Source organism: Trachypithecus francoisi, unplaced genomic scaffold (assembly GCF_009764315.1).
Source record: "Trachypithecus francoisi isolate TF-2019V2 unplaced genomic scaffold, Tfra_2.0 Lachesis_group4, whole genome shotgun sequence".
NCBI lineage: Eukaryota > Metazoa > Chordata > Mammalia > Primates > Cercopithecidae > Trachypithecus > Trachypithecus francoisi.
Genome location: NW_022681469.1, coordinates 150,161,134 through 150,272,992, shown reverse-complemented (window position 1 = coordinate 150,272,992; position 111,859 = coordinate 150,161,134). Strand labels below are relative to the sequence as shown.

Here is a 111,859-nt window from a genome sequence, read left to right as displayed (position 1 = left end):
GGCGGGGGACGCTCCCGGGGTCCCCGAGCCCTGGCTGGGGAAGGTGTGGGACGCACGTGGCCTCAAGTGAGTCCAGTGCGCCGCCAGGGCTGCAGCTGGCGCTGGCCATTGAGGAGCTTCTGCGCTACCTCGCGATCGTGCCCGGCACTTCCAGCAGGCCGGGAAGTGGTAAAGCTCCTCCTGGTAGCTTATAGGCGGAGGCGGCCGGGCAAAAGCCCGCGGACAATGATCGGCAAGTTCAGTTGATGCCAGTCTGGCAGCCTGTGGCCGCCTGCCCGGCAGCCTGTGGCCACCCGCCCGCGAATGCGCTCTCCTGGAAGACCCAGCAGCCCCGCCTCGAGTTCCGATTGGCTCAGCGTGAAAGGCGGGCCTCTGTCAAGTCACAAGGGCGCGCCTCCGTCGACGTCACAGGGGTGGGCCTTCAGCGACGTCGTAAAGGTGGTCCTTCGGCTTCCTCACAGGGGCTGGCGTTCGGCGATGTCACCTGGGCGGTGCGGTGCTTGGAGCTGGGTAGTCTTCTTAGAGTGGAACCTGGTAACCGCGACCTCCCCGCCAGGTCCTGTGTGTTGCTGGCTGGAAAAGGGTGGCTGACAAACTCCGACCCATTCACAGTGTTTATGTGGTCAAAAATAGAAAACTATGTCCGGGCGCGGCCAGCGGGAGGAGCCCTTCAGGCCAAGAGCAGCCTGGCAGCGTGGCGCGACCCCATCTCTGTAGTCCTACCTCAGCTCCCCAGCTACTTGAACCCTAAGGTTCAAGGCTTCAGTGAGCTATGATCCCACCACAGCATTCCAGCCTGCGAGACTGAGGTAAACCCTGTCTAAAAAAATAAAAAAGAAAACTAACCAAGTGTGCAACAGGGAGGGACTGCTTAAAGAAAACATGAGGCTGGCTGGGCCCTGTAATCCCAGCACTTTGGGAGGCCCAGGCAGAAGGATGAATGGCTTGGGCGCAGGAGTTCGAGACCGGCCTGGGCAACATGAGAAAACCCCGTCTCTACAAAAGAGACACGAATTAGCCCAGCGTGGTGCGCGCCTCGCATAGCTTTTGTATCTTTTGTAGAGCTTGGGCGAGGTGGGGGGGGGAGGGGGGGGCGGGTCTCGCTATGTTGCCCAGGCCGGTTTCGAACTCCTGGGTTCAAGTGATCTTCTTACCTTGGCCATCCGAGTTTTCGGGATTACAGGCTTGAGCCACCGCGCCTCGCCTGGGTTAGGCTATTTAATAGCATAAGAAAGTGTTAAGTGGCTCACGCCTGTAATCCCAGCACTTTGGGAGGCCGAGGCGGGTGGATCACCTGAGATCAGGAGTTCGAGACCAGCCTGGCCAACATGGTGAAACCCAGTCTCTACAAAAAATACAAAAATTAACCGGGTGTGGTAGAGCATCCCTGTAGTCCCAGCTACTGGGGAGGCTGATACAGGAGAATCGCTTGAACCCAGGAGGCGGAAGTTGCAGTGAGCCGAGATCCCACCACTGCACCCCAGCCTGGGCGACCCAGCGAGACTCCAAAGTTTGACATCAGCCTGGGCAATGTAGTGAAACTCTGTCGCTACAAAACAAAAGACCCAGGTGTAACTGTGTCCACCTGTGGCCCCAGCTACTTAGGAGGCAGGAGGATCACTTGAGGCCAGGAGCTCAAGGCTGCAGTGAGCTGTGATCATCCCAACTGCTTTCCATCCTGAGCAACAGAATATGAAACCATGTCTCTGGATATCTAGCTAGCTAGATAATTGATAGGTAGTTTTCTATCATAGTTTTTTTTCCTAGATTTGAACATGTTTTTCTAAAGTAGCATTCAACACATCAGCATTTTACAGTGTTATTGTTAATATTATGTTTTTCTGAAATACAGTATCCTTCACAAAAGCAGTTTTGTCTTTCAAAGCACATAGATAGGACCTCAAGTGAATTTGTCTGATGTTGGTGACCTTGGTACCCTTTTGTCCACTTCATTGGAGCAGTCAGTCAATAATTTCAGGTCACCGTTGGTCTTAGAAGAAGAGCCGAAAGGCAACAAGCAAGGGTGCTGGTGTCCAGTCACCTTCTAAAAGCATTTTCACCTTCCCTTAAAGTTTCCCTTGATGAACATAGAAGTGCTGTATGTAGAATTGACACAGTGTTGTCCTGGCAACTTTGTATATTAGGCCAAATTTACATTTTTTACCTTTATGAGAGGCACCCTGGTAGGCTAGTGGAGTTACACACAAAGTCTGATCTCAGCTGCACTGTCCAGAGATGCAACACAGTCCAATCAAATAACATTCTCTGAGCCCGTTTCTTTAGCTGTAAAGTAAGAATAACAATTATACTCATTTAAAAAGACAGCTTATTGTATTTGAGTGGTCTTTTATTTTCTATGAAACTGTCTTTAACACAGTAATTATTTTCATTTCCATACCACATGTGTTTTTTGTTTTGTTTTTGATTTTTTTTTGAGATGGAGTCTTTTTGTTTTTGTTTTTTTTCGAGATGAAGTTTTGCGTTGTTGCCCAGGCTGGAGTGCAGTGGCATGATCTCCACTCACTGCCACCTCCGCCTCCCAGGTTCAAGAGATTCTCCTGCCTCAGCCTCCTGAGAAGCTGGGATTACAGGTGCCCACCACCACACCCGGCTAATTTTTTTAAATTATTATTTTTAGTAGAGATGGGGTTACATCATGTTGCCCAGCCTGTTCTCAAACTACTGACCTGAAGTGATTCAGCCGCCTTGGCCTCCCAAAGTACTGAAATTATAGGCGTGAGCCACTGAACCTGGCCTTTTTTTAAAATAAGGATTTCTTGGCCAGGCATGGTGGCTCACACCTGTAATTCCAGCACTTTGGGAGGCCAGGGTGGGTGATCACCTGAAGTCGGGAGTTCAAGACCAGCCTGACCAACATGGAGAAACCCTGCCTTTTCTAAAAATACAAAATTAACCAGGCATGGTGGTGCATGCCTGTAATTCCAGCTACTTGGGAGGCTGAGGGAGCAGAATCGCTTGAACCCAGGAGGCGGAGGTTGCAGTGAGCCGAGAACAGGCCGTTGCATTCCAGCCTGGGCAACAAGAGTGAAACTCCATCTCAAAATAAAAAAAAGATTTCCTAAAATGATATTTTCAGTATTTTATAGATGATGTGTGTGCAGCAATCTTAATAGGACATTACCTGACACTTTGCAGGACTAGAAGATGATGGTGGCAGCTGATTTGATCCATTTGTCTCTAATTCTTTTTTCTTTTTTCTTTTTTTTGAGATGGAGCCTTGCTCTGTTGCCCAGGCTGGAGTGCAGTGGCATAATCTTGGCTCACTGCAACCTCTACTTCCCGGGTTCAAGGGATTCTCCTGCCTCAGGCTCCTGAGTAGCTGGGATTACAGGCACGTGCCACCACGCCCGGCAAATTTTTGTATTTTTTTGGTAGAGACGGCGTTTCACGACGTTGGCCGGTCTGGCCTGGAACTCCTGACCTCAGATGATGTGTCTGCCTCGGCCTCCCAAAGTGTTGGTATTACAGGTGTGAGCCATCGCGCCTGGCCCAGTTGCCTCTAATGCTAACGTGAGATGTATTGCAGGATCATAGCAGAGTGAGTTGCTGGTGTATCCACAAGGAGATGAGCATGGAACTCTCACAACAGCTGCCCTGAGTAGTGTGTGTGTGCTGTGCTTGAATACCTCACTGCTCATTTATACACAGGCTTTCTGGTAACTGAGTCAACAGTATCTGTTTCATAAATAATATATCCCTATTTCTTTTCTTTCTTTCTTTCTGTTTTTTTTTTTTTGAGACAGGGTCTTGCTCTGTTACCCAGGCTTGAGTGCAGTGATGTGATCTCGGCTAACCGCAACTTCTGCCTCCCGGGTTCAAGCGATTCTCCTGCCTCAGCCTCCCAAGTAGCTGGGATTACATGTGCCACCACTTCTGGCTAATTTTTGTTTTCTTTTTTTTTGAGACGGAGTTTCACTCTTGTTGCCCAGGCTGGAGTGCAATGGCACGATCTCGTCTCACTGCAACCTTTGCCTTTTGGGTTCAAGTGATTCTCCTGCCTCAGTGTCCTGAGTAGCTGGGATTATAGGCATGTGCCACCGCGCCTGGCTAATATTGTATTTTTAGTAGAGACGGGGTTTCTCTGTTTTGGTCAGGCTGATCTCTAAACTCCCGACCTCAGGTGATCTACCCTTCTTGGCCTCCCAAAGTGCTGGGATCACAGGCATGAGCCACCGCGCCCAGCCTAATTTTTGTATTTTTAGTAGAGATGGGTTTTCACCATGTTGGCCAGGCTGGTCTTGAATTCCTGACCTCAAGTGCTCTGCCTGCCTCGGCCTCCCAAAGTGTTGGAATTACAGGCGTGAGCCACCATACCTGGCCAGCTCTATTTCTTTAAGCCTACGCATTTTGCACATATTAAAAGTATTTGAACATACAATTATCCAGCTTCCCTTGTTTATGTATGCTTGAATTTTGTATAATCTTGAACTTTTTTCCAATCTAAGCTTTGTTTTATCCCCTTCTATATTCATATAGCTTTAGGTGGCTGTCTTCATTGAAAGTTTTTTCTCAAAAGCCTTAAAATAGAATGTAGTTCTTGGCAACAATTTGAAAGTTATTTGAGGAGAAGGGAAGATTTATAATGATGACTCGAAGCAAACTCAAAAGTAATGAAGCAAGACGGAGGAAAAAGCAGTATTCACTTGAGCACATCCCAAAAGAATAAAATTTTAAATGTAACTAGAAAAAAGTGTGCTGAAGATCACAATACAGAAATAATTATTAATACTCAAAATACCTTTAAACCTCCACTCAACTTTTGAATGTTGTTGACCAGGAGGTGGCTGTAACTCTACGATGGTTCCTTCAATAATGACATTTTCTTTTTCAAGATGATGATGATTCTCCACCTTCTAAGAGACCAACGAGCCACCACAGCCACCAGTCCCAGAACCCGCCAATGCTGGGCAACGGAAAGTGAAGGAGTTCAACTCTGGTAAGTTCTCAGCGAAATCTATAACCTTTTCCTTCATCTTCTGGACTCTCAATGTGACTGATGAAAGTTACAACATGCTCTGCAGGGGGAAACGCTTTAGCATGTATTACTGCATTGTAATCTCATCTTTGTAAGGCCAGGAGCATTTTGAAAGTCACATTACAGACAGTGTTTAAATATAGTTTGAATTTACCAAAGCATAGGACATTGTATTATCTCATATTAATTAGTTGGCTTAAAATTAGTACTAATGACTTAGTAATTCAATGATTTCTCTCAGCTTAAAAACCTTCTTTATTTCAGAACCATTCACCTCTTGGTTTTCATTTTTGCTGTGTGTCACTGCCTACTAGCTGCTAATTTATTAACTCCCAGTGGTTCATGTGTCCTGTGAAGGGACTGCATGAGATTTTAGTAGCAAATTATGTTGATGATTTGTATTTTGAATAAATAGAACATTAAGCTTGTAAAAATTTTAAAATAGTATTTTAATATTCTACTGTGTCATGTGTCATAGTCACAATGATTGGAAGTATATTGAATTTATATGTACATTAACTTGTTATATGTTTATATTCTTTAGCATTCTGACTTGCAACTATATATCTGTTAAGGCCTTTTTTTTTTTTTTTTCCAAGAAGATTAGACTCTTGATTTATTGAGGCATCTGTTAAGTGGCCCAGGCTCTGTGTAGGCGGTGAGGTTAAAGTAGAAAGAAGGGTAGTGAGAGGCAGGGGTGCCAGGATTAGATTGGAAGACTTGGGATGCTCCAAGGCTTCTCAAGTTTCCCTGGTCCTGGCTGGCTGTGCTGCTGGCCTGGGCATCTGATGAGCCTGCAAGGGTGAAGCCCAAGAGGTGGGTGATCCAGGGGCTAGGGCAGGGACTTTGGAGTCACGCTGTTGGCTTTGAATTTAGACTCCTACACTTAGTAGCTGTGAACTCTCCATGCCTCAGGGACCTGCAGAACTGAGCTCTGTCTGAGCCAGGTCCCATCCAGGCATTGGAGATCCATCCAGAGGGAAACCACTATCCACTGTCTTCTCAAGCAGAGCCTTGTCTCCTTCTAGGCCCTCACAATCCAGTGGAGGAGGTGAAACTCATCTGCCTCTGTCCCTCTGGTTGCGCCTCATGCCAGGTGCATCAGTGGACTTGGGCCATGCTCCTGGGCCTCCGAAGTTGGAGAAGGTTGCCAGGCTCAGGTGGGTACATTAGAGCAGCTGCTGCCCTCTGGACACAGTGACAAAAGAACACTGTGGGTCTGGAGCCCCGGTCTGGGGCATTGGGCAAGGCTCTTGCACTTCTCTGAGCCCATTTCCCCATCTGGATAGTGTGCTGATTCTATCTCCCTGTGGGCACTGAGGGCTCAGTGTTAGAGAGTCAGCATCTGGGGTTTGGGCTGTAATTCCCCTTCAGCCCCATAGCTGGGGGGAGCCAGGGACTTTGTCGGGATTAATCTAGGTGTCATTCTAGCTTCCTGCCCCTGACTTGGGCTCAGCATCTGAAGTAGTCTAGGCGGCAGGCGGTCCTGGTGGGGTTTGGGGCTTTTCCCCACTCTGAGGTCACACCCAGAGCCAGAAATGTTGGTGCCTGCTCTGGGCAAAGGTGCCAGCCTGTGGGACAAGAGCGAAACTCCATATCAAAAAAAAAATAAAAACCTTCCACCATTTCAAGGGGCTCACATCTCCTTAAGGGCCCGGTAATTGGCCTGATCTGGCCTGTACTTGGCCCCCAGGGTGCAGGTAACACCCCACCTTACCTGGCTTCTTTCTGCCAGGGCCAATGTTCAGACCTCAGGACTTTCCAGCCTATCCCACCTCCCTCTCTGGCCAGCCTTGAGCCCTTATGGGTCCAGCACATTTTCCAGGCTGTCTCCTGGTTGTCCTTCTGCCTCAAGGCCTAGTTCATGCTGCTCCCCCTCCCACTCACCAAGACCCACAAGGTCCACTCCACACCCAGCTCAGCCCCATCCCCTCGGATAGTCCTTTCTCTTTCCTCAGGTGGCCAGGTGCATATCTTGGTGTCAGGACCTTCACTGCACCTGGGAATGCCTACTGGTCACCTCGGTGACAGAGACCAAGGCATTTACTTGATATGACTGCCCTGGTTCACTGTCTACATGGCCAGGGAAGAAGTCAGTAATAGGCTTTTGACTTGCTGCAAGGACCAGTTCTCCTGGCCTCATGGTCTAGGGATGGAGGATGCTGCAGGAGATGCACCCCTCACTTCCCAGCTGAGGACTGTGGGTCATCTCAGGGTAATTTCACAGTCCCCATGTCCCCGACCTCCTCAGCTCTGCAAATACCAAGCAGCATAGCCTGCCTAGGGGACAGTGGGCTCAGGTGCCCAGGTAGTCCCCAGAATGCCCTTGGCAGGCCCCTCACCTAGATGCTCCCACAGCTCTGTAGCAAGAGTTCTAACCTTTTTTGACTGTGGAGCCTGCTGAGAATAAGCTGTGGACTGTTTTCCAGAAAGGCATATACATGCTCTCCATGCAAAACCTTGCATTATGGCCAAGCGCAGTGGCTCCTGCCTGTAATCCCAGAACTTTGGGAGGCCGAGCTGGTCGGATCACCTGAGGTCAGGAGTTCGAGACCAGTGTGCCCAACATGGCGAAACCCCATCTATACTAAAAATGCAAAAAATTAGGCGTGGTGGTGGCCACCTTACAGCCTACTCTGGAGGCTGAGGCAGGAGATTCACTTGAACCCGGGAGGCAGAGGTTGCAGTGAGGTGAGATTGCACCACTGCACTCCAGCCTTGGCAACAAGAGCGAAACTCCATCTCCAAAAAAAAAAAAAACCTTGCATCCTTTCAGGGGGCTCACACCTCCCTAAGGGCCCGGTAGTTGAACCCCTCGGACCTGAGGGTGAGAAACCTTGCTTCAGTTCTTCCCTGGGTGATCAGCCCAGGGTAAAGAAGGAGAAGCCAAAAAGGAGGACCCATGAGAAGGGCCCCCTCCTGGAGTCTGAGGCCCACTCCCTCCTCCCCTGCCTGTCCTCTGTCCAGGACTCCTCCCTGCTGTGCCCCACTCCTGGGGCCATAACCATTTGGAGCTGTGTTTTTCTGTAGGCTCCTGGGCACAAAGTGGGCAGGCTCACCTGGAGGGGATCAGAGTAACATGGAAGGAAATGAGGGGGAAAGCTGCCCTGGAACCGCGCCTCTCTTCCCCGTCATGTCACTGGGGTGCACTCCTCCCTCACCTCACTCAGGCAGTGACATGGGTTCTATGTGAGTGCTGTCCTGCTTCCTCTGCTGCCTCTTTTTTTCCTTAGGGCTGTCATAAAACTTTCTCTTTCCCAGCTCTGCCAATCTGGTGGGACATTGGGCTTCCCTCTCACAGGGTCCTGGGGACAGGCCCATCCTGTATCATACCTGCAGAGAGACCCTGTTTTTCTCCAGGGCCTGGGGAGCAGCCAGGTTCCATGAGTGAAACAGATCTGAACCATACCAAGCTGGGGTTGGGGTCCACACTCTCCTCTACTGAGAAGGAGCTAGGGATTCCAGCTAGGTGAGAGGGAGAGTGGGCAGAGCCAGACCAGACCAGGACTGATCCCCTGGAAAAAGCCTGCCATCAAAGGCCTTGGCGAGTGCTGGGTGCGATGGCTCACTCCTGTAATCCCAGCAGTTTGGGAGGCTGAGACAGGTGGATCACTTGAGGTAAGGCGTTCAAGTCTAGCCTGGGCAACATGGCAAAACCCTATCGCTACTAAAAATACAAAAATTAGCTAGACGTGCTATGTTCCTGTAATTCCTGCTACTCAGGAGGCTGAGGCAGGAGAATTGCTTAAACTGGGGAGGCAGAGGTCGAAGTGAGCTGACATTGTGCCACTGCACTCCACTCTGGGAGACAGAGTGAAACTGTGTCTCAAAAAAACAAAAACAAAAACAAAAACAAAAAACACCATAATATGGCTTTGGCAGAGAGCCTGGCCCGGCAGTGCCTTCCTTTGGGTTTCTCCTGGGTAGACCTCTGCCATGAGGAGGCGCTTCGTTTTGCCTGTCCATGGCCCACAGCAATGGAATGTCTGCTTCTGGGGGTTGGGTGGGGGACTGCTGGCAGAACTGGAAACTTCTTCAGGTGGGTTTTTTGTTTTGTTTTGTTTTTGTTTTCGAGATGGAGCCTCGCTCTGTCACCCAGGCGGGAGTGCAGTGGTGCAGTCTCAGGTCATTGCAGCCTCCACCCCCCCAACCCCGGGTGCAAAGAATTCTCATGTCTCAGCCTCCTGAGTAGCTGAGATTACAGGTATGTGCCACCATGCCCGGCTAATTTTTGTATTTTTTGTAGAGACAGCATTTCGCCATGTTGGCCGGGCTAGTCTCGAACTCCTGACCTCAAGTGATCTGCCCTCCTCAGCCTCCCAAAGTGCTGGGATTACAGACATGAGCCACTGAGCCCAGCCCCTTCAGATTGGTTTTGAGGCTTCACTACACTACTAGTTTCCTGTGGCTGCTGCAACAAATTACCACACACTTAGTGACTTAAAACAACACAAATGTATTCCCTTACAGTTCTGAAGACCAGAATTCTAAAGTAAGTCCCATTGAGGCAAGGTGGGAGCAGGGTTGTTGCCTCCCGAGGCTCTGCAGGCAAATCTGTCTCCTGGCCCCGGAGGTGGCCTGCATTTCTCAACTTGTGCTGCACGTCCTGAATGACTGGAGTTTCCTGCTTCCATCACTACGCCTCCTACCCTTTCCATCACCTTCTCTGCTCTTATAAGGATCCGAGTGAGTACATCAACCTCAACAGTACAAGCCAGCCAAAGACCCTTAACTACATTATATCTGCAAAGCCCCTTTTGCCATATAAGGTCATGTTCACCAGTTCCCGGGATTAGGATATGGGCATCTTGGGGGCATCAGCCTGCTACAGCTAGGCTGCAAAACTGTTACACCCTCCTGGTATTTCAAAGATTGAGAGTAAAAGGGTTGGCATTTTTTGCTTAGGGGTCCCCTTAAACTTGTACCTTTAAGGTCTGGGGTCCCTTCTAACCTTATGTTTTTGTGTTTTTTTTCTTTTTTGAGGTGGAGTGTTGCTCCAGGCTGGCAGTGGCATGGTCTCGGCTCACTGCAACGTCTGCGTCCTGGGTTCAAGTGATTCTGCTGCCTCAGCCTCCTGAGTAGATGCGACTACAGGCACCCACCACCATGCCTGGCTGTTTTGTATTTTTGGTAGAGATGGGTGGGGGTGGGGGGGGGTTTGGCTGTGTTACCCTGAGCTCAAAGCCATCCACCTGCCTCTGCTGCCAAAGTGCTAGGATTACAGGCCTGCACCACCACACCCAGCTGCTGTAAAGTCTTACTTCCACACAGCTGAGACATGTTTTAGGAAGTTTGCTAAAAGACCCCTGGAGACCTCTGCATTGTGGCCTCCCTGTTACCATGTTTAATTTGATTGAACTTTTCTGCCCTCCTGCTTTTCAACTTCTCTAATAGTCTCTCATTAAACCAATTCTAAGAACCACCAAAGAACGGAAAATTTTTTTTGAAAGGGGTAAAATGATGTGGACTGTTAGAGTGTAAAATATATGAAATAAGTTCTTATATGTTAGTGCTGCTCTGACATAGGGACGTATTATTGAGAATCAGCTTTTGCTCAGTTTTCAGAGAAATGGAATAATCGTATTGCTGATCTGTATAAACAAGTTGAAGAATTGTCTGAAAGAAAATATGGTATGTCTAAACTGGAAAAGTCCTGTAATCCTGTGTTCATGAGCATTTACACAATGGAGTTACTCTTCATCATGGGGGTACCGTGGACAGGCCCAGGGCTGCCGGTGAGTCATGCCTCCTTACACGTTTCCCTTGTCAGGTGCTTTGTAGTGTCTAAATATTGGAAACATTCTCTGTTTCTAAATTGCTGCAAAGCTAAGGAAAAGTTGTATTTCTTTAATTATTAGCATTTCTTTTAAACTTTCAGCATGGAGATTGGGAATTTATTTACATATTTATTGCAAAGCCCTGGATCTTAGGGATTTCACTGAATAATTATTATTATTTTTTGAGACAGAGCCTCACTCTGTCGCCCAGGCTGGAGTGCAGTGGTGTGATCTCTGCTCACTGCAACCTCTGCCTCCCGGGTTCAAGCAGTTCTCTGCCTCAGCCTCCTGAGCAGCTGGGATTATAGGCGCCAGCTGCCACGCCTGGCTGATTTTTGTATTTTTAATAGAGACGGTATCATGATCTTGGCCAGGCTGGTCTTGAACGCCTGATCCACCTGCCTTGGCTTCCCAAAGTGCTGGGATTACAGGTGTGAGCCACCGTGCCTGGCCAAATATTATTTTTTTAAATGAATTGTTTCTCTTAGTCTGCTTCGTTAAATTTGGAATTTGTCCAGGCGTGGTGGCTCACACCTGTAATCCCAGCACTTTGAGAGGTCGAGACAGGCAGATACTTGAGATTGGGAGTTCAAGACCAGCCTGACCAACATGGAGAAACCCGGTCTCTACTAAAAATACAAAATTAGATGGGCACATGTCTGTAATCCCAGCTACTCGGGGGGCTGAGGCAGGAGGATTGCTTGAACCCATGAGGCAGAGGTTGTGGTGAGCCAAGATTGCACCATTGCACTCTAGCTTGGACAAAAGGAGCAAAACTCCATCTCAAAATAAGTAAGTAAGTAAGTAAGTAAATAAATAAATAAATAAAAATTCAGTACTCACCAAGGTGCCCTTATTGTCTCTACTTTTATCTTGATGCATCACTGAGTTGACATTAGATTTCAAATTCGTCATTGCACTTACACTATTCTATCCTGAAGCCACCTTTATATAATGATGAAAGAAATTAGCAATTTGTTATTCTCCTCTGTCTGTTGGTATATATCAATTGCTTACCTAAAAAGAGCAATAACCAGTAGAAAACATCATGTGTTTTACTATTTGGATGACTATTTACTTGTAACCTACTAGCAAACTATAAAATTGTATGAGATACAGAATTTTAACTGAATTGCTTTAAATGAACGTTTTAACATGATAAACCATATTGATGGTATTTATGTTAATATACTTAAAGTGAACATTTTTTTCTTCATCATGAGTAATATAACCTGCTCCTCAATGAAAATCTAGAATTAAATTTGCTAATGAATTCAATAACATTTTCATAATATTTTTAGTTATGTGCTTAAGGTTCTCTTAGTGTTTCTCCCACTTTTTAATAGCTTATGCCTTTTTTGCCTTTGGTTTTTTTTGGTTCATTTTAAAGTAAAAATCTCACAACATGTGATACCTGGAAGCAGTGTAACGGTCTCACCTGGTGGTAAGACCATAGTCTCTGGGGACACAGGCTGGCCATGTCTCTTCTCCTGTCTCAGCTTTAGCGTCCTCTTTTGTGGTCATGAGAACTGAAGATCTATCCTGAAGATTTGATAAGACAGTAAAGTGCTTCATATAATAACAGGCATATACATGCACAGTAAATGCTTCCTCCTTACATTTTTACTGATTGATTGAGACAGAATCTTGCTGTTTCGCCCGGGCTGGAATGCAGTGGTGTGATCGTGGTTTCTGCAACATCCGCCTCCTGGGTCCAGGCAATTCTCCTGCCTCAGCCTCCAGAGTAGCTGGGATTACAAGTGCCTGCCACCATGCCTGGTTAATGTTTGTATTTTTAGTAGAGACAGGGTTTCACCATGTTGGCCAGGCTGGCCTCGAACTCCTGACCTCATGATCTGCCTGCCTCAGCCTTCCAAAGTGCTGGGATTAAAGGCATCAGCCGCCGTGCCCAGCCTGTCTTTTCTTATCACAACCACCCTTGGTGATGAAATGTTAAATATGTACTAGTGGATATTATTTTGCTTAATGTTGCTTAGTGAATATTAAGTATTCTTACCTTTCAGACATGAACTTATGAATTCAACAGGTGAAGATTTACAACTTGATTAAACAGCTTCAGGCGATAGGTCTTCAGTGTTAAGTCAGATTAGAAGATTATGTGAAATACTTATTTAAGGTTTAACATTGAATTCTTTTAATGGTACCCTCCACGTGAAATAATATGCCTCTAAGTATTAATTACGTGCCAGGACAAGAGAATTCATGTTGTCAAAATTCTCATACTCTCTAGAACAATGAACTCATTTTCTTTTTATTAACCCGTTAGAAATACATGTAAATATTGCATTTACAGGTAGACAGAACTGGAAGAACAGTATTTGTCCTACTTTTGAAATGCAAGATTTATCTGGCGTAATGCATTGAACAGATTATTATTGAAGTCTACACCGGTCAGCCGAACAAGCATTTGTCAAATGTCCATGATACGTAGGACAGAAGGTTTTCTTTTAGAGTATGGAGCCATGCATATTATCTTTTAATTAGATTTAGTTAGATATGTTTTTAAAGAAATAGAAATATAATTGATTTTCTTGTTTTGGCTCTGGAGTGGGGACGAAACAAAATGGAATGACACTGTTTAGATTTACTAAAATGGAAGGATAGCCAGTGAGATCATATCCCGTCTCCCTGGACCTTTGGCTTTTACAGGTTGAGCTATAAGAACAATTAGAAAAAGGGATATCATTTAAACACAGTATGTAGAAAAGAATAATTTCTACATATTGTGAGTAATTGCACCTGCTAACAGTTCTTTTTTTTTTTTTTTTTAGATGGAGTTTTGTTCTGTTGCCCTTGCAGTGCAGTAGTGTGATCTCAGCTCATGGAAAGCTCCACCTTCTGGGTTCAAGCAATTCTACCTGCCTCAGCCTCCCAAGTAGCTGGGATTACAGGCACCTGCCACCATGCCTTCCTAATTTTTGTAATCGTAGTAGAGTTGAGGTTTCAGCAGTTGGCCAGGCTGTCTTGAACTCCTGACCTCATGTGATTGATCCACATTGGCCTCACAAAGCACTGGGATTACAGGCACGAGCCACTGGGCTTGGCCATAATTTTTTTAATAATGTTGTTTTATTTTAGGAAGGTAAATACAATGAGTAGGACTTAGCTCCAGTTTTCTCTTACTGTTTTTTTGTTTGTTTGTTTGTTTGTTTTGTTTTGTTTTAAGATAGAGTTTAGCTCTTGTTGCCTGGGCTGGAGTGCAATTCCGTGATCTTGGCTCACTGCAGCCTCCGCCTCCCGGGTTCAAGTGATTCTCCTTCTTCAGCCTCCTGAGTAGCTGGGATTACAGGCGCCCTCCCCAATGTCTGGCTACTTTTTGTATTTTTAGTAGAGATGGGGTTTCACTGTGTTGGCCAGGCTGGTCTCGAACTCCTGAGCAGGTGATTCACCTGCCTTGGCCTCTCAAACTGCTGGGATTACAGGTGTGAGTCACTACAACCGGCTTTAATGGGGTATTTCACTGCAGACTTTGATAAACAGAATATTAGCATTTTTGCTGTTGTTTTTATTTTACTCATGCTATTTTTCTTTAGACTCAATTATATTAACAGAAGTAAAGATAAAAGTATAAAAGCTAAAGACCAATACAGATTTAATAGTTACTCTATTCTACATATTGTGTTTAAATGATGTCCCTTTTTCTTTTTGTCCTTATAACTCAAGCTGTAAAAGCCAAAGGTCCAGTGATGATCCCATACCCTTTTTTTCCAGTGTCATGTTGAAGATCTTTATGTAGAAGGCCGTTCCAAAGGAACTTTTTTTTTTGTGGTGGGGGATGGGGTTTTCATTCTTCTTGCTCAGGCTGGAGTGCAATGGCGTGATCTTGGCTCACTGCAACCTCTGCCTCTTGGGTTCATGTGATTCTCCTACCTCAGCCTCCCGAGTAGGTGGGATTACAGGCAGGCGCCCACCATCATGCCAGCCTGAATTTTGTATTTTTAGTAGAGACAGGGTTTCACCATGTTGGCCAGGCTGGTCTTGAACTCCTGACCTCAGATGATCCTCCTGCCTCAGCCTCCCAAAGAGCTGGGATTACAGATGTGAACCACTGTGCCCGGCCAGGAATTTTTTTTAAGAAGGCTGTCTACTAATGGAATTCCTGGCCTGGAGAGGATATTGCTGTCAAAGGAATGGATTCATTTTTTTATTAAAAGGTAAGACTCTTGGATTCTTATTGGACTCTCCTCTCTATTGTGAGTAATAATTTTTTTTTATTGTTGACAAATATTTATTCACCACCAGGGTTATATTTAATTAAGTCTGAGTTATTTTATGGTTTTGTTTGGTTTTTTTGAGATGGAGTTTTGCTGTCCTTGCCCAGGCTGGAATGCAATGGTGCGATCTCGACTCAATGCAATATCCACCTCCTAGGTTCAAGCGACTCTCCTGCCTCAACCTCTGAGGAGCTGGGATTACAGGCATGTGCCACTATGCCTGTCTAATTTTGTATTTTTAGTAGAGTTGGGGTTTGTCTATGTTTGTCAGACTGGTCTCGAACTCCCAACCTCGGGTGATCTGCCTGCCTCGGCTTCCCAAAGTGCTGGGATTACAGGCATGAGCCACTGTACCTGGCCTATTTTAGGTATTTTTATCTTCCACTTTTTAATTTTTCTGGGTCCAATATTGAGTAAGTCATGCCAGTGTTAGCTTTTAAAACGTGAAGATTGCCCTCACCTGACTGGCACGCAATTGACGTTTTCTTTCACAATTTTCTGCTACTTTTGCTAAAGAAAATAGTATCCATGTCTTGTTTTTAAGCCTGAGATTTTAAGCCTATGTGGGAATAAATGATTGTTTTTATAGATGTGCAGAGGAAGATAGTCTTGAATGCAATGTGATATTAAAGGATCCCATTTAAGATTATTGTAATATGTTTCAAAGACCTGTGGGTTGCAAAGTTAACGAGTTTACTTGTGAGGACACATCCTCTATGAAGCACCTGATGAGACCATTTGCAATTATTATTTTGTTTGGTTACTGTATAGAAACCTCAAATGAAGATTTAGTTGTGCTCAAGCATCCCGATTGTCTTGTCTTTTCTTAATTAATTAATTAATTAATTATTTTTTTCCCTCCTGAGATGGAGACTTGATCTTTCACTTAGGCTTAGAGTACAGTGGCATGATGTTGGCTCCCTGCAATCTCTGCCTCCTGGGTTCAGACAATTCTCCTGCCTCAGCCTCCTCTGAGTAGCTGGGATTACAGGCACCTGCCACCACACTTGGCTAATTTTTGTATTTTTAGTAGAGACGGGGTTTCACCATGTTGGTCAGGCTGGTCTCGAACTCCTGACCTCAAGATCTGCCTACCTCGGCCTCCCAAAGTGCTAGGATTACAGGCATGAGCCACTGTGCCCAGTCTGTCTTTTCTTTTCACACCCACCCTTGGTGATGAAATGTTAAATATGTACTAGTGGATATTACTTTGCTGAATATTGCCTAGTGAATATTAAGTATTCTTACCTTTCAGAGATGAACTTATGAATTCAACAGGTGAAGATTTACAACTTGATAAATCAGCTTCGTGAGGTAGGTCTTCAGTCTTAAGTCAGGTTAGAAGATTATGTGAAGTAACGTTTAACATTAATTTCTTTTAATGGTAGCTTCTACATGAAATAATATGCCTCTAAGTACTAATTATATGCCAGGACAGGAAAATTCATGTTTTCAAAATTCTGATACTCTCAAGAACAAACTCATTTTCTTTTTATTAACCCATTTTTAAATACGTGTAAATACTACATTTTGGGTAGACAAAACTGAAAGAACAATATTTGTCCTACTTTTGAGATGCAAGATTAATGTGGCATAATGCATTCATTGAACAGGTTATTATTGAAGTCTACACCAGTCAACTGAACAAGCATTCATCAAATGTCCATGATATTCAGGACATAAGAAGTTTTTTTAAATAGTATGGAGCTGTGCATATTATCTTTTAATTAGATGATTTAGTTAGATATGTTTTTAAAGAAATAGAAATATAATTGATTTTCTTGTTTTGGCTCTGGAGTGGAGTGGGGATGAAACAGAATGGAATCACGCTGTTTGCAATTACTAAAATGGAAGGATTGCAGCAAGATCATGTCCCTAGTCTCCCCATAGCAAATGTCACATACTAGCTGTTTTTTGTTTGTTTGTTTGTTTTTTTAAGATGGAGTTTTGTTCTGTCGCCCATGCTGGAGTGCAGTAGTGTGATCTCAGCTCATGGCAAGCTCACCTCCTGGGTTCAAGCAGTTCTCCCTGCCTTAGCCTCCTGAGTAGCTGGGATTATAGGCCCCTGCCACCACGCCTGCCTAATTTTTGTATTTGTAGTAGAGTTGGGGTTTCACCATGTTGACCAGGCTGGCCTCGAACTCCTGACCTCAGGAGATTCACCTGCCTCAGCCTCCCAAAGTACTGGGATTATGGGTGTGAGTCACTGCACTTGGATTTAATGGGATATTTCACTGCAGACTTTGATAAACAGAATATTAGCATTTATGGTGTTCTTTTTATTTTACTCATACTATTTTTCTTTGGACTCAATTACAATAACAGAATTAAAGATCAAAGTATAAAAGTTAAAGACCAGTACAGATTCAATAATTATTCTTTTCTACATATTGTGTTTAAATGACATCCTTTTTCCTTTTTGTTCTTATAGCTCCAACTGTAAAAGCCAAAGGTCTGGGGATGATCCCATACCATTTTTTCCAGTCTCATGTTGAAGATTTTTATGTAGAAGTTCTTCCCAAAGGAATTTTTTATTTTTTTTTGAGACAGAGTTTTCACTCTTGTCGCCCAGGCTGGAGTGCAATGGCGCGACCTTGGCTCACTGCAACCTCTGCCTCCTGGGTTCAAGCAATTCTTCTGCCTTAGCCTCCCGAGTTGCAGAGGATGAGAAAAAGGCTGTGAACAAGCTTGCTGCTCTCTCCCTGTCCTACAAAAGAGCATACCTCATCTGTAACCAGAAGACCCTTTTGATTAGTCAGGGCTGGGCAGGCTGAGATGAAGGGGGGTGTGTGTGTGTGTGTGCGCGCGCGCCACACCCAGCTCATTTTCTAATTTTTTGTAGGGATGAGGTTTCACTGTGTTGCCCAGGCTGGTCTTGAACTCCTGGCCTCATGGGATCCTCCTGCCTTTGTCTCCCAGTGGCTGGGATTATAGGTATGAGCCACCTCACCTGACCTGCAATGTTTTTTCAACAGTATACTTTCTGTTTTACAGAGCCACCTAAGCTAAAGATTCCCTTGAGAACGAGTACTGTCCTGCGGTTTCATGGCCTTTCTTCCATTTGTGGTTCTTGCCAAGTGGAATTTAAATGACATCTTATCAAGATGGATAAACCCAAGTTTCCCAGTGCTGGAATATAGAAAATGGATGGACAAGTAAGTCGCACTCAGCACCCATAGCCCAGGCATGGGGACCTCAACACACCTGAGCTCCAGACGTCACCTTTCATTGTGAGTAGCTCTGAGATGACACTTCTGGTTGGTAAGTGCCTACTGGCAATAGTTTTTATAACAGCAAGTGAAGGAATAAATAGTCACCAAAACATTTTCTGTCCCCAATTCCAGCATTAATTGGATTAGATAGTTATTTTATGAAGAATTTTCCTATGCCACAGTCCTGACCATATCTTCAAGTGAACAGAAAAATTCTATTAAAAAGTGAACCTTCTGTCTCACTCTGTTGCCCAGACTGGACTGCAGTGGTGCAATTATGGCTCACTGCAGCCTCAACCTCCTGGGCTCAAGCAATCCTCCTGCCTCAGCCTCACAAGTAGCTGGGACTACAGGTGCTTGTCACCACACCTCACTAATTTTCCCATTTTTTTAATATGTGGATTCCACAGGACTGACTTCAGAAACTTGAGTATGCATGGATTTTGGTATACACAGAAATGGGGGAGCTGGAACTAATCCCCCCATATACCAAGGGACAAATTGTATCTGTTTTTACAATTATACTGTAGGATACATTATGTTCCATGACAATGGTAATTTTTAATGACAATTTTTGAGTGAAATTACCGTAAAAATAATTTACTGAGCTGTTACTAGGTATCTGTAAGTACCATAGATTTTTTGAATTCCCCATATCTCTTCCTTATTTCACGTAACCACTCTATCTTAAATTACTCATGCTTGCTTCAGTAGCACATGTACTTAAGTTGGAACAATAGAGAGATTGGCATGGCCTCTGTGAAAGTATGACATGCAAATTTGTGAAGCATTCCATATTTTTTAAAAAACGAGAAAAAAATTACTCCCAGATTTTCACTGTGTTTGTGCATATGACCTTTTGTTTGGGTTGAATTATATCCAAAGATGGTATTTCCGGAAGTGAGATTACTGTGAGTGACAGGGTATGAGCATTCTTATTATCCTTGATGTAAATTGCTGAGCTTTCAGGCAGGGTGGCTGTCAGCCTATAATTCCAGCACTTTGGGAGGCTGAGGTGGGAGGATTGCTTGAGGCCAGGAGTTGGAGGAGGCAGTAAAATGAGTCACTGTCTGTATTATTTTAAAAAAATTTCCAAGCTTTATCCTGGAAGGCTTATATACAATTTAAACACCACTGATACTACAAGAAAATGACCATTTCATTGCACCTTCACTGGCACAGGTATTATAATTTAACAAGTTATTTTCTGTGTGATAAATAAAAGACTTCATATTAGTCACTTTTTTTTTTTTTTTTGGAGACACAGTCTTGCTCTGTCGCCCAGGCTGTAGTGCAGTGGTATGATCTTGGCTCACTGCAACCTCTGCGTCCCAGGTTCAAGCAGTTCTGCCTCAGCCTCTTGAGTAGTTGGGATTACAGGCGCACACCACCATGCCTGGCTAATTTTTGTATTTTTAGTAGAGATAGGGTTTCACCATATTGATCAGGCTGGTCTCAAACTCCTGACCTCGTGATCTACCCGCCTCGGCCTTCCAAAGTGCTGGATTACAGGCGTGAGCCACGCACCCGGCCTATTTGTCACATGTTTTAACTTTCCTTATGTTAGCTTATTAACTTTATTTCTTTATTGTCCTTTTTTTTTTTTTTTTTTTTTTTTTTTTGAGATGAAGTCTTGCTCTGTCTCCCAGGCTTGAGTGTAGTGGCACAGTCTCAACTCACTGCAGTCTTGACCTCCTGGTCTCAGGTGATCCTTCCACCTCAGTAGGTGGGTCTATAGGCACATGCCACTATGCCTGGCCAATTTTTAAAAAATTTTTAGTAGAGACAAGGTCTTGCTTTGTTTCTTAGGCTGGTCTGGGACTACTAGCCTCAAGCGATCCCCCCAACACCCCCTCCCAAAATATTAGTATTATAAGCGTGAGCCACCATGCCTGGGCTGTCCGTGTCTTTTCCATTTATTTATAGAATTAATCTGTCGTTTACTAATGCGATGATCTGTTTAATCTTTTATTAAATTTTAAAAATAGTAAATACTTTTAAATGAATAAGTGAAAAATTGCCTTCACTCTTTAGACCCATAAGCTTATCTCAGGAAATAATTGCTATTGAGAAAATGGGCCATATCCTTCAAGATACATACATGATGATTGAACATCACTTCACATTTTCATATTTCGGGGACATTTGTGCCAACACCTATTGATCTATCTTAATCCCTTTCATGGTTGCATGATATTTTATTATGTAGATGTATCACAGTTTACCCATCAGCTGCTGTAGGCATTTAGGCTCCTTCTAATATTTGCTTTGAGTTCTTTATATAATTAAAAATTAACCCCCTTAGCCAGGTGTGAGGTCACACCTGTGTGGGATTACAGGCAGGTCACACCTGTAATCCCAGCACTTTGGAAGGTTGAAGTGGGAGAACTGCCTGAGTGTGGGAGATCACCACCAGCCTGGTCAACATAGCGACACTTTGTCTCTACTAAAAATTAAAAAAAAAAAAAAAATGAGCTACACATTGCACGTACACCTGTAGTCCCAGCTACTGGGGAGGCTAAGACTGGAGGATCACTTGAGCCTAGAAGGTTGAGGCTACAGTAAGCTATGATCACACCACTGCACTTTAGCTTTGGTAAGAGCAAGACTGTGTTTCTTAAATAAAATAAAAATTAAATGGGAATATTGCTCGAGCCCTGGAGGTTGAGGCTTAAGTTAACTGTGATTGCCCCACTGCAGCCCAGCCTAGGCGATAGAGCAAGACCCTTTTTCTAAAAATAAAATAAAATAAAAAGTAACCTTCTGTTATATTTCCCAGTAACACCTTCCCTCCTACGTTTCTGCTGGAAGCCCTTGCATTTTGTTTGTTTTTCACATACCATTTAAAAACTTTTAAGTACTGATGTCTGTCTGTGTCATCCCTCTTTTTTCTTTTCTTTTTTTTTTTTTTCAAAGAGTGTATTTTTGTCACTCCAGCTGGATCTGCCATGAAAGACTTCTGAATCCAGGAAGCGAGACTGACTGGCAACATGTTATTTAGGTACAAAAAGATTTGGACTATAACTCAAAAATGATCAAATAATAGTGCATGCATCAAGTGCAATGGGAAGCTCTTCTGGAGGGTGAGATAAGCTTCCAGTTAAGGTGACATTGAAGCCAGGTCCTGAAAGATGAGGAAGAGTTGTATGAGAGTGGGGAGGGAAGGGGGAGGTGGAGGGATGAGGATGGGCTGGGATGGGATGGAGTGAGCAGCCCAGGCAGGAAAACCAGCACTGTACAGACCTGGACAATGAAGATGGCACATGTTGTTCAGGGAATGGTGAATTAAGTGTGGCAGGAGTGCTTTATAGAGACAGTAACTTGCTTGTATGGAATTTTGCTCGAGACCTCATTACAGTTTCTAAGTTTTTGATGTTACCATGCATCACTGTCCTTGTCAAACAGTATGATGATCACAATAACATCAAGCATAGTATTTCATTAATTCTCACAAAAACAGGTAGGTGCGACAGTTATCCCCATTTTATGCACGAAATGATGAAGACTTGGGGTTAATGAGCGATTTGCCCAAGCTCACCTGGATATTAAGACTGAGTCAAATGTTAGGTCTGGTCTGACTTTAATGCTTGCCTTGTTCATGAACACCATGCATTGTCTCTCCTATGCAGTTAAGCAGGTAGACAGGTGAGAGAAGAACTCATGTTTTTCTCTACTCACACACTTCTAACCAAATGTGTGTGTGGAGTTTCTACACCAGTTCTCCAACTCTCTGGATACCAACTGCGTATTCCACAATTCCATTCCGACACTACCTGGGGTTAGTGCAGACCTCACAGGTTAGGGGCTCAGTCCCACGAGACCACCCTCACTTCAGATGCCAATTGCAAGTCCTAGGTTGTCACCTGTATTTCAGCCAACCAGTTAGAAATCAGGGTTTCCCATGACTCTCTTCTTGAGTTTAGTTATTTGCTAGAACAACTCACAGAACTTAGAAAAACAGGTTTTTCCTTTTCTTTTTTTTTTTTTTTTTAAGAGACAGGGCCTCGCTGTGTTGTCCAGGCTGGCGTGCAGTGGTGCAATCATAGCTCATTGAAGCCTCAGCCTCCAGGGCTTAAGTGATTCTCCTGCCTCAGCCTCTCAAGTAGCTGAAATTACAGGGTTCCCACCACCACATCTGGCTAATTTCTTTTATTTTTTGTATAGATGGGGTCTTGTTATGTTGCCCAAGCTGGTCTCAAATTCCTAGACTCAAGTGATTTCCCCCCACCTCTGCCTCCCAAAGTGCTAGGATTACAGGCATGAGCCATCTCATCTGGCCAGCTTATTTTCTGTTACTGGCTCAATGTAAAAGCTCCATCTCAGGAACAGCCAGTGAAAGAGATGCACAGGGCAAGGTAAGTGGGGAGGGGCACAGAGCTTCCATGCCCTCTGTTGGGCACACTACCCTCCCAGCACCTCCTTGTGTTCAGCGACACAGAAGTTCTCCAAACCCTGTTGTTTGGGTTTTTATGGAGGCATAATTGATTGGCCATTGGTAGTTAAGTCAATCTGCAGTCTCTTTTGCCTCCTGGAGTTCAGCAGGTGAGGCTGAAAGTTCCAAGCTTCAACAAATGTGGTTGGGTCTGGGCACAGTGGCTCATGCCTGTAATCCTAGCACTTTGGGAGGCCGAGGCGTGTGGATCACTTGAGGTCAGGATTTTGAAACCAGCCTGATCAACTTGGTGAAACCCCATCTCTACTAAAAATACAAAAATTAGCTGGGCGTTGTGGCACATCCCTATAATTCTAGCTACTCAGGAGGCTGAAATAGGAGAATTGCTTGAACCTAGGAGGCAGAGGTTGCAGTGAGCTGAGATTGTGCCATTGCACTCCAGCCTGGACTACAAGAGCCAAACTCCGTTTAAAAAAAAAATGTGGTTGGTTCCTCTGGCAGCCAGCCCTCCTCCTGAAGCAGTCTGGGAGCTTGTAGCCACTCTATCAGCTCAACAGCATCCCCCACATGCATTCTTACCATGCTGCAGATCTGAAAGACCTTAGAGACCCTTGTGTCAGGAAACTGGGACTAAGACTAAATATTAAAACAGAAAATGCTCCTATTACCTCCGTCACTAAGGACTTTATAAGAGCTTTAGAAGTTCTATGCCAGGAACCAGGGGCAGAGACCAAGTGTATATTTCTTTTCTTATATTTGAGACAGAGTCTCGCTCTGCCACTGAGGCTGGAGTGCAGTGATGTGATCATAGCTCACTGCAGCCTTGACCTCCTAGGCTAACGCGATCCTCCACCTTAGCCTCTCCAGTAGCTGGAACTACAGGCATGCATCACCATGTCCAGCTGATTTTAATTTTAATTTTATAAAGGCGGTGGGGGGGTCTTCCTATGTTCCCCAGGCTGGTCTCAAACTCTTGGCCTCAAGCATTCCTTCCTCTTTGGCCTCCCAAAGTGTTGGAATTACAGATGGGAGCCCCCATGCCCACCAATCACAAGGATCTTTATAAAAGAAAGAAAGGAGGTAGGAGAGTCAGAATTAGAGAAGGAGATGTGGTGATGGAAGAAGAGGTCAGAGAGGGAGATTTGAAGATGCTGCACTTCTGGCCTTGAATATGGAGTCAGGGGCCATCTTCAAGGTGAGTCAAGGAATAGGGGTGGCTTCTAGAAGCTGGAAAAGGCAAGGGAGCACATTCTCTCTAGAGCCTCCAGAAGGAATGCAGCCCCTCTGATACCTGACTTCAGCCTTAATAGACCTAATTGGGCTTCTGGACCCCAGAACTGTAAGATGGTAGATTTGTGGTGTTTCAAGCCACTAAATATAGGGTAGTTCATTGTAGCAGCAAGAAAAAATGAACATGAAGCTAGGGCTTTATGTTACAGTTGCTCATGCCTGTAATCCCAGCACTTTGGGAGGCTGAGGTAGGAGGATAGCTTGAGCCCAGGAGCTTAAGATCAGCCTGGGCAACATAATGAGACCTCATGTCTAAAAAAGTTTTTTTTTAAAAAAAGGCTGGGCGCGGTGACTCACATTTGTGATCCCAGCACTTTTAGGAGACCGAGGGGGTTGAATCATGAGGTCTGAAGTTCAAGACCAGCCTGGCCGAGATGGTGAAACCCCATCTCTACTAAAAATAAATTAGCTAGGTGTGGTGCCTGTAATCCCAGCTACTCGGGAAGCTGAGGCAGAGAATCACTTGAACCTGAAAGGCAGACTTTGCAGTGAGCTGAGATCACGTTGTTATACTTCAGCCTGGACGACTGAGACTCTGTCTCAAAAAAAGAAAAAAAAAAAAATTGCCAGGTATTGTGGCATGCAGCTGTAGTCTCAGTTCCTAGGGAGGCTGAGGCGGGAGGATTGTTTAAGCCTGGGAAGTTGAGGTTGCTGTGAGCTGTGATTGCACCACTGTACTCCAGCCTGGGCAATAGAGCAAGACCTTGTTTCAAAAAGAAAGAAATGAGCATGGTGGGAACGGGGACAAATGGCAATGTTGAGTAGAGTGGTCAGGGCTAGCCTCATAAGTGAATATTGAGCAAAAGTTTGAAGCAGATGATGGAGCTGGCCAAGGTGCTGAGGGAAGAGCACTGTAGGCTGAGTCAACAGGATAAAGGCATTAGAAGGAAACTCCCTGGTGTGTCTGAGGCTCTGGAAGGAGGCCAGTGGAGCAAAGAGAGAGAGGGAGCGAAGTTGGCGAGGAGGCCAGGGAGTTGCTGGCCTTGGTACAGATCATGTAAGCCCTGGGACACTATTGCTGGGGCTTTGGCTTTTACTCTTGACTAAAATGGGAACCACCGAGGGGTTCTGAGCAGAGAGGCAACATGATCTGTCTCCTGATTTAAAGCACGCCCTGGCTGCCAAGTTGAGAAAGACTCTGGGAAGATTTGTGTAGAAGCATGGGGGCCAAGCTGTGGCAACATCCCGGTGGGAGGTGATAGTGGTCCTGACCTGGTGCACGGTGGTGGTGAGAGATGGTCAGAGCCTGGATACATGTTGAAGTCAGTCAATAGAATTTCCTGACAGACTGGATGTGAGCTGTGAGAGAAAGCAGGGGTCAAGGTTGAGTTTGATTCTAATTGAATTATTAAGTAATTTAAAAAAAAACCCTACTACCTTTCCCAGTTCTACCAAGTAAAGGATGCTAAATTAAAAAAATCCCAAGTCAGGCCAGGGGCAGTAGCTCACACCTATAGTTCCAACAGTTTGAGAGACAGAGATGGGAGTATGTTTTAAGGCCATGAGTTTGAGAGCAGCCTGGGCAACATAGTAAGACCTCCTCTCTACAAAAATAAAAGAAAGAAATTTAATAAAATAAATATAGCCAGGCATGGTGTTGTGTACCTACTCAGGAGGCTGAGGTGGGCAGATCTCTTGAGGCTAGGAGTTTGAGGCCAGCTTGGGCCACATATTAAGACTTCTCTCTCTCAAAAAATTAATAATAATAAACAAAAGCCTGACATGGTGGTACTTGCCTGTATTTCCAGGTATTGGGGCAGCTGAAGCAGGAGCATCTCTTGAACCCAGTTGGTCAAGGCTGCAGTGAGCTATGATTATACCACTGGACTCCATCCTGGGTGACACAGTGGGACCCTGTCTCAAAATACAATTACAAATGAAATGAAATCTCAAGTCAGACCAGTCCCTTCTAGGCTCTGTGGCATGATCGGGTTTGTGTGGCTGCGGATGAGGAGACCCCTGCCCAATTGTTGTTGGCTTTATAATCAGTTTATTTTTCAGTATAGTAATCAAATATATTTCATCATACTTGATGGTCTCAGATATGTGTGGGTTTTGGAATTCCCCTTGGAACAGGTTGTAAGATCTTATTTGCTCCATCATTCCATAATTTTTAAAATCTGATCAGTGTTTAATAAGATCAGAATTGATATTAGACTACCTAGTCAGTTTTGATTATTGAGAAAATGAAATTGTGTTGTTTGCACTTTATCCAAGATTGGTGTCATGTTGGGTAAATCTAATCAATACTTGAACAAATGCAAAATTAGAGCTTTATCGTGAAAAACTATGTTATTCTTGAAGAAGATGCCATTTCTTTTTTTCTTTTGTTTGTTTAAGATAGAGTCTTGCTCTTGTCACCCAGGCTGGAGTGCAATGGTGCGATTTTAGCTCACTGCAACCCTTGCCTTCTGTGTTCAAGCAGTTCTCCTGCCTCAGCCTCCGGAGTAGCTGGGATTATGGGTGCCTGCCACCACATCCAGCTAATTTTTGTATTTTTAGTAGAGACAGGGTTTCACCATGTTGGCCAGGCTCGTCTTGGACTCCTGACCTCAGGTGATCTGCCTGCCTCAGCCTCCCAAAGTGCAGGGATTACAGACGTGAGCCGCCACGCCTGGCCTCCATTTCTTTTTCGTAGTCTTTAGTAAACAGCTGGTATTGTTGCAGACTTAGAACTTGAAAAATTCCTAAGTGCAGGCACTTAGGAATTTTTCACTAGAAGGCATGTAAAGAAAGACCGTGGGCATTTGTAATGAATTTAGCATTCATTTTTTGCATGACTGTCCCCAGAGCTGTAACTTTACTAATGAATTCTTTAGAAACCACCTAGCCTAGCATCTGAGCCTAACCAGCCACTCACCCTGGTTGTTCAGTGCTCTTTTGTTCTTGTCTGTTTCTCCTCCAACTTGGCTACATTCAGAAAGTGATACAAACTTGGATTTGTTTTCTTTCCTTTTTAGAGACAGGGTCTTGCTCTGTTGCTCAGGCTGCAGTACAATGACATGGTCATGGTTCACTATAGCCTCAAACTCCTGGACTCGAGCAGTTCTCCCACTTCAGTCTCCCAAATAGCTGGGACTGCAGACATGTGCCACCATGCCCAGCTAATTTTTTTTGTTTTTTATCATAGAGATGAGATCTTGCCAGGTTGCTCAGACTGGGCTCAAAACTCCTGACCTCAAGTGATCCTCCTGCCTCAGCCTCCCAAAGTGGTGGGATTACAGGCAGGCATGACCACCTGTGCCCAGCCCCCTATTATTATTTTAAATAATAGCTTTATTAAAATATGATTCACATGCCATTCACTTTATTTATTGAAATCTGCAATTCAGTAGGTTTTAGAATATTCAGAGAGCTGTGCATTGATCACCACAGTCACTTTTAGAATCTTTTATTACCCTATAGAGAAATCCATACCCCTTAGCCACTACCTCCTACTCCCCCCCACCTGCCTTGGCCCCCAGCCTTCGGCAACCATTGATTCATTTTTTTGTCACTATAGATTTGCCTAATCTGGACAAATAGAATTGTACAATATGTGATCTTTTGTGGCTTTTTTTCCCTCTTAGCACAATGTTTTCAAAGTTCCTTTATGTCATAGTGTGATCAATATTTCATTCCTCCTATGGCTGAGTAATATTCCATGGTAGAGACATGCTGCATTTTGTTTATCTGTTCATCAGTTGGTGGACATTTGGGCTGTTTCCATGTTTTGGCCATTATGAATAATGCTGCTGTGAAGATTGTTGTACAATATATATTTGTGTGGATATATATTTTTATTTCTCTGGGATAGATGCCTAGGAGTGAAATTGTTGCATTATATGATGACTGCACATTTTGAGAAACTGCCAGACTGTTTTCTTAAGTGGCTACACCAGTTGCGTGTGATGGCTCACACCTGTAATCCCAGCTACTCAGGAGGCTCCGATGGGAGAAATTAAGCCCATGAATTCAAGACCAGCCTGGGCAAGATAGTGAAACCCTGTCTTGATTAAAAAAAAAAAAAATCCAATTGAAATGACAGGAAAAGTAATACCCAAACAAAGTGTTTACACGATTTTATGTTCCCACCAGTAATGTATGTGGGTTCCAATTCCTCCACATCTTCACTGACATTTTTTTTTTTTTTAGATGGGGCTGCTCTATCTCTCAGGCTGCAGCGCAATGACACCATCACAGTTCACTGCAGCCTTGACCTCCCAGGCACAAGTGATTCTCTCATCTCAATGCCTGACTAATTTTTATATTTTTTTGGAGTGATCGGATTTTACCATGTTGCCCAGGCTGATCTCATACTCCTGGCCTCAAGTGATCTACCCACCTCAGCCTCCCAAAGTTCTGGAATTACAGGCTGAGCCACCATGCCTGGCCTTCACCAACATTTGTCATTATGTTTTTTTTTTCTTTTATACTTTAAAGCGGTATAAGAACAAGTGTCTTCGATTATAGGAAACAATATAATCCCAGAGCATTGGGAGGCTAAGACAGGAAGATGTGTTGATGCCAGGAGTTTGTTTTCTGTTTTTTTTTTTTTTTTTTTTTTAAGACAGTCTCACTCTGTTGCCTAGGGTGGAGTGCAGTGGTGCGATCTTGGCTCACTGCAACCTTTGTCTCCCAGGTTCAAGTGATTCTCCTGACTCAGCCTCCCAAGTAGCTGAGACTACAGCTACACGCCACTACTGCCTGGCTAATTTTTGTATTTTTAGTAGAGTCGGAGTTTCACCATGTTGGCCAGGCTGGTATCAAACTCCTGATTTCAGGTGATTTGCCTGCCTCAGCCTTCCAAAGTGCTAGGATTACAAGCATGAGCCACCATGCCCAGCCTGATGCCAGGAGTTTTAGACCAGCCTGGGCAACCTAGCAGGACCTTGTCTCTACAGAATATTTAAAAATTAGCCAAATGTGGTGGTGCCTGCCTATAGTCTCTCTCTCTCTCTCTCTTTTTTTTTTTTTTTTTAACTTTTTGAGACATGGTCTGTCTCTGTCTGAAACTCCTGGGATCAAGTGATCAGTCCTCCTACCTCATCCTACCAAGTAGTAGGGACCACAGGTGCATGCCACCCAGGTCTTGCTATGTTGCCCAGGCTGGTCTTGAGCTCCTGGCCTCAGGCAGTCCTCTCACCTTGGCCTCCCACAGTACAAGGATTACAGGTATGAGCCATCATGCCTGGCCCCTACCCTGCCTATTGAGAACCAAAAGAAGAATCCAAATTCTCCCTAGCTCAACTCGAGCCATTTCCTGATTGCATCATCAGCAAGGAGCTGGTTATTGAGCTGTCCAGACCTCCCAAGTGGCACAGAAATGAGGTGAGGGAGTTTTCCTGCTGCTCCACTCTGTGAGGAGTTGGAAGATGATGTTTACTCGTTTGCAGAGAGAGATACCTTGTAGGCACCTTAGGATGGAGGGGACCCTGATTCCAATGTCGTTTTTTTCTTTAGAAACAGGACCTTGCCCTGTCACTCAGGATGGAGTTCAGTGGGCCAATCATGGCTCACTGTAGCCTCAAACTCCAAGGCTCAAGCAGTCCTACCACATCAGCCTTCTCAGTAGCTGGCCCACAGGTGAGCACCATGACACTCAGTGAATTTTGTTTTTATTTTTTTGTAGAGATGGGGCCTCAACTATGTTGCCAGGGCTGACCTTGAACTCCTGCACTCAAGGGATTTTCCTGCCTTGGCCTCCCAAAGTATTGTGTATTACAGGCATGAGCCATTGTGCCCACTGTCTCTGGTTCTTAACCTTCTGCCTCCCTCTTTCACTTTTAAAGAATTACATGTAATTACATGGGCTCTCCTAGATACTCCAGGATAATCTTGTTTTAAGGTTAGCTGATTAGCAACATTAATTTTATCTGCACTCTTAATTCCCCCTTCCTATGTAATTGTGCTGCGTAACATAGGAATGAGCAATTGGTGGGGGTGGGGGTTATTACTTTGGCTACCACAGTAACTGTTTTGTGCCAGGTACTGAGCTAAGCACTGGTGAATTAAGCATGAATAACACACTCTCCCTAATCATCATCCACTCATGGGAGGAGCACCTCACCTGCCATGCTCCAGAGAATCTGGGGAGTCAAGGAAGTCTTCCGTGAGGAGGTGATGCCAAAGCGGACAAGTGACGGAGGAGCTGAAGCTAGCCAGGAAGAGAGTAGAGGTTTAAGGGGAAGCGCATTATAAGCAGAGGGTATCACCCACTTCAGAGACTCCCAGAGGAGAAAGAGTGTGCATTCAGGGGACAGATGAGGCTCAGTTGGACTCCATAGCAGGTGAAATGGAGAGGGGCAAGCAGTGAGGCTGCCTTGCAAGGCAGAGCAGAGCAGGGGCTGTTAAGGAGTTTGGACTTAATCCCCGAGGCAAGGAGAAGTGATGTAAGTTGGGGAGTAACGTGATGAGATTCTCAGTGGGTGTGCAGGAGACCTCTCACTGAGTTTAGGGAGACGTTTTTAAAATAGAAGAAGTTTGAGTAATTTAAATGATGGTGGGAAGGAGCTAAAAGTGGGGGATAGGTTAAAGATACAGGAAAGTGGGAGGAAGAACTGACAAGTGAGGTTCCCGAGAGGGCAGGAGAAGAGGAGATTCCCATAGAGGGATTTACACTTTCTTTTCTTTTCTTTTTCTTTCTAAGACAGGGTCTTACTCTGTCACCTAGGCTGGAGTACAGTGGCATGATCTTGGCTCACTGTAGTGTAGACTTCCCAGGCTCAAGGGATCCTCCCACCCCAGACTCCCAAGTAGCTGGAACTACAGGTGTGCACCACCACCACACCTGGCTAATATTTTTCTTTTTTTGGTAGACACAGAGTCTCACTATGTTGTGCTGACTGGTCTCCAACTCCTGGCCTCAAGCGATCCTCCTGCCTAGGCTTCCCAAACTGCTGGGATTACAGGCATGAGCCACAATGCCTGCCTCTGCTAGTTCTGTATTCTCTAGAGACATCTTTACTTTGTGCTAGTGTGTCCCTCATTATGCTGATCCTCTGTTAAAATTAATACCTTTTTTTTTGAGATGGAGTTTCACTCTTATTGCCCAGGCTGGAGTGCAATGGCGCTATCTCGACTCACCGCAACCTCTGCTTGCCGGGTTCAAGTGATTCTCCAGCCTCTGCCTCCGGAGTAGCTGGGATTACAGACATGTGCCACCATGCCCAGCTAATTTTGTATTTTTAGTAGAGACGGGGTTTCTCCGTGTTGATCAGGCTGGTCTCGAACTCCTGACCTCAGGTGATCCACCTGCCTTGGCCTCCCAAAGTGCTGGGATTACAGGCATAAGCCATTGCGCCTGGCCAAAATTAATACTTTTTATATTAAATTTACATATATGTATTTTTTTCTTTTTGATACCGGGTCTCACGCTGTCACCCAGGCTGGAGTGCAGTGGCACAACCTCTGCTCATCGCAGCCTCCACCTGCCAGGCTCAAGCAATTCTCCTGCCTCAGCCTCCCACGTAGCTGGGATTACAGGTAAGTGCCACCACACTGAGCTAATTTTTGTGTTTTTTGTAGAGATGGGGTTTCGCCATGTTTCCCAGAGTGGTCTCAAACTCCTGAGCTCAAACAGTCCACCCACCTTGGCCTCCCAAAGTGCTGAGATTACAGGTGTGATCCACCTTGCTCATTCTAGTTTAAACTTTGAGTTGATTGTGTCTCCTGATTGGATTCCTACAAATACAGAATTGATGTTAGGAAGGAAACCAGGAGATAGACCCACACAGATAGGATTTGGGAATAGGTTTGGTTATCCAAGGAGCAGTGCTGAACTCCTTCCTAATGGGATATAGGATGCTGGTGATTTCCAGGAAGTGACCTCACAATGACTCAAGCTACTGTTGATTGTGATGAAATGCCAGGTGAAGCATATGCCCTGTGAGCTTAGGGGTGCTACAGTTGACCACTGCTGCAGTAAATATGACTCTGAAGAATGGCATGGGATGAATCCTTTCGAATGCACTTGAGCAGTGGTCTCCAACCACAGGGCCACAGAACTGGAGGTGAGCAGCAGGCGAGTGAGGGAAAACTTCACCTGTATTTCTAGCCCCTCCCATCGCTTATGTGACCACCTGAGCTCCATGTCCTGTCAGATGAGCAGCAGCATTCGATTCTCATAGAAGCACGAACTCTGTTGTGAAGTGTGCATGCGAGGGATCTAGGTTGTGCACTCCTTACGAGAATCTAATGCCTGATGTTCTATCACTGTCTCCCATCACCCCAGATGGACAGTCTCATTGCAGGAAAACAAGCTCAGAGATCCCACTGAGTCTACATTATAGTGAGTTGTAGAATTATTTCATTATATATTACAATGTAGTAATAATAGATATAAAGTGCACTATATATGTAATGCGCTTGAATCATCCTGAGATTATTCCCTCCACTCCCAGTCTGTGGAAAAATTGTCTTCCACACATTCACTCTGTTTTTTGGTAGAGACAGGGTCTTAATATATTGCCCAGGCTGATCTCAAAGTCCTGGCCTCAAGTAATACACCTCTCAGCCTCCCAAAGTGCTGAGATTATAGGCATAAGCCACCACCCTCAACCAAGACTGTTTCTTAAACCAAATAAAAATTAAGTGAGATTACTTGAGCCCAGGTGGTCGAGGCTGCAGCGAGCCCTGATTGCACCACTGCACTCCAGCCTAGGTGACAGAAAATAAAAAATAAAATAAAAATAATGTCTCAAAAAATAAAATACAAATTAACCCTTTATGACATTCCCAGTGACTTTCCCTCCGAAGTGTTCCCCACAAGTCTTTGAATTTTGTTTGATTTTCACATATTATTTAAGATGTTTAAGAACTTGTATCTGTCTGTGTCATCCCTTTATTTCCAAAGAATGTCTTTTTGTCATTTCCGGCTGGATCTACCATGAAAAACTTCTGAATCCAGGAAGAGAGACTGACTGGGCAACATGTTATTCAGGTACAAAAAGACTTAGAGTGTAACTCAAAGATGATCAAATAATAGTGCATGCGTCAAGTGCAGTGGGAAGCTTCCAATTAAGGTGACCCTTGAAGCCAAGTCCTGAAAGATAAGGAAGAGTTGTATGAGAGTGGGGAGGGAAGGGGGAGGTGGAGGGATGAGGAATGGGCTGGGATGGGATGGAGTGAGCTGCTCAGGCAGGGAAACCAGCACTGTACAGACCTGGACAATGAAGATGGCACATTTTGTTCAGCAATGGTGAATTAATTAAGCGTGGCAGGAATGCTTTGTAGAGACAGTAGTCTGCTTGTATGGAATTTTGTCTGAGACACCTGACTACAGTTTCTAATTTTTTGATGTTATCATCCATCACTGTGCTTGTCAGATAGTTTGGAATAGGGATAATGATCACAATAACACCAAGCAGAGTATTTCGTTAATTCTCACAGAATCACAGGTAGGTGCCACAGTTATCCCCATTTTATGAATGAAGTGATGAAGACTTAGGAATAATGAGTGATTTGCCCAAGCTCACCTGGGTATTAAGACTGAGTCAAATATTGGGTCTGGTCTGACTTTAATGTTTGCTTTGTTCATGAGCACCACGTATTGCCTCTCCTATGCAGTTAAGCAGGTAGACAAGTGACAGAAAAACCCGTGTTTGTCTCTACTCACACACTTCCGACTGAATGTGTGTATGGAGTTTCTACACCAAATTCTCCAATGCTCTAGATATTAACTGGGTATCCCACGATTTTATTCTGACACTTCCTGGACTTAGCACAGACCCCACAAGTAAGGGGCTCAGTCCCACGAGACCATCCTCACTTCAGATGCCAGTGGCAAGTCCTAGGTTGTCACCTGTACTTTTGACCAACCTGTTACAAATCAGGGGTTCCCATAACTCTCTTCTTGGGTTTAATAATTTGCTAGAACAGTTTACAGAACTCAGAAAAACAGTTTATTTTCTTTTTTTCTGAGAGAGACGGTCTTATTTTGTTGCCCAGGCTGGTGTGCTATATTTCTTTTCTTTTTTTTTTGAGACAGAATCTCCCTGTGTCATCCAGGCTGGAGTGCAGTGATAGCTTATTATAGCTTTGACCTCCTGAGATCAAGCGATCCTCCCACCTCAGCTTCCCAAGTAGCTGGGACAACACATGCATGTCACCCATGCCCAGCTCATTTTTGTAGTCAGAGTTTCACCATGTTGGCCAGGTTGGCCATGTTGGCCAGATGGGGTCTTGTTGTGTTGCCCAGGCTGGCCACAAATTCCTGGGCTCAAGTGATCCTCCCACCTCATCCTTGTAGAGATGAGATTTAGTTTATGTCGCCCAGGCTGATCTCAAACTCTTGGGCTAAATCGATGATCTCACCTCATCCTGTCAAGTAGCTGGGACTACAGGCACACACCACCATGTCAGGCTAATTTTTATTTTTATTTTTTTCTAGAGGTGGGTCTCACTATGTTATTCATGCTAGTTTCAAACTTCGGGCCTCAAGTGTTCCTCCTGCCTTGACCTCCCAAAGTGTTGCGATTATGGGTGGGAGCCACCATGCCCAGCAATGACAGGGTCTTTATCAAAAGAAAGAGGGTAGGAGATTCAGAAGTGGAGCAGGAGATGTGGTGATGGAAGCAGAGGTAAGAGAGGGAGATTTGAAGATGCTTCACTTCTGGCTTTGAAGATGGAGTCAGTTGCCATGATCCAAGGAATGGGAGTGGCTTCTAGAAGCTGGAAAAGCCAAGGGAACACTTTAGAGTCTCCAGAAGGAATGCAGCCCTGCTGACACCTTGATTTTAGCCTTAATAGACCTAGTTTGTGTTTCTGGCCCCTAGAACTGTAAGATGGTAGATTTGTGGTGGTTTAAGCCACTAAATGTAGAAAACTGCAAATTACGTTGCAGCAGCAAGAAGAAATGAACATGAACCCAGGCATGATGGCTCATGCCAGTAATCCCAGCACTTTAGGAATTTAGGCAGGAGGATTACTTGAGGCCAGGAGTTCAAGACCAGCCTGGGCAACATAGTAAGACCTTGTCTCTACAAAAAATGAAAAAATTGGCCAGACATGGTGGCTCACACCTGTAATTCCAGCGCTTTGGGAGACTGAAGTGGGCAGATCACCTGAGAGCAGGAGTTCGAGAGCAGCCTGGCCACATTGTGAAACCCCGTCTCTACTAAAAATACAAAAATTAGCTGGGCGTGGTGGCATGCACCTGTAATCCCAGCTACTTGGGAGGCTGAGGCAGGAGAATCACTTGAATCTGGGAGGTGGAGGTGGCAGTGAGCTGGGATTGCACCGTTGCACTGCAGCCTGGGCAAGAAGAGTGAAACTCTGTCTCAAAATAAAATAAAATAAAATACTAAAAAAGAGAAAGCCAGACATGATGGCATGAACCTGTAGTCCCAGCTACTCGGGAGGCTGAGGTGGGAGGATTGCTTGAGCCTGGAAATTTGAGGTTGCAGTGAGCTGTGATTGTGCCACTGCACTCCAACCTTGGTGACAGTGAGATCTTGAAAAAAAGAAAGAAAGAAGGCAGAAAGTAAAGAAAGAAGAAATGAGCATGGTGGGCATGGGGACAGATGGCAATGTTAAATAGAATGGTCATGGGGTGGCCTCCTAAGTGAAAATTGAGCAGACTTGAAGGAGGGGAAGGAGCTGGCCAAGGTGCTGAGGGAAGAGGATTGTAGGCAGAAACAACAGAATAAAATGTCTGAGGTGTGTCTGAGGCTCTGGAAGGAGGCCAGTGGAGCAGAAGGAGAGAGGGAGAGAATTAGGGGAGGGGGCCAGGGATTTGCCTAGTGGGGATCAGTACAGATCATGTAAGCCCTGGAGGTTATTGCCGGGGCTTTGGCTTTGACTCTGACTCAGATGGGAACTGCAGGGAGGGTTCTAAGCAGAGAGGCAACATGATCTGTCTCCCGGTTTAGAAGCATTCTCTGGCTGCTGAGTTGAGAAAGACTGTGGGAAGATTTGGGTAGAAGCATGGGGGCCAAGTTATGGCAACATCCAGGTGGGAGATGATTTTGGTCCTGACCAGGGTCATGGTGGTGTTGAGAGATGGTCAGAGGGGAGAAGTAGGGGATGAGGCCAGGGTGTTGCTGGGTGGGGATCTTTAGTATGTGTTGAAGACAGTCAACAGGATTTCCTGACAGACTGGATATGGGGTGTGAGAGAAGGCAGGGGTCAAGGTTGAGTTTGATTCTTACTGAAATTATTAAGTAATTTAAAAAAACACGGCCGGGCGCAGTGGCTCAAGCCTGTAATCCCAGCACTTTGGGAGGCCGAGATGGGCGGATCACGAGGTCAGGAGATCGAGACCATCCTGGCTAACACGGTGAAACCCCGTCTCTACTAAAAATACAAAAAACTAGCCGGGCGTGCTGGTGGGCGCCTGTAGTCCCAGCTGCTCCGGAGGCTGAGGCAGGAGAATGGCGTAAACCCGGGAGGCGGAGCTTGCAGTGAGCTGAGATCCGGCCACTGCACTCCAGCCTGGGCGACAGAGCGAGACTCCGTCTCAAAAAAAAAAAAAACAAAAAAAAAAAAAACACTACTGCTTTTCCCAATCCTAGCAAGTATGGGATGCTAGATTAAAGAAATCTCTTCAAGCTCATTGCAGTGGCGCATGTATGTAGTCCCAGCTGTTTGGGAAGCCGAGATGGGAGTATCTTTTAAGGGCAGGAGTTCAAGACCAGCCTGGGCAACACAGCAAGATCTGTTCTTTACAAAAATATTTTTAAAAATTAAATAAATGTAGCTAGGCATGGTGATGTGTACTTGTAGTTTCAGCTATTCAGGAGGCTGAGGTGAGCAGATCTGTTGAGGTCAGGAGTTTTGAGGCCAGCTTGGGGAACATAGCAAGACCCCTCACTCTACAAAAAAATTTTAAAAATAGCCAGACATGGTGGCACTCAACTGTAGTACCAGCTGCTGGGGAGCTAAGGCAGGAAGATGGCTTGAACCCAGGAGGTTGAGGCTGCAGTGACCTGTAAGTGCACAACTGCACTCTAGTCTGGGTGACAGAGCAGAACCTGTCTCAATACAAATAAAATAATGAAATCTCAAGTCAGAGCCTTTCAGCTCTGCAGCCCTTGCAAACCCTGAGCCATGCAGTGGGGTTTGCATCGCTGGGAATGAGGAGACCCCTGCTTAGTGTTGTTGCCTGACTAATCAGTGTTTTAAGCATATATTAATCAGGGTGGGCGCGGTGGCTTATGCCTGTAATCCCAGCACTTCAGGAGACTCAGGCGGGTGGATCACCTGAGGTCAAGAGTTCAAGACCAGCCTTGCCAACATGGCTAAACCCTGTCTCTACTAACAGAATACAATAATTAGCCGGGCATAGTAGTTGGCACCTGTAATCCCAGCTACTTGGGAGGCTGAGGTAGGAGAATCGCTTGAACCCGGGAGGCGGAGGTTGCAGTGAGCTGAGACTGCACCACTTCACTTCAGCCTGGGCGAAAGAGCGAGTATTATATCAACATGTAATGGTTTTATTATTAATATGTATGAATGTTAAATATTTTAAGAATCTTGTTTTACTTATATCAACATGTAATGGCTTTATTAATATGTGATGAATAATATTTTTAAAATTTTGTCTTATTTTCTAGTTTTAATATAATTATTTATATAAAGAAATAGTCTTAGAGGTCTTTAATAAAGTTAAAAAATGTAAAGGCATCCTAAACCCCAGAAGATTGAGAACTTCTGGTTTAGATATTCAGAATAAGCCACATACAACTTGCTACTTGAACTATTTTTTTTCTTTGTTTTTTATTTTAGGAGATGGGGTCTCACCCTGTTACCCAGGCTGAAGTACAGTAGTACTATCACAGCTCACTGCAGTCTTGAACTCCTGGGCCAAGGATCCTCCTGCCTGAGCCTCCTGAGTAGCTGAGACTATAGGTATACATGACGACACTTGGCTAATTTTTAAATTGTTTTGTAGACATGGGGTCTCACTTTGTTGGCCTAGCTGGTGTCAAACTCCTGGCCTCAAGTGACCCTTTCACCCCTGCCTCCCATCCTACAGGTATGTGCCAACACAACAAGCACTTGTTCAATTTTCTAAAAAAATAAAAAATTTCCAAAGTAAGGCTGTGGGATGATGGCAGGAAGATAAAAATGGAAAAACAGAAGAAGAAGTTCAAATGACTTATTCACACATATTCTTTTGACAGCAAAAAGAACTTTTAGTATATACATTCCTTACAAACAAACATAAGGCAAATACACAGTATTGTATAGGAACGTCAACACACACTGTACAGTATTCCCACTTTGCTGACATGAGTTACGGAAATTTCGTGGTTTACTTGAGTATCGCTATCAGTATTTTGCTTCTCTGATCATTTTTATCAACTTCCTCATCTGTTAACTTCTCTCCAAGGTATGTCATATTGTGACTTACTGCTGCTGCGTGAACATGGCCAGTGTCTTCCTATTAAACATGAAGAATGCTTTCCTAATTTCTTTTATCCTGTCTCTGTGTTTTGCATTTTTCTTACCTTTATTGTCAAAAACTCCAGGAAGTTAATCCTACTAATTTATCACCATTTGCTTTGTTAATTTATACTTTGCTTATATGTAATTTTGCCCAACAGACCTCATTTCAATTTCTAACCTGTTTTGTTTTATTTTGTTTTTTTCTGAGACAGGGTCTCGCTCTGTTGTCCAATCTGGAGTGTAGTAGTGCTATCACAGCTGACTGCAGCCTCAACCTCCCAGGCTCAATCAATCCTCCCATCTCAGCCTCCCACGTGGCTGAGCCTATAGGTGCTTGCCACTATGTCCAACTAATATTTGGAATTTTCCTATACTTGGGTTCCAGAGGGGTGACGGCGAAACGTGAGTCAGCATGGATTTTGGTATATGCAGAGATGGGGGGCTGGAACTAATTCTGTCTGTATACTAGGGACGACTGTATATGTTTTTACAATTGTGCTATAGGACACATACTGTTGCATAGCCTTGAAAATAATAATTTTTAACTGAGTGGAATAATAATAATATTGATAAAAGTAGCAGCCGGCCAGGTGTGGTGGCTTACACCGGTAATCACAACACTTTGGGAGGCTGAGGCAGGAGGATGGCTTGAGGCCAAGAGTTTGAGACAGGCCTTGGAAACAAAGGGAGTCACCATCCCTACAGAAAAATACATGAATTACAGGCATGTTCCTGTAGTCCCAGCCACTTGGGAGGCTGAGGTGGGAGGATTGCTTGAGCCCAGGGAGGCTGAGACTGCAGTGAGTCATGATCAGGCATCTGCATTCCAGCCTGGGTGACAGAGTGAGACCCTGTCTCGAAACAACAAAAAAGTAGCAGCTAACATCAACTGACCTTTTACCAGATGCCTGTTAATACCATGGTTTAATTTCTTATAACTGTTTCTTATTTCAGTTAACCAGTCTGTCTTCAGTTACTCCCAGATTTTCACTGTGTTTGTACAGATGACCTTTTGTTTACATTGAATTGTCACCCCAAGGTATTTCCAGAAGTAAGATTGCTGTGAGTCATGGTGAATGGACATTCTCATTACCCTTGATGTAAATTGACAAGGTTTTGGGTGCCTCCCAGCTATAATCTCAGCACTTTGGGAGGCTAAGACAGGAGGATTGCTTGATGCCAAGAGTTGGAGGAGGCAGTATGACAGTATGGTGAGACCCTGTCTCTATTATTTTAAAAAATTGTCAGACTTTACCCTGGAAGGCTTATATACAATTTAAACACCCCTCATAGTATAAGAAAGTGCCCATTTCACTGCACCTTTGCCAGCACAGGGTATTATAATTTAATAAGTCATTTTTTGTTTGATTATTTTAAATAGGTAAAAGACCTCATATTACTTGTTACATTTCGACATCTTTCCTTGGCTTATTAGCTCTGTTTCTTTTCTGTCTGTAAATGGTGGTGGTTGTTGTTTTGTTCTTTGAGACAGGGTCTTGCTCTGTCACCCAGGCTTGACTGTAGTGGCATAATCATGACTCACTGCAGCCTTGATCTCCCAGGCTCAAACTTCAGCTTCCTGAGTAGCTGGGACTACAAGTGTGCACCACCACTCCCAGCTAAGTTTTTTCTTTTTCTGGAAGGAGACAGGGTCTTACTGTGTTGTCCAGACCGGTCTCTAGCTCTTGGCCTTAATCCTCCTGCATTAGCTTCCCAAATTGCTGGAATTTCAGGTATGAGCCACCATGCCTGGCCTGGGCTAGTCCTGTTTTCTCTAGAGTTCTCTTTACTTTGTGCTAGCCAATCTCTCATTATGTTGTTCCCCTGTTAACAATGAATAATTCTCTGGATTAAATTTTACCACTTTAAACTTTTGAGTGGTTTATGTCTCCGGATTGGACTCTAATATGCTCAGAAGGGTCCCAGGAGATGAACCCACACAGATGGGATTTGGGCATAGGTTTGGTTTTCCAAGGGACAGTGCTGAGCTCCTTGCCAATGGGAAATGGGATGCTGGTGATTTCTGGTAAGTGACCTCACAGTGACTCAAGCTACCACTTACTGTTGATTGTGATGAAATGCCAACTGAGGCACATGCCTTGGGAGCTAAGTGGTTGCTGCACTGGACTGCTATGAAGACTGGTGTGGGAAGGGTCCTTTTGGATGCACTTGAGCAGGGGTCCCCAACCCCTGAGCCATGGAGCTGTAAGGAGCCACACAACAGAAGGTGAGCGGTATCGAGTGAGGGAAGCTTCATCTGTATTTACAGCCACTCCCCTTTGCTCACATTCCCGCCTGAGCTCCACCTTCTCTCAGGTCAGCAGCAGCATTAGATTCTCATAGGAGCACGCACCCTGTTGTGAACCGTGCATGTGAGGGATCTGGGTTGTGCTGTCCCTATGAGAATCTAATGCCTAAGGATCTGTCACTTTCTCCCGTCACGCTCAGATGGGACCATCTAGTCGCAGGAAAACAAGCTTAACATGCCCACTGATTCTACATTATGGTGAGTTCTATAATTACTTTACTATATATCACAATTTAATAATGGAAATAAAGTACCTAATAAATGTAATATGCTTGAATCTTTTGGCCCAGGTCTTGCCTTCCAGCAGCCTCTCCAGGCCCAGAACTTTCTCCAGTCGGCCTTTACAGACCAAGCTCATGACTCACAATGGTCTATTTAGGCCCATACCCTACCTCACGGCAGTCTGTGGATGAGGCTACTGCCTCGCAACAGCCTCCACAGGCCCAGCTCCATCGTTACAACGGCCTCTTTAGGCCCAGCTCCTGCCTCAGAACAACCTCTTTTGGCTCAGCTCCTGCCCAGCTTCTAGTGGCCTTTGAAGACCTAAAAGTGCCTCAAGTCAAGCTTTCCAGGCCCACCCTCTGCCTCCCAGTGGCCTGGACAGGCCCAGCTCCTACGTGACAATGGCCTCTCCAGGCCCAGCTTTTGCCTCACGGACATCTTCCCCAAACAAGCTCCTACCTGCCTCCCGGCCATCTTGATGGGCCCAGATCCTGCCTCACACTAACCTCATTACGCCCAGCTCATGCCTCACTGTGGCCTGTCCAGGCCCAGGTCCTGTACCCCGACAGGCTGTCCGTGCCCGAAACTTCCTCAAGTCAGCCTCTCCAGTCACAGCTCCTGCGCAACATTGGCCTCTTTAGGCACGGCTCATGCCTTAGTGGCCTCTCCAGGCCCAGCTCCTGCATCCTGGCAGTTCTCTAGAGCAAGAACTTTCTCAGGTCCCCCATCCCAGGCCGAACTCCTGCCTCCTGTCAGCCTCTATAGGCTCAACCTCTGCCTCACAGGAGACTTTCCTGGCCACCCAGGCCAAGCTCCTGCCTTTCAGCAGCCTCTGCAGGCCCAGCTCCTGCCTCTCAATGACCTCTCTAGAGCAAGCTCATGCCTCACAGTGGCCATTCTGGCTCAGCTTTTGCCTTTTGGCAGCATGTCCAGGCCCAGAACTTCCTCAAGTGGGCCTCTCCAGGCCCACCTCTTCCTCCCGGCTGCATCTCCAGGCCCACCTCCTACCTCACAACAACCTCTTTCAGCTCAGCTCTTGCCCAGCTCCTGGCAGCCTTTATAGGCCCAAAGCTTTCTCACATCACATTCTCCAGCACAACCTGCCTCCCAGCAGCTTAAATAGGTCCAGCTCGTGCGTGACCATGGTCTCTCCAGGCTCAGCTCTTGCCTAACGGAGTTCGTCCTTGGCCAAGTTCCTGCCTGCCTCCCAGCAGGCTCGAAAGGCCCAGCTCCTGCCCCCGACCGTCTCTCCAGGCCAAAATCTTCCTCAAGTCAGCCTCTACAGGCTGGTCTCTTGCCTCACACTGGCCTCTCCAGGCCCAGCTCCTGCATCTTGGCAGCCTCTCCAGGCTCAGCTCCTGCATCTTGGCAGCCTCTCCAGGCTCAGCTCTTGCCTCGTGGCAGCTACCCCAGGCCAAGTTTCTGACTGCCTGCCAGCAGCCTCAACAGGCACAGCTCCTCCCTCACACTGGCCTGTTTAGGCCCAACTCATGACTGTCAGGCCCTATCCAGGCCCAGTGCCTGCCTGCTGACTGACTCTTGAAGCCCAAAACTTCCTCAAATCAGCCTTTTTAGGCCCACCTTCTGTCTACTGTTGGACTCTACAGACCAGCCTCTGCCTCACAGTGGACTCTCCAGACCCAGATCATGTCTTACTGTGGCATCCTCAGGTGAAGATCCTGCCTTTTGGCAGCTTCTACAGGGCCATCTCCTGCCTTGCAATGGCCTCTTTAGGCCAAGCTCATGCCCCATGGCGACTTTTCCAGGCACAGATTTTTGCCTTTTGCAGCCTGTCCAGGCCCAGAATGTCCTCAACTCGGCATCTCTGGGACGAGTTCATTCTCCCGGCTGCATCTACAGGCCCATTTCCTGCCTCAAAACAACTTCCTTTGGCCCAACTCCTGCTGAACTGCTGGCAGCCTCTGTAGGCCACAGACTTCTTAAAGGTTTCCAGGCCCACCTTTGGCCTCCCAGCACCCTCAGCAATCAAACTATTCCCTCATGGCAGCTACAAAAAGCCAAGTTTCTCCCTGCTTCACGGCATCCTCCGAAAACTGAGCATTTGCCTCACAGCAGCCTCCCCAGGCCACAAATCTGCCTGTCTCCCAGCAGTCTTGACAAGTCCAGCTGCTGCCTCACAATGGCCCCTTTAGGCCCAGCTCATGCCAAAAGGTGGACTCTCCAGGCATAGCTCTTGCCTCCTGGCAGTCTCTGCAGGCCCCAATTCTCCAAAAGTTGGCCTCTCCCAACCCAGCTCCTACCTCACGTCAGCCTACACAGGCCCAAACTCTACCACACAGAGGCCCTTCCAGGCCCACCACTTGCTGATCATGGCCTCCTCAGGTGAAGCTCCTGCCTCACAATGGCCACTGTAGGCCAAGCTCATGTCTCCCGGTGGCCTTTCCTAGCTTTAACTTTTGCTTTTTGTTGCATACTCCAGGCCCAAAACTCCCTCCATTCAGCCTGTCCAGGCCAAGATCTTCCTCCCAAAGGCCTCTGCAGGCCCAAATCGTCCTGAAGTCAGCCTCTGCAGGCCTAGGTCCTGCCTCCCAGTGCTGTGTAGGTCAAGCCAATGCCCCACAGCAGGCTTTCCAGGCCAAGTGTTTGCTTTTGTGCATCCACTCCATGCCCTCAAATTACTCCAGTCGGTCTCTCCAGGCCCAGCTCTTCCTCCCAGCAGCTAAACTGTCCTCAATTCGGCCTCTCCAGGGCCAACTCCTGCTTTCTGGTGGCTTCTGCAGGCTAAAGTCGACCTCACGTCAGCCTCTTTAGGCCCGGCTCTTGCCTCTAAGCAGACTCTCCAGGTGCACAACTGCCTCAAGTCAACTTCTCCAGGCCCAACTCCTGCCTCCCAGTGGCCTCTTTACGACCAGCTCATTCTACGCAACGGATTTTCCAGGCCCAGTTTTGCGCTGTGCTTCCCGAGGCCCAGAACGTCCTCATGTTGGATGCACCAGACCCATTTGCTGCCTCCTGGCCTGGTGTTCTCTCCTGGCCCGGGTCTTCCTCCTGACTGTGTTTATAGACCCAACTCCAGCCAGACGACAACCTCTGTGGACATACCACCTGCCCAGCTTCTGATGGCCTGTATACGCCGAAAACTTCCTCAACCCAAGCTCACTAAGCCAAACTGAGGCCACATGGGGGCCTCTGCAGGCCCAAACAATCTTGAAGTTGACCCGTCCAGGTCTAGCAACTGACTCCTGAAGGCCTCTTAGACCCAGTCTGTGTCTCATGGCAGCTTCCCCAGACCAAGGTCTTCCTCCTGGCTGCATATACACGCCCAACTCTTGCCTCACACAAAAAAACTTCTTTTCGCTGAGGTCCTGCACACCTAGTTCCAGCCCCTGTAGGCCAGAAACTTTCTCCAATGAAGCTTTTTCGGCATCCCAGTCCAGAGCTCCTTCTGCCTTTCGGCAGCTCCAACAGGCCCCGCTCCTGCCTCCCTGTGGCCTCTTTAGGCCCAGCTAATTCGTCACGGGGAACGGCCTTTCCAGGCCATGGCTTTGCCTCTTGGTGGGTTCTCCAGGCCCAGAATTTCCTCAGGCTGGCCTCTCCAGGCTCAGTTGCAGCCTCCCGGCCTCCTGACCAGGCCAAGCTCCTCCTGCTCCAGGCAGCGGCCCCAGGCCCATCTCCTGTCTCCCAGCAACCTCTTTGGACTCGGCTCCGTCCCAACTCCTGCTCAGCGGCCTTTATAGGCCCCAAACATCTTGAAGCCAGGCCCTCGAGGCCCGGCTCGGGCCTCACTGTGGCCTCCCCGGGCTCGGCTCCTGCTCTCCGACGGAGTCTCCAGGCCCCAGCCTTCCTCCAGCCGGCTTCTCTCGGCCCAGCTCTTTCCTCCCGGCGGCCTCTGCAGGCCCATGCTGCCCTCGAGTCGGCCTCTCCAGGGATCGTTCCTGCTCCCGACAGCCCCTGCAGGCCCAACCCGTCCTCCAGTCGGCCTCTGCCGGCCCAGCTCGTGCCTCTCGGTGGCCTCTCCAGCTGCCAGACTTCCTCAGGTCAGCCTCTCCAGGTCCAGCTCCTCCTGCCTGCCACTGGCCTCTTCAGGCCCAGCCCCACTCACGCCTCTGGGCGGCCTTCCCAGGCCCCGCTTCTGACTTCTGGCGGCCTCCTCGGGCCGAGGACTTGACCCCCAGTCCTCGTCTCCTGCCCAGCCTCCTGCCTCCCGAAGGCCGGCACGGGCCCAGCCTCTACCTCACAGCGGACTCTCCACGCCCAGCGCACGCCTCACTTCGGCCTCCCCAGGCCAGCGCTCCTCCTGCCTTTCGGTAGCTCGGACAGCCCCGCTCCTGCCTCCCAGTGGCCTCTTTAGGCCCAGCTCATTCGTCACGGGGAAGAGCATTTCCACGTCCCGTCTTGGGCTTTTGGCGGCCTCTCCAGGCCCAGATTTTCCTCAGGCCGGCCTCTCCAGGCCCAGTTGCGCCTTCCCGGCCTCTTGTCCAAGCCCAGCTCCTCCTGCTCCAGGCTGCGGCCGCCGGCCCAGCTCCTCCTGCTCCCGGCTGCGGCCGCCGGCCCAGCTCCTCCTGCTCCCGGCTGCGGCCGCCGGCCCAGCTCCTGCCTCAAAGCAACCTCTTTGGACTCGGCTCCAGCCCAACTCCTGCTCAGCGGCGTTTATAGGCCCCAAACGTCCTGAAGCCAGGCCCTCCAGGCCCAACTCGTCCTCCAGTCCGCCTCCACCAGCCCCGCTCCTGCCTCTTGGTGGCCTCTCCCGCTGCCAGACTTCCTCAGGTCAGCCTCTCCAGGCCTAGCTTCTCCTGCCTGCCACTGGCCTCTTCAGGCCCAACCCCGCTCACGCCTGTGGGCGGCCTTCCCGGGCCCCGCTTCTGACTTCTGGCAGCCTCCTTGGGCCCAGGACTTGACCTCCAGTCAGCCTCTCCACGTCCAGCCTCCTGCCTCCCTAAGGCCCGCAGGGTCCCAGCCTCTGCCTCACAGCGGACTCTCCACGCCCAGCGCTCGCCTCACTGCGGCCTCCCCGGGCCAGAGCTCCTCCATCTTTGGGCAGCTCCGACAGCCCCACTCCTGCCTCCCAGTGGCCTCTTTAGGCCCAGCTCATTCGTCACGGGGAAGGGCCTTTCCAGGCCCTGTCTTGGGCTTTTGGCGGCCTCTCCAGGCCCAGATCTTCCTCAGGCCGGCCTCTCCAGGCCCAGTTGCGGCCTCCCGGCCTCCTGTCCAGGCCCAGCTCCTCCTGCTCCCAGCTGTGGCCGCCGGCCCAGCTCCTGCCTCGCAGCAACCTCTTTGGACGGCTCCGGCCCAACTTCTGCTCAGCGGCTTTTATAGGCCCCAAACGTCCGGAAGCCAGGCCCTCCAGGCCCAACTCGTCCTCCAGTCGGCCTCCGCCGGCCCAGCTCCTGCCTCTCGGCGGCCTCTCCAGCTGCCAGACTTCCTCAGGTCAGCCTCTCCAGGCCCAGCTCCTCCTGCCTGCCACTGGCCTCTTCAGGCCCAGCCCTGCTCACAGCTCTGGGCGGCCTTCCCGGGCCCCGCTTCTGACTTCTGGCGGCCTCCTCGGGCCCAGGACTTGACCTCCAGTCGGCCTCTCCACGCCCAGCCTCCTGCCTCCCAAAGGCCGGCATGCGCCCAGCCTCTGCCTCATAGCAGACTCTCCACGCCCAGTGCTCACCTCACTGCGGCCTCCCCGGGCCAGTGCTCCTCCATCTTTCGGCAGCTCCGACAGCCCCGCTCCTGCCTCCCAATGGACTCTTTAGGCCCAGCTCATGCGTCACGGGGAAGGACCTTTCCAAGCCCCGTTTTGGCCTTTTGGCGGCCTCTCCAGGCCCAGATCTTACTCAGGCCGCCTCTCCAGCCCAGTTGCGGCCTCCCGGCCTTTTGTCCAGGCCCAGCTCCTCCTGCTCCCGGCTGCGGCCGCAGGCCCAGCTCCTACCTCGCAGCAACCTCTTTGGACTCGACTCCGGCCCAACTTCTGTTCAGCAGCCTTTATAGGCCCCAAACGTCCTGAAGCCAGACCCTCCAGGCCCGGCTCGGACCTCAGTGTGGCCTCCCCGGACTCGGCTCCTGCCCTCCGACAGCGTATCCAGGCCCCAGCCTTCCTCCAGCCGGTTTCTCTCGGCCCAGCTCTTTCCTCCCGGTAGCCTCTGCAGGCCCACGCTGTCATCGAGTCGGCCTCTCCAGGGATCGCTCCTGATCCTGGCGGCCCCTGCAGGCCGAACTCATCCTCCAGTCGGCCTCCGCCGGCCCAGCTCCTGCCTCTCGGCGGCCTCTCCAGCTGCCAGACTTCCTCAGGTCAGCCTTACCAGGCCCAGCTCCTCCTGCCTGCCACTGGCCTCTTCAGGCCCAGCCCCGCTCACACCTCTGGGCGGCCTTCCCGGGCCCCGCTTCTGACTTCTGGCAGCCTCCTCGGGCCCAGGACTTGACCCCCAGTCGGCCTCTCCACGTCCAGCCTCCTGCCACGCAAAGGCAAGCTCGGGCCCAGACTCTGCCTCACAGCGGGCTCTCCACGCCCAGCGCTCGCCTCACTGCAGCCTCCTCAGGCCAGCGCTCCTCCTGACTTTCTGCAGCTCCAACAACCCCGCTCCTGCCTCCCAGTGGCCTCTTTAGGCCCAGCTCATTGGTCACGGGGAAGGGCATTTCCACGTCCCGTCTTGGGCTTTTGGCGGCCTCTCCAGGCCCAGTTGCGCCTTCCCGGCCTCCTGTCCAGGCCAGCTCCTCCTGCTCCCAGCTGTGGCCGCCGGCCCAGCTCCTGCCTCGCAGCAACCTCTTTGGACGGCTCCGGCCCAACTTCTGCTCAGCGGCTTTTATAGGCCCCAAACGTCCGGAAGCCAGGCCCTCCAGGCCCAACTCGTCCTCCAGTCGGCCTCCGCCGGCCCAGCTCCTGCCTCTCGGCGGCCTCTCCAGCTGCCAGACTTCCTCAGGTCAGCCTCTCCAGGCCCAGCTCCTCCTGCCTGCCACTGGCCTCTTCAGGCCCAGCCCTGCTCACAGCTCTGGGCGGCCTTCCCGGGCCCCGCTTCTGACTTCTGGCGGCCTCCTCGGGCCCAGGACTTGACCTCCAGTCGGCCTCTCCACGCCCAGCCTCCTGCCTCCCAAAGGCCGGCATGTGCCCAGCCTCTGCCTCATAGCAGACTCTCCACGCCCAGTGCTCACCTCACTGCGGCCTCCCCGGGCCAGTGCTCCTCCATCTTTCGGCAGCTCCGACAGCCCCGCTCCTGCCTCCCAATGGACTCTTTAGGCCCAGCTCATGCGTCACGGGGAAGGACCTTTCCAAGCCCCGTTTTGGCCTTTTGGCGGCCTCTCCAGGCCCAGATCTTACTCAGGCCGCCTCTCCAGCCCAGTTGCGGCCTCCCGGCCTTTTGTCCAGGCCCAGCTCCTCCTGCTCCGGCTGCGGCCGCAGGCCCAGCTCCTACCTCGCAGCAACCTCTTTGGACTCGACTCCGGCCCAACTTCTGTTCAGCAGCCTTTATAGGCCCCAAACGTCCTGAAGCCAGACCCTCCAGGCCCGGCTCGGACCTCAGTGTGGCCTCCCCGGACTCGGCTCCTGCCCTCCGACAGCGTATCCAGGCCCCAGCCTTCCTCCAGCCGGTTTCTCTCGGCCCAGCTCTTTCCTCCCGGTAGCCTCTGCAGGCCCACGCTGTCATCGAGTCGGCCTCTCCAGGGATCGCTCCTGATCCTGGCGGCCCCTGCAGGCCGAACTCATCCTCCAGTCGGCCTCCGCCGGCCCAGCTCCTGCCTCTCGGCGGCCTCTCCAGCTGCCAGACTTCCTCAGGTCAGCCTTACCAGGCCCAGCTCCTCCTGCCTGCCACTGGCCTCTTCAGGCCCAGCCCCGCTCACACCTCTGGGCGGCCTTCCCGGGCCCCGCTTCTGACTTCTGGCAGCCTCCTCGGGCCAGGACTTGACCCCCAGTCGGCCTCTCCACGTCCAGCCTCCTGCCACGCAAAGGCAAGCTCGGGCCCAGACTCTGCCTCACAGCGGGCTCTCCACGCCCAGCGCTCGCCTCACTGCAGCCTCCTCAGGCCAGCGCTCCTCCTGACTTTCTGCAGCTCCAACAACCCCGCTCCTGCCTCCCAGTGGCCTCTTTAGGCCCAGCTCATTGGTCACGGGGAAGGGCATTTCCACGTCCCGTCTTGGGCTTTTGGCGGCCTCTCCAGGCCCAGTTGCGCCTTCCCGGCCTCCTGTCCAGGCCCAGCTCTTCCTGCTCCCGGCTGCGGCCGCCGGCCCAGCTCCTCCTGCTCCCAGCTGCGGCCGCCGGCCCAGCTCCTGCCTCAAAGCAACTTCTTTGGACTCGGTTCCGGCCCAACTCCTGCTCAGCGGCCTTTATAGGCCCCAAATGTCCTGAAGCTAGTACCTCCAGGCCCGGCTCAGGCCTCACTATGGCCTCCCTGGGCTCGGCTCCTGCCCTCTGACAGCGTATCCAGGCCCCAGCCTTCCTCCAGCTGGCTTCTCACGGCCCAACTCTTTCCTCCCGGCAGCCTCTGCAGGCCCATGCTGTCCTTGAGTCGGCCTCTCTGATCCTTCCTGCTCCCGGCAGCCCCTGCAGGCCCAACTCGTCCTCCAGTCTGCCTCTGCCGGCCCAGCTCCTGCCTCTCGGCGGCCTCTCGGGCTGCCAGGCTTCCTCAGGTCAGCCTCTCCAGGCCCAGCTCCTCCTGCCTGCCACTGGCCTCTTCAGGCCCAGCCCCGCTCATGCCACTGGGCGGCCTTCCCAGGCCCCGCTTCTGACTTCTGGCGGCCTCCTCGGGCCCAGGACTGGACCTCCAGTTGGCCTCTCCACGCCCAGCCTCCTGCCTCCCGAAGGCCGGCACGGGCCCAGTCTCTGCCTCACAGCGGACTCTCCACGCCCAGCGCTCGCCTCACTGCAGCCTCCTCAGGCCAGCGCTCCTCCTGCCTTTCTGCAGCTCCAACAACCCCGCTCCTGCCTCCCAGTGGCCTCTTTAGGCCCAGGTCATTCCTCACGGGGAAGGGCCTTTCCAGGCCCCATCTTGGGTTTTTGGCGGCCTCTCCAGGCCCAGATCTTCCTCAGGCCGGCCTCTCCAGGCCCAGTTGCGGCCTCCCGGCCTCCTGTCCAGGCCCAGCTCCTCCTGCTCCCGGCTGCGGCCGCCGGCCCAGATCCTGCCTCGCAGCAACCTCTTTGGACCCGGCTCCGGCCCAACTCCTGCTCAGCGGCCTTTATAGGCCCCAAACGTCCTGAAGCCAGGCCCTCCAGGCCCAACTCGTCCTCCAGTCGGCCTCCGCCGGCCCAGCTCCTGCCTCTCGGCGGCTTCTCCAGCTGCCAGACTTCCTCAGGTCAGCCTCTCCAGGCCCAGCTCCTCCTGCCTGCCACTGGCCTCTTCAGGCCCAGTCCCGCTCACGCCTCTGGGCAGCCTTCCGGAGCCCTGCTTCTGACTTCTGGCGGCCTCCTCAGGCCCAGGACTTGACCTCCAGTCGGTCTCTCCACGCCCAGCCTCCTGCCTCCCGAAGGGCCGCACGGGCCCAGCCTCTGCCTCACAGCAGACTCTCCACGCCCAGCGCTCGCCTCACTGTGGCCTCCCCAGGCCAGCGCTCCTCCTGCCTTTCTGCAGCTCCGACAGCCCCGCTCCTGCCTCCCAGTGGCCTCTTTAGGCCCAGCTCATTCGTCACGGGGAAGGGCCTTTCCAGGCCCCGTCTTGGCCTTTTGGCGGCTTCTCCAGGCCCAGATCTTCCTCAGGCCGCCTCTCCAGACCCAGTTGCGGTCTCCCGGCCTCCTGTCCAGGCCCAGCTGCTCCTGCTCCCAGCTGCGCTGCCGGCCCAGCTCCTGCCTCGCAGCAACCTCTTTGGACTCGGCTGCAGCCCAACTCCTGCTCAGGGGCCTTTATAGTCCCCAAACGTCCTGAAGCCAGGCCCTCCAGGCCTGGCTCGGGCCTCACTGTGGCCTCTCCGGGCTCGGCTCCTGCCCTCCGACGGCTGTCCAGGCCCCAGCCTTCCTCCAGCCGGCTTCTCTCGGCCCAGCTCTTTCCTCCCGGCGTCCTCTGCAGGCCCACGCTGTCCTCGAGTCGGCCACTCCAGGGATCGCTCCTGCTCCCGGCGGCCCCTGCAGGCCCAACTCGGCCTCTGCCGGCCCAGCTCCTGCCTCTCAGCGGTCTCTCCAGCTGCCAGACTTCCTCAGGTCAACCTCTCCAGGCCCAGCTCCTCCTGCCTGCCACTGGCCTCTTCAGGCCCAACCCCGCTCACGCCTGTGGGCGGCCTTCCCGGGTCCCGCTTCTGACTTCTGGCAGCCTCCTCGTGGCCAGAACTTGACCTCCAGTCGGCCTCTCCACGCCCAGCTTCCTGCCTCCCTAAGGCCCGCTCGGTCCCAGCCTCTGCCTCACAGCGGACTCTCCACGCCCAGCGCTCGCCTCACTGTGGCCTCCCCAGGCCAGAGCTCCTCCTGCCTTTCGGCAGCTCCTGCCTCCCAGTGGCCTCTTTAGGCCCAGCTCATTTGTCACGGGGAAGGGCATTTCCACGTCCCGTCTTGGGCTTTTGGCGGCCTCTCCAGGCCCAGATCTTCCTCAGGCCGGCCTCTCCAGGCCCAGTAGCGGCCTCCCGGCCTCCTGTCCAGGCCCAGCTCCTCCTGCTCCCGGCTGCGGCCGCCGGCCCAGCTCCTGCCTCGCAGCAGCCTCTTTGGACTCGGCTCCGGCCCAACTCCTGCTCAGCGGCCTTTATAGGCCCCAAACGTCCTGAAGCCAGCCCCTCCAGGCCCAACTCCTCCTCCAGTTGGCCTTCGCCGGCCCAGCTCCTGCCTCTCGGCGGCCTCTCCAGCTGCCAGACTTCCTCAGGTCAGCCTCTCCAGGCCCAGCTCCTCCTGCCTGCCACTGGCCTCTTCAGGCCCAGCCCTGCTCACAGCTCTGGGCGGCCTTCCTGGGCCCTGCTTCTGACTTCTGGCGGCCTCCTCGGGCCCAGGACTTGACCTCCAGTCGGCCTCTCCACGCCCAGCCTCCTGCTTCCCGAAGGCCTGCACGTCCCCAGCCTCTGCCTCACACCGGACTCTCCACTCCCAGCTCTCGCCTCACTGTGGCCTCCCCAGCCCAGAGCTCCTCCTACCTTTCGGCAGTTTCGACAGGCCCCACTCCTGCTTCGCAGTGGCCTCTTTAGGTCCATCCCTGCTCATGCCTCTCGACGGTCTTCCCCGGCCTTAGTTTTGACTTTTGCCGCCTCCTTAGGCTCAGGTCCTGACCTCCAGTTGTCTTCTCCAGGGCCAGCCTCCTGCCTCCTGAAAGTGCTGTACAAGCCCAGCCTCTGCCTCACAGCAGACTCTCCACGGCTGGCTCTTGCCTCCCTGTGGCCTCCCCCGTGTGCAGCTCCTCTTGCCTTTCGGCAGCTTCGAGAGGCCCAACTCCTGCCTCACAATGGCCCCTTTAAGCCTAGCTTTTTCCTCACAACGGCCTTTCCAGGCCCAGTTGTTCCCTTCTGGCCGTCTCTCCGGGCCCAGAACTTCCTCAGGCCGGCCTCCCCATACCCAGTTGCAGCCTCCTGTCATCCCCTCCAAGCCCAGCTGCTCCTCCTCCCGGTTGCATGTACAGGCCCAGTTCCTGCCGCACAATCACCTCTTTGGACTCAACTCCTGCCCAGCTCCTGGTGGCCTTTGTGGGCCCCAAACGTCCTCAAGCCAAGCTCTCCAGTCCCAGCTCAGTCCTCAAGGTGGCCTCCCCGGGCTCAGCTCCTGCCCTCCAGCGGCATCTCCGGGCCCAGAACTTCCTCCAGTTGGCTTCTCTGGTCCCAGCGTGGGCCTGCCGGTGGCCTCGGCAAGCCCACATCGTCCTCACGTCAGCCTCCCCGGGCCCAGCTCCGCCCTCACGTTGACCTCTCCAGGCGCAGAAGGTCCTCAAGTGGGCTCCTCCGTGGCCGGCTTCTGCCTCCCGTCAGCCTCTACGGGCCCAGCCTCTGCCTCACTCGTGGCAGCCTCGCCAGGCTCAGCTCTTGCTGCTCCTGGCCATGTCTCCAGGCCCAAGTCCTGCGTCACAACCAACAACCTCTTTTGGCTCAGCTCCTGCCCAGCTCCTGCCAGCCTTTTTAGGCCCCAGACTTTCTCCAGTCAAGCTCTTTTGGCCCACCACCTCCCTCCTGGTAGCCTGCACATACCCAGCTCTGGCTCCAGAACAACCTCTGCAGGCCCCGCTCCTGCCTCCCAAGGGCCTCTCCAGGCCCAGCTGTGGCCTCACGGCGGCTTCCTGGGGCCATGTTCCTTCTTGCCTGCCTGCCAGCAGCCTCGGCAGGCCCAGCTCCTGAGGACCCTCACGGTGGCCTGCTTAGTCCCAACTCGTGCTTCTCGCAGCCTGCCCAGGTGTGAGCTCTGGCCTCACACAGGCCTCTCTGGGCCGAGGTCCTCCCTCATGCTGGCCTGTTGAGGCCAAGCTCATGCCTCTGGTGGGCCCCGCAGGCCCATCTCCCGCCTGTGGGTGGCCTCTAGCGCCCCAGCCTCTGCCTCACAGTGGTCCCCTCCAGGTCCATCTCTTGTCTCACTGTGGCCTCCTCGGGCCACGCTCCTACATCTCGGCGGCCTCCGTGGGTCCAGCTCCTGCCTCCCAGTGGCCTCTGTAGGCCAATCCCGTGCCTCAGGGCGGCCTTTCCAGGCCTAGCGTTTGCTGCTTTGCATCCTCTCCAGGCCCAGAACTTGCTCCAGTCGGCCTCTCCAGGCCCAGCTCTTCCTCCCAGCGGCCCACACTGTCCTCCAGGCGGCCCCTCTGGGGCCAGCTCCTGCCTCCGGGTGGCCCCTGTGGGCCCCAATCGTCCTCCCGTCCGCCTCCCCGGGCCCAGCTCTTGCCTCTCGGCAGCCTCTCCAGGTGCAAAACTTCCTTGAGTCAGCCTCTTCAGGCCCAGCTCCTCCTGCCTCCCAATAGCCTCTTTAGTCCCAGCCCAGCTCATGCCTCTCGGCGGCCTTCCCCGGCCCTGCTTTTGACTTTTGGTGGCCTCTTCAGGCCCCGGACCTGACCTCCAGTCGGCCTCTCCAGGCCCAGCCTCCTGCCTCCCAAAAGGCCTGTACAGGCCCAGCCTCTGCCTCACAGTGGACTCTTCATGGCCAGCTCTTGCCTCCCTGCAGCCTCCCCCGTGCGCAGCTCCTCCTGCCTTTTGGCAGCTTCGACAGGCCTAGCTCCTGCCTCCCAGTGGCCCCTTTAGGTCCAGCTTGTTCCTCACAATGGCCTTTCCAGGCCCAGTCGTTCCCTTCTAGCAGCCTCTCCGGGCCCAGAACTTCCTCAGGCCGGCCTCTCCAGACTCAGTTGCAGCCTCCCGGCATCCCCTCCAGGCCCAGCTCCTCCCGGCTGAGTCTACAAGCCCAACTACTGCCTCACGACCACCTCTTTGGACTCAGCTCCTGCCCAGCTCCTGGCAGCCTTTGTGGGCCCCAAATGTCCTCAAGCCAAGCTCTCCAGTCCCAGTTCAGGCTTCACGGTGGCCTCCCTGGGCTCAGCTCCTGCCCTCCTATGGCGTCTCTGGGCCCCGAACTTCCTCCGGTTGGCTTCTCTGGGCCCAGCGTAGGCCTGCCAGTGGCCTCGGCACGTCCGCGTCGACCTCATGTCGGCCTCTCCGGCCCCAGCTCCAGCCTCGCGACAGCCTCTTCAGGCGCAGAACGTTCTTCTGTCGGCCTCTTCCTGTCCAGCTTTTGTCTCCTGTTTGTCTTTTTAGCCCAAGACGTCCTGAAGTCGGCCTCTTCCAGCCCTTCTCCTGCCCCCCATCAGCCTCTCCAGGTGAAAAGCTGTGCCCATCAGTCTTTCCCAGCCCAGTTCCTCCCTTTGAGTGGCCTTTTTAGACCCATGCCACCTCATGCGTCTCTGCAGTCTTCCTAGGCCCCACTTTTGATTTTTGTCATTCTCTTCAGAACTAGAAGTTGACCTCAAGTCGGTGTCTCCAGGCCCAGATTTTTCCTTACGAAGATTTTACACTCCCAACTTCTGCCTCATAGTGGACTGTCTGCGCCCAGCTCTTGCCTCTCTGTTACCTTTCCTGTCCAAAACTCGTGCCTTTCAGCAGCTTTGACAGGCTCAACTTCTTTCTTCGAATGGCCTCTTTAGGCCCACCTCAGTTCTCTCAACTGCCTTTCCAGGCCCAGTTTTTTCCTTTTGGCTGCCTATTTAGGCCCTGAACTGCCTCAAGTCTGCCTTTCCTTGCCCAGTTGCTGCCTCCTGGTGTCCTCCTCTGGCCCAGCTCTTCCTCCTGGGTGCATCTGCATGTTGAGGTTTTGCCTCACAACAACCTCTTTGGATTCAGCTCCTGTCCAGCTCCTGGCGGCCTTTATAGACCCAAAACTTTCTCAAGCCCAGCCCTCCAGTTTCACTGCCTTCCTCGTGGCAGCCTGAACAGGCCCAGCTTTTGCCCAACAATGGTTTCTCCAGGCAGCCTCAGCAGACCCAGCTCCTGCCTCACACTGGCATCTCTAGGCCCAGCTGCTGCCTCACTGTCCTCACCTGGCCCATCTTTTTCCTTATGCCTGCCTCCCATGTCCCAGCTCCTGTCTCACTGTTGTCCCTGTCATACCAGCTCCTGTCTCACGATGGCCTCTTGTGGCCCATCTTCGGCCTCATAGTGACAACTTGAGCCCATCTTCTGCCTCATCATGGCCTTTTCTGGCTTTGCTTTTGCCTCGCAGTCACTTCTTCTGGATCCATCTTTTTAGTCTTTGATGGTCAACAACATTAAGGAGCCTAAAGCTTCCCTGGACTCTTAATTGTTGGTAACTTTACAGCAGAGTACCTTAGCAAAACACCTGCCTCTTCTTTTAGCCTTGACAGTGGATCTGTGACAAATTTATAATAAATTTTGCCTGCGTGGTTTCATACTGATTTTTGTTTTATTTAGTGACTCATCATTTTTCTTGTTTTCTTTGGGTGGGAATGGGAATGAGCCTCTGCTTCAGCCCTTTTTCTTTGCTCTGGACATGGTAACTTCTCACTTCATGTCTTCTATATTTATATTTTTTACAGTTATCTTTTTTGTTTTGTTAGGGTCTTGCTCTGTCACCCAGGCTGGAGTGTAGTCATGTGATCATGGCTTACTGCAGCCTTAGCTTTTTGGCCTGAAGTGATTCTCCCAACTGCACATCTTGAGTAGCTGATACTACAGGCACGTGCCGCCATGCCTGGCTAATTTCTGATTTTTTCTGAGAGGTTGGTTCTCACTGTGTTGCTCAGGCTGTTCCCAGACTTTTGGACACAAGCAATCCTTTTGCCTGAGCCTCCCAGAGTGCTGAGATTACAAGCATGAGCCACCATGCTTGGCCTGCTATTTGCTTGTCACGAACTATTAAGAATTTACTTTTTGATTAATATACTATTTCTGTATAGATTTATGTATATATAGATATTTTAAATATTTCATGGATACCAATTTTTTTCCTCTCTTTGAGACAAGGTACCACTTTGTCATTGAGGATGGAGTGTGGTGATGTGATCCCGGCTCACCACAACCTCTTCTTTCTTGGCTTAAGTGATCCTCCCACCTTAGCCTGCTGAGTAGCTGGGACCCCAGGTGTGAGCCACCATACCCAGGTAATTTTTATATTTCTTTTAGAGAGGGGGGGTCTCACCGTGTTTCCCAAGCTGGTTTCAAACTCCTGGGCTCAAGCAGTCCTCCTGCTTCAGCCTCTTGCAGTGCTGGGATTACAGGTGAGAGCCACCACATCTGGCCTACCATTCTCTTTTCATGGATCATTAAGAATTTACTTTATGCCAGCACAGTAACTCATGCCTGTAAATCCCAGCACTTTAGGAGGACAAGGTGGATGGATTATGCGTCAGGAGTTCAAGACCAGCCTGGCCAAGATGGTGAAACGCCGTCTCTACTAAAAATACAAAAATTAGCCAGGTGTGGCGGCAGGCACCTATAATCCCAACTACTCTGGAGGATGAGGCAGGAGAATTGCTTGAACCTGGGAGGACTAGGTGCCAGTGAGCTGAGATCATGCCACTGCACTCCAGCCTGGGCAACAGAGTGAGACTGCATCTCAAAATTTTTTTTACTATTTTATTAGTGTAATGTAAATATATAAATATGTGTGTGTATATTCATATGTGAATATATGTGTGTATGTATTTTCATAGCGCTCACACACACACACACACATTGTGAAAGAGATATTTGAATACCTAGAAATTGATAAGCTTCTTCCAGGTTTTGAAACCACTCTTAGCACAAACACAAAAGAAGTACAAACTATCATTATTAATGACCATGGACCAAGATGACCGTAAGTCAGCGCTTTGCACCTCAACCACCTTCCAGCAGAGCATCTCAAAGGGCTGGATATATCTGAACATCACACACTTTCACATAGACTAGGATGGTTTTACCTAGTTACCTCTTTTTTTTTTTTTTTTTTTGAGATGGAGTCTCGCTCTGTGGCCCAGGCTGGAGTGCAGTGGCCAGATCTCAGCTCACTGCAAGCTCTGCCTCCGGGTTTACACCATTCTCCTGCCTCAGCCTCCTGAGTAGCTGGGACTACAGGCGCCCGCCACCTCGCCCGGCTAGTTTTTGTATTTTTAGTAGAGACGGGGTTCACTGTGTTAGCCAGAATGGTCTCGATCTCCTGACCTCGTGATCCGCCCGTCTCGGCCTCCCAAAGTGCTGGGATTACAGGCTTGAGCCACCGTGCCCGGCCCTAGTTACCTCTTTTAAGACCTCATTGTGATCCTTGTTAGAGTGAAATCAAACTGTTGGGGCCCGTGCCGGGGGTAGTGGAGAATGAACAGACACAGACACAAAAGACAAAGACAAACAGAACATGGCGGCCGCGCCTAAAGCCTCCGCCTCACTTTATTTATACCCCATAAATCCCACGTCAGCAAAAATGACATAATACAAAACAAACTTTTTGCACCCAGATATAACCTACTGCTTAGTTCTTTGTTTCTAAGTTCTTTCTTATTTTGTCTGCCTTCTTGGCGCCTACTAGAGTTCATTAAAAGTTCAACTAGAGATAGTATCCTTGACTACTGGAGTTCATTGAAAGTGCAACTAGCTAGAGATACTGTCCTTGAGCCCTATCTATTCTCAGCATATTATTTTCAATGGCCCCTGCATTCCCCCCTTTTTTGTTTTGCCTCAATCTTAGAAAGGCAGCCCATACTTGTTCCTGGTTTTTTTGTTTGTTTGTTTGTTTTTGGATGCGACGGAGGGAGCATCGGATTATTAGGAGAAATAGACTCAATCCAAGCACCCAAAGCAATATATTTCCAGAGATTGTAGAAATCCATGTTTTCATCTGAGTCCATGGATTAAGAGCAGCAAGGCTTTGACCCATCTCCTGCATAGTAGCTGCTCCGGACAATACATGTAATTTTTGTTGAAATGCTAAAGAAATATTTTGAGTGAGTTCTTGGATGTCCAAACTAATATTTTTATGGCCTATTAATAATCTTCGGATTTCGGTCCAATTCTGAGAAACATTAAAAGGCACAGGTGTTACGCAAAATTGCATGGAATTCCAATCACATTGCAATGTTATTCGAGTACTGAGGACAGTGAGCTGATCTCCAAGCCATGTCAAAGCTTGTTTCACGTTGTCCAATCTTTCGGCAAGTTGGGAGTCAATGTTCCGTTGTTGCAGCCACAACCGGTGAGATTGTTCATGCCATTGCTGTACAAATTCAGCATTTTGTATGCCTTGATGTAACGCGAGCCCCGCCACAGCCGCGGTGGAGGCAATGGCAACAAGGCTCATTACCGAGGCAATTATAAGTCCAAGAGCACGGGTCCATTGAAGGGAAGTCCAATATAAGTCTCAAGAGGTGATGCCCCCCATGGTCGCGTAAGGTTGACAGGTAGCCAAATTTCCTTACGAGCCCTGAGGATAAAATATCCCCTGTAAAACTGTGTCACCAAGAATGATTGAGGCAAGACAAAAATGTACACGTATTTTACAATTAACAATCCCCGTATCATTATCCCATGTTAAATGTTCTGCTAACAATAGGTAAGGCTTTCGGACACAAGCAATAATATATCGGGAGACATTCCGCCGTAATTGAATATGAAAAGGGTTATTCGGGTTAGAAAGATTAAGGGACATATTTCCCACAAAAGTACTAATGGCATCACCTGCAGCTAATAACTTCCAAAGATGACTTTGTACTTGTAAAGAGTATCTAAGATGAGGCATAGGTGGCGACAAGCCTCCTTCACGCCATACTAAAGTTTCATTACCGTCAGCAACAATACTTTTATTTACCCGGTGCCATCTTAAAGGTATGTGACTAAATTTTGTTTGAAAATCACCGTGCACACTCCAATCAATTACTTGCAACCCATTATATTCTAATAAAATCCGGGGCTTAATTCCCCGACAATGTTGCCACTCCAATACCTCAATATTAGGGGAAACCTCTGGAATAGGACAAAAAGGTAAGGAACTAGGAATAGTCTCATTAATATATACAGTATGATTATAATGAAAACTTCTAGTTACAATAATAACAGTATTGGCAGCCACGTGGCTATGATTATAGCGAAGAGCCCAAGCTTCATGTGATTTCCGGAGACAATGAGGGCTATTTCCCATGCAAATTGGAAGTCCTTCCACTCCAAATTGGTATGTGCTGTTTATTATTCCCGTTTCCCGTTCTATGTTGTCCTTGTCCATATAGGGGGACGGCATCCAAGTAGTGTCATTGGTGAAAACCTTAACTTCTGCCTCCCCCCAGGCAACTCCTTGATACAAGGGTGGAAAGGGAATATAAGTCCAATATTCATACAAAGCCTCACTAAGGGAAATAAGTCCTCCACTGAGACACATCCAACAAAGGAAGAGATGCATGCTGAGTCCAGTTCTTTTCAACAGGGTTTCAATCGCCTTGTAGGAAACCACTCAGGTCCACTCCCTGTAAGGATAAGAGCATAACCCCGTCCCTGTTTTAGAACTTGCCCCTGTGCATACTTACCTTCTTCATTAGGATATCAAACCTTTAAATTATCGACGGGGACTATCTTCGAAGGAGGTGAGGAAAGATGAGTTACGGCAGCGGAGTCCTGCAATTGTCTCCATTGATTCAAAAAATTTAAGGTAAACAAAACCTTTAAAATCTGATTTCTGGGGGACTCATTTCCCCCTTTTTGTTTTAACAGTTGAGTTTTCAAGGTTAAATTTGCGCGCTCAATGATGGCTTGGCCTTGACTGTTGCCCGGGATACCAGTGAGATGTTGAATATTGTAGTGCTGTAAAAAAACTTGTAATTTACGAGAAACATAGGCAGGAGCATTATCAGTTTTAAGTATTAGAGGAATGCCCATGACGGCAAAACAAGCCAAAAGATGAGTAATAACAGAATCAGCTTTTTCAGATGGTAAAGGAGTTGTCCATTGAAAATGAGAAAAAGTATCAATAGTATGATGAACATACTTTAATCGTCCAAAAGAAGGAACATGTGTGACATCCATTTGCCAAATCTGATTAACTTGAGTACCTCGTGGATTAACTCCGGGATGAAAAGATGGAATGCTCAAAGGAGCACAAGAAGGACAAGCTCAAATAAGAGAACGAGCTTGTTTACGAGTTAAATGAAATCGTCGCTGAAGACCAGAACTATTAGTGTGATGTAGAGCATGTTCTTGTTCTGCAGCCTGTAGGTGGCCGATTAAAAGTGAATCAATCTGAGTATTATCATGAACTAACGGTCCAGGAAGTTGAGAATGAGAACGAAGATGAGTGATGAATAAAGGAGCTCGACGCTGGCTCAAAGTAGAAGACAACAAAGAAAAGAGTTTTTGAAGAGAAGAAGTAGTACAAAGAGGTAGAGTGGCTTGAGAAATATAAGAAGTAACATAGACGGCGTATTGAGAATCACTAACAATGTTACAACTGGTGGAAGGGAAATCAAGTAAGACCATGAGAATAGCAAACAGTTCTCTCTGTTGCACCGAGGGATAAGGGTAAACTGTAACTCGAGATTGATGAACACTCTAATATCCAGCTTTACCATTACTACTAGCGTCAGTAAAAAAGGTAGGACCTTGAATAGGAAATAAAGATATGGGTGAAAAGGGCAATACAGAATGCTGTCTGAAGAATGAAAAAATTGGAGACTTAGGATATTGGGTAGAAAATTGTCCGACAAATGAGGCACAAGCAACTTGCCAAGAATCAGAAGTAGCAAGAAGATAAGTAATTTGACTATGAGTGAATTGAGAGATAATGAAGGAAGGGTCTCCTCCCCAAAGTTGTCGACAGCGATGCCGTCCTTTGATGATCAATTCAGCTAAACGATCAATATAAGTAGCCAAACGTTTAGATGTTTTGTTGGACAAAAAAATCCATTCTAACGGCCAATTTGTTTGATGAATCATACCTGTAGGAGAATGTAAAGTATGAAATAAGCAAAAGGAAAGGTGAACGTCGGGAAGGATATAATATAGATGGGCCTTTTGAAGTTGTTCCTCTACAAGCTGGAGTTCCTGTAAAGCTAAAGGAGTTAAATGACGTGAGCTGTTCAAATGACTGTCTCCTTCTAGAATAGAAAAAAGATGTTGTAACATACGTTGGTATTCCCAAAACAGGACGCATCCAATTAATATCCCCTAAAAGCTTTTGAAAGTCATTTAATGTTTTTAAATGATCGCGTCGAATTTGAATCTTTTGGGGCCGAATATTCTGCGCTCTCAAGGTATAACCTAAATATTGAATAGGAAAATTTATTTGAATTTTTTCTGGGGCAATATTAAGTGAGTATACAGAGAGTTGCGTTTGTAAGGATGTAAAAGCATCTTGCTGCTCTTTTTTAGTGGAGCAGCAAAGAATGTCATCCATATAATGATATAAAAGAACAAAAGGATGACATTTTCGAACAGGATCCAAAGCTCGATGAACAAACTCTTAACACAAAGTGGGGCTGTTTAACATTCCTTGAGGCAAAACCTTCCATTGATATCGAGAAAGTGGCTGAGAATTATTAAAAACAGGGACAGAAAAGGCAAAACGTTCACAATTGTTTTGATCCAAAGGAATAGAAAAAAAACAATCTTTTAAATCAATAACCATAAGCAACCAATCTTGAGGAATCATAGAAGGGTTAGGAAGGCCAGGTTGTAAGGATCCCATGGGTTGAATACATGCATTGATAGCACGAAGATCTGTTAATAGTCTCCATTTACCGTTTTTATTTTTTATTTGTTTGTTTGTTTGTTTTTGTTTTATTTTTATTTTTATTTTATTTATTTATTTATTTATTTATTTATTTATTTTATTTATTTATTTATTTATTTATTATTTTTATTATTTTTATTTTTTTTTACACAAAGACAGGGGAATTCCATGGAGAAGTATTAGGCTCTATATGACCTAAGGACAATTGTTCCTGAACCAAGTTTTCCAAGGCCTCAAGCTTCTCACGTGTTAAAGGCCACTGCTCAACCCACACAGGAATATTAGTTTTCCATGTCAAGGGAAGGGCTTGAGGCTGTTGAACAGTGGCTACATGTTTAAAGATTTTTCAAGAGGATTGTAGCCCATGCGGAACATCATATTCTTGGCAGAATTAGAGACCTGAGGAATAGACACAAAAGCTCCAAATTGTTGCAATAAATCTCGCCCCCATAAATTTAGGGCAATAGGAACAATATAAAACTGAACTTGGGCCACTTGACCATCTGGCCCTTGGCAATTTAAGGATTGAGAACTTTGATACACCTCAGAGGCAGAACCTAATCTTGTAAGAGAGACAGCAACAGGCCGTTTAGGTCACTGTAAAGGTCATTGATCCGAAGCAATAATAGAAACGTCAGCTCCAGTGTCGACCAAACCCTGAAAAATTTTTCCTTCCACTTCAAGGGGAAACAAAGGTTTTTGTTGAGTTACTAAAGTTTCTCAAAAATTATGTTTACCTGTGCTTCCAAAACCTCCAATTCTTTCTTGCCTCCGTGAAGGAAACTGAAAATAGGGCAATACAAGGAGTTGTGCAATTCACTGCCCCTTTTTCAGAGATATAGGTTTATGAGCTTGGGCCATAATTTGAATTTCCCCTTTATAATCAGAATCTATAACACCCAAATGAACTTGTAAACCTTGTAAAATGCTACTACTTTGTCCTATAAGCAATCCAACAGTATGTGGAGGTAATGGCCCAAAAACACCTGTGGCTAATTTAACAACTCCCATTTCTGGGGTAAGTTCAACAGCTTGTAAAATCGCCACATCAGTAGCGGCGCTACCGGAAGTAGCAGAGAAAAGCTGAGCTAATGAAAATTGGGGGTTAACATTGGCTGACTGGTCTGCTGATGCTGAACCCCTGAGCTGACTGGAAATTGCAATTGAAAAGGGCTTGTATTGTTGTTGGGGCCCGAAGCTGAAGGGCCCCTCTGCAAGTTTCCCGATTTAGAAATGAGAGAGTTACCATTTTTATCCACCTTAGAGTGACATTCATTAGTCCAGTGTCGTCCTCTGCCGCAACGACGACAGGGCTCAGTAGGAAGCTTTTTAATTTCTACTTTAGAGGAGTCACTCCTATTAGAAAACTTACGGCACTCCTTTTTAAAATGACCAGTCTTTCCACATTGGAAGCAAACTCCCTTTTTTCCCATGAATGCCTTAGATAAAGCTCCAGCAAACAACTGAGCGTTGTAAGCAGCCCCTCCCACTCCTGCACAGGCTCTAATAAAATCTTCTATTTCTAAGTTTCCAGCAGCTTTTAAAGGACGCAACAGCTTCTGACATTCCTGATTTGCATTCTCAAAAGCTAACGTGGTTACCAGAATTTGACCGGCAGCCCCACTACCCACAGTCTTTATTACAGCATCTTGAAGCCGAGCCACAAAATCAGGATAAGGTTCGTTTGCGCCCTGTAAAATCTTGACAAAAGACAAGGCAGTTTTCCCTGATGGTTCTACTTTACACCAAGCCTTTAAAAAAAAAGTGCTTTAACTTGCGATAATGCTACGTCCTCAAGTCCAGATTGAGCCTCTACAGTAGCAAATTGACCAGTGCCTGTTAATTGCTCCTCTGTAGGTCCTGGAGGATTTCTAGCAGCATTACGGCGAGCCTGCTCTCTGGCATCTTCCAGCCACCAACTGCGTAGCTGAAGCCATTGAGAGCGGTCCAAAACAGCCTTCCCCAAAGTCTCCCAATCAAGAGGCAAAAACAAATTTTCAGATGAAAAAGAATCTAAAATCCCCATGACAAAAGGAGATTGAGGGCCATAATTAGCAATAGCTGCCTTCATTTCTTTAAGAAACTTAAATTGAAGAACATTATACTGTACATTTATACCCCCTTGAGGAAATTGGTCATTAGGACCAAAAGGTTGCCTAATAATGGGGAACAATTGTAAAGGATCCTCATCCTCTTGAGAATCCAGTACCTTAATTACAGCTTTGGCAGTAGAAGCAGGAACAGCAAAAACTGTGCCTGAACCAGGCAGCATTTCCACTGACGGTGGCGGTGGGGGAAAACTGTCCTCCTCCTCCGCTTTAGGCACTGATGGGGGTGGATGAACCACGGAAAAAGTAAAAACAGGAGTGGGTGGAGGAAAAGGTTGGGGGGGAGATAACTGCAATTGTAAAATTTGTTGTAACAATTGAACAACCGGCTGAAGCCTTTTGAATTTCTGATTCCTTTTCATGAGACACATTATCACGCAAAGGACCTTCTCCTTCAGTTACAGAATTATCTAAAGGAGGAGAAACGGCTATCGGAGACTTCAAAGACTCCTCATCCCTGCCTTCTTCCTTTTCAGAGTCTGTCTCTAAGAGCTCCAAAGCCTGAGTAATAGAGGCACAAAGGGCCCACAAAGACGCTGACATTACATCGCCGCGCTGATGCGCTTGACGAAGGGTTTTAACAACCTGTTGCCATTCTCGCTTATTTAATTGTACTTCAGTTTGATATTGAAACCAAGAGCAATGTTGTTCCACATGAGCAAACAATTTCCGCAAAGTTCTCTCTTTTACATCAACCCCAATAGAAAGTAGAAGCCCTTGTAATAATCTTACATATTCCGAGGCCAAGGAACTGGAATTCCCCATAATGAAAGCTTAAGAAGGTTCCCCTTAATAATTAATTCCCGGGTTTTACCCGCTCCTAGGGGGTTCCCCTTCTTGTTCCCCACTACTCACCCTGTGCACCCTGCTCGCTGCGCCACTTGTTGGGGCCCGTGCCGGGGGTAGTGGAGAATGAACAGACACAGACACAAAAGACAAAGACAAACAGAGAACATGGCGGCCGCGCCTAAAGCCTCCGCCTCACTTTATTTATACCCCATAAATCCCACGTCAGCAAAAATGACATAATACAAAACAAACTTTTTGCACCCAGATATAACCTACTGCTTAGTTCTTTGTTTCTAAGTTCTTTCTTATTTTGTCTGCCTTCTTGGCGCCTACTAGAGTTCATTAAAAGTTCAACTAGAGATAGTATCCTTGACTACTGGAGTTCATTGAAAGTGCAACTAGCTAGAGACACTGTCCTTGAGCCCTATCTATTCTCAGCATATTATTTTCAATGGCCCCTGCATCAAACTATTTCTCAAACCACAGAGATACAGAATAACAGCTTTGGTCAGGAAATAGGTATTTCATTTGGTTTGTCATGACAAGCTCCTGGCCTAGTCAGATGGAATATAGCAGAAATGTGTGTGTGTGAACATTCTTGTGCACAGATGTGGGGATGGAAGTGGGGGATTGAATTTGATAAAATCAGCAGGGGACAGGCTGCTGGGAGGAGGGCACTTGTTTTGGCAGCATCTGTTTAACTCTAGAATGAACAAAGGCTTGTAATCCACAGTTTTGTCTCCTGAAAAATAAAGATTGTAATTCCTGCCTTGATATGTGGACTAGGTGATTTGCTGTATGCAGAATATCTAGTATATAATAGGTGCTGAATTAATACTACTTTCTGTAGCTCATTCTTAATCACTGCTTAACTTTAAAAAGTTTAGGATGACTACTACTTTCGTAAAAATTATTTGTAATTATTATATAAAGTCGAAGTCCTATAGAAAAGTACAAAGCAGGTCAGTGCTATAGCTCACACCTGTAATCCCAGCTCTTTGGAAAGGCAGGGTAGAAGGATTACTCAAGGCCAGGAGTGTGAGGACAGCATGAGGAACATAGCAAGATCCCATCTCTATAAAAAATTAAAAACCAGTTGTGGTAATATGTACCTGTAGTCCCAGCTACTGGGGAGGCTGAGGCAGGTGGATCACTAGAACCCAGGAGTTTGAGACTGCAGCCTGGGTAATAGAGTGAGACCCTGTCAGACAGAGGGAGTGGGAGAGAGAGAGAAGAGAGAGAAAAAAGTACAAAGAAACAAGTAATAAATCATGAAATTTTCAACCACCAAGAAATAACTCAACGTTATGTGATATTGCTAGGCCTAATAGCTCACGCCTGGCTGAGGCACGAGAATTGCTTGAGCCTCAGAGGCAGAGGTTGCAGTGAACCAAGATTACACCATTCTACTCCAGCCTGGGCAACAGAGACTGTCTTGGAAAAAAAAAAAGGTGGGGGGATAATCCATACCTCTTTTTGTGCAAATAGATAATTAGGTAAATTGATATATTAATGCATTAAAAATAACTTTGCCTGGTGTGGTGGCTCACGCCTGTAATCCCAGCATTTTCGGAGGCTGAGGTGGGCAGTTTGCGAGGTCAGGAGATCAAGACAATCCTGGCCAACACGGTGAAACCCTGTCTCTACTCAAAATACAAAAATTAGCTGGGCATGGTGGCAGGTGCCTGTAATGCCGGCTACTTGGGAGGGTGAGGCAGGAGAATCGCTTGAACCTTGGAGGCGTAGGTTGCAGTGAGCCAAGATCGCACCACTGCACTCCAGCCTGGCAACTGATCAACACTGTCTGAAAAAAAAAATAACTACGTATTTTATATGTGTTTCAGTTTAAATATCTATAACTTTCATTTTGCTTGATAACAACAGAAGCTGAAGAAACTAAAGTAAGGTGGGAGAATTTCTAAACTTCAGATAAGGCCGGGCGCGGTGGCTCAAGCCTGTAATCCCAGCATTTTGGGAGGCCAAGACGGGCGGATCACGAGGTCAGGAGAGCGAGACCATCCTGGCTAACACGGTGAAACCCCGTCTCTACTAAAAAATACAAAAAACTAGCCCTGCAAGGGGGCGGGCACCTGTAGTCCCAGCTACTCAGGAGGCTGAGGCAGGAGAATGGTGTGAACCCATGAGGCGGAGCTTGCAGTGAGCTGAGATCCGGCCACTGCACTCCAGTCTGGGCGACAGAGCGAGACTCCATCTCAAAAAAATAAAATAGAATAAAATAAAATAATGAAATAAAAATAAATAAACCAGATAAATGCCTATGTGAAAGTGGTATCTTTTTATTCAACATTCATTAAAATTATGAAAAAAGATAAAGTATCGTGATTCTTTTTAATCTACAGTTTCTATTTTCACCCACAGCTGCTGTGTTTTTGGAACTGGTGCATGTTTGAGAGTTTCTGTTTAATGCATTTATATTTGGATAACTTTTTTTTTTTTTTTTTTTTGAGACACAGTCTTGCTCTGTCACCCAGGCTGGAGTGCAGTGGTGCCATCTCGGGCTCACTGCAACCTCTGCCTCCCAGGTTCAAGCGATTCTCCTGCCTCAGCCTCCTGAGTAGCTGGGATTACAGGTGCATGTTACCACGCCCAGCTAATTTTTGTATTTTTAGTAGAGACGGGGTTTCACCATCTTGGCCAGGCTGGTCTCGTACTCCTGACCTCAGGTGACCTGCCAGCCTTGGCCTCCCAAAGTGCTGGGATTACAGGCATGAGCCACCGGGCCTGGCCTCTAATTTTTTTATCTTTTGTGTATAAATTCCAAAAGTATGGAATTTTGGAATTGCAGCCACCATTATATAAAAATTCTGGGAGGTAATTATTTCAGAGTGAGTTTCCGCACCAGGCCCCAACAGATCATGCCAAACCAGCATGAGGTCAAGTTTTACATTATTATTATTTGGTGTTAAACAGCTTTAATGTTGGTCATTGCAGCTTCTCGGCACAGTAAAAATATCTCACATGATCAACATGTTCTGTTCTGGGGACGGGGGCAAAGGCAGGGGGAATCACCTTCTTAAAAAGTACAACTCAAGTTGGGAGGGCAGAGGGGATGGGGAGGAAACCCTCCCGGTGCCTGTAGCGAAGTGCAGGAGCCCCAGCCCCCAAACTAACCTGAGTCCGGCCCCTCTGGGGAAAAAAAGGGGTGCATGAACTCCCCCTATTCCACAGGTGCTTCCCTGTGGCCCAAGGCCCACACCATAGTCCATCCTGCAGCCCTGGCAGGAGCTATTTTGCATTAAGTGGAAAGCTCTGAAGGTCACACACTCCAAGTTATGTACAGGGGCTGGGAGGAGGGAAACTGCTGCTGCAGGTCCCCCAGCTCTCCCCCTCTCATAACTGCAGGGGTAGGGGGTATATATATAAGAGGAGCAGGCCTTGGCCGGGTGCGGTGGCTCACACCTGTAATCCCAGCACTTTGGGAGGTGGAGGCAGGAGGATCACGAGGTCAGGAGATCGAGACCAGCCTGGCCAAGATGGTGAAATACCGCCTCCACTAAAAATACAAAAATTAGCCGGGCATGGTAGCGGGCACCTGTAATCCCAGCTCCTCGGGAGGCTGAGGCAGGAGAATGGCGTGAATCTGGGAGGCGGAGCTTGCAGTGAGCCGAGATCACGCCACTGCACTCCAGTCTGGGGGACAGAGCGAGACTCCGTTTCAAAAAAAAAAGAAAGGAGCAGGCCTTATTCTGCCCCAAACTGAAAGGATGAAATTACTTTACCCAGGAGAAGATAACCATCCTGCCCTCCATTGCTACCCCCACATACTGTCCGTGTCCTCAGGGGGTACTGTGAGTCTTGGGATCTTCTCCGGGGTCCCCCACCTACCTGTGGTAGTTATGAAGGGACCCGAGGGTGGGGGGTCAGTACTGGGGAGTCCCCTTCCAGCCAGGCTGTCCGAGGCCCCGATTCTGGGGCAGAGGCAGTGGCAGAGCAGCCAGGGTTGCACCACAGCATGAGCAGAGTGAGGTGGGGTCAGGCAGGCCTGGGAGTCAGAGCAGGGGCAGCAGCGGTGGACCAGCTATGTACACATCTTCTCCTCCAAGGTTTGTGTGCAGAACATCCTGCCCACGCTGCCCCAGCAGCTTCAGGTGGCACCTGCCCCAGCCCAGCCTCTGGGACCCAGGCAGCATCTCCCAGCGGCCCTGCACCCACCACCAGCATCGGTTTCACCTGCAGTTGAAGATCCCTGAGGTGCCCAGAATGTCATGCAGTTGTCACTCCCACTGAGCAGCCCGCGGGGCTGAGGCTCCTCTCATTGGACCACCCCCGAAATGGCACCACTGCTGCCCCTGCTCCGACTACCAGCCTCCCCGGACTCCAGAGGCAGTGGCGAGGCAGTGGCGGGGCAGCTGGGGCAGCGCCAGAGCCCCAGCCAGGTGAGGTGTGGTCAGGACCCTCGCGGGGCTGGGAGTCGGGACAGGGGCAGAACAAACCTTGGAGGGGAAGATGTGTGCATAGCAGGCCTGGAGGGCGGCTGTGTCCGGGGGAACTGGAAGAAGCCGTGGGCCTGGAAGAGCTGCATGACCAGGGCCGACACTGGTCCAGGACTCGCGCAGTGAGGAGGACAGCGCCTTCTCGGACTTCGGTTCCCTGAGCCCGTCCTCGGCTTGTCTACCTGTACAGGCAAAGGGGAAGCTGTCCCCCTCTCACATGGCGCACTTGGGAGTGTTGGGCTCCAGGCTGCAGCTGGAGCATCTTCTCGTCTTGCATTTGGGAGTGGTGAGGTCCTCGGGTGGGGGATCCAGGTCCGTAGGGTTCCCTCTGCCCCGCCCGCCAAAGCCCAGTCAGTTTCTCCTCTGCAGGCCCAGCACCCCGGGTGGCTCAGCCCAGCTGCTGCCTAGGAAAGCCTTACTGTCGGGAGGGGCCACTATGACTGAGGGGCCTCCTGGCTCCAGGTCGCCCACACTTTCAGGTCTCTTGTGCCAGAAGGTGGCAGGATCCGTTGGGAGGAACCAGGTAGCCTCGGAAGGTGTCGCTGGGCCCCCAGCCCCAGGGGGTAGGAGCCTTAGGGGGGCCCGCTCTGCTGCCCTGACCAGACTCCTGGGCCTTGAAGGCTCCTGGGCCCAGTTAGAAGGAGGTGGCTGCCGAGGTTGAGGAGGAAGCATCCGAGTATGTGGAGGAGCAGGACAAGGCGGGACCATAGCCTTTGCCAAAAACTGCAGATGGATCAGGGGGGCCCTGGGGGCTCAGGATCCAGCAAGGGGCAGCAGAGGATAAAGGAGGAAGGGATGACAGGTGCAAATGCCTTCCCACCAAAGCCCTTGTTGCCCTCTGGCTCCTTCCCAGAGCTGCCCCCACTCTCAGTCGGTCACCCACTCCTTGAACTTGAGATCAGTGTCAGTGGTGCTGAAGCCATCATCAGCAATGACATCATCACCCCTTCCTCTTCATGGATGACCATGTGCTCTTGGTCACTCGCTATGTCCTCACTGGCCACATGCTGGGAATAAACAGCTCAAGTGGGCAGCAGCAGGGCTGCCCACTGGTCACCTCCTTCACCAGGGACTGCAAAGTGGCCTGGAGCTCCATACTGGGAAGAAGGCTTTGGGCCAGATATGATGCAGCGCCAGACACCACCTGTGTCAGTTCCTGTAGTGCCTGACGGTCCACTTCCTTGCTGTCCAGGCTGTGTACTCCACTGTGGGAGAAGGCTCAGGCCAGGCTGAGCCAGATTCCCTGACTGTGTGCAACTGTTCTGCCCCACAGAAGCTGCTCCTTGGTATCCCAGCTCTGGAGTGTCTGGGCTGCAACTGACAGGAGCTCAGAGGACACCCCAGGGGCATTGGCAGTGCCTGTCTCTGACATGCTCTGCTTCCATGAGCCCTTGGGCCCTCCTGCCAGCCCCTAGCTTGTGGGCTTGGCCTCCGGGCTGGACTTCTTTCAGTCCTTGTTGCAAGTGGGCCACCTTCACCTGGGAGGTCAGGTCATGGTACTTCTGCTTCTCATTGGGCCCCAGGGTGTTCCACCACTCACCCAGGATCTGGCTGATGGTCCGGTTGTCCTGGTTGGGGTCATGCTGGTGGGCCCCGCCAGGACTTGGTGCTGCTTGCTGAAGATCATGACCGCCACTTACGGGCCGCCGGATGTGGTCTTTGTCCCATTTGTTGGGGCTGCATTCATCCTTCTCAGAAGATGAGTCCAGGCAGAGCACTGAGGGACTGGGTCTGACATATTCTGGGTGCTAGAGGCAACTGGGTGTCAGGAGACATGACAGAGAGGAAGGCATCATCATGGTCATTCTCTGTGTCACTGTCCAGCAGGGGCTCCCCTGAGGGACCCAGGACTCCTCCTCCATGGTGGGAGGTGGGCTCTTACCAGGTTCAACCACCCCCAAAGTGTGTGGGGGTCCAAGCCCTGGGCTTTCAGGGCAGGTGGCTCCAGGAGGCCGCTGAGGGTGAGCACTCCCTGTCCCACCTGGTGGCCGCTCATGAGCAACAGCTGCTGACTTGGCAGGTTTTGTCTGGTTGGAGGCCACTGAGTGACTGGCAGGTTGCTGGGCCTCACGCGGCTACAGGGAGGGGTCAGGAAAGGGACAGAGTGCCAGGGGAACACGGCCACAGAGCCAGGTTCCATGTTTCTCCACCTGAAGATGCTGATGTCACTGGAGGCCTTGCTAGACGCAGGCATCAGGAGCCTGTGGGCCAAGTACTTGGTCCTGGCAGGGGGTTCCTGGTAGGCTCTCACACCTCCTCAGCCCCCTCCTCAACCAAGACAGCTTGGACCTACAGAAGGGAGGGTGGAAGGGGAGCAGGAGGCCAGGCCTTAAGTTTTTTTTTTTTTTTTTTTGAGATGCAGTTTGGCCGGCTGGAGTGCAGTGGTGCAATCTCAGCTCACTGAAACCTCCACTTCCTGGGTTCAAGCGATTCTCTGGCCTCAGCCTCCCAAGTCTATGCACCTTTACCACTGAATATTGTATATTTTCTTATGCTTTCATGTGATTAACTGGCATTCTTTTTTTTTCTTTTTGAGACAGAGTGTTGCTCTGTCACCTAGGCTGGCATGCAGTGGTGTGATCTCGGCTCACTGCAACCCCTGCCTAGTGGTTTAATTGATTCTCCTGCCTCAGCCCCCCGCTAGTTGGGATTATAGGCACCTGCCACCACACCTGGCTAATTTTTTGTATTTTTAGAAGAGGTGGGTTTTCACATGTTGGCCTGGCTGGTCTTGACCTCCTGACATCAGGCGATCCACCCTCCTCGACCTCCCAAAATGCTGTGATTACAGACATGAGCCTGGGCACCCAGCTGCTTTCTTTCATTTTTACTTGAAAAACTCCATTAAGCATTTCTTTCAAGGTAGACCTAGTGGTCCTGAATTCCCTCAGCTTTGTTTGTCTAGGGAACATGTTATTTCTTCTTTCTTTCTGAAGGATAGCTTTGTCAGACATAGTATTAGTTGCTGGCAGTTTTTTTCTTTCAGCACTTTGAATATATTCTTCAATTCTCTCCTGACCTGCAAAGTTTCTTCTGAGAAATCTGCTGATAGTTTAATGAAGATTCTCTTGTCTGTGTCATGCCACTTTTCTCTTGCCTCTTCAATATTTTATTTTATTTTATTTTATTTTTTATTTTTTATTTATTTTTTTTGAGACGGAGTCTCGCTCTGTCGCCCAGGCTGGAGTGCAGTGGCCAGATCTCAGCTCACTGCAAGCTCCGCCTCCCGGGTTCCCACCATTCTCCTGCCTCAGCCTCTGGAGTAGCTGGGACTACAGGCGCCCGCCACCGCGCCCGGCTAGTTTTTTGTATTTTTTTAGTAGAGACGGGGTTTCACCGTATTAGCCAGGATGGTCTCGATCTCCTGACCTCGTGATCCGCCCGTCTCGGCCTCCCAAAGTGCTGGGATTACAGGCTTGAGCCACCGCGCCCGGCCAGTTTTAAAAAAATCTTTGACTTTTGATTATTTGATTATATTGTGATTATGTATATTTGGTTTGAACCCCTTAGGAATCTTTAAGCTTCATGGATTTGGATGTCTAAATCTTTCCCATGATTTAGGCAGTTTCAGCCATTCTTTCTTTAAATAAACTTATTTCTCCTTTCTCTACTTTCCTTCTCAAACTCACATGACAGTGGATTGCCTAATGATGTCTCGTTGGCTTTCTTTTCTCTCTCCTTTTTTTTGAGCTGTAGTCTTGCTCTGTCACCCAGGCAGGAGTGCAATGGCATGGTCTTGGCTCACTGCAACCTCCCACTTGGGCTCTGCAGCCCAGCCTGGCTTATAGCTGCTGCCTCCTCGAAGCGACACCTGGAAGATTCTTCTTCCCTTTGAGGGAGAATCATCATTGTTGCTTCATCGCTAGTAAGGGACTGAGGTGGGAGAATCACTTGAACCCTGGAGGCAGAGGTTGCTGTGAGCCAAGATCACACCACTGCACTCCAGCCGGGGTGACAGAGTAAGACTCTGTTATTTTAAAAAAAAAAGTGCTGGAGAGGTATGGTGGTGATGATTGCTCAACACCAAGAAACTGTACAGTTAGAAATGGTCGTGATGGTGAATTTTACATGTATTTTAGCACAATTAAAATATACATATATGATAATGTATGTATCTATGCATCTAAACCAGATGCTGAGAGACAGGAAGAGGAGCTGGTGAAGGCATGCAGTGCCTGAGGGGGACGGTCCCCACCCAGAGTCCTGGGAAGGCTGGCCACTGCTCTCTGCAGACAGAGCTGGTTGTCCCAGCTGCCCTGGACTCCCTAAAGGCAGGTGCACACACAGCCACTAGTGGGCAGCATGGGCCCTCAAACAGGGAGCCTGGGCATGAATGATTTCAGGGTTCACCCCCGTCCTCAACTTCTCCAAATGTAAGAGGGGAAGGGTCATTCCGGCCCACCTGCCACGCATGGTTGCAGTGAGGCTGAGAGGAGAGGACAGATCGCAAAATTAGAAAGTGTCCAGCCAGGGCCGGGCATGGTGGCTCATGCCTGTAATCCCAGCACTTTGGGAGGCCGAGGCAAGTGGATCACCTGAGGTCAGGAGTTTGAGACCAGCCTGACCAATATGGTGAGACCCTCGTCTCTACTAAAAACACAAAAATTAGCGGGGCGTGCTGGCATGCGCCTGTAGTCACAGCTACTCAGGAGGCTGAGGTAGGAGAATCCCTTGAACCTGGGAGACAGAGGTTGCAGTGTGCCAAGATCCTGCCACTTCACTCCAGCCTGGGGGACAGAGCTAGACTCCATCTCAGAGAAAGACTCTGTCAAACAAAAAAAAAAAAAAAAGAAAGAAAAGAAAGGAAAAAGAAAGAAAGTGTCTAGCTTGGGCAACATGGAGAAACTCCGTCTCTACTAAAAATAGAAAAATTAGCCGGGTGTGGTGGTGAGCATCTGTGGTCCCAACTACTTGGGAAACTGAGGTGGGAAGATCAACTGAGCCCGGGATGCAAAGGTTGCAGTGAGCTGAGACCGCACCACGCCACTGCACTACAGCCTGGGCTACAGAGCGAGACCCTGTCTCAAAAACCAAACAAAGCAAAAAAAAACTAGAAAGTGAGTGATACGGATGTGGAATTGCTGCAGCTGTCCTGGAGACACGCCCTTTTGGAGGGAGACCTCTGTCAGGAGACTGAATTCTTCATTGGCTCAAACCCCCACCTCTGGGAGGGGCCCACCTGGAAGTCCCCATGCTGCTACCCTGCAATTCCATACTTGGGACAGTAAGCACAGAATCAGAGATGAGACAAAGGACAGCATGGCGCACTGGGGAGCCCTGAGCCTTTCCTATGGCCACCCTGTCCCCAGGGGCTCCTTTCCTGAGGGCACACCCAGGTGTGAACTTCACCCAGCACAGGCCAGCCCCTCCAGGGCAACCCAAGCCCCTCCCTACCCTGCTAGAGAGACACATGGTAGAAATGAGGAATTGAAAGGAGAGCTGGAGGGGACTGGGATGGGGAGAGGGGAGGAGGCTGGGCTGATAAGTAAGAATTGCAGGGACTGAGGACATTTTCCAAGAAATGTTCTCCTCACTTTAATGTAGCTTAGGTAACAAAATAATCTATGAAGTAGCAATATTGACATCCTCAAAGAGGAGAAAGCTGCACATCAGAGAACTGGTATAACTGCACAAGGCTGCACAGCAGAGACAGGATCAAAGCAGGTCCAGTGAAAATTCTATAGGCCTCCACTATAGACCCACATCAGAAAACACATTCTAGAATGTTCCAGAACCAATCGTGTAACACAGGTGCCAAAGTCCAACTTAAAAAAAAATCTTTATGTCTTCAGCTCTGCCTTTTTTTTTTTTTTTTTTTTGAGACAGGGTCTTACTCTGTTGCCTACGCTGGAGTACAGTGGTGCAAACATGGTTCACTGCAGCTTTGATGATCTCCTGGGCTCAAGCAGCCCTCCTACTTCAGCCTCCCGAGTAGCTGGGACCCCAAGCATGCACCACCACACCTGGCTCGTTTTTAAAAGTTTTTATAAAGATTGGGTTTTGCCATGTTGCTTAGGCTGGTCTGGAACTCTTGGCTTCAAGCAATTTTTCTGCCTCGACCTCCCAAAATTCTGGGATTGCAGGAGTGAGTCACTGTGTCCAGCTAAGACCTGCATCCTTTTTTTTTTTATTTTTAGAAATGAAGTCTATAATGCCCAGGCTGGTCTTGAACTCCTGAGCTCAAGTGATCCTCCTGCTTTGACCTCCCAAAGTGCTAGGATTACACGTGTGAGCCATCGCACTAAGCCAAGACCTGCATCTTAAGAGGGGGAGTTTAGACTGCAGGCCTCTTGTTTGCAAGTGAGATATAATTTTCCCAATCCATCCAGAAAGGTCCTTGTATCCTGTATGACTCATACTAATTCTCAGAGAGTTATCATCAGATTAGAGACTCTGGAGGTGTACCCTGCTCATAACCTTCCTTCTGCAGAAAAAAATGTGATTCAGCAGAAAATAATGCACTGTCTACACACAGCACACCCTTCCTGGTTATCAGATTCTAGCCTTTTGTTGCCTTTGAGCTACTTAACAACTCTGTAAATTGTAGGCAAATGATACATTGCCCTGTCTAGTAGATGTTCTCCCTCGCTCTCTTGTTGAAAAACCAGTTTCCATTTGCACATTCATTTCAATATCCCTGACCTATGAATGTGACTGTTCTTAGCTGCCCTTTTAAGCTGGTTATAGCATCACCTGGCCCCCCAATGAGTTAAATAAAATGGTTAATACCTATTCACTTTCTATCTGTGTGAGAGTCATAATTTCACCTTTTTTTGAAAATGATCTTGCAACACTTCCTTCTTCAGGTGTTTGTGACAGCTCCTTTAGGCCAGAAGAGGTGGTGGGGTCCCTTGCAGGGCATCCCATGAAGTGGAGTTAAGAGCAGCCGGCAGGTGGCCTCTGTTCTCCAGAGCAGTCTCTGAGTGGGAAGGGAGGCGAGGGGAGGAGGAAGAGAAGAGGGAGGGGTTCTGCCCAGTGGATGGGACAAGGTCTTAACAAGACCTAGATTCTTGGGCTGGGTGAAGTGGCTCATGTCTATACTTCCAGCACTTCGGGAGCCAAAGCAAGGGCATCAGTTGAGCCCAGGAGTTCTGTTTCAGCCTGGGCAACAGAGCAAGACCCCATCTCTACCAAAAAAAAAAAAAAAAGACCAGGTGCGGTGGCTTATGTCTGTAATCCCAGCACTTTGGGATGCTGAGGCAGGTGGATCATCTGAGGTCAGGAGTTCGAGACCAGCCTGGCCAATATGGTGAAATCGCATCTCTACTAAAAATACAAAAATTAACCAGGCATGGTGGTGGACGCTTGTAATCCCAGCTACTCGGGAAGCTGAGGCAGGAGAATCACTTGAACCTGGGAGGTGGAGGTTGCAGTGAGCCAAGATCGTGCCATTGCACCCCAGCCTGGACAACAAGAGCAAAACTCTGTCTCAGAAAAAAAAAACAAACAAGAAAAAACTGGATTCTCTCTCTGGCTAAGTTCCTAGCCAGCTATTTGACCTTGAGTTTTAACAAGGCCTTTAAGTTTTAAGGGTAAGGAAGGGTGTCAACCTCTTCAAGTTTTGAGGGTAAGGAAGGGTGTCAAAACTGACATATATTTCCTGAGCTCTTGTTTGTCTTGTCTGGGGTGAGGCTGGAGAGGTGGGATGATTGACTACACTGGACAAGAAGCTGGGTTTCAGCAGTTAGGCAGTCTGCCTGGGATCAAGGCTCCTTGGTGAAGTTATTGACAGTAATAACAACTGCAGCAGCTACCATTTCATGGGCATGCATATGCCCATATGTATTATCTCATTTAGTCCCCACCGCTGCCTGGAAGGAAGGATTGATCTATGATCCCATCATTCAGACAGGAAGACAACGGCTCAAGGTCATATCACATAGATTCCAGTTCTAAATCTAGCCAGGTACTAAACCTTTTATTCCACCGCCTTCGCCTCCTAGATGTGACAGGACAATCCTTTGGCCATTGAATCACTTTTTTCCTCACCTGTAAAACAGACAGAATTATTACTTTGATCATCACACGTAAAGGAATGCAATGACAGATGACCAAATGCCATGTGGTTTCCTGAGCTGGATTCTGGAAAGGAAGAAAGGGCATTAGTGGAAAAGCTGGTGAAATCCCAATAATGTCTGGAATTTGGTGAATCATGGTGTACCAATGTCAGTTTCCTAGTTTTTACAAATGTGCCATAGTTGTGTGAGATGTTAATGGAAGGCAAACTGGTGAAGCGTGTACGAGAACTCTCTATATGATCCTTGCAATGTTTCAGTAAATCTTTTTTTTTTTTTTTTTTTTTGAGATGGAGTCTCGCTCTGTCCCCCAGGCTGGAGTGCAGTGGCACGATCTCAGCTCACTGTAACCTCTGCCTTCTGGGTTCAAGCGATTCTCCTGACTCAACCTCCTGAGCAGCTGGAACTACAGATGCGCACCACCACACCAGGCTAATTTTTGTATTTTTAGTAGAGACAGGGTTTTGCCATATTGGCCAAGCTGGTCTCGAACTCCTGACTTCATGATGCATCCGCCTTGGCCTCCCAAAGTGCTGGGATTACAGGTGTGAGCCACTGTACCCAACGCTGTTTGATTTTTTTACAATAAGCCCATGATACTTTTATAATATGAACCAACATATGTTTTTAAAATTCATCTTTCTAAAAAGGCTGAATCTGTATGAGAAAAAAATAATGGACCAAAACTTAGAGAAAAGATAAGTACTGGCTGGGACTCAGGACTGTGGCCAGGGGCTGATGTGTAGTTTACGCAAACCACTGTCCTTCCCAGAGACTCGCCTGTGAAATGGGGTTGGGCAGAAGCGGGCAGGACAGCAGCTAAGGATTGAGCTGAACTGATGACATCTCAGGCTCTTCCCAGCCTTAACAGCTCAAGATTTTGAGGCAATCTGGATTCCCACACCTGGTTAGAGAAGCAGATTAAGGAAATGATCTGGATTTTGGAGTTCTCTCCCTAAGAGGATAAACACCACAATATTGATAGAATAGGCAACAAGGCCAAATTCAACCCAGAAGAATGTTTTAGGTCACACCATCTCTCATCAATCCCTAATTGAACTGGAGGTGTTTAACTCTTTCTCTGCCATTTTTTATCTTCCAATCTAAACCAGTCCTTCTCAAACTAAAATGTGTGTACAAATCACCTGTGAATCTTGCTAGTATGCAAATACTCAATCAATAGATCTGAAGTGGGACCTGAAATTCTGCAATTCTAACAAGCCCCCAGGGGATGTCAGTGCTGCTGGTCCCCAGACCACTATTTAAATATCAAGGCTCAGCTGGGCACAGTGGCTCACGCCCATAATCCCAACATTTTGGGTGACCAAGGCGGGAGGATTATTTGAGCCCAGGAGTTCCAGACCAGCCTGGGGAACATTAGTGAGACTCTGTCTCTACAAAAAATACAAAAATTAGCCAGGTTCAGTGGCATGTACCTGTAGTCTTAGCTACTCAGGAGGTGGGAAGATCTCCCAGGCCTAAGAGTTTGAGGCTGCAGTGAGCTGTGACCACATCACTGCACTCCAGTCTGAGCTACAGAGTAAGACCCCATCTCAAAAGAAAAATAAAAAGTGACAAAGCGGCATCCCTTTGTCACAGAGAAAACCTGGAAACTCCATTGCACTTCATGGAATTACTAAAAGATGACACCAGACCGTACAGGCTGTCTTCCTATTAACTGTTTTTTTGTTTTGTTTTGTTTTTTTGAGATAAAGTCTCGCTCTGTTGCCCAGTCTAGAGTGTAGTGGTGTGATCTCAGCTCACTGCAACCTCACCGCTTCCTGGGTTCAAGCTATTCTCCTACCTCAGCCTCTTGAGGAGCTAGGATTACACACAGGCACACGCCACCACACCTAATTTTTGTACTTTTAGTTGAGACGGGGTTTCACTATGTTGGCCAGGCTGGCCTTGAACTCCTGACCTCAGGTGATCTGCCTGCCTTGGCCTCCCAAAGTGCTGGGATTACAGGTGTGAGCCACTGCACCTAGGCCCTATGAACCTGTGACCTGTCATTTTTCTCTTGTCTTTCATTACTACTTGCTTGTTGTCTACCATCTGTCCCCTCCACTGCAATGAAAATCCTTTGAAGGCAAGGACATTGCTGGGTCTCTAGCTTCTGAGTACATTTTTTCTCACTTTTTTTGTTTTTTGTTTGTTTTTTTTTAGAGATGGAGTCTCACTCTGTCACCTAAGCTGGAGTGCAGTGGCGCGATCTCGGCTCACTGCAAGCTCTGCCTCCCAGGTTCACGCAATTCTCCTGCCTCTACTCTGGGACTACAGGCTCGCCTGCCACCACACCCGGCTAATTTTTGTATTTTTAGTAGAGACGGGGTTTCACCGTGTTAGCCAGGATGGTCTTGATCTCCTGACCTCGTGATGTGCCTGCCTCGGGCTCCCAAATTTCTGGGATTACAGGCATGAGCCACCATGCCTGGCTGTTTCTGAGTATACATTTAAGGGCTAACTAAATATTCGTTGGATGAATGAACCTCAAAATTTTGAGGTAGTAAGTAAAAAAAGCAAGTGACAGAAGGGTATGCAGTTTTTCGTTTGTTTGTTTGTTTGAGATAGAGTCTTGCTCTGTCACCCAGGCTGGAGTACAGTGGTGTGATCTTGGCTCACTGCAACTTCCACCTCCTGGGTTCAAGTGATTCTCCTGCCTCAGCCTCCCAAGTAGCCAGGATTACAGTCATGTGCCACGACACCTGGCTAATTTTTATATTTTTAGTAGAGATGGAGTTTTGTCATGTTGGCCAGGCTGGTCTTGAACTCCCGAACTCAAATCATCTGCCGATCTTGGCCTCCCAAAGTGTGGGATTACAGGCATGAGCCACTGCGCCCAGTCCCATTTTTGTTTTAAAAAGAGTCTGAGGCCGGTGCTGTGGCTCACACCTCTAGTTCTTTGAGAGAACTACTTGAGAACTACTTCAAGACCAGCCTGGGTGGGGAACATAGTGATGCCCTGACTGAAAAAGTTATTTTTTTCATTAAAAGAAAAAGGGTCAGGTGCAGTGGCAGCAAATGCCATTTTTTCGTATGTACATACATTTGTTTTGTTTTGTTATGCACAGTGCCTGGTCATAATATATCTACATCTGTATCTATATTTTTTGAGACAGAGTCTTGCTCTGTCACCCAGGTTGGAGTGCAGTGGCGTGATCTGGGTTCACTGCAACCCCCGCCACCTGGGTTCAAGCAATTCTCCTGCCTCAGCCCCCCAAGCAGCTGGGACCACAGGCACGTGTCACCATGCTGGGCTAATTTTTTTTGTATTTTTAGTGGAGATGGGGTTTCACTATGCTGGCCAGGCTGGTCTCAAACTCCTGACCTTGTAATCCACCAGCCTCACCCTCCCAAAGTGTTGGGATTACAGGAGTGAGCCACCATGCCCGGCCATTATATTTTTTAAAGAATAATGCCAGTGTGGTGGCTCATACTGTAATCCCAGCACTTTGGGAAGCCAACATGAGTGGATTGCTTGAAATCAGGAGTTTTTTTTCTTTTTTTTTTTTTGAGACGGAGTCTCGCTCTGTTGCCTAGGCTGGAGTGCAGTAGTGCGATCTCGGCTCACTGCAGGCTCCGCCTCCCGTGTTCACGCCATTCTCTTGCCTCGGCCTCCCGAGTAGCTGGGACTACAGGTGCCTGCCACCACGCCCGGCTAAATTTTTTTGTATTTTTTTAGTAGCTACGGGGTTTCACAGTGTTACCCAAGATGTTCTCGATCTCCTAACCTCGTGATCCACCAGCCTTGGCCTCCCAAAGTGCTGGGATTACAGGCGTGAGCCACCGCACCCAGCCGAGATCAGGTGTTTAAGACTAGCCTGGGCAACATCTTGAAAGCCTGTCTCTACAAAAGAGAGGAAAAGTTAGCTGAGGCCAGGCCAGGTGGCTCATGCCTTTAATCCCAGCACTTTGGGAGCCCGAGGCGGGCAGATCACCTGAGGTGGGGAATTCAAGACCAGCCTGGCTAACATGGTGAAACCCTGTCTGTACTAAAAATATAAAATTAGATGGGAGTGGTGGTGCGCTTGGTAATCCCAGCTGCTTGGAAGGCTGAGACAGGAGAATCCCAGGAAAGGCTACAACCTACATTAAATAATAATAAAAAAGAAAGAGAAACTAAATTCCTTCTGTTTCCTCATCCAAAACAAAGGTCATTGTGAATGGGATTCTTGCTAATTTGAGAATTACTCACAGAGCTTCTCACCAGGATTTCTGTAACTTGCTTCCTAAATGCTCACATGGTCTCACATTCCACTCCCTCTCCCCAGTCCCACAAAACCACTAGCAAATGCATTATCCATTTACAGTGAAATGATTTTACCTAGAAGTAAATAGAATTGTTTCATCCCCTAATTAAAATCCTTCAATGGCTCCTCTCGCTGCTATAGGGATACATATAATTAAAGCCCCTCTGTATAACTAATAAGGCCCTTCAGCTCTGATCTCTCTCTAACTTTTCAGACTCACCCATGTGTGGCATCCCCACGTACCCCCTTTCAGCTGTTCTGGTTTACACACAGTTCCCGCCTGTCCCATACACTGACATCTCTGTGCCATTGAGGATGCTTACCTTTATCTAGACTGTCCTTACTCTCTTCTCCAGTTCACTCTGATTTGTCTGCCAAGACTCAGTTCTAGCTCTACCTTATCTTATAAGCATGTCCTGATACCCCCTCCTAGGGTGAGTTAGATGCTGTTTTCAGCTCCTTCTGGGAGAGAAATCTTCAAAGCCAATAGAATTAAAGTATGATTTTTGGTAAGGAAAGTTATGAATCTCAGGCAAATAGACAATGAAAAAGAGTCAAATATTTTATTTAACTCATTAATTGATGAGGGAACCAGTAAGATCTAAACACTGGTCCTAGGCTCATTTGAGAAGCTGAATGTATATAGGCAATTTAATAGATTGGTGGGTTAGATACAGAACGGGTTACTGTGTATCTGGTCTATAAGCCTTTGGGTTGTATGTTCTACCAGACAGGATTTATTTGCATTCTATTGAATAAAAATTTTCATGGTAACCTTTGCTGTTACAGAGTTGTAAAATAGAAAATCAACAGAAGGTCACATGAACCACTGTCCTGGAAAACACCATGTCATTTGAGGCCTCTTTTCAATTGTTGGATAATTTTTCTGACAACAGACAGAGCTTTTGGTGGGAGTGGTGTTATGCCCAGACCGTTTATTCCCCGAAGAAGACCACCAGAGTCCAGAGTCAAAGCCAAGCAGCAAGGATCTTTACTGCAAGTTCGAACTTGGTCCCTCCATCCCACAGCGTACAAGAGGGCCCCGAACGATGCGTGTGCTCGCTTTTCATAGCCCGACGTAAACAGGATTTGCTAAGTTACAGAGGAACAAGGGTATTCTTCTGGTTATAACATTGCAATTGGTTTGTCATTTTAAGTTATACATTTAGTAGTTTTCTATTGGTTCCCACGCTTTCAGTAAAACCACAAACGGTTGTGACCTTATCGGGGGACTCTCCAGGCGGTGTTTTTCCAAAGTTGAGATATATGGAGGAATGTGTTTGTGCTGGGCCCAGGGCTGAGGAATGTGTGAATGTGTTTGTGTTCTTTCATTCCTGCCTTTCTCAGGTACCTCTGGAGCCAATCTTGGGTCTTATAAGTCTGATTCTGTTTCAGTGTCTACAGGTTGTTATTGGGCTTTGAGGACCATGAGCTGTATAGTGTCAAACCTTTCCCTGACAAACTTCAAAATTCGGTTAATAACACAGGGTCCTACGATAAACAGAAATAGTAGACTTAGCAGGGGTCCAAGGAAGGGGCCAACAGAGAAAACATAGAGGAATTCCACCATTGGTTTGCAGCTGAGGCAAATTGCTGTTTTTTCATTTCTATGCTTAACTTGCATCGCTGTTGGACCCGGTTCTCTACAGGCCCTGACTCATTTATGTAGAAACAACAATCTTCCTTCAGGAACATACATGTACCACCTTTTTCAGCAGTGAGTAGGTCTAGGGCCCTCCGGTTCTGCAAGGTCACCTGAGCTAGGGATGTGAGCTGTTGCTGAAGGGAGGCAAGGGACTCAGCCGACTCCTCCATAGCAACGGCAAATTGTTGGTGCAATTTGTTGCTTTCTATGAGGGTGTGACCTAGGGCTCCCCCTGCCAGTCCGGCCGCAATGAGGGATGTGGTGAGGGAGATTCCCGCAATGAGGGGGAGAAATATGGCTCGTGCTGGTCTCGGTCTAGGGGCTGGGTGAATAGCAGTACTAGTCCAGTTGCTGGTGTACCCCAGGAACTCGCCAGCAGTTAGTAGAGTTAACCGGGGAACTAACGTGACAGGAAGACACAGTAGGGTGGTAACAGAGGGACCAGATAGGGTCTTAGATAATGTTCCATTACACCAAAAGAATATGCCCGGCGGGGCCCTTAGGGTGGTATTAGGGGGCGTTACTGTGATGTTGCAGAGGCTGGAGTTAGTGCCTGAAAAACAGTAGGGAAACTTCTCCTGACTGGGGTTCAGGTACAGTGGCACATTAGGAATAGGGGCATTCAAGGGATTATGAAGGTTGTTAGTTTGGGTAGAGGATTCCCATGGCAGAGGGACAGCGGTTAGTGGTGGGTGCCCTAGGGTGGCACACAGAAAGCAGCCAGACAAGCTGTGAAGTCCTGTAAGGTTAGCAAGTTCTAATCCTTCTTGTAATAATTCTAACCAGGAAAAAGGACGTAAATCTTGTGTTAGTCTCTTCTCCTGTCATTGGATATCTCCATGGACCAGGGGCCGTACCTGAACTAGGCCACGCCACAGATAGAGGTGACTGCTAGGCCACATGGAGGAAGAGGAATAGTGTACAGCCCCATGTTGAGGCGTGGTCCAGCGGGAGTTCCAAGGGTCCTTGACTATCCAGGTATACATTTTACCTGAGTCTTGGGTGCCTTGCCCGAAATTCCAGTTCTCGGATCTTGGCCTCCAGCCTTCTGTGTCTGGCCTCCACACCCGAGGTTTGTGCATGTTGCAGTAGCCATAGGGGCAGCGTGCGTTTTGGTGCCACCAATAGTGTTTACAATTGTATTCAGTCTGATCAAACTCAAAACATATTATTGGCGCCATTGGTTTGGCTATCTGAAAACCAGTAAAATTTAGCAGGATTGGGTCATTGCACCCTGAGGAGGGGCAATCAGCACTGGCCAATAATTTCCCGGGCTTACGAGGTTGCCCAGGGTGGGTTTGGTTTTCATAAAGCCAGAATCTCCAGACAAATGGATTAGGAGCTGGTTTTGTGTTTGCCCCAGTGGCCACTAGGGCGACTAACGTTAGGGTTAGACTACCTAGCTGCATGTTTGCGGTGAGCTATGCTGCCGGCGCAGGGTGAGTTTTAAGGGGTTGTTCTTAGCTCTGTCCACAGTCCACGTGGCCGGTGCTTCAGTCGCTGCCGTGATTGGCCCAAAAAGGTCAGAGGTCGGGTCCACTGGTTTGACGTGGGTGTGGTGGATCCACGACGCGATGCCTTCTACCTTCAGGGCGGTGGGTGTGGTTAGGAGTACCTGGAGTGGTCCCTTCCACCTGGGTTCTAGGGTCTCTTGTCGGTGTCGCTTAACCAGGACCCAGTCTCCCGGCTGGTACGGATGGGGTGTCGGTGGGGGACCGGTTTCATATAGTTCCTTCAGCTTGGGCCAGATTTCCTGATGAACGTTCTGTAAGGCTTGTAGGGAAAATAAGAGTTCAGAGACATTTTCTGTTTCAGATTTGAGCAGATCATCTTTTAGGCTAGGAACCAGGGGTGGGGGTCTGCCATACATGATTTCATAAGGGGTAAGGCCCAGTCTGTAAGGGGTATTACAGGCACGGAACAGAGCGTAGGGGAGGAGGACCACCCAATTAGCGCCAGTCTCCATAGTCAGTTTAGTCAAGGTCTCTTTTAAGGTCCAATTCATGCTTTCTACCTGTCCTGAACTTTGGGGCCTGTAAGCGCAATGTAGTTTCCAATTTGCCCCAAGGAGGGAAGCCAAATCCTGACTTACCTTAGCAACGAAGGCTGGCCCATTGTCTGACCCTATCTGGACGGGGAAGCCATACCTGGGGAGGATGTCTTCCAGGATTTTCTTTGCTACAACCTGAGCAGTTTCTCTTTTGGTTGGGAATGCTTCAGTCCACCCTGAGAAAGTATCTACAAAGACAAGTAAGTACCGATATCCGTATTTTCCTGCCTTTATCTCAGTAAAATCTACTTCCCAGTAGATACTGGGCCAGGATCCCCTGAGCCTTGTTCCTGTTGCAGCCTGAGGTTGGGGATAGGCGTTGCTAAGCTGGCAGACTTTGCAACTTGTCACGATGCTGCTGGTCGTCTCAGCTATATGTCTGATTTTGAGCTTGGAGCATCTGATCAGGTCTATCATCCGCCGGGCACCCAGTGGGTGGTTCGGTGGATGTGTTCTAACACTTGTTGTCCTAATTTTTCCGGTAGGATAGTTTGGCCATTAGTATCAGTCCACCACCCATTCTGGATCCGCTTCAGGGGAAGTTTGTCAATCCACTGGAGATCTTTTTCTGAATAATCAGGGAGATACGGCAAGTCCCGGGGGCCTGGATCAGGGAGCTGGAGTGCAAGGAGTTGGCTGGGAGCCTTTGCCATACTCCTTGCAGTTTGGTCTGCCAGAGAGTTGCCTCGAGCAATCGGAGTGATTGGTTTCTGATGCCCTGGGCAATGTACAATAGCCAATTTTTCCGGTTTCCATAGGGCTGTTAACAGGGCTAGAATCTCTTTTTTGTTTTTTACCTCTTTTCCTTCAGCTGTTAGTAACCCTCGCTCCCTGTAAATGGCCCCATGTATATGTGCTGTAGCAAAAGCATATCGCTGTCTGTGTATACTGTCAGTTTCTTTCCTGCCCCTAAGGTGAGAGCTTGGATGAGCGCTATCAGTTCGGCCCTCTGGGCCGACGTCCCTTGGGGCAGGGGTTCCGCCCAGATTACCTCGGTCTCTGAAGTCACTGCTGCTCCAGCATACCTCTGGCCTTGGTGTATGAAGCTGCTCCCATCGGTGAACCAAACGAGGTCAGCTTCAGGAAGTGCAGGTCTTCTTGAATTCTGTGTACCTGAGCTAGTATCTCGGTGCAATCATGGAGCGGGGCGTTCAGGTCCGGGTTGGGCAGCAGCAAGGCAGGGTTTAAGGTTGTTGGGGGCAGGAAAGTTATCCTGAGGGGGTTTAGTAGTAGTCCTTGATAGTGGGTGAGCCGGGCGTTACTTATCCATCCATCAGGTGGCTGTTTGAGTACACCCTCGATGGCACATGGAGTAACGACCCGTAGTTCTTGACCCATGACAAGTTTGTCAGCATCTTGTACCATCAGGGCCGTGGCTGCAATCATTCGGAGACAAGGGGGCCACCTGGCAGCCACTGGGTCTAATTTCTTTGACAGGTAGGCAACTGGCCTCCGCCAGGGGCCTAAGTTCTGAGTTAGCACCACCTTGGCGACACCCCTGCTCTCGTCCATGTATAAGTGGAAGGGCTTGGTGACATCAGGTAGTCCCAGGGCGGTCGCAGAGAGTAGGGCGGTTTTGATCTGTTGGAAAGCCGACTCAGCTTCTTCTGTCCAATTAAATGGCTGTTGTCCCCGTGTTGCCTGATACAAGGGTTTAGCCATCTCTGCGAACCCAGGGATCCATAGTCTACAAAATCCCGCCGATCTCAGGAATTCCCTTACTTGTCGGGTGGATTGTGGCCTGGGGATCTGCAGAACAGTCTGCTTCCAGGAGTCCGTTAACCAGCGTTGTCCTCCTCTTAGCAGGTACCCCAGATATGTTACTTCTGGTTTACAGATTTGAGCCTTTCTTGCGGAGGCTCGGTAGCCCAGATCCCCTAGAGCTTGTAAGAGACCCTTGGTCCCTTGGATACAAGCTTCTTGGGTTTTGGCCGCAATCAGGAGGTCATCAACATACTGTAGTAAGGTTATTTCAGGGTGTTTGCATCGGTACTCACCCAGGTCTTCATGGAGAGCTTCATCGAACAGGGTAGGGGAGTTTTTGAATCCCTGCGGCAGTCTGGTCCACGTCAGTTGGCCACTTATGCCCCTCTCAGGATCAGTCCACTTGAAGGTGAAGAGCTTTCAGTTCTGAGGGGCTAAAGGCAAACTGAAGAAAGCATCTTTTAAATCCAAAACAGTGTACCATTGATGTTTAGGGTTTAGGGTACTCAGGAGGGTGTACGGGTTAGGCACAGTTGGATGTATGTCCATAACCCTCTTATTGACTTCTCTCAAGTCTTGTACAGGTCTGTACTCTCCACTATTGGGTTTCCGTACCGGCAACAATGGAGTATTCCAGGGCGAGTGACATGGGCGAAGGAACCCTTGGTCGAGGAGCCGGCGAATATGTGGTGCAATCCCTTCTTTGGCCTCTAGGGGCATCGGGTATTGGCGTACCCGAACGGGGTCCGTCCCAGGCTTGAGTTCAACAAACAAGGCAGGACGGTGTTTTGCTAATCCTAAGCCCCCCGTTTCCGCCCAAGCTCCTGGATATTGCCGGAGCCAGGTTGCTATGTCCTGGTCAGGGGCTGCTTGCTCCTGGTGGAGCCAGTACTCATCTTCTAGGGTTATGGTCAGGATGGACACAGGCTGATTTTGGGAGTTGGTCACGACGGGCCCCTCAGGGAGGAAATGGATCTGCGCAACCATTTTAGTTAGCAGGTCTCTCCCTAGTAGGGGGCAGGGGCTCTCAGGGATGACCAGGAAAGAATGGGTTACATTCCTGGCTCCGAGGTTTACTGTCCTTTGTGTCGTCCAGGGGTATTTCTTAATCCCTGTGGCCCCTTGCACCCACGAGGACTTGGAGGATAATTTTCCATTGGTTTTAACTAGGACCAAGTGCTGTGCTCCCGTATCAACCAAAAACTGAACTGGGGACCCCTCCACTTGCAAAGTTACCCTAGGTTCGGAGAGGGGGTCCGAACCCCATCTTCCCTAGTCTTCATCTTGAGTGACTAGTACGGGTGTAGACCTAGGGAGTCCCTGTCCTCTGCGTTGTTTCTTTTTGGGGCAGTCTTTTACCCAGTTGCCAGCCTCCTTACAGTAGGCACATTGGTCTTTGCTCAGATTATCATGTCTGGGGGACTGCCTAGGTTGGGTGTTCTCTGGCTGTAGATGCTCTTTCTATACTACTGCTGCCAGGACCTTGGTCATTCTTTCAGTGGCCTTAAATTGCCTTTCCTCTGGAGTATCTCTATTATTGTAAACTTGCTGGGCTATCTGAAGGAGGTCCTGAATCTGTTTTCCCTCTAAGTCTTCTAATTTCTGGAGTTTCTTCTTAATATCTGGGGCTGCCTGATTTACAAAAGACATTACCACAGCTGCCTGAGTTCCTGGGGCCTCTGGGTCTATGGGGGTGTACTGTCTAAAAGCTTCCATTAATCTTTCTAAGTAGGTAGCTGGGCTTTCTGCCTTTCCCTGCAGAACAGAGTATACTTTAGCCAAATTAGTGGGCTTGCGAGCAGCTGCCCGGAGAACCGCCATTAGAGTCTGGTGATAAAGGTGTAGCCGTCCCCTACCTTCTGCCGTGTTGTAGTCCCATGCCGGCCTGGTCAGAGGAAAAGTCGCATTTAGGTGGTCGGGGTTGGCAGTTGGTTGACCGTCGTCCCCCGGGACCAGGTTTCTAGCTTCTGCCTGGATTCTCTCTCGCTCCTCCATTGTGAACAAGATTCGGTGGAGCTGCTGACAATCATCCCAAGTGGGCTGGTGGGTGAACATGACACTATCTAGTAAAGCCATTAAATCTTTGGAGTTGTCTGAAAACCAGGCACTCTGAGTCTTACAGTTATACAGATCACTGGTGGAGAATGGCCAGTATTGGAACCTGGGGATTCCCTTGTCATCTGGGAGTCCTATTTCCCGAAAGGGTAGAGCCACCGTGGAGTCAGGCGGCTGGGGGGGGCTAATCCGCAAAGTGTGCCCTTGCGTCCGCCCCGCCGGCCCTTCAGAGTTACTTTCGCTTTCAGTGGGCTCGGGTGCGCCGGCTGCCTCTCGTCCGCCTGTTTCTTCCTGTGGCTCAGCCCGGGGGGCTGGGGCCTGGGGCCTGGAGGGGTACAGAGGGGGATCTATGGACAGTGGGTCCTCGCTATCAGGTAAAACAGGATGGGGGGGGTCGGTTGCTTGGATTTTAGGACTACCCTCATCTGGCACAAGAAGTGCTCTGAGTGGGTGCTAGAGCTGAGGCAAACCTGGGATTAGGGTGCCATCTAGTGCCAAAAAGGAGGTAGTGACATAGCAAAAAGGATATTCAAGGTAAATTACAAACAATCTCTAACAAACACACCCAATAAAAAATAAAACAAGCCAGATAGAGAAGATTTGAATGAATAACTAATCCTTTAATGCAGACACATAGATGTACATTCATAAGAGAAAACAGCAGACAAAAAATCCATAATCTTCCCGAGTGGACAAAGCAAGAAGCCACTGGCCAACACTAACTAAACAGTGATAGTTAGGCTCTCTGGTCAAGAATCCAAAATAATATATATATATTTTTGAGATGGAGTCTTGCTCTTGTCATCCAGGCTGGAGTGCAATGGCATGATCTCAGCTAACTGCAACCTCTGCCTCCTGGATTCAAGTGATTCTCCTCCCTCAGCCTCCCAAGTACCTGGGATTACAGGCACCCGCCACCACACCCAGCTAACTTTAGTATTTTTTTAGTAGAGATGGGGTTTCACCATGTTAGCAAGGCTGGTCTCAAACTCCTGACCTCGTGATCTGCCCTCCTCAGCCTCCCAAAGTGCTGGGATTACGGCGTGAGCCACTGTGCCCAGCCCCAAAAATAATATTTTTAAGGAAACTCAGTGATACACAAAATAATACAGAAAAGCAATTCAGAAATGTGTTAGAGAAATTTAAGGAAAAGATTGAAATTATTTTTTAAAAACATCAAACGGAAATCCTAAAACTAAGAAGTATATTGGCTGAACAAAAATTCATGAGAGGCTCTCAATGGCAGATGAATCAAGCAGAGAAAGAAATCAGTGAGCTTAAAGACAGGCTGATGGAAAATACACAGTCAGATGAGATAAAAGAAAAGAATGAAAAGTGGTGAAGAATGCCTATAAGATATAGACAATCACATCAAAATAGTAAATCTAAGAATTACTAATATCCAAGAGGAAGCTGAGCAAAAGCAAGGAATAGAAAGTTTATTAAAAGAGGCAGGGTGCAGTGGCTCATGCCTGTAATCCCAGCATTTTGGGAGGCTGAGACAGGTGGATCACTGAAGGTCAGGAGTTCAAGACCAGCCTGACCAACGTGGTGAAACCTTGTCTCTACTAAAATTATAAAAATTAGCCAGGTGTCATGGTGTGCAGCTGTAATCCCAGCCACTTAGTAGGCTGAGGCAAAATAATTGCTTGAACTTGGGAGTCAGAAGTTGCAGTGAGCTGAGATCATGCCTCTGCACTCCAGTCTGGGTGACAGAGTGAGACTCCTTCTCAAAAAAGAAAAGAGGAAAAAAATGAAAGTCTGTTCAAAGAAATAATAACAGAAAACTTTCCAAAATTTGAGAGAGATATAAATCTCCAAGTATAAGTATAAGAAGGTCAGATATCACCAGACAGAGTAAAGCCAAATAAGATTACCCTAGGACATAGGATAACAAAACCCTCAAAGGCCTAAGACAAATAAAATACTAAAAGCAGCAAGGGAAAATATGTGAATAATATAAAGGAACTCCAATCTGACTGGCAACAGACTTCTAAATGGCAACTGTCCAACCCAGGAGAGAGTGGGAGTATATGTAAAGTACTGAAAGACTAAAATTGTCAACTGCGAATACTGTACCCAGCAAAGCTATCCTTCAAACATGAAGGGGAGATAGTCTTTCTTAGACAAACAAAAGTTAAGAGAATGCATCCCATCAGACCCCTCTGACAAGAAATGCCAAAGAAACTTCTTCAGTCTGAAAGAGAAAAACACAAATGTGCAAAAAAGAAAACATCTAAAGTTATAAAAACCAGTGGTAATAATAAGCCCACAGACAAACTCAAAATTTTGTAATTGTAACTGTAGTATGCAGTCCACTTATCATTTTAGTATGATGACTAAATGACAAATCTATCAAAAACAAAAGTATCTACAGAACCTGTTAAGAGAGCAGAAATACAAAGATACATAAAGTGACACAATGAAATTCAAAATGTGGGGAAATGTAGAGCTTTCTTAGTTTTTTTCTTTGTTTATATTGTGATTAAAGTCATCACTTTAAGATATTTTTGTAATCTTCATAATCACAGAACAAAATGTTCTAATAAATATACTGAAAATAAAAAGCAACAAATTAAAACACAGTACCATAGAAAATTAACCACAAAGAGAGACAGTGAGAAAGAGAGGAGTTACAAAACAACAAACATACAAGTCACAAAATGATAATAGTACTTATTTATCAAAAGAATGAACTCATTTCTTCAATTGAAAGACATTGAGTGGATGAATGAATAAAGAAACAAGATTCATATACACACTGCCTTCAATGAACCCATTTCATCAAATAAAAGACACGTATAAACTGAAAATGACAGGATGAGAAAAAATTCCATGCGAATGGAAACCAAAAAAGAGCAGGAGTAGCAATATTTATATCATATAAAATAAACCACAAGTAAAATGTAAAAAGATAAAGAAGGTCACTATGTAATGATAAAGGGGTCAATTTCAAACACCCCAGTGGAGAAGCTGAGGTCAACATCAGATTTTAAATATTTAAGGTGGATACAAAACTATTTCAGCAATACAGACAATTAAGTGTGTTGTTGTGGACGATGATGCTGTTGGTAAAACAAGTCTCCTGATATCCTACACAACAAACACATTTCCATCGGAACATGTGCCGACTGTTTTTGACAATTATGCAGTCAGTTATGATTGTTGGAGAGCCATATACTCTTGGGCTTTTTGATACTGCAGGGCAAGAGGATTATGACAGATTACTACTACTGAGTTATCCACAGACAGATGTATTTCTAGTCTGTTTTTCAGTGGTCTCTCCACCTTCATTTGAAAATGCGAAAGAAAAGTGGGTGCCTGAGATAACTCGCCACTGTCCAAAGACTTCTTTTTTGCTTGCTGGGATCCAAATTGGCCTCAGAGATGACCCCTCTACTATTGAGAAACTTTCCAAGAACAAACAGAAGCCTATCACTCCAGAGACTGCTGAAAAGCTGGTCCATGACCTGAAGGCTGTAAGGTATGTGGAGTGTTCTGCACTCACACAGAAAGGCCTAAAGAATGTATTTGACGAAGCAATATTGGCTGCCCCGGAGCCTCCAGAACCAAAGAAGAGCCGCAGTTGTGTGCTGCTATGAACATCTCTCCAGAGCCAATTCTGCCCAGCTGGTGTTGGCATCATACTAAAAGCAGTGTTTAAATCAAACTAAAGATTAAAAATTAAAGTTCATTTTTGCAATACACATGCACTCACGTGAGACAAGGCCATAGCTATGGCCCCTCCCCCTCCCAGGACTGGGTGACTTTGAGTAATTGTGTATTGTCAGAAAAGTGATTAGTACTAGTTTTTGTTTTGTAGCTTGAAAAAAGAATTTTTTTGTTTGTTTAAAAGCAAGGCATACAGACTAACTGGAATTGTTGAAGCTGCTCCCTGGTTCCACTCTGGAGAGTAATCTGGGACATCTTAGTGTTTTGGGTTTTTTTTTTCTCCTCTTTTTTTTGAGGACGGGTGTGGGGTTTGTTTTTTAGTCTTGTTTTTTTAAATTCATTAACCATTGGATAGCCCTTCAGGGGAGGAGGATGGATTGATTCCACCTTCCACTTCCTAGATCTAGTTGAGAAACCATGCTCCTCATCTGGTGCTCTTAGGAAGGAGTATAGGAAATGCCTCATTTAGTAACATGCTCCTTTTTGGAAGTTGCCTTTTCTTTCCACCCTGGAGTAGATCCAGTATTGGATGAAACTCATGAAAGTGGGTGGAGCCTGTCTTGCCCCTCCTCTTTTCTAGGACACACTGTATGTGATTATGACTTTCAAGGACATTTGTTTGCCATTTGCTGATTTTTTGGGGAAGTTAATTTCTAACTTCTCTCACTGATAAATGAAGAGAAGTATTGCACCTTTGAAATACACCAAATGAATTGAGTTTGTAATTAAAAAAATTTTTTTCCCTGTCTAAAAAGGGAGTCAATCTAGCAAGAAAATATAACAATTATAAATATATACTCAAAACAACAGCACCCGACTACATAAAGCAAACATTAATAGATCTAAACAGAGAGAAAACTGCAATATATTAATAGTAGGGTACTTGAACACTCTGAGGAAAGAACAGCTCATTCTGACAGTAAATCAACAACAACCACAAAATTGGAGTTAAGCTACACACTTGACCAAATGAGCCTAACTGACATTTATAGAACATGTCAGTCAGTACATATAATTCTCATCAGCATGTGAAACATTCTCCAGGCCTATATGTTAGGCTACAAAATAATCCTCAACAAATGCAAAAAAGTCAAAATTATATCTTTTTTTTAACCACAAGAGAAAAAAACTTGACAACAATAACAAGAGGAACCTTGGAAACTACACAAACACATGGAAATTAAAGAACATGCTTCTGAATATTCAGTGGTTCAGTAAAGAAGAAGAAAATTTAAAAACGTTTGGAAGCAAAAATAGAAGTGCAATTTACAAAAAAACTGAAGAATACAACAAAAGCAGTGATGAGAGGGAAATTTATTGCAACAAGTGCCTACATTTAAAAAAACAGAAAGGTTTTACATAAACAACGTAACAATATACTAAAGTAACTAGAAAAGCAAAAACAAACTAAATCCAAATTTAGTAGAAGGAAAGAAATAATAAAGATCAGAGGAAAAATCAATAAAATCGAGACTAAGAAGGTATACAAATGACCAATGAAAGAAAAAGTTGAGGATTTGAACAGATAAACAAAAGAGACAAATCTTTAGCTAGACTAAAAAAGGATAGAAGACCCAAAGAAATAAAATCAGAAATGAAAAAGGAGACATAACAACTGATACCACAAAAATGCAAATAATTATTAAAAACTATTATGAACAACTGTATACCCACAAATTGGAAGACCTGGAAGAAGTGAGTAAATTCCTGCACACAAATAACCTACCAAGACTGATCCATGAAGAAATAGAAAACAGGAAAAAAAACAGTCAGAGTAATGAGATTTAAGGCATTATAACAAGTCCCCCATCAGCAAAAAGCCAAGGATCTGGCTTCAATGATGAATTCTACCAAATGCTTAAAAAGGAACTGATACCAATTCTATTCAAATTCTTTAAAAAAAAATTAAAAAGAGGCCGGGCGCAGTGGCTCACGCCTGTAATCCTGGCACTTTGGGAGGCCGAGGCAGGTGGATCATGAGGTCAGGAGATCGAGACCATCTTGGCTAACACGGTGAAACCCCGTCTCTACTAAAAAAAAAAAAAAAAACAAACAAAAAATTAGCCAGGAGTGGTGGCCTGTAGTCCCAGCTACTTGGGAGTCTGAGATAGGAGAATGGCATGAACCCAGGGGCCGGAGCTTGCAGTGAGCTGAGATCACGCCACTGTACTCCAGCCTGGGCAATAGAGTGAGACTCCGTCTCAAAAAAAAAAAAAAAATTAAAAAGGAGGGAATACTTCCAAACACATTCTGTGAGATAGCATTTGCCTGATACTAAACCCAGATGAGGATATAACAATAACAAACTACAGGCAGGACAATATCTTCAATGAACATAGACAAAAATGTGCTCAACAAAATACTAGAAAATCCTCACTCAATCCATATTGAAAAGATCATTCACCATGATTAAATAGGATTCATCGCAGGGATGCAAGCATGATTCAATATACATGAATTAATAAAATCTCATATATCACATTAACAGAACCAAAACCAAAACCATATTATTATTTCAATTCATACTTAAAAAGCATTCGACTTCATAGTAAAATAAATATAGTATATAGTAAATACAGTATAATTAAAATCCAACTTTATAGTAAAACATTCAACAAACTGTGTAGAGAAGAAATGTACTTTGATGAAATAAAAGACTAAATATGACAAACCCACATCTAACTGCAAACTGGAAAAAATTGAAACTGTTTTCTCTAAGCTTTGGAACAAAACAAGGATACCCACTTTCACTACTTTTATTCAATATAATATTAGAAGTCCTATCAGACCAATCAAGCAAAAGAAAGAGAAATAAAGGGCATGTAAATTGGAAAGCAAGAAGTCAAATTATCCTCATTCTCAAACAACATGATCTTGTATTTAGAAAACCCTAAATATTCTATGAAAAAATTGGTTAGAACTGATAAATGAATCAGTAAAGTTAGGGATACAAAACCAACATATGAAAATCAGTAGCATTTATGTATGCAACAGTGAATACTCTTAAAAAGAAATAGGCTGGGCGTGGTGGTTCATGCCTCTAATCCCAGCACTTTGGGAAGTCGAGGCGGGCAGATGGTTTTTAAAAATATTTTAAAGGAGTATCTTTAAACACTTTATTACATACATTATGGTTTGCTTGCCACTTATATGCACTGAATTCACATTGTTAGCATCAGTTTTAAGAAAATTATTAGAATCATTTTAAATGTATCTACAAACACTTCACTACATACATAATATGCATTAACTGACATAACCCTCTTCACAACAAAGAAGTAACATATATAAGAAAAAGTTTTTATTAAGGAAGTATGTTTAAACACATACATACTTTAGACATTGGCAAACACTTTTATTGATTGAATTAATACTATTTATTAATGCAACTCATCAGTAACATTCTTAAAATTATCTTTTAAACATAGATGTAGTCACACTTCATATATTACATTGATTCATGGAAGTAACACTTTTTAAAGTTCTGGGATACACGTGCAGAACGTGCAGGTGTGTTACATAGGTATACATGTTACATAGGTATACACGTGCCATGGTGGTTTGCTGCACCCATCAACCTGTCGTCTACATTAGGTGTTTCTCCTAATGCTATCCCTCGCCTTGGCCCCCCACGCATCGACAGCCCTGGTGCGTGGTGTTCCCCTCCCTGGGTCTATGTGTTCTCATTGTTCAACTCCCACTTATCAGTGACAGCATGCAGTGTTTGGTTTTCTGTTCTTGTGTTAGTTTGCTGAAAATGGTGGTTACAAAGCCTGTAAGCCTCATGCAACAAAATATCCTTGAAGTAAGTGTTTTAGATATCACTACAGATATTAAAACTTGGTAGCCATTTACAATGAGTGAATTAACACTGTTAACAATACAGCTAATAAGTAATATTGTTAGATTTATTAAATGTGTCTATAAAATCTTTATACATACATGTATCCACTAATATAATACTACTTGCAGTGAAGCCTTACATAGTAAGAAACATCTTTCAAACAAATAACTTCAAACACTTTATTACATACATCAGAGTATAGGGTCAAACTGAAATAATCAAAAAGTTCAGAGTCTAGTTAAAAGAGAACTTATTCAAGTATAAAGAGTAAGGATCAGCCAAGCATGGTACCTCACGCCTATAATCCGAGCACTTTGAAAGGCCAAAGTGAGTGGATTTCCTGAGCTCAGGAGTTCAAGACCAGTCTGGGCAACATAGCAAGACGCTATCTCAACAAAGAATACAATAATTATCCTGGCATAGTGGCTCAGGCCTGTGGCCAGAGACACTTGGAAGACTGAGGTGGGAGGATCGCTTAAGCCTGGGAGGCAGGTCATGCCACTGCACTCCAGCCTATGTGACAGAGTAAGACCCTGTCTCAAAAAAAGGATTAAAGATGGTCACCCAGGAGCATAGATTCAAGTTGCCCTGAATATACATTCTGATTAGTAGTCCTTACAAGTGGATTTTTTTTAAAGAAGTGGCAGGCGGCCAGGCGCGGTGAATCACACATCTAATCCCAGCACTTTGAGAGGCTAGGTGGGCAGATCATAAAGTCAAGAGATTGAGACCGTTCTAGCCAACATGGTGAAACCCTGTCTTTACTAAAAATACAAAAATTAGCTGGGCGTGATGGCGCGTGCCTATAGTCCCAGCTACTTGTGAAGCTGAGGCAGGAGAATCGCTTGAACCCAGGAGACAGAGGCTGCAGTGAGCAGAGATTGTACCACTGCACTCCAGCCTGGTGACACAGTGAGACTCCGTCTCCAAAAGAAAGAAAGAAAGAAAGAAAAAAGTGGCAGGCTTGGTGTGGTGGTTCATGCCTATAACCCCACTATATTGAGAGGCCAAGGTGAAAGGACTGCTTGAGACCAGGAGTTGATAACCAGTCCTAGCAACATAGTGAGACCCTATCTCTATAAAAATAATAATTAGGGCTAGAATCTCAAAACGTGTTCTGCAATTTTCTTCTGAAACATAATTTTGTTCTCCCAATTTCTCCGTTTCTACTAAAGGTAAATCTTAGTAGTACCAAGTTATTTGTAAAATAAGTTTTATAGTCTTATTATACTTGGTCTGATTATTTGCATAAAGTACAGCAAGAATAGTGATCCACCATAAAGGTTCTCGTAAGTTGGCTTTGCTGGCACTTTTTCATAAGGAATATCAGATTAGACTTTTAAAAGCCTCTTAGGGTTAGAAGGCCAAGCCAAGGATTCACCATCGGACTGTGCCTGCAATGCCTGTATGAATTGGGTAAACTCTTCTCAATGTCCCAAAGTATTCTGAAGTTCATGGACTTGTCAGAAGGTGACATTTTTACTTACCATAAGGTCACAAACTTTGTAAGGAAACTGTACAGACAAAGTATTGGGCCAGTCTTTCCAAGGGCCCTTTTATCAGTTTGATAAAACCAACCTCCACTCCTTAAAGCAATCTGGTCATATATGAAAATATGCCTTTCCAGTCCAAGCTTTGGTGAAGTTATCAGTGTCTCCAATGTGTCCTCTTATAAAAGAAAACATATTATTGATGAACTTAGGCAAATAACTACATTGTTATAAATTAAAAATACTTAGATAGTTTCCAAATTCTGGAAAAACCAGGTAAAGAGAAATATAAATGTTTCAATTTTGCTCACAAAAATATGCTTTATTCAATTTTCATAAGCTATAAATAGCCCAAAAAAAAAATTGACTCTAGAAAACAAAATATCTTATTTACCAAAAACGTATTCAAGTCATGTATACTAAGAGGCATTTGAGTTACTTTCTATTTTTCTGATAAGATATTTAATTTAAGCACTTACTTTTTCTTTAAGCCAATTAGAGTTCTTTCATATATTTTAGTGGTAAAATATAACATACACATGACACATATACAGACTCACAGACAGGAGATTTTATAGCTTTATTAGGTTTCTCATTTGCCAGTTTTCAAATGATTTCTCTCCCCAATTTAAACTGCCAAGCCCTAAACAATTGTTAGCTAGGCAATCCCAAATTTGCACTTCTAATAGGATGGTTCCTTAAGTGAAAATTTACATCCTAAAGACACACAACCTAAATCTAAGCAGCGTTATTTGTGAGACAAGAACATCATAAGTAAAGGCTCTGTCAAAGCAAGATTGACAGGGAAAGTATCTTAAACATAGGTAAGGCTTGCTATGTAAATATTAAGCAAATGTCTTTACTATCTTAAAAGTTTCTAGTGGTTTGAATGCAGGAGAAAGATGCCTTTACAAATAGAAATTTTCTTTATAGATGTAAATTTATTTTACAAAGAGTTTCAAAATAACTAGGTAAACTCCAGCAGTCATATTTTGGAGACCAATATGGTTAGAGAGATGGTCTTTTCAACTTAACCTGTTTCTTGATTAGATTGTTGACTTCAGGGTGGATCCCCTTAATGAATAAGGCAACAAAAGCATGCCCTATGCCTGGACTCAGTATATATGACTCTGAAAAAGCAGCTAGCCTACTTTACTTGTGAAATTATCTTTTATAAACACTGTAACCAGCTTTTTTTTTTTAAGGTAACTTTTCTAGTAACTCATCAAAACCAATAAACCTTACCTAATGTTGTGATTTAACCAAGGAAGGTTGAACTAGAAATCTCCAAAGAGGTGAAAAGCAATCCTCTCAAGATCCACAATCAAACCAGAGGCAGCTAGAAGAAAGAAAAGTCTCACTAGCTACAAATGCAGTGACTTGTATTTCTGTCCAGCTGTGTTTTCTAGGATCTCAGTTTCCCAGCTGAGTGCTTATACCTGAAGACCAAAAGACTGGAGTGTCCCATAGATGGAAAGAGAGGAAATCACAAGATGTCCACAGAAGAAAAGAGAATCAACAAATGGGTACGCCCTGTGAAAGGAAAATATCTTGGGCCCCTTCAAACTGGGAACTCTTCAGGACAAATCGGCCTCCCATTCTATTCAAAGTCACCCTTCTGCTCACAGAGATAGATGCATATTCTGATTAGCTCCTTTGGAAAGACTTATCAGAAACTCAAAAGAATGCAACCATTTGTCTCTCATCTACCTGTGACCTGGAAGCCCCCAGCATTGGAAGTTCCTTGCTTTGAACTCTACCTATCTTTGGGAGGGAACGAATATACTTCCTACATACATTGATTGATGTCCCGTGTCTCCCTAAAATGTATAAAACCAAGCTTTGCCCTGATCTCCTTGGGCACATGTCAAGACTTCGAGACTATGTCATGGGCTCATCCTCAACCTTAGCAAAATAAACTTTCTAAAACAACTGAGACATGTCTCAGATTTTCAGGGTTCACATTTTGGTAGCCATGGGGGGATTGTGAATGGAGATGCCACTGACTTTTGACAAATCTCCTATTGGTGCTTGGTACCAGCATGAGCTAACATTATGGCTCAAACCAAAAAGACAGTTTGCTGAAGTCTGGGAGCACCCCCTCCAGAGAAGCCCTGATCTCCCAAAATTTGGTCAAGATCTAAAGTTTATTTTGCTGTACAACTCCTCTTTTTCTTGAAGGTTTACTTGCTTCCAACATAAGTAAGGCAAGTTTTTCCTGCTTCCATAATGATGAAAGGCAGGTAACTCCTTTGTGGAGTTTGAGGTCACTTCAAACAGGGAAGATGAGTTTGTTTTTTCTCCTTCTAGGATGGTAGAGAGTAGTCTTCAGCCTGAGACCCATCCCTAGGTAAGTAACTGAATTGGGGTTTGTCTTGGCCAAAGTTAAGATTAACAACCAGCTGGTCTTAATTTCTCCTTACGATTAGAGCACTCAGTGATCAATTGTTGGGTTTCTTTGTTGTTTGTTCCCTTCTGAAGTTGTTGTTTAAGGATCCTAATTCTAGTTCAGAGATGCATTCTAAACGGTCATCTATTGCTTTTTCTCCCAAGTTTAATCTTAATTTGGTTTTTCTGTGTGAATTTGCATGAGGAACTGAATTGTTGTTGTCATATATTAATGAAACTGAGTTTTCTCCGCTGTGAAAAGGAAGGGCATTTTTGCCCCTCCCAGCCAAAAGGCACCCCTGGGCCTCATGGGAGTGTCTGAGGGGTTGATCCCCCATGACATGCAGTGGCCCTGCAGGGAAATACCCCCAAAAACTTAATTTTAAAAATGACTCATCCAGGAAACACATATGAGGGCTGATCACTTGGCATTTTGAGCCCTCTCTGAGGTCACAGACCTTTGGAGAGAGAAACTGAGGCACATAAAAGGGTGGAAAGGACTCAGTGGTGACACACTGTAGAGTCCTGCCCACAAGCAGCACATATCAATCCACCACACAAAAACCTTGACCACAGCTCAGTTCCTCGTTTTAAGAAAAAAAAAGAGCAAGAAACAAGTGAGGAAAAAACAAGGAGAAGGACCTCCTTTTGAGCACTCTGTAGATTTAATGGCACCTCTGCTTGCCAAAGTTTATGGAAATAATATGGTTTTTGTGCACATTTACATTAAGGAAAAATAGCCCTAAAGTCGACCTGCAAACTAGAGCGTTCCTAAGTCCCCCTTTTCTCTATTTCTTCTTTTCTGCCACTCTAAATCTGCTGTTATTTTTCTATTAAGATAAAAATCACTGTTTAGATCCAACAAGTTTTTTTTTTTTGCAAGCTGGTAAATTTGTATTTATCTCATGGCTAAAAGTTCTGAAGTAAAAGCTATAGGATCTTTGTGTGTGTGTGTGTTGTGTGTGTGTGTGTGTGTATATATATATATATATATTTAAAGGACTTTATAATTCCTATAATCCAACCTTTTTCTCTTTGTGTTTTATAATGCAAATGTTGCTATTTGACTTTCACCTGAGTTGCTTCCTTTAATATGCAAATTTAAGGCTATTTAGCTGACAATTGCCCAGGGTTGTAAAACAGGTTATCAAGAATCTAAAAGTCTAATATAGGAAAAAAAGGTTTTTATGAATCTATAAAAACATTAACATACCTAACCTATGTATTTATGTGTTGTGTACACAATGTTTCACTACTAAAAATATATAAAAGAATTCTAATTGGCTTACAAAATATAAAAGCACTTAAATTAGATACTAAGAAAGAAAACGTTTTACAAGTTCATGTAACTTAATTAAAATATTTAATAAATAAGCTAGCGGTAAAATTATTGGTAAAGTAATATTAGAAATGTCTTAAGAATTGCCAGCATACATTTTTGTTTGCATTTATTAATCAAGCAGTTTCATACTTATCCCAGTAAATACTATAAGGTGTCAAAAATGTGGCATAGGGGTTACAAAACTATAAACCTGGCCCAAAAGAGAATGATCTTTGCTTGTGTAATGTCTTTTTTTTTTTTTTTTTGAGATGGAGTCTCACTCTGTTGCCCAGGCTGGAGTGCAGTGGTGTGATCTTGGCTCACTGCAACTTCTGCCTCCTGGGTTCAAGCAATTCTCCTGCCTCAGCCTCCCAAGTAGCTGCGACTACAGGTGACCACCACTACATCTGGCTAATTTTTTGTATTTTTAGTAGAGATGGGTTTTCAGTGTGTTAACCAGGATGATCTTGATTGCTTGTGTAATTTTTAAGAAATAAGACATCAGTATGGGTTTAATGAAAATAATTGCATCTTAAATTTAGTAAGATTACCATAACTTCCAATCTTGTGGCTTTAGGCAGTCTAGTCCACAGGCAATAAGGAGGTTTGTTTTGGGAAAGGACTGTTACCATCTTTGCTTCAAAGCTATAAACTAAGTTCCTCCCAAAGTTAGTTCAGCCGATGCCCAGGAATGAACAAGGAAAGCTTGAAGGTCAAGAGCAAGATAGAGTCAGTTAGGTCAAATCTTTTTTCACTGTCTCAGTTATAATTTTGCAATGGTGGTTTCATAACTTTGAATCATGACTATCACAGTTTTCATAAATAATCTACATAAACAATTAAAATTAAGAATTATGTAAATGTAATGGGATAAATACTTGTAGCCAAACCAGTCATAATTTGGAATATAAAGCTATACTGAATTAAATCACAGATATTTCATTATTTGGGTATTTCCCAATAAATATATACTGTAGGAAAACATTCTTGCAAAAAAAAAAAAAAAAGTGTGTCCTTTTAAAAAAATGTGAACAAGTTTTGTCTCATTCAAAGCTTATTTAAAGGTTATGTATAAAACAAAAGGAACCAAAAAGAAAAAAAAAAAGAAATATAAAGAAAGTTACAAAAATAAAGAACTATTTTGTGGTAAGAAAGCTTTAAGAGAAATAATTTTATATGAAAAACAATCTTGTATGGTAAATTTAGTCCTAAAATAAAATGACTGGTTGTTTAAGAAGGAGGAATTTTCAGGACAAACCAGAAAGTCCAAGCATGTCATGAACAGTTGGTGCAAGTCACAATAAGAGGATTTATGTTTAAAAAAAGAACTTTGGCGCCAGGCATGGTGGCTCACTCCTGTAATCCCAGCACTTTGGGAGGCCGAGGCGGGCAGATCACAAGATCAGGAGACCAAGATCATCCTGGCTAACACGGTACAACCCCGTCTCTACTAAAAATACAAAAACAAAATTAGCCAGGTGTGGTGGTGGGCACCTGTAGTCCCAGCTACTCGGGAGGCTGAGGCAGGAGAATGGCATGAACCTAGGAGGCAGAGCTTGCAGTGAGCCGAGATCGAGTCACTGCACTGCAGCTTGGGTGACAGAGTGAGACTCTGTCTCAAAAAAAAAAAAAAACTTTGATATGATCAAATTGTCATATTTAAGTTTTGGTTTGCTTAGAAAAAGAATTGAGAGAAAAAGATTTTTTAATAAAGGTTATTACATCCATGTATCTTCCTGTATGTGCTTTTAAAGTCCTTGTGACATTAAGTTACAGGGCTTTGATTCCTAGATCTAAAGGGGACATCAAGTCCTGCTAAATCTTAAACATTGACACCAATCAAAGCCTCATTTCAGGCCACATAGAAGATGCCAATAGAAACAAACTACATTCCTGAGACACAGGGCAATAAATTAAAGCTATTGAACTCCTTGAGGCCCAGGGACTATTACAGAAGAGGTGGGCATGTAAGACTGTAAGGGTCAATTTTAAAAGATAAAAAAGTTCAGTTTCTCTATAAATTAATTATTAATTTCAAAGACACACTGATACAAGACCAGCATATGGGCCCCTATGTGCAATAAACGAGGTTTTTTTGAAGCACTAGCCAACTCCTTAATAAAGATTACAAAAGGCTTATGGGGCCGGGCATGGTGGCTCATGCCTGTAATCCCAGCACTTTGGGAGGCCAAGGAGAGTGGATCATGAGGTCAGGAGTTTGAGACCAGCCTGACCAACATGGTGAAAACCTGTCTCTACTAGAAATAAAAAAATAAGCCAGGCGTAGTGGCATGCTTCTATAATCCCAGCTACTCAGGAGGCTGAGGCAGGAGAATCGCTTGAACCTGGGAAGTGGAGGTTGCAGTGAGCCATGATCATGCCACTGCACTACAGCCTGGGTGACAGAGTGAGACTCTGTCTCAAAATAATAATAATAATAATAATAATAATAATAATTTTAAAAGGCTTATGGAAGCTATATCTTATGGTCAAGATTAAATTGTTTTTTTTGAGATGGAGTCTTGCTCTGTTGCCCAGGCTGGAGTGCAGTGGTGTGATCTTGGCTCACTGCAAGCTCTGCCTCCTGGGTTCACACCATTCTCCTGCCTCAGCCTCCCAAGTAGCTGGGACTACAGGTGCCCGTGACCATGCCCAGCTAATTTTTTGCATTCTTAGTAGAGATGAGGTTTCACTGTGTTAGCCAGGATGGTCTTGATCTCCTGACCCTGTGATCTGCCTGCCTCACCCTCCCAAAGTGCTGGGATTACAGACGTAACCCATTGTGCCTGGTCAAGATTAAAATTTTATAGATTGTTTACAAAATTTTGAAAAACAAATTTAACTGGCTTGTTGCTATTATTATTAGGGCTTGTTTGGAAAATTAAGTCTCCTCTCTCAAAGAATAAAGGTTTTCACCTTTAAAAAAAAATCCTTGAGTTATCACTTTGGTTAAATGAATGACTTATTTTACAAAGACCTGTGGTCCTGTTTTGTGATATCAAGTGTTTAAAACCTTTGATATTTGACAAAATTTCCAACATCAACTTATAAATTATGTCTTTTTCTGACCTAATTAGTCCTTTAACATATTGGGTTCTCTAACGTCCAAAAAATAACATAGTTTGGCTTATTTGGTACAAAAATTATACAGGAAGCATTGTCAAATATGAATGGTGTTGGGTTTTCTTTGGGCTTTATTTGTATAAATATGTTATTAGTATCTGTCCCAAAATTATGGGAAACTCTTATAATTCTGATATAACTTAGAGTACATTGTCAGTAATTATAATAATTGTTATGTTAAAATTATTGGGTGCCACAGAGGTAACAAATTTCCTCATCAATTGTGTCTTTGACTATGGCTGCCCTAAAACTTTTGTCATCTGTGGACAATTGTTGTCTTGTTTTGGTCCTCTTTAGAAGATGGTTTTATAATCAAATATAAAACTCTACCAGGTGCTCTTGAATGCAAGTTTCTGATAACTTTGGAGACTGTAACATCAGAATAGAGGAAAAACTTTCAGGACTCATTGAGTGCTAAAATGTTCATTAATATCAAGCAGAACAGGAGTTAACTGCATGGACTGAACTAATCTTCTTGACTTCTTGCTTAAAATATTTGCTGACCCTTTGTTTTTGTTTTTCAGTGTCTTGAAACTTTTCTTTTTAGCTATTGACATCTTTTAACAATTCAGTATACTCCTATGAACAAAATTTGGAGCATATTTCTTTCTCTCTACCTGATTTCTCCAGAATTTGGAAATGATTTGTGACTATTTTTAACTTATGGCAATACAGTTATTTGCATAAGTGTAGTAAGAATCTGTTTTCATTTTAACAGGACACAATTGGAGAAACTGGTTATTTTACCAAGGCTTTTACTGGAATGGTGTGCTTTCCTTTAAGGAATCAAACTTGACTTATGGAGCCAATAAAGCCCCTGGAAAAACTGGCCTCATATTGAGAGGTGACAATGTGCTAGCAGCCCTCTCTCAGTGCCTTCTCGGCCTTGGCATCCACTCTGGTGGTGCTTGAGAAGCCCTTCAGCCCACCATGGCACAGTGGGAGCCCCTCTCTGGGCTGGCTGAGGCCAGAGCCTCCTCCCTCTGCTTGCGGGAGATGTGGAGGGAGAGGCGTGGGTGGGAACAGAGACTGCACTCATGGGCCAGTGTGAGTTCTGGCGGGCACAGACATGGGCGTGGGCTCGGTGGGTCCTGCACACAGAGAGCCGGCTGGACCAGGGCAGTGAGGAGCTTAGCACCCGGGCCAGCAGCTGCAGAGGTTGGGCCGGGTCCCCCAGCAGTGCCAGCCCACCATCGCTGCACTCAAATTCTTGCTGGGCCTTAGCTGCCTCCCCGCGGGGCAGGGCTTAGGACCTGCAGCCCACCATGTCTGAGCTCCTCCCCCTGCAGTGGGCTCCCGTGGGGCCTGAACCTCCCCAAGGGACACCACCCCATGCTCCATGGCACTGGTCCCATCGACAGCCCAAGGGCTAAGGAGTGCAGGTGTGGCTTGGGACTCACGGGCAGCTCTGCCTGCAGCTCTGGTGCAGGATCCACTGGGTGAAGCCAGCTGGGCTCCTGAACTGGATTGGGACTTGGAGAACTTTTATATCTAGCCAGAGGATCATATGTGCACCAATCAGCACTCTGTGTCTAGCTCAGGGTTTGTAGATACACCAATCAGTACTCTGTATCTAGCTAACCTAGTGGAGACTTGGAGGACTAGCACTCTGTGACTCTGTGTCTAACTCAAGGATTGTAAACACACCAATCAGCACTCTGTGTCTAGCTCAGGGTTTGTAAATACACCAATCAGCACTCTGTGTCCAGCTCAGGGTTTGTAGATACACCAATCAGTACTCTGTATCTAGCTAACCTAGTGGAGACTTGGAGGACTAGCACTCTGTGACTCTGTGTCTAGCTCAAGGATTGTAAACGCACCAATCAGCACTCTATGTCTAGCTCAGGGTTTGTAAATACACCAATCAGTACTCTGTGTCTAGCTCAAGGTTTGTAAATACACCAATTGGTACTCTGTATCTAGCTAACTCTGTATCTAGCTAACTAGCACTCTGTGACTCTGTGTCTAGCTCAAGGATTGTAAGCCCACCAATCAGCACTCTGTCAAAACGGACCAATCAGCTCTCTGTAAAATGGACCAATCAGCAGGATGTGGGTGGGGCCAGGTAAGGGAATAAAAGCAGGCTGCTCCAGTGGGCAGTGGCAACCCACTTGGGTCCCCTTCCACACTGTGGAAGCTTCGTTCTTTTGCTCTTTGCGATAAATCTTGCTGCTGCTCACTCTTTGGGTCCACACTATGTTATGAGCTGTAACACTCACTGCGAAGGTCTGCAGCTTCACTCCTGAAGCCAGCAAGACCACGAACCCACCGGGAAAAATGAACAACTCCAGATGCGCTGCCTTTAAGAGCTGTAACGCTCACCACAAAGGTCTGCAGCTTCACTCCTGACAGTGAGACCATGAACCCACCAGAAGGAAGAAGCTCCAGACACATCTGAACATCTGAAGGAACAAACTCCGGATACACCATCTTTAAGAACTGTAACACTCACCGTGAGGGTCCACGGCTTCATTCTTGAAGTCAGTGAGACCAAGAACCCACCAATTCTGGACACAATATTTTGTGTACACAGTCCCTGTACAGGATTTCTAACCTGTGGTAAGTAAAGCATGTCACTTTCTGACAGGCTTGGAAGCCCCAGGATTATCTTAGAACCTCAAGAGGAGAGCAAATTCACCCAACTCGTATGTATTTGATGACACAAATCTGTGTCTGGCTCAGCTTTAAAAAGTCTTATCTGAGATTCCTCCTGTGGAAGAAGTTCCATCAAAGCCAATTTAAAAGCCTATGTAAAAAAAATTATTCTTGATGTACTGTATACAAATAATTAGGCCAAGTATAGTAAAGCAAACCAGTCCTACCATGATTTATCTTTAGTACAAATAGGAAATTGGAGAGAGAAAAATTGTGTTTCAAAACTGTAGTATACCTGTTCTTAGATTCTAGTTTTGCCTAATATTTTTTCAATTTTTTTTATTTTCTACAAAACTGAATTTTTTATTTTCTAGAACTGAATTCTAATTTTTCTTTCTTTCTTTCTTTTTTCTGAGATGGAGTCTCGCTCTATTGCCCAGGCTGGAGTGTAGTGGCACAATCTCAGCTCACTGCAAGCTCTGCCTCCTGGGTTCACGCCATTTTCCTGTCTCAACCTCCCGAGTAGCTGGGACTACAGGTGCCTGCCACCACACCTAGCTAATTTTTTGTATTTTTAGTAGAGACGAGGTTTCACTGTGTTAGCGAGGATGGTCTCAATCTCCTGACCTCGTGATCCACCCGCCTCGGCCTCCCGAAGTGCTGGGATTACAGGCGTGAGCCACTGCGCCCAGCTGAATTCTAATTTTTCTTGGCTACAAGTCTTCAAAATAATGTTATCAATTTTTTTGCTCCTTTTTTTTCCCATTTTTTCTTAATTTGGTCTAAAACTAAGCTATGCTTTCTTAAAGCCCTGCGAACTGAAGCCAGACAACTTAAACTTCAGAAGAAAATAACAGCAATTCATTTACATACATAAGCCACTTTCATACCTGCGTACTAATGTATAGACTTCAGAGTAATGTGGCCTATATTATTTTTCCAGAATTGTTATTTTGTTTGTTGTTGCTTTTCTCACTTCCTCTCCCATTTTCTCTTCATAGGACAGGAGACTTCAACATGCTAAAAATGAGCTTTTAAGACCTACCCATCTAGGAATAAACCACCCTACCCATAAGTGACCAGATGAAACTTGAGACCAGAGACTCATTTGCTTGTAAAATGCTTTCTCCAAAAGATGTTAAAAAAAGAAAATGGGAGAAATGTGAAAGGAAAATATCTTGGTCCTCTTCAAGCTGGGAACCACTCAGGGCAAATCTATCTCCCATTCTATTCAAAGTCATCCTTCTGCTTACAGAGATAGATGCATATTCTGATGGGCTCCTTTGAATAGATGTATCAGAAACTCAAAAGAATGAAACCATTTGTCTCTCACCTACCTGTGACCTGGAAGCCTCTGGGGTGGGGGACTTGCTTTGAGTTGTCCCCCACTTTCTGGACACAAATAATATACTTCTTACATATATTAACACCTCATGTCTCCTTAAAATGTATAAAAAAGCAAGCTGTGACTGGGCATGGTGGTTTACACCTGTAATCCCAACACTTTGGGAGGTTGAGGTGGTCAGATCACTTGAGGTCAAGAGTTTAAGACCAGCCTGGCCAACATGGTGAAGCCCTGTTTCTACTAAAAATACAAAAATTAACTGGGCATGGTGGCACAAGCCTGTAATCTCAGCTACTTGGGAGGCTGAGGCAGAAGAATTGCTTGAACCCAGGAGGCAGAGGTTGCAGTGAGCCCAAACCACACCACTGCACTCCAGCCTGGGTGACAGAGTAAGACTCCATCTCAAAAAAAGGAAAAAAAAGCCACAAGCTCTGTCCTGACCACCTTGGGCACACATGTTGTCAGGACTTCCTCACACTGTGTCACAGGCACATCTTCAACTGAAAGAAATCAGGCACATTCCTCATGAAAGAAATCAGGCACATTCCTCAGTCCTGGGCCCAGTACAAACACCATATATCTCTCAATTTCCTGGGCCCAGTACAAACACCATATATCTCTCATATCTCTCAACTTCCTGAGCCCAGTACAAACACATCCCACCATATATCTCAACTTTAGAAAAACACCACCTGGAAAAATCCCTGATAACGACACAGCTGTTTGTAGTTTTACTGAAAGCACAGGAACCAATAGATCACTGCTAAATGTATAACTTAAAATGTTAACCAACTGTAATGCTGTAACCCAAAGAATTCCCTTGTTTCTCTGTAACCTTACATATCCTGTTTACATCGGGCTATAAAAAGCGAGCGCATGCATCGTTCAGGGCCCTCTCATATGTTGTGGAATGGAGGGACCAAGTTCGAACTTGCAGTAAAAGATCCTTGCCGCTTGGCTTTGACTCTGGACTCTGGTGGTCTTCTTCAGGGAATAAACGGTCTGGGCATAACACAACCTTGGCAAAATAAGCTTTCTGAATTAACTGAGACCTGTCACAGATTTCCTGAGTTCATCCCCCAAAGGGTAAAGAGTCATACAAATAATGTAAGACAAGTGGCACTGATCCCCTGACCAGGAATCAAACCGGGGCTGAAGTCGTAAAAGCACAGCATCTTTGCCACTGTACCACAGAGTGATGTGTAAACTCAACAGGGGTCCAAAGTAGGCAGCTTGAACTTTTAAAGGACTTTATAACTTTTTTAGATTAGATTTTTGCTCTTTAATTTTGTCAAGAGAATTTCTAAGGCTAGCCATGACACTATCATGTCTTTCTTTTAATTTGATCTTCCCTAAATACAAATAAGGGGATTGTTTACAATGAGATGTCTAAAATCTTGTCTTAATTTAGGAGTCATTCTAATGTAAAGGATCCATTTCTTGGTCACTGATACTAGAATTTCCAATGGTGTATTTAGTCCAATAGCAACTCAATATCCCATTCTCACCAAGAAAGTACACCAGAGTCACTACATCCAAGATGAGTCATATAAGTCCTTTTTTCATATTAATAGGAAATTTTGCAAGGAAAAAGAGATGAACAGTGATTTTTCCTTTGATTAGATTCCACAGAGAGACTGGGAACCTGACTACTGAGAAATTCTTACCCTTTCTGCTGGCTTGTCCGGTTCTGGGTTTTATTCACTTATGAATTCAAGCAGAGCAGCTTTGGCATCTTGCTCACAGTGCCAAGCCATAGCAGCCACGAGATGCATTCTCTTACCCTCTGAAGTTTATGCTGAAAAAAACCAACTGACAAAATGATGTTAATAATCTTTTGTTATCCTCTTGCAAAAAAATTACTTTTTTAGAACTTTCTTGTTAGAAGCTTCTAAGTACATTGAAAATAGCTCTCTTGGTTATTCTGTTTTGTTTTAGCCAGCTTTTTCTACCTGAACATACCAACAAATCAATTTAGGCATTTCAAAGGTACCCTATTTTGGCCATTGTAACTTGGGTTCTCCATGAGTTATGCAGGAGCATTTTTTCTAAATATATACATGAAGAGCCACTGCTGTCTGTGAATCCAGCTGGAGTTTTTAAAGGTGAATCACTCCTTTAGAAATACAGTTCCCCATAATTTTGATTTTCCTTTTGAGTGACCAAAAAAGCCTAGTGGGAGGAATTTTGGTCACTCAAGAAGAAAGTTTTGATTTGTCAATTGAGCTTGTTACAGGTAGTTAGATAGGCATGAGTGGGACAGGAGAAGGCTCTTTTCCCCCTACCCACTAGAAATGTCATGTGATGGTTCACCAGTCATCACACTGCCTCTCTAAAAATGATAACTCAGCAGATAGTGCCACGGAGAGTCAATCTCTTGATGATCCACAGTTGTTAACTTTAAAGTATTAACTGAATGCAGATGCCAGGGAGAAGCAACTTCCTAGGCATGTGCATTAAGAGACAAAATGGTAAAGTATGACCTTCTGGGGAAGCCCCACCAGAAAAGGGATGAAGGCCTCAGATGAGCATGCGTACGACTTCCTAAACACACTGCACACACTCAATTCCCAAGGGTAAGGAGAGCACTGCATGCGGCAGCCTACCTTAAGGGAAGAATCATAGGAAAGAGGTGAGCCTATAAAGTCATAGAATCAAGGATAAACACAGCACTTCTTCAAGTCACCCGCTTGGGTCTCTTTCAAGTGTTCCTTCTTTAGTGTTCTAAAAGCCTTTTTAAATAAACTCCCACTCCTCTGAAACTCACCTCAGTCTCTTCTGCCTTATGCCCCTCAGTTGAATTCTTTCTTTTGAGGAGGCAAGAATTGAAGTTGCTGCAGACCTGTATGGATTCACCGCTAATAACTTGGACTTCCACTAGTAACAAACTGAGTTTCAGAATTTGGCCAGTTTTACAGATTACTTCTTGGTTTTTGTTTTGTTTGTTTGCTTTTGTTCTTGTTTGCATGTTTGTTTTTGGTTAAGCTACAAAGATTTCAGTTTCTCCTTTGGGAAAAATGTGTTTTCTCCTTGACCAAATTTTAAACAAAAGATTGCAAGCTCTAACAAGTAAGGCAAACAAAATCTTAACCTCAGAGAAAAGTGAAAATCACAAATCTTCAGTCCACAGAATCTCTAGAGAATAATAAGAAAACTTCTACCTTAAAGTCTTAAAATAGATCTTCAGTTTCAGCCCCTTGCGAAACT

At 46.7% G+C, this 111,859-nt stretch overlaps 1 protein-coding gene, 2 long non-coding RNA genes and 7 pseudogenes across 4 annotated transcripts; 9 read left to right on the top strand and 1 right to left on the bottom strand.

The window, feature by feature from the left end:
* The first annotated feature begins 404 nt into the window (after positions 1–404).
* Positions 405–12,854, top strand: LOC117073519. The gene is made up of 6 exons (XR_004433260.1): positions 405–809; positions 4,854–4,957; positions 6,025–6,156; positions 9,467–9,682; positions 10,555–10,731; positions 12,798–12,854. It is a non-coding gene; the product is annotated as an uncharacterized LOC117073519 (long non-coding RNA).
* Positions 12,855–14,768: 1,914 nt separating this feature from the next.
* On the top strand, positions 14,769–21,878 carry LOC117073520. Its single transcript, XR_004433261.1, has 4 exons — positions 14,769–14,987; positions 16,264–16,322; positions 18,003–18,238; positions 21,137–21,878. It is a non-coding gene; the product is annotated as an uncharacterized LOC117073520 (long non-coding RNA).
* Positions 18,923–19,022, top strand: LOC117073822 (annotated as a pseudogene).
* An 18,904-nt stretch (positions 21,879–40,782) lies between the features above and the next one.
* Positions 40,783–41,662, top strand: LOC117073518 (annotated as a pseudogene).
* Positions 41,663–42,338: 676 nt separating this feature from the next.
* LOC117072250 lies at positions 42,339–43,625 on the top strand (annotated as a pseudogene). Its single transcript, XR_004432731.1, has one exon. The product of XR_004432731.1 is annotated as a putative uncharacterized protein FLJ44672 (transcript).
* Positions 43,626–44,170: 545 nt separating this feature from the next.
* LOC117072249 (putative uncharacterized protein FLJ44672) lies at positions 44,171–45,178 on the top strand. The gene is made up of 2 exons (XM_033192144.1): positions 44,171–44,316; positions 44,517–45,178. The coding sequence occupies exons 1-2, from the start codon at positions 44,171–44,173 to the stop codon at positions 45,070–45,072; spliced, it is 702 nt and encodes a 233-aa protein (XP_033048035.1). The 3' UTR covers positions 45,073–45,178.
* A 6,777-nt stretch (positions 45,179–51,955) lies between these two features.
* Positions 51,956–53,290, top strand: LOC117073516 (annotated as a pseudogene).
* On the top strand, positions 53,095–55,514 carry LOC117072248 (annotated as a pseudogene).
* A 13,506-nt stretch (positions 55,515–69,020) lies between these two features.
* On the bottom strand, positions 69,021–74,348 carry LOC117072247 (annotated as a pseudogene).
* Positions 74,349–74,414: 66 nt separating this feature from the next.
* LOC117072246 lies at positions 74,415–92,503 on the top strand (annotated as a pseudogene).
* Positions 92,504–111,859: the final 19,356 nt, after the last annotated feature.

Excerpts from the sequence above, each read along its gene's own strand:
- LOC117072249 (XM_033192144.1), top strand. The coding sequence starts at position 44,171 with ATGAAGCTTTTTCGGCATCCCAGTCCAGAGCTCCTTCTGCCTTTCGGC. Across the intron at positions 44,317-44,516 it reads GGCCATGGCTTTGCCTCTTG|CCAGGCCCTCGAGGCCCGGC; the intron begins GTGGGTTCTCCA and ends AACATCTTGAAG.